The 144179-nt window shown below is 38.3% G+C and overlaps 6 protein-coding genes and 1 non-coding gene across 20 annotated transcripts in view; all 7 read left to right on the top strand.

Annotated features, from left to right (window-relative positions):
• The window catches only part of dennd5a (DENN/MADD domain containing 5A), a 46389-nt gene extending 38001 nt beyond the window's left edge, over positions 1 to 8388 (top strand). For all 6 annotated transcript variants that reach the window (XM_084716874.1, XM_084716841.1, XM_084716882.1 and 3 more), the window contains 8 exons: positions 1349 to 1470; positions 1562 to 1707; positions 2977 to 3095; positions 3194 to 3375; positions 3594 to 3676; positions 4995 to 5118; positions 5401 to 5569; positions 6916 to 8388. In XM_084716874.1, coding sequence (XP_084573000.1) covers positions 1349 to 1470; positions 1562 to 1707; positions 2977 to 3095; positions 3194 to 3375; positions 3594 to 3676; positions 4995 to 5118; positions 5401 to 5569; positions 6916 to 7099 — 1129 coding nt within the window. In that variant the 3' untranslated portion in view covers positions 7100 to 8388. The remainder of the gene's footprint in view (positions 1 to 1348; positions 1471 to 1561; positions 1708 to 2976; positions 3096 to 3193; positions 3376 to 3593; positions 3677 to 4994; positions 5119 to 5400; positions 5570 to 6915) is intronic.
• A 1176-nt stretch (positions 8389 to 9564) lies between these two features.
• On the top strand, positions 9565 to 15238 carry sinhcafl (SIN3-HDAC complex associated factor, like). Of its 3 annotated transcripts, none has more exons than XM_084716823.1 (6): positions 9565 to 9676; positions 10790 to 10954; positions 11543 to 11642; positions 11733 to 11847; positions 13129 to 13282; positions 13410 to 15238. In XM_084716823.1, exons 2-6 carry the CDS (start codon positions 10827 to 10829, stop codon positions 13591 to 13593), a joined length of 681 nt encoding a protein of 226 aa, XP_084572949.1. In that variant the 5' UTR covers positions 9565 to 9676; positions 10790 to 10826; the 3' UTR covers positions 13594 to 15238. The 3 variants fall into 3 exon arrangements, with proteins under 3 accessions (XP_084572949.1, XP_084572933.1, XP_084572940.1); XM_084716807.1 differs by lacking the exon at positions 9565 to 9676 and adding an exon at positions 9813 to 10091; XM_084716814.1 differs by lacking the exon at positions 9565 to 9676 and adding an exon at positions 9818 to 10091 and having other exon boundaries at positions 13132 to 13282.
• Positions 15239 to 16810: 1572 nt separating this feature from the next.
• Positions 16811 to 44332, top strand: scube2 (signal peptide, CUB domain, EGF-like 2). Of its 6 annotated transcripts, none has more exons than XM_084716651.1 (23): positions 16811 to 17132; positions 17504 to 17623; positions 18737 to 18862; positions 19230 to 19364; positions 20209 to 20334; positions 20466 to 20582; positions 21880 to 21969; positions 23427 to 23543; positions 23961 to 24083; positions 25068 to 25184; positions 25321 to 25443; positions 25762 to 25878; positions 27618 to 27707; positions 27856 to 27978; positions 29099 to 29266; positions 29610 to 29813; positions 37995 to 38165; positions 40116 to 40283; positions 41620 to 41781; positions 41890 to 42087; positions 42234 to 42386; positions 42486 to 42565; positions 43845 to 44332. In XM_084716651.1, the coding sequence occupies exons 1-23, from the start codon at positions 16934 to 16936 to the stop codon at positions 43989 to 43991; spliced, it is 3174 nt and encodes a 1057-aa protein (XP_084572777.1). In that variant the 5' UTR covers positions 16811 to 16933; the 3' UTR covers positions 43992 to 44332. The 6 variants fall into 6 exon arrangements, with proteins under 6 accessions (XP_084572777.1, XP_084572768.1, XP_084572792.1 ...); XM_084716642.1 differs by having other exon boundaries at positions 29607 to 29813; XM_084716666.1 differs by having other exon boundaries at positions 16812 to 17021; positions 17507 to 17623; positions 29607 to 29813.
• Positions 44333 to 46414: 2082 nt separating this feature from the next.
• On the top strand, positions 46415 to 52691 carry tmem9b (TMEM9 domain family, member B). Its single transcript, XM_084716731.1, has 5 exons — positions 46415 to 46596; positions 48309 to 48400; positions 48502 to 48610; positions 49003 to 49137; positions 51787 to 52691. The coding sequence occupies exons 1-5, from the start codon at positions 46525 to 46527 to the stop codon at positions 51940 to 51942; spliced, it is 564 nt and encodes a 187-aa protein (XP_084572857.1). The 5' UTR covers positions 46415 to 46524; the 3' UTR covers positions 51943 to 52691.
• Positions 52692 to 55028: 2337 nt separating this feature from the next.
• Positions 55029 to 129490, top strand: dennd2b (DENN domain containing 2B). 2 transcript variants are annotated; one of them, XM_084716625.1, is made up of 20 exons: positions 55029 to 55167; positions 76748 to 76846; positions 84306 to 85550; positions 88293 to 88438; positions 96004 to 96125; positions 98015 to 98230; positions 98628 to 98724; positions 98889 to 98933; positions 99936 to 100120; positions 101992 to 102101; positions 103505 to 103574; positions 106287 to 106364; positions 108474 to 108614; positions 108760 to 108908; positions 120113 to 120290; positions 122107 to 122148; positions 122840 to 122951; positions 125920 to 126159; positions 126412 to 126498; positions 129016 to 129490. In XM_084716625.1, the coding sequence occupies exons 2-20, from the start codon at positions 76773 to 76775 to the stop codon at positions 129048 to 129050; spliced, it is 3372 nt and encodes a 1123-aa protein (XP_084572751.1). In that variant the 5' UTR covers positions 55029 to 55167; positions 76748 to 76772; the 3' UTR covers positions 129051 to 129490. The 2 variants fall into 2 exon arrangements, with proteins under 2 accessions (XP_084572751.1, XP_084572743.1); XM_084716617.1 differs by lacking the exon at positions 55029 to 55167 and adding an exon at positions 61944 to 62256.
• trnae-uuc (transfer RNA glutamic acid (anticodon UUC)) lies at positions 123338 to 123409 on the top strand. Its single transcript has one exon. It is a non-coding gene; the product is annotated as a tRNA-Glu (tRNA).
• Positions 129491 to 132969: 3479 nt separating the features above from the next.
• Positions 132970 to 144179, top strand: part of trim66 (tripartite motif containing 66) — a 25557-nt gene continuing 14347 nt past the window's right edge. The window contains exons 1-7 of the mRNA XM_084716770.1: positions 132970 to 133297; positions 136585 to 137319; positions 139187 to 139400; positions 143080 to 143209; positions 143552 to 143668; positions 143837 to 143951; positions 144177 to 144179. The exon at positions 144177 to 144179 is cut by the window's right edge and continues 144 nt beyond it. Of these exons, the coding sequence (XP_084572896.1) occupies positions 137311 to 137319; positions 139187 to 139400; positions 143080 to 143209; positions 143552 to 143668; positions 143837 to 143951; positions 144177 to 144179 (588 nt within the window). The 5' untranslated portion in view covers positions 132970 to 133297; positions 136585 to 137310. The remainder of the gene's footprint in view (positions 133298 to 136584; positions 137320 to 139186; positions 139401 to 143079; positions 143210 to 143551; positions 143669 to 143836; positions 143952 to 144176) is intronic.

Here is a 144179-nt window from a genome sequence, read left to right as displayed (position 1 = left end):
CATGCTTTTTGGTTGTAGAAAGTCATCTTTACAAATAGACAAATAGATGAAGGGTTTGCAGAAAGAGTAATGCTTTGTACATGGAGAACAAAACAGTACAATGGTTCAACCAGACAGACAACTGAAAGGGCAGAAAGAGACAAAGATCCTTCTGAGCAATGGATAAATAAGAGTATGAGAAATCACCAGTCAGTGTGGCAAAAGAAATTGGACACTGGTTGACGCAGGTTCCTGTGTCAGTGTCAAGCGCACAGTAATGCCTGCAGGTGTGTTGTTTTAGCAAAGCTGTTCTTAAAACTTCAGAATAGAAATAGAGGGTCAGTGTAGGGTTCACACTGTTGGATCACATTTCATCTGAACAAACTGACAAATCACAGTCTAAACTTATTCAGTCTAACTACTGCGTGGACTGCAAAGGCCCCCAAGAAAAACAGGTTCCCAGAATATTTAGAACTGCACTATTGTGGTTTATTAATGATGTCAGGTCACTTACACTTTTCTTGATTGAAAAACAAATTCAATTATACAGTTTTTTTTTTTCCTACAATGTATGTTAAAATGTCCATTATTGAACGGAAAAAGAAAATCTTCAATTTAACAAATGATTCCAAACTTTTGAATAATAGTATGCATCAAACATCACTCACTTTGTCAACTATTTGACTTAAAATTAAAGCTGGGGGTGGTAATGTTGAAGAAAACCAGCAAGAGAAAGCTATGTTTTGAAAGTATCCAATCAAAGAAATCCCTCCCCCTCCATTCAGGCTTCTCTCCAAAGCACATGAATGCACACTGCTTGGCTACTGTTACTGCTTGAGGCTGAGTTGTTAACTGTATCCAGCTAACTCTTGTCTTACAATAATGAACAAACAAACATGGCTTTTGTTAGTACTCACAGCTGTCAAGCTTGCATGTTAGTATTGGGGCATTCTGGCTGCACTTTCTCTTTTTTTTTCATTCTTAGCTTTAGCAACATATCTGCCTTGTCTTTAAAAAGTCTCTGGTCATGTGCAATCAATGCACGGGAAAAGTGTTTGCAGAAAACAGGTCGGGCTTTTTTTTTGTTTGGGCTTTTTACAGGCCTGCGACAGCCACAGGCTCTGGATTTGTTTATTTTTTTGTCAGAGCACTTAATTTATTGAGAATTTGAACAAGTATAATAAAAGAATGCGTTGAAATACATTACTTACCCTAGCTTTAATTTATCATCTGTCACACTGCTGACACTGTTGTGGAAAGTTTATCTGTTTGGCAACGAAACTATTTTAAAAATAACATTTCGTAGGTCTATGTATTAATATTTGTTTGGACACTTTCCTCAAACAATCTTTTTTTTTTGTCCTTTCAGAAAACTGTACAAGCGATACGCCTTCCTCCGCTGTGATGATGAGAAGGAGCAGTTTCTCTACCACCTCCTGTCCTTTAACGCTGTGGATTACTTCTGTTTCACCAACGTCTTTACAACCATCAGTGAGTGCTATTTTAATGCGAAACAGCCAGACAGCATTGTCAATAAACTACCGTTTTTTAAGTGTTTTTATTTCTCCTTTCTGTCTCCCAGTGATCCCCTACCATGTGGTGGTTGTTCCTAGTAAGAAGTTGGGCGGCTCCATGTTCACAGCCAACCCCTGGGTGTGTGTTTCTGGTGAACTGGCAGAAACTGGAGTTCTGCAGGTCCCCAGAAATACTCTAGAGATCACTTTTGAGGTTGGTATTAACTCTCAAATAAAGGACAAGTCCACTCTATTACAACTTGCATCTTTATTTTGTAGTTTTAGTCACTATTTAGGTTAGATATGATCACAGTGTTCTCACTACAGTAACTTCTGTAGTCAGGGAACATGTTGATGGTGGTACAGTAAAGTCTAACGGCAACACAAGTGGTTCAAAAAGCAGACAGGTTGTAAATAAGTCATCTGATTAACAAATTATCTTAACTACTTTATTTTAAGGTAAAAATAAAAGTGAACGGACCTGAAATGTCAGTAATAATACCTCACTGCACAGAAACGTGTGTACAAGTACAATACGTCATCTCAGTAATTGGTCTATAAACTGTCCATTCACCATTGTTTTCTCTTCCATGGATGTTTGGAAAAGTGTTGGTTCGTTTGAGCTGGGTGATACGTGCAAATTTTTCCTATGGGCCACTGTCGGGCATGTATGCTCAATTTTTAATACGTGTGAGCAGTGAGTTTGCTATATTACATACACTCCATATGTTTACTGCAGCCAATAAAGTAACAAAGTAAACTTACAAAATGTCATGAAAGGTAATATTCTTACACCTGTGTTCCTTATTAAACAGAAAACTACAACCGTACACCTTCTGAATCAAAGTTTCTCTCTTTTATCAAACAAAGATGAGCTTAATTGCTTTGTTAAGTCATAGTAAAACACACTTCATTCAGAATCGACAGAAACCAAATAAAACTCACCAAAACCGCCTTGGTTAGTCTGTCCATTGTCCAACAATTAATGACTCTGTTTTGGTTGAAATAAATCCTTAATTCACCACATTAGATGTGAAAATACTCTTGGTCTACAGTTTTCTTCCCACTCATTCTTTGGTTCAGTGGGTGTGTACTGCACAGCTGAATTAAAGTGTGTCCCTGAGCAGAAGCTCCCCCTTGTTCTTTGGAGGCAGATCATCAAATTAGCAATATAAAATGTTGAATATCACACAAAAAGATTACCTAAAAATAAATAAACACCCATGGATTCAGCCAGTTGCCAATACATTCATCCAATCAGCCTAATTTGTTTAAAACCTGAACAATCATTTGACTGCTTGTTTCCTTTTCGTGTTGGACTTGTTTTCAGTCAACAACTTATAGATAGAAATGATGACCAAAACTATGAGAGTAAAACCAAGCAGTAATAAACCAGAATTATCCTTTGAATGAGCTGATGTCTTGTGTTTTGAATTAAATTTTTGTTTTTGGTGTTTGACGTCACTGCGCTTCTCTCTCTCAGTGCCAGAATCTGGGCAAACTGACCACAGTGCAGATGGGTCATGACAACACGGGGCTCTACGCAAAGTGGCTGGTGGAGTGTGTGATGGTCCGCAACGAGATCACAGGGCACACTTACAAGTGAGCGTGACTCTTTTGAGGGAAATCTAACCGCTGCAATGTTGTTTTAACCACACGGTTCTCAAAAAAAAAATTAACAAAATCCGTTTGTTCTTCAGGTTTCCATGTGGCCGGTGGTTGGGGAAGGGTGTGGATGATGGCAGTCTGGAGAGGATCCTGGTGGGAGAACTGATGACCCCAAGCACGGAGAACGATGAGAGGTTGTGCCGTACGCCGCCGATGCAGCAGTCCCCGGGGATGATGAGGAGGTTTGTCACCATCTCGCCAAACAGCAAACCAAGTAAGTTACTCAACTGCAGAACCATAAGTCATAGATGATAGTGGTGTGTGAACATTCTGTTATTTGAAAACACAGTCTTGTTTTTAATACACTGACTGCTAAAAATGAATGAGAAAACACAGAGACAATCAGATAAAACCTGGACAGAGATTTTTCCCTCCCTGTGTCTGCTTGTACTGTCTCACAGCATCTTTGTTTGCCTTTTACTTCTCCTCCAGAGTTAAACACAGGTCAGATCCAGGAGGGAGTGGGAGAGGCCATCAACGGGATTGTGAAGCACTTCCACAAACCGGAGAAGGAGGTGAGAGACGGCAGTCTAGACAGGCCCCAACACGTAGTTCTATTATTCATCGCAAATGAAGAATAACAGCTTTCTGCTTTGGTGGTCCCCAAGCCCCTCACTACAACTGTGGGCTACGTGGTATAATTAAGATTGTTTAAACATATTTTCATATCATATTTTTCTGGCCCAGAATGATTTTTTTAAACTTTATTTACAACAATTTCAGTAAAAATACAATTCAAGTAGGAAAAATCAATCTGATCTGTTGCTGCTACAAATTTGATTTTTAACTGCAGCCCCTCTTTTAATGGGACTTTACTAAGGGATATTTTGGCATCACTAATCTCCAGACTTTGTGGAATATATACAGACTTAAACAACAAAAAATAAGTTTAAAGTATAAGTTTAAAACAATAGATAGATAGATAGATAGATAGATAGATAGATAGATAGATAGATAGATAGATAGATAGATAGATAGATAGATAAAAAATCAAAATAAAGCAATAAATTTGTACATAATAAAAATAAATGCACTTAAGCTAAGGTATCTTCACATTGCAGCAGTTGATTTAACAGTCCTCAATTAGATTTCTAATACAGCCAGACATACCATTTTTTCTCCCAACATTTATATTTTGAGAAACTGTCCCAGAATGATACCTGTTATTGTCTCTGCTCTGGATGCACTGATATAAAGCACCAACACTGATAATTATTACTTAGTAAGGCACACAGAGTGATGCCTGCTGTAACTGATCTGTTGATTACAGGTTGAAAGAGTAATTCTTTGTTTAGTCCAAGTACAAAGGATTTTTTACTGGGAAATCCCCTCCACTTCTGCTCCACCTCTTAACGGTACGGACAGAACAATGAAGAGAGGCTGCTCACATTAGAAATTGTCCCTAAAATTTAAATGCACTCTGAGTTCTGTTGTTGTGTCCATAACCATGTAAACAATACATGATTTTATTCTCATGCTGATATGACAACTAAAAAAGTATTTCTTTTGTGATCTCATAAATTAATACAATGCTCAGTAAACGTAGTCACTGCTGTTATCACTTATCGTAATGCTTTATTACTTGGAAGTTGTTTTGAAATAAATTATGACCTGTGAGAGACGGCTGTCTCCACTATATTCTTTACAGTTTCCCAAGCACCTTAGTACTCTGTTTCTTCAAGATACTGGGAAAAGGTTGTTATTTTAATGGGATAACTGGATCTGTAAAGCTGTTAAGAACTGTATCCAAATAGTGCTCTTTTTAATAGTAATTTGTGAGACAGCGACAGCTTTATAATCATTTCTAACTACATGTTGTTTTTCTCTCCACAGAGAGGCAGTCTGACTCTTCTCCTCTGTGGGGAGTACGGCCTCGTCTGGGCTCTGGAGCAAGTTTTCCAGCATGGTTTCAAATCACCCCGACTCTTTAAGAATGTTTTCATCTGGGACTTCTTGGGTAAAGATCAAATATCATTACTCCCTTATATTACTATGAAGAACCCTGTAGACTTGAATGGGAAAAAGTTTGTTTCTTCATGAAGAACAGCAGCTGTGGTCATCTTAAATAAAAGCCAGTTATAATGGACAATACAAACTTTTTATCACCTGTCAAGCTTGATGTGTCTGTTTTAAACACAAAGAATTTTAATGAAGTTTTCCTTCAAATAAATCTTCGTATTGCAGTGCAATTAATTGTTAACTGGTTTGTCTTTAAATTATTATTTTTTCTCTTGGACAGAAAAGTCACAAGTGTACTTTGAAAGTGCAGAGCAGCGGGAGGTGACTCCGGATGAAAACTGGCAAACCAGAGTGCGCCACTTCTGCCGCTTCATGCGTGCCATCAACAACACGTCCAGAAACATCGGCAAGGACGGGAAGTTCCAGATGCTCGTCTGTCTGGGTGCAAGGTAGGCAGACAGGTGCATCCAGGTGGAAACACAGTTTGCTGCATAGAGTGCGAGCAGCCACAGTAAGGATAAAACATAAGATATAAATAAACACATGAAAGTAGGAACTAAAAGGACTGAACAAAAACAAATAAAAATAATAAGAGTAGGAAGTAACTCATGAACCTGCCGACATGTCAGCTACAGCCATGTGTACAGTCCCTGAATCTACGTCATTAGTTCTTAATATATAAACATAAATGAAGCTTAAGCCCTCAGGATACGAATCGATCCTTCTTACGGAAATGTCTCTGGTTAAGACACTGAATCCTTCACAGTTGTGGATTCACTGCTCGTATTTGACCTGCATCCTGACCCTCGAGGAGTCAAGTGAAAATGATCTCTCCTTTGAGGATTCTGGATGTATCAGACATTTTATTGGTTTCCTTCAGGTCTTTCTTTCAAGCTGAAGAGCGTTTGTGTCTGTGCATTTAAGTGCTTTGTGATGCAGTGATTTTTTTAACTTGATGTACGGCTGTGTTTCATTAATTTCTGATTCGTCTATACAAAATAGTAGTACTGGAACAATTAGATGAGTCATTGAATATTCAATCTAAACCAAATACATAGTCAACAGTTTTGGTAAAAGATTGTTGATGTTGTTTATCGAGCAAGAAATGCTTTCACTTGTTCCTGCTTCTCCACTGTGAGGATTTACTCCTTTTCTTTATTTTATATCACTGTAAATTGGATATCTTTGGGTTTTTGACTGCTGGTCACACAAAACAAGTAACATGAAACCATCACCTCAAGCTCTGGGACATTGTGATGAGCATTTTTCTGACTTTTGATAGACAAAAGAATTAATCTGTTAATAGAAAAAAATGACAGAAAGATTTTGAAAAAAATATCTAATTGTATTGCAATTGTGAAATGATTTGCTGATGGGAATTACTATGATTTGTCATAGGGAATGACCATTTTTAGATTATTATTCTCATTTTCATTTAAAAACTTTGAAATTATTATGATGAACTCTTTACCAAAAAAATGTGTTTTTTAAGTCTGTAGAAAATGATGTGCACATTTTGTCTTTAACACATATTGGTCCTCCTGCGATGTGAAAATATCAGTGAGCCATATTGCAGTTTCAATAAAAATTTAATTAATTTTTCAGCCCTTTGACAAATTCATCTATAATAAAAAATAATCATTAATTGCAGCTCTTCACAATAATACACATTTTTAACAAGCCTTTGTCGAGGAGGAGATTTTTAACTACAGTATAAAGTGATTTGTCTGTGAAATTAGCTTTGAAGTTACTGTAATGTGTTGGTGTTGACTTCACGTGTGTCTTCTTCTCTCAGGGACCATTTGCTGCATCACTGGATCGCTCTGCTCGCAGACTGTCCAATCACTGCTCAGATGTACGAGGACACTGCACTGATTAAGGACCGCTCACTGGTAAACTCTCTGATAAGAGTGCTACAGACTCTGCAGGAGTTCAACATCACCCTGGAGGCTTCGCTCGTCAAAGGCGTCGGCATCTAAACTGCAGCCACCTTCCCACCAGTTGTACCTGACTAGGAGGATCACTGGGGACCACTAAAAAAGAATAACTGAACCTTTTATATGCAGGAACTGACTTGAACAAAGGACATTTTCTGGCTTATATTAAAGCTACTGTTACATTTGCCATATATTAAGTGCAATGAGCCTTTCAAGATATGTTGTTATTTTTATCCTCAATGATGTTGCCATTAGATGTTAAAAAATATGTTTTCTATTATGAACCATGATTTTCACATTATTGACCTACTTGTGCTATAATGTTTTATTGAAAGCTAAATATTTTCATTGTTATCGTGAACTGCTGACAATGGCTATATTTAAGGGAAAGTGAGGATCAAAACTGTTATTATATTTTCAGAGAAAAACAGTATTATTTTGTTAAATCAGTCAAGTTGCTTGCTCTGTTGTCAACTCAGATTCCAATGTCATTACGCAGAGCTTAAAGCAAATGATGTAGAAGTATGCTTTATAAGTATGTGTATGACAGGAGGTTTGTGGAGTGGAAGAGAAGATTCACCTACATAGAAATAAACAAAGGCCCTTTCCCTGAGAAATGGAATACCTTCAGCAGAGAAAATTACCCTTCTTGCATGATAATAAGACTGGCTTTAGCCTGTATCCAGTGATGGACAGTTCATTCTGTTGGATAAAGGAAAATACCCCAAGTCTTTGGTTTGTGTTCCAGACACAAGTCCTCCAGAGAGATGCTTGACCCGGCTTTCTGTGCAGAGTGGATCACAATAACAGCCTTCATGTAAATACCTCCAACCAGCCATTTTCCCTCCCATCATCCCAGCCCTGACACTACATCTGCCCTCTTCTCTGAACAAAAACAGCGTGATGATCTCCTGCTTCCCATGTGAGGAGCAAAAAGGACTGCTCTTTCCCCCCCTTCTGATTTTATCATCATGGTTTCTTGCTATGCAATATCCACCAGAGAGAAAATTCTACCCACTTACAAACTCCATATCGGGGTGTCTTGAGGTGTCACCGGGCCCTCCAGCTCCTCTGTTACATACATTGAACTTTACTGTGCAGAACAAGAGATTTGATATGTGAAGGACTTCTTTTCTGTGCCAACCAACGTCTGGAATGACTGTGTTGTACTCGTCCGTGTACGACCCACACATGAGCATCTTGGGAGATATATATTTTTGTTTTCCAATACTGTTGTACATTTATTGACATAGCTGTGTAATGTAGTGTTTACTAAGTGAGCAACAGTGTACAGTGTAAAAATATATTAAGAATAAAGCATCTGTAATGCATTTAAAGTGGATTTAATTGAATTTAATTGTATTATTAACCAGCTATTCATTAATAGATCTATATTATCTGGAGAATGTACTTTCACAGCTGAGAACATGTAGTTCACTTCAAAAAATCACTGGCTTTTAAATGTGAATATTTAGTTTTATTCATCTTCAATGACAGTAAACTGAATACATTTGGCTTCTGGAGTGTTGGTCAGGTAAAACAAGGAATTTGATTTCATTAACTTTAGAAAATTTGTGAAATATTTGTTATTCTCTCACATTTTATAGACCAGATGATTCATTAAATGATGGCAGTATGTTAAATCAGATAGTTGACGGCCTAAGTCTAATGTAAGTTTTTTTTTTTTTCTGTTGCATTGATTAAAAACAAAGTATCCTAAAATATTCATATTGTAGCTGAAAAGTAATAAAGTAGTGTTTTAATTGTCTTAGAGATAATAAGCTGATTGTAGATTTGTGTTCTCTGTTGAATGGCTCTTATTTGAGAAAATGTAGGTCACTTAAAAAATTGTTTTCAACTTCCTAAATTTGAACATTTTCTGATTTACTGAACCCTATACATTTGGCTTCTGTACTGTCAGTCAGACAAAACATATAAATTTGGGTTTTGGAAAATTGTGATTTTGTTATTTATTTTATTGTTCTATTTATTAATTTATTTTCTCACATTTTAAAGACCAAATGATTTATTAATTAATGACAATAATATGCTTATTAGTGGATTAAATAATTGTTAGTCGAAGCCCTAATGAAAATGTTAAAATGCTAAAATGTTTTTTGGCCAACTGCAACTGTAAATTCCCCATCTAATCGTAGTTCTAAAGTAATAAAGCATTGATTCTAATGAATTAAGGTTAGCAATACGTCTATCAATAGATTTAGAGTCTTTATTGAATGTGCTTTCTCAGCTGAGAAAATGTCAACAAACTCTTCGCGCCATGTCAAATAGCTGTTTATCTTTAAAGCCTTTGGCCAAGTGGTTTATGGGATTTTGAGTTTTAAAAGTAGGCCGTTAACAGCGTGCGCACGAAGAGCTCCCGTTTTTCGACTACATTTCCCATGATTCATGTCTTCTTAAGCGTACGCGAGGATGGCTGCGATTGGTTGGACCCAGGTTCAAACTCAACGGCTGCACTCCATATATGGTCATTGTACGCTCAGCCCTTTCATTCCGGCTTTTTATGCTAATGATATTCTAATGGCCAGCTGTATGCATTAGTAGTAAGGAGCATGCGCAGTACGTGAAAAGAATACGGAGAAGATTCAAAGTTTTTGTCCAGTAAGTGCACTGGTATTTCTTTTATACAGAAATTACATTTGTGAGTTTTTACTGGTTTGTTGTGTGTGAATAGACTGATGGTAATGCGGTGTAATGGTAGCTTGACGTGTGCGTTTGCAGTTGTTGCGAGCAAAATGTACAAAGACTAACCGACTCGACAATGGGATAACGTGGAAGTGAACGAGAGCGTGGCGTGGTAGTAGTAGCACAGTCGGCTAGCTAGCATGCTAACAGCTAACAACAATGAGCCATATTTGGCGCTCTAGCGGGCAAAAGTTAGAATTTAAAGGGCAGGATGTGTTCATCGCAACTTTTTGTATTTTATTAAAATTTGGCAGCACACATGCATTGTGCCAAGTTGATAATTGTGTTTTCTTAAGATACGAATGTTACACATAATTCAACGAATAGCCCGGTAACTAGCTTTTTGTTTCTTCACTTCAGAAAGCGCTGCTGCCCGCTTTTTGTTTCGAGTTGTCGCCGCAAACAAATCCTAACTGAAAAATGTGTAGCGTCAAATATTTTCATTGTCTTTATGCTAGAAAAATGGCAAAGTTTCCTGTATGCTGACATGTGTTCGGAAAAGTAACGTTGTCAGTCAGTTAAGGATAGTAAAACGTTGTGTAGTGGGTGTAACGCTTCTGAGATTGACCTCACGTTAACCGTGCGGAGTGTGTGAAAGTTTGGCAGGTTGTTTCAGTTGCTACTGCATCAAATCTAACTTACAAGGTCATTATGTTTAGCTTCTTCGACGACACAACCAATAATATCAGATATAACGTTAGGGTTGCCAGTGTTTTCTGTCTGTTTTTGATTGTTTTCCCGCGACTTGCCTTTAAATTCTAAACACATTCAAGCGTTGTTGGTTTAGCCAGAAGTCAGTTCAGCTATTAGGTTGTTTGTGTGCTGTAGATGCCATAAACTTCCACCTAACATGTTATTTTCATACAGAATTATGTTAAAATTATAGGTTGAGAATGGCTTACTTATATCTGAGAGTATGCGAGCGTGTAGGGACCGCCCCCTTCTCAATAGTAGAAGGCACATCTGTCTGGAGCCATCCACGGTGCTGGCACATTTACCGAATTACCGATCTGTGTTTTACGTTTTCAGGTTGTTTTTTGCCATAACACTGACCTACGAACAGACTATGTTTGGCTTTCACAAGTCAAAGATCTACCGGAGTAACGACGGCTGTTGCATCTGCAAGACCAAGTCCTCCAGCTCACGCTTCACAGACAGCAGCCGATATGAGGAGACATTCAGACTGTGTTTTGGGTAAGAGATCTCATTCATTAATGTTATGCATGTGTAGAGCCTTAACCTGTGTGTTTTTGCTTGTGTGCATGTGAGTACAGATGGGTTTTCTTCAAATTAAGGAAAGGGAATCGACTTACAATATATTGTATACATGTGAGTGAAATATCAGCTGGATAATGTTTTTGAGAAGATGCTTTAATGAAATTATAACAGAAAACTGTAGTAGTATTATTTCTATAAAGGAAGATCAAAACATATCTCCTCTCATTTTTAACTTTCCCTCCTTTTCCCTTTTTAATTGCATGTATGTTTAAACATGGTGGTACATGAATATAGATATGTATACTGTATATGTGAATAAGTATGGACATGCACACTATGATCAGCAATATCTTCACTTGTATTTCTTCATTGTGTGTCTTCACTGTGTTTTGTTTATGTGTGGAGGATAACAAAAAGCAAACATGTCAATACAACAATAGCTATTGACACAACGTTTATATTAAAATAAAAGAAAATAGTGCATCATGATGTTAAACTTTACCAATGACACTTTTCCTCATGTGTTTTTGTGCGCTCCATTAATTTTTTTTTTTTTTTTTTTAGACTGTCAGAGGATCGTGTTGGAGACATTTGCAATGCCTGTGTGTTGCTGGTGAAGAGGTGGAAGAAGCTACCTAATGGCTCCAAGAAGAACTGGAACCATGTAAGTGATGTCTGGTGACAGTAGGGAGAATTATATTTGTTCTGCTGTGAGCTTTAAATTGACTTGATGTCTGTGCCTGACCTAACTCAGGTGGTGGATGCCCGAGCTGGACCAGGCTTCAAGATGACAAAACCCAAGAAGATGAAGAACATTGATGGGAAGAAGAAAAGCAAGTTAAAGAAGCTTCACAAATTAAAGAGACAAAGTAAGTTGTTTAAAATGTTAAGTAGTCACACGCATGTTTTTGAGGTTTGTCTTGTATTATAAATTTGTTTTGGAACTAGCTGGACAAAGGAATATTTTTTGTTAACTAGAATTATGTATGTTCATGGATAAAATGCTTTATATCACGGTCATAGAAATACTTGTAATTTCACTCTGTCAGCCTTGGGTTTAATGTGGTTTTCCTCTTGGCGTAAACTAACAGCCTGATTAAAAATGACTGTTTAGCAGCATCTTGTGGCTCTTTGGGTTAGGGCACCATTAAATGCATGTAACTGCAGTGTCTCAAGGTTCACATTAGGGCTGAAACAAATAGTCGGTTTAAGAAAATTAATTAGCAACAGTTTTGGTCATTGATAAATTCTTTGAATGTTTCTATGTGAAGGAATAGTATCATAAAAAAAACAAGATCACACAGCAAATGAGGACAACAGAAATGTTTTTCAAAAACCTGTTGTAGTATCTTCCTTCTCTTCATAATTCGTATGAGCTTAAGCTTAAAAGCCCTAAAATAGTGTCACTAAAGGCATTTCTGTGATAGTAAGGTGAACACATTTAGGTTTTAAACTATTGGTTAGACAATACAAGTAGTCTGAACATGTCAACTTGAGCATTAGGAGATTTTTGAGTATTTTCACCATTTTCTGACATTATATAGACCAAACAATTAAAGAATGTAGAATCAACATATTGATAGATAATTAACATATTAGTTGTTGCTCCCTTAGTTTGAATCTTGAGTGTTTGTTGGGCTGCTTTCTCTCTTAGTATTTATTAAAAGCTAAACATTTCCCAATATATTGAGGCTATTGGTGAATTTCCCATCTCATCAGTCACTATTGTGGCTAATAAATGAAGGGCTGCAACTAGCAGTTATTTTCATCATTAATGAATCTGTCAATTCATTTCTTGATTAATCGCTTGGTCAATTAAATTGTCACAAAAATTGTGGGGAAATGATCACCATTCCTGGGGCCCAGAATGATGCCTTCACAATGTTTACTTGGTCCAACCAACAGTCCAAAATCCAAAGGCTCTTTATTTACTGTCATACATGACAAATAAAAGCAGGAAATCCTCACATTTAAGAAGCTGGAACCAGCAAATGTTTGACATTTTTGGTTGAAAAATGACTGAAACGCTAAACTGATTATCAAAATGGTCAGCAACTATTTGTCTTACAATGAACTATTCGTTGCAGCTCAGAATAAATCATGGTGGTAATTTGATGACAGTGTTTTAACTGTTTCTTTTGTTTTCCAAGCAGACTCAGATGCCCACAGCACAACCTCCAGTGTGTCTCCCGCACAGTCTCCCAGTTACAGCAACCAGTCAGATGATGGCTCAGACATAGAGTCCAAACAAAGACGCTCCACTCCCTCCATCTTCTCTTTCTTGGACCGTTCATACTGGAAAAGGTAACCTGGTGCTCTCATTGAACAGCTTAATGTTTGACAATATGACAATTGTGTCTTTTTAGTATGATGGTAATTTAACGTTTGTCTTTCATCTGTGTTTGTGGGTTTTTTTTTCTCCCCCTTTCAGGCAAAAGGTGTGCTGTGGGATTGTCTATAAGGGCCGGTTTGGAGAGGTGATTATTGATCCTCGACTCTTCAAGCCCTGCTGCAGTTCCAAAAAACAGAAGACGCTGGCGTCCACACAAGTGGGCACACACCTCCCAGACTCACTTCCTCCACAGCTCCCAGAAGACGTGAAAGAACCCTGGTGATTGGTTTTGTTGAATCCCCCATAGGGTTATCCATGGCATCCGCCTGGATTTGTCTCCAGTGGCAGACCTCCCCATTTCCTCTCTCTCTCTTCTGATTATATCTGTTAGTTAGATGTTTCTTTTCTATGTAATATTCCTTTTTATATGGGTATTTTTTTAATTTTTGTATAGAGTTGATTATCTTTTTTTTATAGAAAGCAAAAAGGAAAAAAAAAAATATTATGGGCATTAGTGTTATTTATAGGATGAGGAAGAAAATTTTGTTGAGGCTCCGTTTCTGATTTTGATTTATTTTTGGTTATTTTGTATTAAGTGATCAACATTTTGTAAATATTTTGTCACCTTTTCTTACATATCAAAACTGTTCTATTTTTTCCACAATTTGTCAAACTGTAAGTGTGTGTGTATATATGAAAGACACCAGCTATTCTACTACCAGCTTTTTTTTGTTGTTGTTGTGTGTTGGAGTGGCTCTTCAACATGTCGCTGCAATGTTTTGTCTTATTTTTGCTCCGTAGTGCACAAATGGCTGTTGGCTACACCAGGGATCATTAGTACAGCTGTTCTCTATGAATTTAATGAGCTTTTAATCTGTGTGTGTGTGTATAGATGGGAAAAGAATCATCTCTGACATTTTCACAGCTTAGGCATGCCACAAGTTTGAAACACTCCATGCATGCAGTACATTCCTCTGCTTTTTGGAATGACAAAAGTGATTTATTTATTTCCTTTGTACAGATTTCAATGGAATGACAATGCATGTTGTAAAGCAACTGTTTTTTAAAATGGGTTTTGTAAATACACAGTGTTTCGGCTCTTGGTACATCCAAATCTTTTTCTTTTTTTTTATTACACAGTGGAAAACCACTATGTCTTGGAAAAAAATGTTGTTGCATGTCTGAAAGGTGCTGAAACATACTTTTATGCTAAGCCAGTTGAGTTTTAGCACATTGTCACATCTAATTGTCTCAGATGCATTTCTCTACAGGCGTGCTCTGTTTAGAAATACGTGTTAAAATGCAGGGAACGCTAAATGCTTAATTGCAGCATGAGTGAACTGCAATATTCTTTATCTGTTTGACTGCTAATGACATGCAATGGTCAGAAGCTGAATATACATGACATGTTTAACAATACTCTACATATTTGCCAGACTAATGCTTTTAAAGAGAAAATGTGTTTGTTTGTTGTTGCTGTGATTTATCTTCAGAAGCAATTGTCAAAGTTCAAACTATGCAGACATTTTGAATGTGAGAAGTGCTCTGGGGTCTTTCTATCACTTTCACTAATGTAAAGTGATGGATCCTTATTCAACCAAATTGGCTTGTAAAAAGCATCCATTATTTCAGCAATAATTTTTACACTTTCCTAACCATACTTCATAATTTTCTCATATATGTCATGTTAAAATAATGCTCAGATTGCACACTTTTCGCCATGGTGCATACTGTCTATCAAATTAAGACTGCAGTGACAACGGTTACTTTTTTGTTTTTCATTCAAACTTCATGAATTGACAGGCAATGCTCTGTAAAGTTGCTTAATATATAAACTTTTCTGCGGCAGGGTAGTTAAATGCTGAACATGTTTTATGATTCTTATTAAAAGGAGAAATGCTGCTCCCTTTTTTAAGGTGGGAAAATAAGCTTTTTTTTTTTTTTTTTTTCGTCCTTAGGGAGTTGCCATATTGTTTTTGCGAGGTACATTTTGGGATGTGAGATGTGCCTTAAATGAATTACCTGACCTTTTCAATATGATTATCATGTAATTTATACTTATTTATTGCAAAACTTTTTTTTTTACTGAATTTTTGATAACTGGTGTAGAGCCTTTCAGAAAGTCTGTTATTGATTTTGTGCACTTCCTCTTAACATGCAATGTAGAAGTTTTTTTTAATGCTTTTTTTGTATACTGTACCACAAAGTAGATCCGTATTGTAATAAAAAAAAAGAGTAAAAGAAGTGTGGTTGTGATATCTGTGCGCACCGCTAGGTGGTGCACAAGAACTACATGGAGGGCAGTTCAATGAGGATATACACAGTGACCACACTAGTTTGCTTTGATTTATTTAGTCTTTTGTCAGTGTGCCACTTGAATAGGTTTATGAAAATTGTACCACATACACTCAGTTTTACTTTCTTATGGACCTATACTTTTTCACATATTACAACTTGCAAGCTGTTCCCAAGAATGGAAACTAAACCTCCATAGTATTTAAAGAATTATACGTTTTAACTTAAACACATTTTGAGTGAGTTAAAGTAAGTTATAAAATATGCAGGCTACATCTTTTAAACACTTATGAAAATACAAATTACTGTGAAAACGTCACAGAATACGTGGGTCACATGAATTAGGTTAGGTTAGGTGTGAAACTATTTATATGAACTATATACTATATAAAACTGTGTGTATGAAATTTATTCTTTGGTATTGATAAAAAAATACTGAAAAATCTTGATAATACTAAGGTGGGACCAGAGAAGGACAGAAGACTGACTCCACACTATGTACGGATTACCACTTATTTGGGGGATATTTATTTTTTTTATTATTTTTTTTTTTTCACAATTTAGTCATAGATTTGAAGCGAAAATTATTATTTATTTGACGCGATGACAGAACAAAGAAAAACAAGCGCTTTTAAAAACTTTTAGATTTTTTTCCCCCCTAGTTTTCAACGGCTGAATCGCGTTCGAAACTGATTAAATTAGAACATCCGTTGCCTAGCAACCACGTTGTTTGGCTAACGGACCTCTTCTAGAGCTAGCTAGATAGCTAGAAGCGAGCTAAATTAGCTTACCAGCCGTCATTGACGACATAGTATGTACTTGTATTATGTGTATTCGGTGTTTTTTTTTTATCAGAGGTTTGCAGTTGTCAACTTTAAAACAGACACCAAAGGCCATGTTTACAGAGTTGAGACTTTGAAAGAACTCAGCACGTCAGGCTTATCAAAGGATTTCCGGTCAGTGCTTTCAAAATAGAAGTCTCTTCAGCGCCTTGATGTTGTAACGTTTTATAAAAAAGCGTCAATGCTTCCGGTTTTTCTACTGGTTGTCTGACTGACTTGACACTCTGCTTCAAAAGCGTTTTTTTTCACTCTCACGTGTACGCGGACGCACGCTCCTATTCTCAAACACACACACACACACACACACACACACACACACACACACACACACACACACACACACTCACTTACTCACTCCTTTCTCTTTTCAAAAGCCCCTTGTGAAGCAGATTGACAGGCTAGAATGAAAATGAGGCGGACGCTCGGTCACGACTTCAGTGCGTACGCGTCCTTTTGAGAAGACCTCTAAACTTGGATCATATCACCATGGGAGCTATTTGGGCTGCAAGGGACTTTTGTTTGTTTTTGCTCTTGTTAAATAGTCGCCAAAGCACAGCGCTTCCAGAGATTCGAGGTGGGACTGTAGTGAGTGTGTGTCTGCATGTGTGTGAGTGTGTGTTGTGTTTTCCAGTCGTGGAGACTTTACGCACGCTTTCAGGAGTGCGCTCTTGTTGTTTCCCCAGTGGTGACTTAAAATTTCTATTAGTTTCCTCTTAATGTGTTTCTATACACAAATTATTGTTGCTGTGAGATTTATGTGTTCCCTGTGTGCTTAAATTTGTAAAAGAAGTTTTGTTTTGTGATTAACATAGTCACTTTAAAGTTAGTTTTCACTGGGTTTTTATTTAAATTGCCTGTCGTAGGCTGCTTTTATTATTAAGGAAGTTTTAGTGTTTATTAGTTAAATCAGTTTTCTTGTTTGTCTTCTTTAGTATATTCTCACAACACATGACAAGTTTATAAGTGCGTATGTGGTAAACATCATACTGGTTCACCCATTAGACTGTCTGACTGTATTTTGGTAATCATGACCTATAAGACTCATATGGATTTCAGCAGATCCATGTGCAGAGGGAAGTGATGGCTGTCACATTGATGCTATTTGTCAGACTACCCAAGGCTCATACAAGTGCACGTGTAAAGCAGGATTTAAAGGAGATGGAAAACACTGCGAAGGTAATGTGTCTCCTTTTTGTTGAGATGTTTGGTTCACATTCGTATAGAGCCGCCACTTGCAAGCATTGTCCATTAATCTGTTGATTGTTTTCTTGATTAGTCAGTTAGCTGTTTGGTCGATACAGTATCAGAAAATGGTGAAAAATGTCAATCAGCCCAAGATGACAACCTCAAATACTTTGTTTTGTCCACAATCCAAAGACATCCAGTTTACTGTCACAGAGGAGCAAAAAACTAGAAAATATTCACCTTTTAAATCAGAGAATTTAGACTTTTTATTGAAAAAAATTACTTGAACCCATTCATATATTATCCATATAGTTGCTGATTCATTTGATAGTTGCCAGCTAATCAATCAATCAGTTAATTGTTGCAGCTATACATTCATATGTAGTTACCAAAACCATCTGAGTGTCAAAGTGGGATCAGTGTCTGGGGGTTTAGGCACATATTTTAATGCAGGGTGCCATTTAGAGCTGCAACTGACAATTATTTTCATTATCGATTAATCTGCCAATAATGTTCATCATTAATCAATTAATCTTTTAGTCTATTAAATGTCAAAAAAATTGCGAAAAATACTAATCACAAATTCCCAGGGCTTAAAGCGACATCTTAAAAGTTCTTCTTTTGACCGACTAACAGTCCAAAACCCAAAAACTCTTCATTTAATATCATAGATTATTGAAAGAGCTCTAACACTTAAGAAGCTGGAACCAGCAAATATTACTATGTTTACTTTAAAAATGACTAAAACAATTAATTTATTATAAAAAATAGTTGGTGATTAAGTTCCTTTCAATCGATTAATTGGCTGATTGTTGCAGCTCTAATGGTATTTGAATAGATTATATGTCTGTTGTACTAACTACATAACATAACATTTGTTATGATATGCTTGTTATGCTACTGGGGCATCATTTCTGAATTCCTATAGGATATAATTTGTGACACCTGTACTCATTTATTCTTTCTGTATTTGTTGAAAATATGCACAGTGCATTCTCCTGTTGCACTCAAACTTTTGTTCTTAGTATTAAACAATAATATTTTTGCATTTTAACTTTTTTGATCAGTGGGTGAACCTTAATTTCTGTGGCGTTTGCTTCTCAGACATTGATGAATGCGACTTGGAGTACAATGGTGGCTGCGTACACGAGTGCAACAATATACCAGGCAATTATCGCTGCACTTGTTATGACGGATTCAATTTGGCACATGACGGGCATAACTGTCTAGGTAAGATCAGCTGTAAACCACAAAGTGAATAACCTTGACTAATAGACAGAGAGCTTGAATCATCAGCTCTGCTGCCAAAGAGTTCATGTTTGTGTGGGCTGTTTGTGAGGTTTCTCACACTTGAGCCATCTTTAGCAAACTTTTAAAATGTAGCCTAATACAAACAGTTTTGGTTCTGTTAATGCAGAGGTTTCAAAAGTTTATAAATATTTATTGCTGAGATTTGATTTGGACTTTATTTTCATGTGCAATGTTGGATAAAACAGATGTATTTCAAGCCGTAATGTTTGAGGGCAAAAGCTCATTTGTGAAAAGAACACATGTTGTAAACACTGTTAATTAATGCAATCAATCCACTGTCCTTTAGATGTGGATGAATGCAAGTTCAACAATGGCGGGTGCCAACACACTTGTGTCAACACCATGGGCAGCTACGAGTGCCGTTGTAAGGAGGGCTTCTTCCTCAGCGACAACCAGCACACATGCATCCACCGCTCTGTGGGTGAGTGGATAACGTGCACGCTTGTTCTGTAAACAGCGTGACAACCCAGTAGTGCTGCAGCTGAAGTACAAATCATAATTATGGAAGATATTCTGTTGCACTCCTGCAAGTTTAAATGCAGTTTAAAAAGTGGAATTTTACTTTTTAAAAAGTTATTTGTGGCGATGCTTGTATCTGCTAATTGTATTAAGCTGTGAAAAAGGGCAGAGAATTATGTAGCAAATTCTCCAACATTCACATACAAATGTAAGATTGATGGCACAATGAGGGGTGACAGGTTCAAGCTGGCTCCCGTCACTGAGCTTTTATCTGCAGCAGCAACATGCTGTGGGAAAAGATCTCTGTGTCCCGGAGAACAAAATGAGTTAATAACTGCAACACTCAGATCTATGTGGTCTGTGTCACAGATTAGTCTGAAGTGCCTTTGTTTTGTCTTCTTGACTGAAATCAACTTAAATACAAGTACTTTCCACTCCATCGGGTCTTGACAACCCTTTTAATTCCTGAGGACCTATCCACTCAGCTGTGACCCATCATTATAAATGGTGCTTCGGCTCATCTTATTTTTCAGTTTGAAGCTTTATTGACTATGTTGCAGTCACTTGAAGAGTCTGCAGAGCTTTGTTTTCAGGGAATGAACTTTCAAGCAACTTTTTCTCTCCTTTAAAACTTCTTTCCTTCTCTGGAAGTGCTAAAAATAACACCGTGGCTGATGTTTTGGGATTGTGTAAGGCGTGAGAACAATCAGTGTCTAATCTCTCAGTGTGTGTGTGCCTTTGTGTGGAGCCGGTCAGTCACTGTAGGAGAGTTTCATTGTGTACCTCTCGCCCTCTTTCTATCCCAGAGGGCCTCAACTGTATGAATAAGGAGCATGGCTGCGCCCACATCTGCAAAGAGACACCCAAGGGGGGTGTGGCCTGTGAGTGTCGTCCAGGGTTCGAGCTGGCCAGGAACCAGCGAGGCTGCATCTGTACGTGCTCAGCGGCATGAAGCTAACTTCACACTACACACCTACAGAGTCGCACGCACACACAGAGTTCACACAGCCTCAGATGTTGCTCAGATATAATGTCTCATGGTTGCATGTTGTTGACCCTGCAGTGACATGTAACCACGGCAACGGAGGCTGCCAGCACACCTGCGAGGACACAGAGAACGGCCCCATATGCAGGTGTCACATCAGGTACACCCTGCAACCTGACAAGAGGTCATGTGTAGGTAAGAAGAGTGTTTATAGAGTAAGTTGTTGCTTAACACAGGGGATGTAAGATCTCATAAGACACAATGATGCTGCATCTTCTGCATGAATACAGATCTTAAACATAACCCAAGTTGTTAGTCAGTATTTAAAACTCAACAGTCAGCTGGGTTTTTTTTTTTTTTTGGTGCATTTAAAAACAGCACCAGTCAAATCATACTTATTCTACCGCTAATATTCTCACAGCCATTTTTTAAAGCTTCCCGTTAAAAGCATATCTTAATACTCTCATTGGTGTTGCCATATACCGTCTTTTAATCCAACTTCCGTCTCTGTGGTTCAGTCATTTCAAACTCATGCTATGCTAAACAGTGTTCAAACCTACACAACATTATTGCAAATTCTAAAGAGATCCAGAAATTTCCAAATATAAAAGAAATGTCGTGCTGGGATTTAGGGAAATGTATATAAAAGGATGCACAAGGCAGCTACAAAAATTTTGATTACATGTAAATATGAAGTCTTAGATGAGCATGAAAGTTTAGTAAAGTAAGGATTTACTGTAAAGATAGATTTTACTGCAGCTTACAGTCTTCCTCAGTGGATGAAGATCTGAGCAAAACTGTGAGATGTGTATGAAAGCTGTAGAGCAATTTAGATAAACAAAACAGGAAAACTGGATGTTAAACTGGTTGTTGTTAGCGCATGGACCTCAACTGACAGTGCTGGCTGGTTGTTTTTTACACATCTATATATAGATAGTGTATATAAACAGAATGGGGCTGACACAAGTATGATTCCTGCTTTGAGTTCTTGCTTTTTTATTACAATTTCTGTTCAGAATATAAAAAAACTTGACCTCAGCTCAAGCAGTGCACATTCCAGGAACAGCTTACAATATGTTGAACTTTGTTTCTTTAGTAATGCAAAGGCTATCTTGATGAATGTAGCTGGAAACATCTCTCTCTTTGTCAGCTCTCCTGTTAGGGAGTGTGCATTTTTCTACACAATGCTTATGAAGGATTAAGATCAGATATTGGGTAATATCTCTCCCTACAGCAGCAGTGTGTGTGAGGTCCAGGCGTATCACTGCGATGTTGTCTCCAGATTCACTTTGCTGATGTGGTGTGTTATCTGACACACACCAAGCCACTACAGGCTCAATATCTCAAGTGTAAACATGCGTCTGCTTACTGAAATAAGACTAACACAAACACCCAGAGCTCAAGTTAGGAGAAAAGTATATTGTTTGGTAATTGCTGAGAATTTGTGTGCAAGTTCTTACTCTATAAATGATTTTGGTTTTGTGCGTCACAGAACGAGATGAAGCCACCACCGAGCCCTCTGATCACAACACCACATCCTTCACTGAGGTGGACAAACGGGTCAAGCGACGACTGTTAATGGGTATTACAATCACACTCCTACTGTACATTCAGAGGCTCGACTTTGTGTTTTACGTGACGGCATGTTGAGCTGCCAGGAACCGCCGAGGGGTGTTACAACAGGGGAGAGAAATAATGTCTAGTAAACCAATGCATTCCTCAGTCCTTTGAGCAAACTGTGAAATGACTGCGTACTCGCCTTCTCGCCCCCAGCTTCCACCCTGAAAAATATGCATTTGTGACAGTGTGGTACATTTCACGTTTTCCTTCCATTTGGACAGAGCACAGTGTGAATACTTCCCTGTATAGTTAGTATTTATCAGCTGTGTGATTCTGGGTCACTCGATAAATGTTAAACATTATATATCTTTGGCACTTTACCAAGTACACGGCCTGTCCTGTGTTATAAATAATATATGTTGTCATTGTAAGCCTAGGTGTATCTAACCTGTGTATGGGTGGAATAAATATCCAAACATACACCTGTGCACAAACACATCAAAAAGTATCTTGTTAGAAGTTACAAATACTTACCCTTCAAACGTATCAAAATAAAATATAAAATACAGGTATAAGAAAATGTATTTTATTGAAATACAAGTCATTTGTAATTGGAAAATACAAAGATACATTCTAGGCATAATAAACCCCGACAGGGTGATGCAGGGGCCCAACACACACACCGCTAATTACTAAAGAAAATCAATAATTTTACATAAAATATTAATTGAAAAATTATTTTATTGATGTAAAAATGATTTTTTTTTGCTTCTCCAGAGTCTATGATCAGAAGTTCATCCATAGTAATAGTATATTCCTAATAGTAACAGTCTGTTCTTCATAGCAATAGTCTGCTATTCATAAATAAAAGACCTTAGAATGGCCACAGTGACCAATCGGTATTGAACAAAGCCATGTGAGCCGTGTTATTAGGCATTTAGTACCCTCAGTATGGGTTCACCTTAGAGAAGCAATGTAAGAATTTTAGTTCAAAATGTTTAAAGCCATCTGTCATCAAGCTCTCAGAGGCTTTGCACAGCTTTAGAATAGAATTCCATATTAAATCATGTATCTTAAATATTTTAAAAGTAAAGTAAAGTTTTTTTTTCTACCCAGCAAAACACAAATGATAAAATATGGAAATACATATATTGATGCATTTAATTGAAATCTCTAACTGTGCACAATAAAAAAATACATTTGTCTGTTTCCATCAGCATTTATAGATGTTTATGAATTCTATATTTTATGTCCTCATGTGTTTAAAGTAGTTTAGACAATGATTCAGAACCTATGGAAGAAACAGTATATATGTAATATTACATCAGCTCTGTATTCCAGGTGTTTTGAAAGCAGTGTTCAGAAAATCAAGGTTCTGTTTTACTAAGGATCCCGTATCTGACATTGATCAATAATACGGCATTTTTCACAAGGAGACGGGTCATTCACATACATTCACGTTGTGTGTTGTAATTTCAGAAACCTGTGCGGTGAACAATGGGGGGTGCGACTGCACCTGTAAGGACACATCCACAGGCGTGCGCTGCAGCTGCCCCGTCGGCTTCACACTGCAGCCAGATGGAAAAACATGCAAAGGTCAGACTGCCGGTCCACAAACACACACGTCCACAGAGAGAAGCGCTCTACTGAAACACTAATTTATCTTTATGGATTTATATTCTTGTCTTGTTAAAGTGTTTTTTCCCTTTTAAACTTTTTATGTGAAGATGTCGACCATATTACCATCAGTGTCTAGCTGTTTTTTTAAATTCAACCTGATGCAAATTTTTAAAAATGCACTACACAATTATTTTATAGGCATGTAAGTGTATGTAATATGGCTGTGTTTCATTGTATTATATAATTTATCCTATTCTATTCTGATTTTAATCATCTGCATATGTTTTGTGTGTGTGTGTGTGTGTGTGTGTGTGTGTGCGTGCGTGTACCATGAAGCAACCCCGTGTTGTATAATAATAAAGAATTACCTTGATATTAACTGTTTCCAAACAGATATTGATGAGTGTGAGCATCACAACGGTGGCTGTGAGCACTTCTGCAGGAACACTATCGGCAGCTTTGAGTGCAACTGCAGAAAAGGCTTCAAGCTGCTGACAGATGAACGCTCTTGTCAAGGTAGAAATGATGCCTGAACTGTTTTATTGAAACTCTGGACACTCAGCCAAGATTTGGAACAAATTTGACTAGAATAAATAAGAGGGAGAGGGATGTCACAACACTAGCAGACATTTGTGGTGCCCACAGCGTCTTTGTGCATCATTGCTTATGAAGTGTAAAAGGCTTAAATGTAATTTCATGACCACAAAGTTAAGGAATAGTCATGTAGTCACATGTGTATTTTAATTTACAGATAAAAACGTACTAATTTTATTTGCTAATTATGTTCTTAACTATACATTAATTACCTTTTTTTTCCTTTGGGCAATTTAAATCTTTAACATTTCACTTCAAGATGTTCTTGTTTCAGTTGATTCATTCGCTCTCAGTTTTAATTGTTTTTATTTATTCTTAAGGTTTTTCTTTAGTCTTGAGATTTTATAGCTTTTACTTTATATTCCCACTTTTATCTAAGTTTCTTATTTGTTTTTTCTTTTTTGTTAAATGAGCATTTATTCATATTTTACTTGGCTAAATTGAAAATGAAGTCGCTATCTTGATTTATTTCCAAGTTAAATTAAATGTTTTATAAATGAAGGAATGAAAACTTTAGCGTCTGTCTGGGATTTAGCTATTTTTTTTGTGAACTATCGTCTAATAAAAGACCTGTCAGGTCGTTTGTGAGTGATTGTAGCTTCTTTTATCGTGTTTTGGTTTTTGATAACAGCCTTGCCTTGTTGTTAACCTTTGGATGACAGTCTGACCTTATGCAAAACTAAATTTAATGAGGCACAGTTTCTTTATCATCTTCTCTTTGCCTGTAATTACTATCAAAACCTCATGCTATGTAACCTCATGTAGCGCACTGTACAGGACACATTTCACTGACTGGGAAAATTCAGGATCAAATGCGAGCGTGTGTCTGTGGGTGGGAAATCCCTCCTGATGAAGATTGCAACTGACTGCCCTGCTATTATGTCATCTGCCTGATTCTGATTACAGATATAGATGAGTGTTTTTTTGAGCGGACATGTGATCACACATGTGTGAACTCCCCTGGTGGTTTTCAGTGTCTGTGCAACAAAGGCTACACCATGTATGGACTGGCCCACTGCGGAGGTGAGTGGTGGAAGGAGACACATAACAACTTGAGCATAATTTAGAGAGGTGTTAGGCCAAAAAACACACTAAAGTGAATGTGTTGGAAAAAATGGAGCCTGTAATCATAATTATGATTTTCCTTTTTTTCTGTCAGATATAAATGAATGCAGTGTGAACAATGGCGGTTGTGAGCACGGTTGTGAGAACACCATGGGGGGATTTGAGTGCTTTTGCCATCCTGGCTATAAGCTACACTGGAACAAAAAGGACTGCATTGGTAAGCCAGTGCCTCTTCCCATATGAGAGGCTCATCTGTCTCTTTTGGAAATTGTGTGACATGCCATATTTTGGACTTAAAGTTGGGGAACAAAAACAGGAGATACTTTGAATTCTGTTTTCTTTTTTTTTCTCTTTAATTCTCTGTCACTTGGTTTTCTTGTGCTTGTGTAAAACATCCAAAATGCTACGATGATGCTGTCAGGATGTTGGATGTTTTTTTGTGCCTCATCTTCATGTGCTTCTTCCTCCTTGTAACAATCAAAAGTTCAAAAAAAGTTCTCTTTTACCTTGGAGTTTTGTTGTGATTTCTATCTAGAGGCTGAGGGTTTACCACCTGCAAACCCCCCCTCTAAACCTACCTTGAACTGTAGTAAGCAGGAGGGAGGGGACCGCTGCTTCCTGACGTGCCAGTCCCAAGTTCATATCAGCAGTGGTGAGTTGGTTGAACCAGATCTTCAAGTAGCATGGCTGATGATTTACCTGAACACCGTGGTGTGGTTAGAACCTATTTAACAAGTGAAGTTCTAGCTGTATTTCTATAGAATAATATTTTAAAGGAAGTGGTTTAGTTTGTCGTTATCTCATGTTGAGGATATGATGTTTGCACAAACTGCGGTAAACACTTGTGCCTTACTGTCAAATCACTTTACCTGCAGATCCTTGGTCTTTTTCCTCTTTGCTTTTTTCCCATGAACCAAAGCTGACCTGGAAAAAATCTGTACATAGTCACTGTCAGTTCTGTAATGCTCCTCTGTATTTTGCCGCTCTTATTATTCATCAAACAGATAAAAGCATTGCTGTGTTTTCACTCTTCTACTCCTGTCAAAGCCGGAAGTCAGTTTCACTGACCAGATCCATATGACAATAACCATCATTTATAAATGGTATAATTATAGTTAATTAAACTTTTTTCACTTTTAACAAGCAATGGAATGATAATTAATTATGTTTAGTAATTATTAGCAATGCTAGAATTTATTTTTTTGACTCATTATTATAAAATAATTAGTTAACACTCAGTTAATGGTTAATAATTAGTTTGTAAACCATCTATTAACATGATTTGGATGCTATTACAAAGTTGCAGCTGATGAAATGATCCCTTATGTATTTATGTATGTAACTCATGCACATTACTTTACATATGTGAACTTATGTAAGTAATGTAGTTATTTTAACCCTAAGTATGATCTTTTCCTTAACCTAAGAAAATAGTTCTGTTGCCTACACCTGTTCAGGTACTTTTTGTGCTTGTAATTTGAACGTTTACCTGGATGTCGTAGATTTATTATTGCTAACTTGACTGTGTAGCCCTCTATGGATGCTAGAATACCTACAGTGTCACAGTATAGGGCCACTGGTCAAGCTTTGATATTTAATGTGTTGCGAGTGACAACCTGTTATCTGAATGATTGTTGTTGTTGTGAATGGTTGTATGTAATTAATATGTATACTGTCTTTGTAAATGGTTAATAAATAATAGTAGTGCATCGATAAACATTATTTGGATAGCCGTTTTGAAGTTACAACTATAACATAATATATAATATTTTCTAATTGCTTAATAAATTGTTTATAAAGCATATATAAACATTATTTGAATGCTTGTTAGCAATTAAATAACTATTAATGGATGCTGGAAGGCTTCAGAAAGTGTTGACTAATCTAGTCAGTTGTTGACCGCTTGATTTTTGGCAATATTTGATGATCTTTTTGTGTGTTAGTTTGAAACATTGCAGTGGGTGAATGGACTTAATAGAGTTCTGACAAAGCAAATCAAACAATAAGGCTCCTATATCTGTGGTGCATTATAAGAATAGTGACTTCTACGACATGTTTGATCCAATCAAACAGGACTTGGCACACCTCAGTCAGGTGTAGCATGATGTTAAGACTCAAACCTAAACAGTGGCACAGTGCAGGTCAGGTACCACCTGATGCAGCTATATTTTGGAGAGGTGATGCAGCATGGCTAAATGCTAATTGAAACACAGTTAAACAGTACGTCAAGCTGTTCTCGAACTAGTTGTGTGAACAGTTGTCAACATCAGTCTGCAGGGCGACTTTTCGTGTTCCTACATGCCGCCTGTTTGCTCTCACTGACTTGGCTTTTGTGGCCTTAACTTTTGTCTGTGTTGGTCTGTGTGTCACGGCCTCTTGTGTGTTTTTCAGGGACGGAGGATTCCTACACGGTGACCTGTGGAATGCCTCTGCCCTGCCTGGCTGACGCACAAAAGAACAGCAGTGGCTTGTACTGCTTAGGCAAGTACAAAACATCACAGATTTACATCGATCTTTCCGCTCTGCCACAGAAAACAGTAACACAGGAACGGCTCGGTCTTTACTTGTTCTCAGTTGATACATATGCAGATCAAAATGATAACTTTTTCTCTGTTCCTTTGTGCTGCAGGTCCAGAAATGGCCAGTGTTCCACGCATTAAGACCACAGCCACGTTTAAGTCTGGCACTGCAAAATGCAACTTAAAGCGAAGTCAGGATAAACTCAAGGAGAGTTTAAACTCAGCGCACTCAGGTACAGAGGTTGCCACACAACAAGCATAACAATACCTCCAAACACAAGACTTAGATTACACATAGACAAGGATTAAAATTGCAGCTCCTTCATGTTACTGGTTAAAAAACATTTTGGGTTTACAAAGAACTGCCAGCGTCTGAAGCCACAATCTTTAGAAGATAAAGCAGACCTGAAGGCTGCTTCAAAGTAAACCAAAAACCAAAGGCAAATGTGAAAGAAATTTGTGGGGAAAGTGATGTGGTTTTGAGTGTCTTGAATGTCTCAGCGCAGCACTTTGTCTGGCAGTGACAGGGGAGGATGTAATTAACCATAGCATGCCTTTCAGTTGGGTCTGACCTAGCCATCAATCAAATGGGTTTCCGATTGTAGGATTATTTTGCTTCTCCAAAGGGTGGTGGCATGGTCTTTCACATCCCGCACAGTCACTGAAAGGGCACGTAATTGTTTCAAATAAAGAAAACTGTCACTGCGACATTACATCCTTTTTTCAGCTTCCCAGTCTACATGATGAAAATGATCAAATTAACTGCATTTAAAAGGATAGTTCAGGTTATTTGAATTGGGGTTGTATGACTGTATTACCTACAGCTGATGGCAGTCGGCATGCCCCCAGTTTGGAGAAGCAAAGAAGAGTACCAGCATGGAAGCTAAGCAGTGTACTATGGACAGAGTCGGGAACAAAATACATTTTAGCCACTTTGATCTAAAAAACATCAGTATCAGTTTAAGTGTGAATTATATTTAGAATATTTTCACCGCTTTTCCTTAGTGTCAGACAGCCTGTTCTGACAGGAAACCACTGTTATATAAGCCAAATATCACTCTCTTCAAACCAAGTTGCTGGTCTACCGCTGCCTCGGTCTGTTAATTGTTTGTGTTATTGTGTGACTTCAGTGAATTGAAACTATTCTTGTAAAACACCAAAGTCACATAGTAATGACTTAAAATAATCCAAACTATCCCTTTAAGGAGTGTTTTAAACAGTCTGTGTATGGATTGACTTTTGCTATCAATACTATCTGTGACTTTCTTTAACAGTTGTGCGATGTGTGTTGCATGTGTGTGTCTGCTGGCCGTGGCGTGGTCATGGGGGGGTGGTTGTGTCCCATGTCCACAGATAGCAGGTTCCTCTTTACTGAAAACGTCCAGTTCAGCTACGTGAGCCTGCGGTGCACCACATCCGGACAGCGAATGCGCAGCCGCCACGGCAGGAAAGCCGGCGAGGAGGACAGCTCCTCAATAACAGCTGAGTTTGAGCTGGATGTGAACCTAGAGGAGGTAACAGGTTGGTCTCTCTGTGCTTCCTCTCTGCCTGCCAGCCCCTCTGTGTCCTTTGCTTCTTGTTCTGCGTCTTCCTTTCGCTGCTGTCTGTTCACTAAACAAACCAAACTGTTAAAGTATCTCCTGTTTTGACTTGGCTGTGGTGGTGGGCTCTTGGTTGGGACTCAGAGTTGAGGTGTTTTTGTTTTATTTCCTTGAACTCTTAATAAGTGGTGGCTTTTCCCCTGACTTAGTGATGTGAATGTCTAGGTAAGCATGTGAGCGTCCAGGCATGAACTTTACAGTAGGTGTGGGAGATTACGTTTTGCTGTGGAAACAGTTGTGGTATCAAGTGCCTCTCTCAGCAGAGAGCTGTGACCTGAACTGCGTGCGCCGGCGTTCAGAGAAGAGGCTCAGGAAGACCATCAGGACCTTGAGGAAGTCCATCAACAGGGAGCAGTTCCACCTCCACTTTGCCGGATCGGACTATGAGCTCGGCAAGAGTCTGGGCCAGCCAGCAGAGCTGCCAGGACACTGTGTGGCAGGACAGGTGCTGATGGGCAGGAAATGTGGTGAGTTTGTTTTTTGTATTTACTTGATATTCAATACTGAAACCAAGTAAATGGTCAGGACATGCACAATTCATCCAAGTAGGGCTGGGTACAAAACTTTAATGCTTTCATACCACCAACCCATTCCTTCTATCCCATTGAATATTGAAAAATACCTTGTCATAAGGTAACAAAATTTTGGTACCTTTTGACACATTTTGGTACGAAATGCTTGTACCAGAACTTAATAATGCCAGTGATTGGCTGTCTAAAGCCCCTTTTATGCTGAACACCCACCAACATCTGGCTTTTGTCTTCAGTGGGAAAGGGTACAATCGGCATTCAGTCCCAAATCAAATGACTCTGCTTTAGTCATGTAGTCAGGTATTTATTTTCAACAGCTCTGACTAGCAAATGCACTTATTTTTCAGCAGAGGCAATGAAGGCTCGTTGCCTCCATCAGTAACTACTGTGACTCTTTTAATCCTTTTTCATACATGTGCTGCTTGGCTTGACTTATTGGGTTTTCATCACTAGCACCTTAAAAACGCTCCTATATAGCTGAAAATGAACATGAAAAAGTAAAATAAAACAGATTCCTGAAAAAACAAACAAGTACACAGTAGAAAAAAAAAAAAATTCCAACCACAGTGATTCAGTTAAAAGCTACTGAAGTACTGCGAGCTGAACACACGGAGACTTTTAAAAACCTCTACCTCTCTGCTCTCCTGCGCAGACATTAGTTCAATATCAGCTTTCCAGTGCACAAAAAATAAAAAGATAAACTCACCTTTTAAAAAAAACATGCATACGTGCTAATTTTAATGTGAAAATGGTTTAATGTTTCACATTGTAGAGGCCTGCAGGAAAAACAAAGTTAACTGTGTGTTAGCTTGCCAGTGCAGCTAACTAGTTAGCTAGTCAGTGAGTCTGTTCTCACCACTTCGTCCACCAGGATCGAATCCTCTGCTCCTCCTCTCTTTGCCGCTGCGGGGAGCTGAGGTGGTTCTCATGGTAAACATGGTGCTGCTTCCAGACCAACTGATAAAAGAAGAGAAATACGCAAGGTGCCATGATGGATGGTTGTCTGACCCGGGCTGAAAGTGCTCTTTAACACAGAGAAAGTAAGAGGTCCCAGTCTGCTACTCTTTGCCAGTACCACAAACGCCACCCACACAGTCATTCCCTCCATCTTTGTCCTCTTCTTCTTTGGATTAGGTAGACTACTTTTTGTCATTAATGTTTTTTGAAAGTTATTTATGTTTTTCTATAGTCTAATACTGTCAGTTAAAATGATTTTTTGCTAAAATTGGCATTGAAAACAGCTGGTATCAAAGTCAAGGTGTTGGTACCAGTATCTAAACCTTTTGAACGTTACCCAGCCCTACTTCCAACTATCATTTCTGCTGGACATATTGATGCTTTTCATCTCTCATCGACGCTGATCCAACCACTTTTGTAACACCTAACATAAAGCCTCAGTGGCTCTGACAAGGCCTGTACACACAGTAGACTCATACTCATGTCTTTAAGCAATTGAAATGGTCCATGCCAGTGTGATATATTTAGACAAGCTGGTTTAATGATTGGATTTGGAGCAGGTGTTGGCCAGATGAGTGCCATATTTGGTTTGCAGACATGCTGTAATGAGCTCGTTGGAGGGGAGAGCGAGTTTGCGTGGAAGAACAGAGAGGCCGTTGTTGGCCCTCCAAGCTGTGTGAGATCTTCCAGCATCTCCCTGGGATAAGAGCGTAACATGAGGGCTCATGGCAGGTCTCCTGGTAGCTGTTGCCTCTCGGTTGGGTTTTATATACAACCTGTGATGGTGAAAATGTTCATTAAATCAGACCGCACACTGTCAGAGTTAGAGAGCTGAAGGCTGGCATGTGTTTTCTCTGGCTGTTGGGACCGTGTGCCCCTGATTTCGGGCCTCACAGTAAGTTTGCTGCCTGCTGCATGCCGTCTTAATATCAGTGAGAGGAAACTGGTGCCTTTCTTCTGTTGAGATATCTAAATATTTATTCAAATGGTATGCGTTTTGTTCGGCATGTGCGCATGTCCAATACCAATGTTGAAGATGTTTGAATCCGATGTAGACCTATGCCCAGTTGCATAAAACCACTCAGGCTAAGGTTTCCCTTAGGAAAAAATGAGTTGCATAAAGTCACCGTAAGGATTTCCTTAGGATGTCAGGGAAAATCCTTTAAACTTTAAGTGTTTCCCCTCAGCTACTTCAACTGTTAGAAGGTCCTTGGCGACCATTTTCCTCAGAGAATTAAAGGTGAAAGTAAAATAATTTGTGGAACATAAGACAAATGCTGAATTTATGGTGATTAAAGTAGAAGCGGAGACACCAGGACACATTTTTCAGGTCAGGGAAAATCCACTGGACACTGTGAATGATATGCAACTGAAACCTTGTTGATTTCCTGTGTTGCTGTTGCAGTGATCATTTCATATTTCTTAATTACTTCATCTGCAGTTCCTTTCACAGCAAGGTTTCTCACATGATTTTGTCAGTTACTTTTTGCCACATCTTCTGCTTGTTATGGCTGTTTGGTTAAATTTACTTTGGATTATGTGCTTGTGCTTTCCATTTCCTCTGAGTACAACATTCTCATCTTCTATCCAGTTTGGCTTTCTTTTTCTTTTTCTTTCTCTTTGTTGTCCATTTTGGAGAAGCTAGCTAACTCAGGCTAACTAACTTAGTTAGGTAGCAGACAACGAAGTGCTGCAAGGTTTTTGAATGAATGAATGTCTGAATGAAGACCTTTATTAATGTAAACTTAAGAAAGTTTTATTCTGCAACACAAGGTACACACTTATGAATTTTTAAGGCTTTATGTGTCTTTAAAAAGGTGGTTGTTAACAGGTAGCTAAATGAGACTCCAGAGGTTGTCAAGGGCATTAAACATCAACCTACCAAACATTTGACACGATCATGCAACCATGGTAGTTTGTTTATAGCCCACCATTAGCTGTTACCTCTGGCGATTGCATTTATGCTTCATAAATCATAAAAGTGTTTTTTGTGAAGATTATCATGCTGAACAAAATATCTGTGTATCATAAACTTTTGTTTAGTTTATTTTCTGCATCAATTCAAAATCCAGTGGTCTAGAAACATTGAAGAATGATGCAAGTGAAGTAACCATGGTGACTGAAGTGCACATGTGCTGTATTATGACTGTAACTGACCTGAAAGCCTGAATTTAAACAACCTAAGAGGCTTTATGCAATGCTCTTAAGCGAACCCCTTAGCTTAGAGAAAATAAAAATAAAATAAAATAAAAAAATAAAAATCAAGTTTAAAAGTGAAAGAGGTTAATGCAAATAGGCAATGGATCTTTAGTAGAAATTTTTTTAATTCATTTTAAAGTCTTTGCACTTAAGCTGGAGACCAAAACTCCCTGTAACATCATACATGTTTGGCCTCTACATTAACATCAAAGTTATCCCCGCTGTCGAGCTGCGCTGACATGATTTAAACCTAAACTGCTCCTGTTCATTATTTCCATCTTTCAGTAACACAGGTCTTAAGTGTGTTGATTCCTTAACTCCCCCGCTATGCTTTCAGGTCAACATTAAGCAGTCTATTGGCCGTGGCAGGGGTGTAGACATGTAATTTGGGAGAGGAGAGGAGGGGGGGGGGGGGGGGGGGGGGGCTGAAAGGCATTCTTCTTAACCTCCAGCTCTTTAAAGGAGCTATATTTTCCCCCTCCTCCCTCAGCTCCTGCTCTGGCTTAGCTCGGAGTGCAGTTTAGTCCTTTTGAGTTTGCCCACTCCATTGAAAACCCCATTTGGGGCTTGTTCTCACTGCCTCAGAGGGACGACAACACAGCCTCCTGTGCATTTAGAGGAAATTTGCTTTCACTTCTGTGCACTCTTTAAAGGATTTCTCCTCTGACTGTGTGATTTGTTGTGGTTGTGGTTGCACTGGTTTATATTTCAGTACAATGTTTTAATTTAAATTATTTGCATGGATGATTTAGTTAATTATAGACTTAGTTAATTATGTTAATATCTTGTTGTTCAGATGTCAGCAATTACAATGGTCCAAAGATGCTGTCAATATAGAGCTGAATAATTAATTGAAATATTGGAATTGCAAAATGGCGTAAAATGTGTTTAAGACAGATTGTCAAAATACCATTTTAAGTCAAATGACCTGGCCTTCAGATTGTGTTTTACAGACTCAAGAAAACATCTTTTTTTGGTACAGATCAGAGCAAAAATCACAACATAATCATTTAAATCTGTTTTCCAATGAAAGTGATTCCTCTAATATCACAAATCATATCACAATTGCAGTAATAGTCAAAATAATCGCAATTAGATATTTTTTCAAAATCGTCCAGCCCTGCATCAATGGTGCGCGTCCACGTCTATTTGACCGTCGTAGTCGACTTGTTTGCGTGTTTGTTTTAACATTGAAGATGTTTAGGAAGTGCTGTTGATTCAAGCTGGCAGTTTGAGTGCTGCATCCCCCCTGCCCCCCAGCTGGGGCCACTTTGCATGACCCCCAGCTACTAAACTGCTAAAGAGAATTGACTTCAGCCACACCATGGGAATCAATTAGCATCAGTTGTTTGGGCCTCCGCTTGATGGGCGCGAGCAGCGATTGGGCCGAGCAGAATGGGGGGATTCAGAAACCTGACCCCTTTTATTGGGTTCAGCTCCTTACCACTGTGATACCGTGGTGTTTTCCTATGTCATCAAGTAGGCAAAGACTGGGGACTTGAATAGAGGTGAAAGGTCTTTTAAACCTCTTTGGGGCCATCAATTCGAGGACTCTATAGAAGCATTTTTTGCATTTGAAAGGCTTCAAGGTTTTTTCTCTCTTTCACTCTCACTCTCTTCTCTTCTCTCACTGCTTCCCTCTGTCAAATAAAAGCTGTTAGAGGACAATGCAATGATGGCTCCTCATGGTCTTTCAGAGTAAACAATGGGTTTCAAAAAAATAAACTGCTCTTGAGAGAATTACATTTTCTTTCTTTGGAAGGAAAATCGAACAATTTGCTGAGCCACGTATAATGGATCTACGTTAAAGCTTTTGTGTGCCGAGCTTTTAGAGATAGTGGTTTCTCTGCTTACAGACAGCTTAAAGGTTGCCACCGACTGACTGAGACACATTTTGTGCTAAAGGCCTAGGATTTAATTGATTTATTCTTGTGTGAGATCAGCTTCAGTTTTTTTTTTTTTTCAAGTCGAGTTCTAAAGACCATCAGACAGACGCAGTAATTCCCAAATTAATTACAGGCATCACTCTGAATGGGAGGAACTAAAGCAAAATGACGGCGCGTTGGTCCCTTTAATCAAGCTTTTGCACTTCTGTGAGATAAGAGGGAAACACTCGCTTTGATTTGCGTCTGTGTTTGCTTTTAAAAGAGGTGAGGGTGCTTATGGTGGTATTAAAAGTTCCTCCCCGATGCACAGCCGTGTTGTATCAAGTATTAGGACGTGTCAGATGTAGGACACAAAGGCAGCGGTGCAGAGGGTCGGTGCTCTTTTGTCTCACTGATTTTGTCTGTATTAGGTTAGATGAATTTGATCCACTTAATGCTGTTTTTTTTTTTTTTTTACCCATGAGTTCCTACACATTTGTTAACAGTATGTGTGTGATTGTCTTGAATTGCATCTAAACTAATGTGAAAGGCAACTAGTGTTACTATAATAACATAAAAATATTGGTTTTAAAGTCAGGTGACAATTTGTAAGAAAATAATAAACACAATTTAAAAAATAATGTTGTCATTACTAGTTTAAAGCTGTATTACTTATGTTTAGAGCTGCAAGAAACAATTATTTTAATTGTCAATTAATCTGTTGATTATTTGGTCAATAAATCATTTAGTTATTTGGTTTACACAGTGTCAGAAAATGGTGTCATACTGTCATGGAGGAATAAAAAAACAGAAAATAATCATGTTTAAGAAGTTGGGATCAGAGAATTTTGACTTTTTTTTTTTTTCATTGACTCAAACTGATTAATCGATGATCAAAATAGTTGGGGATTAATTTAATAGTTGACAATATCCTTGCAGCTCTGATTTTGTTATCAAATCTTGAATTGATATAAACAGAAAAATGATCCATCTATTGCTCTCCAGAAATGTTAATCCATATCATCATTTTACCATCATTTAACATTGTTTTATCTTAAATAAATATTTATTTAATGTTTCTCTCATCTAGATTCCATCTTGTTTGAAAGTGCAAATTCATGAAAGCTTAAGTAATATTTAACATGACTAATGACTGCAAACTCTTTGTGTTTTATATCAAGCCTTAGACAATATACTAATGAAATGACAAACAAACGGACATTACTAACAAGCACACCATTTTAGGCTTTTTGTGTTTTATGCTCCTGTGTGAAAGTAAAGTATAACAAATATAATTATAACAAAATAAAATTATCCAAATAAAAATCTCCTCCTCATTCTTTTTAACCAGCTAACTTACTACTCAATGTAACTTTGCCAGAGGAAATATAAACACAGGCTCTTACGGTTTGTGTGCCTTAAATCATTTAATCTGATTTCATGGAGAATCCGACCCAATGACAGACATTATTCTAACTATACAGAAATCCAATCTTCTCTCAGAAAAAAAATCTCCTAGTTGTCCAGCTTAGTTCACGATTGTTATTTTCTCAATCTGGATATATACTTATATCAATAAACAGTTTCACTAAACACACTAAGAACACAACATCACTATGTCTTATGAAAATTTGTGATTAGTTGTCTGTCACAAGTTGTAGTCCTGGTTACTTGTCTTAAAGTTTTTGTGTGAGTTTGAGGAATGCAAAAGTTTGCTGGTGCTTAATTATGCATCATTAAGCACAATGTGCTCTTTTATGTTACTGTTAATGATTACCAGTTTCCTGATAAACCACAGTAAAATTCCTGATCATTAGTGATATTGTCTAGCATCAACCAAAGTTAGCAACAGTATCTCAGATGCAGCCATGCAGGTGAGGCAAGCTGTGAAGGTTTGTTTTGCAACACTGAAAACATTAAGATTGCAAAGGACATGGTGCCATTTCAGATCATTGAGTTTTTCAATATAAAACTTTGTGAAATTACTTCTTTCAGCACATTTTAATTTTGTATACCACAATAACACCGATAACCATGATCAGTTTGGTCGCTATAATCATATATATATATTTCTAACATTTCATCTCTGCTGTCTTGTAATGGTTGACTGAAAATAAACACCTGATAACCTGATATATACATTCAGAAGATGCCTGGAAAACAAAAAGTAGCATAATAATCTGTGAAAAATCATAAGAAACAAGGGATTTTGTAGGATGTGCTTTACTGTAACTTGTTGCGGCATTTAAAACTCCATTAAACTGAAATGTTTCATTCTCAAGCGCAGCGTACAGCAGAGAACACTGTGCTAGCCTGAATCAAGGTCAATGATACTTGTAATATTCATTAAATCTGTCATCAGATTGATAAATTGCTCCAGCCCAGTTAAAGCCTTTGATGTGTTAAGGATACTCTTCAGTGTGTTTACCCATTTCAAGTACGTACACGGTCCTGTTTGATTACACTTGAGAGGCAGCTGATGAAGTCTGGGTTACTTTGCTTTAATGGTCTTGTCATGCCATTGAGCCCCTGTATTTATGGTGTAAATGTACAGTGTGGTTACGACTGTTTGATTATGTGGAGGAGCCACAGGGCATCCTGCTGTATGTTGATTCATGTCTGCATTTTACATTGTCTTCTATCTCCGCCGGTTTTCGCAGACGAGCGCTCTCTGACTCTGATCTGTCGGCTAAATTGGTGTAAATTACATGTTCCAGACACTTCAGACTGTTGTGGGTGTCTTAACTTGAGTGTTTGTTTTCTTTTTGTGAGGAAAATGACTGATTTCTCCGGCTTAAATAATTAAATTTGTTTCAACTCGATTACACATCACAGTGCTCTCTGTGAGAGAATAATGGATGTGTTTAAGTATTTAGACAACATGTTTTTTTTAAACTCACCACAGCGCACAGACAAAACTATCAGCTCTCAGAGACGTGACAGACAACCACAAGCTTGGCAGCTCCTTGGCAGAAACACTGCGGGCCTGAGTTAAATTTTACTGTGTGTATAGTCAGGGGTTCACCTATGCCTGTATAAATATACAAGTAAATCATTGAATTAATAACCTTTAATCTAACTTTGTGTAATTCCTCAGTGAGCTGCAGTGTCGGGACGTACTTTGATGGCGATCAGGGAAGGTGCGTGTTGTGTCCAGCTGGGACGTATCAGGATGAGGAGGGACAGATGTCTTGTGAGGTCTGTCCTGGACCTGAAGGAAGAGAAGTGTCCAAGGTGGTTGGAGCTCGAAACATGTCCGAGTGTGGAGGTAAGACGGTCAGGTTCGGTCCGTTTTATTCATGTAACTCCAAATCACATATATGCCGTAAAGAACTTTTAGATCCTTTTTCAGATAAGGAAGAATTTTGAAATGACCCACACGTGCAAAAGGGCTTCACACGCAACATGCTGTTGTTCAAAAATAAACATGTTGGCCACAGAAGTCACCGTTTACAGTTTCATTTATAAGACGATGTGCTGTGGAAGCCTGTGAATTTGTGAGCAGATGATAACAAGGATGAGGAGAAAAAGAAACACATTTTTAATAATGGCTGCATCTGTACAGAGGCATGTGTGTGGATATAAAGTCAGAGTCAAGAGTGGTGGGATTGTGATGTGAATCGCTTCCCATCCAGAATTTCAGGATGTCAAGGGCTACTTTTAACTACGTCTGTCTACGCAAGAGTCTTGGGGCAAGATGCCTCAGGCGAGTGTCATAAAAGTTGCACGTATTTGGATAGGACTGTTCACACTGAGGGTGCACTCTAAAAAATGAAATCTGTATCTGATCCAGGACCACATCTGAAGTGGACCCAAGTCAAAATTGAAAAGATCAGAATCCATGTGACTTGTGCTGTTCACACTGTCAGGAAAAAAAACAGATCTGAGTTACATGTGAGCAATAAAAATAAAAAAACAGATTTGTACCACATAACTCAGACCATACACTTTCATGCTTGAATGCTAAACTTACTGGTACTTGACTGATGACATAGCTGCATGATAGACCCACATTATGAAATCAGTCCTCTCCTAATAACTTACAGAGAGACACTATTTAAGATAAGTTGCTCTACAATGTGGGAAAGGGGGGGGGCCTGAAGTTCACTTGCCTTCACTGTACGTAGTTATGATGGCTCTTTTGTAAGCCATCAAGGGTCTGCGCCATTTTTCCCTACCTGACTGTTAACAGTTTCATCTATAGTCATATTAGGGGGATTACAAATAAGAACCCGTTGAAGGAATGGTTAAGAAAATGTGTTAATTAGGGAGTTTTAGGCTGTTTCCAGTTTGTGTGCTAAGCTAAGATAACTGGCTCTTACATTTACTGTACTGACATGAGAGTGGTATCGATCTCCTCATCTAACTCTCAAGAAGGACACCCAGTATATCCTATTCCTTTAAAGATCATAGGAAGATGTTCTTTCATGGTGTAGTGTTTTTAAGAACATCTTCAAATATGATGTGTAGATTTTCGCCCAGTGCCAGTGACAATAGCTTAAATTGTGCAGCCCTTAAAAGAAATAGTATTTACAAAGAAACAAAACAAAAATCAGATAATACATAAGCTAAGGGGAAATCTAGAACAAATAAACAAAAAGCAGAAAAAGCAATGAAGTCACAGAAGGACACAAAATGCAGATAATAGTTTTGTGAATATGAGCCACACAGGAAGTGATGGTGCCTTGATAAAGATCTCTCCCCTGCAGATGTTCTGCTTTGTGTAAAGCCAAAGAAGCTTGAGCTTTTAGATGCTGAAGATGTATTTGAATTCAAAAGGTGAGCTCCTGAATAAAAGCTGAAGGAGCCACCATGTTTTGGTCTCCTCCTGTACTGTTATCAGAGTCACTTTGTGGCTCAATCCCAGATCACATCTCCTCTGTCAGACTAAACAACAAGAGCTATCAGCAAACTCCCACTGGCTCCCAGTTTGTATTAGTCACCCAGGAGTTACACTATGACAGTGAGAGGTGATGCACTTCAAGATAAAACATGGCGTCATACCATTTACATTTTCACAAGCTTAGCAATAGGTTTTTATCTCGAGAGAAGTGGGAGCATTTTCTCTTATACTTCATATGAAATATAACAAAAAAGACACTGACATCAAACTAATCCGAGAGATGTAGCTCTAAAAGCTTTGTAAAAGAGATAAACTTCAATAACAACAGTCCACACTCTGTTTTGACCAAATGTTTGTGTGTGTGTGTTTGTTCAGGTCAGTGTTCCCCCGGTCAGTACTCTCATGACGGCTTCATCCCCTGCCTGCCCTGTCCACTGGGAACATATCAACCTGAAGTGGGACGCACCTCCTGCTTTGCCTGTGGAGGGAACCTGGTCACCAAGCACAGCGGAGCTGTAACCTTCCAGGAGTGTGAGACCAAAGGTGTGAGAATGAAAAACCACTTAACCTCCACATAGTTTCATGTAGTAGTCTCATGTTTTAACATACATGGGGGAATGAAATTATTCTTTTGGAGCTGAGAACATTTAGAAAAGCCTCTCATACTTATTAGATTAAGTGACCCATCTATGGTTAAAAAAACAAAAGTTTTTTGACTCTTTTAATTCAGCTTAATATCAGAACAGTGTCGTTTGGTTGGTGAGTCTGTGGAGCTCGTTTGGATATTGAGAGGAACTTTGCCACCCTCTGCAGTCGTTGTATTGTCTGTACATTTGGGTACTTGTGTCTATTTAACACTACGCACCATTCAGGAACTGAGGGAAAAGTTTTGGGTTCAGCTTGATAACAGTGTTTTTTTGTTTCTAGGCACAAATAGCTACGGTATCCAAAAATAACAATTGTCTCCATGTTCCATATTTTCAAGCAAAGCAACAAAACAGATGGAACAAAAGATGAAACCCTCCCCCACAGTCTGTGTTAGGAGTATCAGAAAATAAACATAAAAATACCATGTCTCATTTCTCCTCTCTTTACAGTAGGTTACAGATTAACATCAAGTGATTGATTTGAGTAATTCCAGTTTATCCAAGTATGGAAAAAAGAGTATGAAAAAAAAAATAGTTGTGTTTCCAGACTATTGTCCCTATTCAAGTGTGGTCTAATCTGTTTTTAAAATATAAAATACAGAATTTCTAAGAATAAACTGATCATGCATGCAGAGTGTTTTTCATGCCGTTGGATCAGCCAAAATGTTTGCCACCGTATGAGAGAGTGCGGGCCAGAGCGAGTCTAATGTTGTCTAAAGCAAGGCAAGAAGTGTGGTGTGCAACTGAACGCACGCTCAAACACAACTCTGCCTGCCTTATAACTGTTTCAAACACAGACATCTGTGACCAAATTAGTTTGAAAGAAAATGCAGCAGCATCTTTAAATTGTGTTCATACACAGAACCACAAGAGTTCCCAGAAAACTAAACTGCCCAAATTTTCTATGTTAGGAAGACCAAACCTTTATGGCTGCATTCATAATTGTCTCCGTGGACACAGTTCTTAATGTCAAATATGATCTGAAAAATCTACAGATAAATCTTGAAATTTCAGTCTGGAAAAGTCTCGAAATGGAAAATGTGTCTAATGGGTTTTTGATAAGATTTTATCACAGTATGGCAGAATATTCTCTAAACCCATTGATTAGCATGTAATCCTCCAAGTGATGATTAAAAACATCTGTATTTGAATTGCCCAGATTAACCCAACAGTAAATATTCATCACATTATGTCACCTAACAGCTCTCTGTCCCTGTCGTTGGCTCTTGCAGTCCAGTGCTCTCCAGGACATTACTACAACACCAGCACGCACCGCTGCATCCGCTGTCCCACGGGCACGTATCAGGGAGAGTTTGGTCAGAACTACTGTGTCGCCTGTCCTGGAAACACCACCACCGACTTCGATGGCTCCACTAACATCATGCAATGCAAAAGTAAATATGTCTGTCCAATTTGGGATTCAGTTCCAGATAATTCACCTGGCTGCACCACGATTTAAAAAAAAAAATCCTATTTGAGACATGATCTGTGTGACTTTACAGACCGACAGTGTGGAGGAGAGCTGGGAGATTTTACTGGTTACATCGAGTCCCCCAACTACCCGGGGAACTACCCAGCCAACGTGGAGTGCACCTGGACCATCAACCCACCACCCAAACGCAGGATCCTTATTGTCGTCCCAGAAATCTACCTGCCTATTGAGGACGAGTGTGGAGACTACCTAGTGATGAGAAAAAGCTGTAAGTTTTAACTGCATGTGTGAGTGTATTCATTTGTAAATGTTATAAATAAGTGTCATTATCTTATTTATCTTACTGGGATTACAGCAGACTACTAGTATTTATGTTGTAAGCTCATTACAGACGCTCTTATCGTCTTTTCACAGCTCTGTCCAACTCTGTGACGACCTACGAGACCTGTCAGACATACGAACGCCCCATCGCTTTCACCTCCCGCTCCAAGAGGCTCTGGATACAGTTCAGGTCCAACGAGGGAAACAGTGGGAAAGGCTTCCAGGTCCCATATGTGACATATGATGGTGAGAAGAGAAAAGTGATGGTTTGTGCTACAAATATGAGGCTGCTACCTCAGTGTGTTATGCAGGTGAATTAATGAGTTGTTCATTTTTTGTATTCAGAGGACTACCAAGAACTGATAGAAGACATAGTAAGAGATGGAAGATTATATGCTTCAGAGAATCACCAGGAAATTCTCAAGGTATGTAGGTACAAATGTTTAACAAAGAGCACACATGGTTTTTGTCTCTCTTTGGACCAGAGTGAGATAGAAATTTAGTTACAGCCAGAGAAATTCCAAGGTTTCACATATAGATTGGCTCATTATCTGTATTGCACCTGTAATTTTCCTTCTATAATAAATCTAACATATGCTGTGAATGTCAATGTAAGTGTTTAATTGCTATGTCATTCAATAGCAAGAATTAATATATTGATTAAAATCTTAATTCATAGCTTTTCAGTTACATCACTAATCAAGGAAAACATAAATAATTCATAAATAAGTTCATGAATTATCATGAATTCATATATCACTTCATGCAAGAAAAAGCAGGAATTAACTCCTGTGGTACATCATGAATTATCAGGAATGTGCAAGAATAGTATTTCATAGCTTAATGCAAGAGCAACATGTTAATTAATGCAACAACTAAGGTATTTCAATCATAACAATTTCTAAGTTATTAACTGTCTTTTTCAGAGGTCTTTTTCAGTGCAGCACAATTATGTTGAATTCTGATGAAAGTCAGTCTTTTTGTATATTTTGGCATTATGTATTTTGAAAAAATACAAATTAGGTAATAATTTTGGACTCTAAGTCAATCATTAATTATTTAGTCAGGTAAAGTAAAATTGTATGTACCGTGTATGTACAAGCCACAAATACACACAATTCTCAATTTATCATATTTTACTCACCAGTGGTAAAAACTGAGGGTCACCACTTTTTTTGAAGGGCCACAAACATGTTGAAGTGATGAAGATGTAATGCTTCATTAATCATGATTACAATATAAAGTACTACAAGAATAAATTCATGCTCTGACATGCATGAAGTGACATATACATTCATAAATGATATACCCTAAGCATAAAGAGTTACAGAAAACAAATAAATACAAAAAAGAGGTAAAAAAAAAAAAAAAGAGGAGAAAAATGTTTCTGCAGCAGTCATAGATGATTTTAAAGTGTCTTTTTTGACATGTACTGTTTTTTATCAGAGTGATAAAAGCAATAAAGAAATAAAGAATTATCAAATCAAATCAAACCAGTGACATTTCAATTATATGGTTCCCATCAGGCCCCCCCAGCACTGAGTATTCAGATTACAATATCTTCCACTTAATGATCTGTGTTTCTGTTTGTTCTGTACTTAGTCTCCAGTTAGCATGTAGCGCCCTCTTCTGGAGACTTGTGAAAGTAAAGACTGCTGCTGAAGTGCTATGGCTTTCCATTAATGCAGTGCGTTTTCTCATCAGGACAAGAAACTCATGAAGGCGTTGTTTGACGTGCTGGCCCACCCACAGAACTTCTTCAACTACACGGCACAAGAATCAAGAGAAATGTTCCCCAAGTCCTTCATCCGCTTCCTGCGCTCCAAAGTCCTGAGATTCCTTCGCCCATAGGATGGTCCAATTTCTGGATACTTCATGAAAAGCCAATATTAGATACTGGCCACAGTATCTGCTTTATCCACTGACACTTTTAAGAATATTCTGTAGTTATCTGTTGACAAAACTGATCCTGAAGAGAAAGTGGACAAGTCAAGCAAGTGGACTTTTAACTGGAGCTTTAAGAGGGAGATATGAGCAGTAATAAAGTGTCACAGGATGTGTACATACATAGGCATCCTCAGACTGGGATCTGGATCTTTGGAAACATGTTTTAATTAACAACATAATGACACTATACGGTCCTTTAGATTTTAAAGTCGCCATCTCAGGATTCAAATCCAAAGTGTGAATATGGGTAAATACCGTACACACCAGCCTTATGAGACATTTGCTAAAACAAATACGGTAGCTTAAGAGATATATACTGAATGTCAGCAATAATGTATATAGAGTGTGTATCTAGTTTTAACATAGGCTACTTTCACAGGTAGAGCTTAATTGGCAGAATTACTGCTAAATTTCAGAAACAAATATAGCACAAATGTTTTCTCGGGAACATTAGCACTACTAAAGAAGTAGTGGCACCACAAGAGCAATTATTCTGATGAATGTTTTGTATATGATGTAAAAAGTTTTAGGTGAAACGCTAATGTATTGTAGCAACTACGTACATTTTTGACAGTGTAGCATTGCTGCAAAACGGTGGTCATGTATTTGATGTTTCAAGGTGTATGAATGAGAGCTGCTGTACTGAAAAAAAAAAAAAATTCCACAACAGTTGCAGCGGCTTTAATGCATTCATGATGAGACACCAACTGCTCCTACAAAATGACACCAGTATGTATCAGTACATTATGTATTGTGAACTAGCAACCAAAGACAACTGTTCACTCTGCAGACACTCTGGGAGTGATGTGATTTGAGAGACTGAACGATGTGAGGTCAGAAAATAAACGAAAAGTCCTGTAAAATAGAATTGAGCTATTCACCTGCCTTAGATGACACATGTATGTATATTTTTATGGTTTTGTACATCTAATATGCTGTAAATAAAGATAGGAAACTTAGTTGGTGTTTTTATTCCCTTTTCCCACTATTATTTTTCCTTTTTTGTGGCACAAAACAGCTGCATTTCATCCATGTGTAAACATATTTCATACACACATATTATTGGTGATCTGTTGGATTATATTATATATGATATTAGTTATTAGATATATTCATCAGCAAGACCATATAGAACACTCCACTCTCTTATTCAGGTATGAAAAGATACAGTTACATGAATTGCTCTACCTGTAATTAAAAATGTACATACGACCTACTCATTTTAGACGTGTATGATAATCTTTTTGTATCAATTCCCATTTACATGATTTATTATTTATTATATATAAAATATATTATATATTATTGTACAGTGAACAGGTTATTATTGAGAAGGTGATACAGAATACAGGGTGAATCATCCTGAAGGAGTTTATTTCACAATATTGATCTGCTCTTTGTACATTATTCCACTTATTCCACAGTTGCTTACCAAAAAACCCAACAACTCAACAAAAATTACTGATTTAAAAAATTATGTTTTTGCTCTCCAGAGCCTATGATTAGAACTATGATAGCAACCATCTGTTCTTCACAACAGCAGGATGCTATGCAGAAAAAAAACCCCAGACCTTACAATGCTGTAATTGATCAATGAGAATCAAGTATTTATCAAAGCCATGTCATAATGCATTATAAACACACTTACAATGCATTAAACTGTGCTTACAGAGATGTGTAAGTATAGTTTTAAGCACTCATAACTATTCATAATGCTTTATACCAATAATCCTGCCATAATTACAAAGCATTTTATGATTTATAAGGTCAAGTATCGTAATACTTAGTTCTCGATGGTCACTAACTAACATTTGTTGGCGTAAGGCTTCATAGGAGTGCCAAAATAATAAATATGAAAAGTTACCATTTAGAGTAGTATATAATCACAATATAATACTTGATAACAGCCATTGTGCTTTTTAAAAGTAATCACAATATATTATAAAGCATTTTATAATGAGGTCAAGTATCATACTACTTGTCACTCATTGACATTTTATAATTATAAATCTCATTATGGTTATAATACATCATAACCAGTTCAGAATGCATATCTAAACTGACTGACTGTTTGCAAAAATGCCGAACCGAGATTGACGTTCGTTTTATCCTCCGGTTACTCACCCGGTCAACAGACAGGGCGGTGTGTAGCGCCGCGTAACAACCGATAATTGGCCTTTCACCGCCCGCCCGGACCTGATCATATTAATAATCGAGCGCTCTTAAGGTCTTGTGTGCGGAAACAAGCCGACCGCCATCTCCGGAAACTACAAGTCAGCTGCTGGAAGGCTGACGGTGTTTATCCCTGAATTACCTGTATGGCAAACATCGTCAGTTGTTATTAGGGCGTTTCTTTTACACTGTTGTCGTTGTTTGTGGAAACAGTTGAGCGGCTGATTAACGGTTGTAAACTGGAAACCTGCGACAAACTGGAAAGATGAAGTCTGTGTTTCTCCTCGAGGTTTTCTCTCTGGCTTGTTTTGTGCTGTTAAGTCAAGTGACAGCGAAGGTAAGGCTAACGTTAAAAAGGTTAGCTAGCGTTTGAGAGAAAATTATGCCGTGGGCTTAGTCAATATGATTATCCTCTGTCTAAATGTCCTTTGAATGGTAATTGTCTGTCGAGCTAAGTCTTAATATCATGAGTTTTTCTCGACAGTTGTAGATGTTGCTAACGCTGTGGGTTGCGGTCGTATCTAGAAGGGAACCCCAGACCCGCTGAAGATCTCGCGAGTTTTTAACCGAAGACATAATCTTAATCATAATCTTTCTCTAACGCTTACCAAGTGTTTTCTGTCCCTGAACCTACCCAGACTGTACACAACAGCCTTGTCAAGTCATAAAACATATACACAAATTTGTACAATGTAGCTTACATAAATAAGAAACAACACTTGCAAACGTCGCGAGAGTTTCGCAAATCAAGTCTTCTCTTCTAGACAGGACCGTGGATTCTTGAATTATGGCAATAATAATCATATACACTCAGTGCCCGTTTACTAGGTGAACTCCGCTACCTGCCCAATGAAAGCTCAACATTATAACCCCCATGAAGGCAGGATTTATTGCAGGGCCGTTGTATACGGCCTTGTTAGCTTTAGCTAGCTGTTAGCTCAGTGTGCCCAATGTGTCAGTCCATTGAGTCGGCTACAGTAGACTTCAAGTTACGTATGTCGGGTAGCTAACATATCTTTAGCTATTTGTCAATCACTAATTCATTGTATGATCAGTAATTTTTGTAATATAACGTTAACCAAAACATGTTTGGATAAGCATACAGAAAGTATTGTCACTGCAACAGCATGTGTAGACGACAAGACCAAACGAATATTTATAATATGCTATGTATAACATGTTTTACATTTAAAAACAAAGCTTGTGAGTTGATATAGTAAACCACTATTTACTACCACTAACAAAAGCATTCATATAGCTCTTTTTTAAAACCATGAAGTCAACAAAGAGTTTCACATGTTTTAAAGGTCTAATCTGAGACTTTTGGGGATTTCTTGGCAGAATATGGCAAAATGGGAATATAATTTTCATCAGTGTGTTTTCAGTAGTGGATTATCTTAAAATTAACCAATTATTCTCAAAGAGGACGCAGGTCTTCTGTCATGGAGTCCACCCATAGACATGTTATAATGTAATTATAATATATTTATAATGTTCTATAGTAAGTCTATGAGTCCACCATGATGCAGTGCCATGTTTCTACAGTAGCCCAAAACAGACAAACCAAACACTGGTTTGGCATCTTGAGTTGGAAAGGAGGCTCTCAGGAAGTGATGTGATACATACTGAACAGTGTGTACAAAAAGATGCACACTACTGTTACTTTACACAAAAGTATGTTGAACAGTACTACGCATAATTGGTATGTACTGTAGAGTATGTGATTTGGGATGCAGATTAAGTGTAATCTGTGAACTCACCACTGGATGCCACTAAATCCTAAACACTAGTCCTTTAAAATCAGCGAAACAGTAAAACTGAAACAATATGAAAATTACAATATATGCAATAATGACATGAAAATATAATATTACATAAAATCAATACAGAAATTAAGTATGATTAAAATGACAAAGAGAAGGAAAGGGAGTAATGTAAAATAATGAGATGCAAAACAAAAACTTATCTGTAAAAGCGAGATTGGAATGTGTGGGTATGTGTGAAGAAGGAAAAGAAGAAGAAATGAAGCATGGAATCTGTCTGTTACAGAATTCTGAAGACATCCGTTGTAAATGCATCTGCCCCCCATACAGAGATATCGAGGGGCAAATCTACAACCAAAATGTTTCTCTCAAAGACTGGTACGTTACGTGATGACTCACTACACTTCCTTTAACAGTATGAGCTGTCAATTTCCTGCACATTAGGAGTCTGTTAATATTGTTTCTTGTTTTTTTTCCAGTAACTGTCTCCATGTTGTTGAACCCATGCCGGTTGATGGAAAAGACGTGGAGGCGTACTGTTTACGCTGCGAGTGTAAATATGAAGAGAGGAGCTCAGGGACCATTAAGGTAAGTTGTCAGTGAAGTTTTTTAAATGTAATACTTTGGTCTATCAAATGCCTGATAAAGGTGAAAAATTCAGTTAATCAATCAAATTGCTTCTTTTGTCTAAACAAGAGTTCAAAACCCAAATGTACTCAAATTACTATTACTAAAACAGGAAAGCCAGCAATCCTCAATTTTGAGAGGCTTGAAACAGTGAATGTTTGACATTTCTGGCTGATGTATGCCTTAAATTATTAATAGATTATTAGAATTATTGTAGAAAATTTGTCTGTAAATCAGCTAATTAATTAGTTAGCAAATTGTTTCAGCACTGCTTGTCATTTAATTCACTGTGTTTTCTGTCATGTTGAAGGAAATCAAACCCGTCAGTAATCATTCATTAATCATACATTTAGGTCACCATCATCATGTACCTTTCAATTCTGGGCCTGCTGCTGCTCTACATGGTGTACTTGACTCTGCTGGAGCCCATGTTGAAGAGGCGTCTGTTCGGACACTCACAGCTCATCCAAAGTGACGATGACGTTGGGGTATGTGCTCCTTTGAGTAATACAGCCTTGCAGCTCACAGTAAAATGGTGCAATAATGCTTTATATTATGGTAATTATGGTCCTGTCACATCCTTTTACCCAGAAAACAAGTTGCTCTGAATTTGTTCTTATCTTGAGAATTTCAGTAATGTTACTTCACACAAAAAGTTTCATGTGATTCACCTTTCAAGGCCATTTCAGAAGTGGATCTGGAATCTACTACCAGTGCCTCAACCAAATTACATATAAAATACAACACATCATTTCTGAACCGACAGCCAGTAGGTGAAATCAGCAGCAGTTTATTTGGGCAGAGGGTCACTGCAGCTGGTCCCATCTGAACAGATGCTGCAAGCAGCACTGCCTGTTAAAACCTACTCCTAACACAGGGAGTGATGCATAGTTTCTAAAAATGCTTCCTCGCTCTGTATCAGATCCATTAGTAACCACAATCACAGGAAAAGAGCTGCAGCAGTGCCTGATGCAGACAGCTTTAACCATTGTCTCTTCCCAGCACACTATCTCTATGTGCTTATGAGACTAGCGTCATTAAATTGAGAAAACAGGTTTCATTATCAGATCTTGTGATTAAAAGAAGCTGGGTTAATGTAGCTAGATTTATGCTGATTAAAACCTGACTGTTTATGTAAACATGGGCATGACAAAGGCCAGGGAAAATCTGTCCAAGCAGTGAAGAATGATCACTGACATCTCAAATCTTGCAGTGGCAACATAAAATCACTTAACAGGTTGAGCCAGTTCCCACTAATGTGTAGAATTTAGTAGAGAGGAACCACCTTGAAGTAAACTGGGGGTTTTTGAGTAATCTCGCAATTGCAGTGCAAATAAAAACAGACTCAGATTTATTGCCCTAAATTTCTAACAGTAATCTAGTGGATGATAATAGTTGTCATTTCCATTCCTAACTATTTCAGGAAGCAAATGCCATTGACAAGAACAAAGTGCTTTCAAAAAACTGTAAATAAATTTGGTATGACAACCACACAGTGTTAAGATATTTACAAAGGGAAACAGAGACTGCCTTTGCCTGAGGGGAGAAGGGAACTGTCCTACTGAGCACTCGGTGTTTTCACTGGCAGAGTTCAGGCAAGAGGAAGTGTTACATGAGAAGTTTCGCTTTTAAAAAAAAAGCTTTTGCCGTAAAAATGTGACTAAGCAGAAGGAAAATCTTTTATATGGTCAGTGTGATACTGTTAAATAAAGAGAAGATGACAAAATCAATCACCAGATTACTGCCAGAAATTAGGTTAATGAAATAAATGCAAATGTTCTGGTAAAGATACTGTTACAGAGGTTACTGGTTTGCTGTTTGTTTGGAGCAGCAGCAGAACAGGGAAATTACTACTGTTAGAGAAATGTTATGGCAATAATACTACAGTTATCTAATCGACCCAGAGTTTAGACGATTTGTGACACAGTAGCTTTTAAACTGTCACCGAAAGCAAAACAAAGTGAGAGAGAGATCTGTAAACAAGACCAATATAACCGGAAACACTGCTGCTCCATTAATTATGGAGGAAAGGGTGGGCTTGTAATGTTTATTCAGTCTTTAATACACAGAGGCCGCCCAACTGATAATGTTGGTCACAAATGGAAACAGACTGTGGCTGGGATCCTCCTAAGCTTGTTCTTACATTGCCTTTTTATTGCATGCTTTTTCCTGATAATAACAATAGCAACTTCAGTTTTATAGCACTTATCTAAAAACAAGTTATTAAATGACATAAAATCCAGTGATGATAGCAAAATAAAATGTTACTAACCAAAGCAAAACTTGAAGCTGAAAGTATAAAGAGCTGCAGTAATGAGTCTTAGAACCTGGAAAGTCACTGGCTTGTTTGTAATCTGTCTGAAATGAGGCTGGTGGTTAACTCAAACTTTGTCAAGTTTTGTTCTACAACATGAAATGTGTCAGTAGATACACTAATTCAGAAGCCAATGGAAAAATCCTTTTTTTTTGTAGAGCGAGCCAGAGTGATGCTAACATGCTAACTTAGTCGACCTACAAAAATACATCACCCCTGCAGCACTGTTTAGAAACAGAGAATAAAGAACTCATTAAAAATGTAGGTCTAATTTGTTTTTAAAGGAGATTTAATGGGATAGAAAGTCAGAAAAAAGAGTCAGGAGCCAAAGTATATTCTGCCATACAATATAGCAATAGTACAAGGTTTCCACCAGTATGTTGTTTAGGTGGTAAGTCAACTAAATCCTGACATGTCTCATATTATGATCAGTTTAGTCTCTGTTGTTTTCAATTTCTTCTTCCCTTCTTCATCATTGTAAGAATGCTAAAATACAGAAAGCAATAATCCATACAACTCTGTGGTTTACATGATTTTAGAACAGCTAAAGGGGATTACAGGAAGAAATACAAGGTGCTTATAGTCGTGCTCTTGAACTGAAATAAATAAACTGGAGAAAACAGAAAGTCACTTGGCCTATGGCAGACACACTCACATCAAGCCAAGGATGTAGTCAAGAAGTATTTATCTTTTAGGGCATTTCAAAGTAAAAGAATCACAAAAGGAGAACACAGGATGACCCTGCAGTTGTATAGACCTTTGATCTGTCATACCCATGAGGCTAATCATGTTTTGTTTTGTTTTTTCCACTTTGTTTTTTCAGGACCAGCAGCCGTTTGCCAACGCTCACAACGTGTTGTCCCGCTCACACTCTCGACCCAACATGCTCAACAAAGTGGAACATGCCCAGCAGCGCTGGAGGAGGCAGGTCCAAGAACAGAGGAAGTCCGTGTTCGACCGCCATGTTGTTCTCAGTTAAACTGCCCTGTGAGCGAGAGTTCTAGTACTGGTAGAGCAAAAAAGAAAAAAAAAAAAACACTGTGACAGAGCCCTCAGTTTATATCGCTTCCTCTCTCTCATTTGTGGTTTGTATCTCATCAAATGCAACACTTCTGAGGTGAACATGGTGAAGAAATCTGGATCTGTAGAGCAGACGTCCCTGGCAGATGTCAAATCAAAGCTGGGAGCTCTTATTTAGTCTGCAGGCAGCACAATAGATTACAGTGAATTCATTTTTGCACAATCCTGAATGAACAGTCTTAAATAAGCGTTTCCAAAAGCTGAATTTCCTCTCTGCCTGCTGTCTGGTTTGCAGAAGCGCCAAGTCACCAGAGAATTTGCAGTGAAACATTTGATGGTAGAGACTAATAAATGTAAGATAATAATAAATGTTTCAAGTGAATTTTTTATAACATCCTCCAGCTCTTTCTGGCCACAGTGTCAAGGGGCATCCCATCAGTCCTGAGCCGACCAGTCTTTCAATTTTACAAGCCAAACTGGCTTTCAGAGTAAAACGTCCAGATGTTGGTTGGTGCCACTCCTCATGGCTGAATAACTGGACCTGTAATGACCTGTTAACATGTAGCTTCTGGGTATTTTCCACCCATAAACTAATATAACTTGGAACTACTGCTCACACCACAGGAGGGAAAAGGAAATACTGTAAAATAAAAATCTGTCAGCCTTCTTTGAAAATGCATGTTTTATAATAAACCTTTTATAAATGTGTTTTCAACCCTTCATTCCTACCATCATGTTTAATGTCTCATAACTGGAGGGAAATCCACCATTTAATACATTACATTACATTTGATATTTGAAAAGTAGTTTCACTGAAATCGATGCAATTTCTTGGTGATGTCATAGTAAACGTAGCTGTGCTATTGATCCTCATCTGTTGAAAACCCTTGGAAATCAGTACCCTCTTTAACTGCCTAACTGATCTATCTGTCTTTTATTTTGGCACTTCTGTGCGCTTATTAGTATCAGTTACATTATGAAGGTCCTTGTTGTCTAACAGGCAGCGTTAATATGACATCCTGAGTTCAGAGAAGTTTATTTTGTGTATATTTGGGGCGGAGTGGATGAAGAACCACTGTTGGGAGATCTTTGAAAGTGTTCTTAACTATTGTATATGTGATACCTTTAACTTTGAAATAAATTTATGTAATATTTGTGATTTCTTGCATTTGTAATGTGTTGGAATTTCTTCATGCTTTACAGTAGCTGTGGGCCGAACCATTTTCTTTCGGTGGGATCTTTTTCCACAGCAGCCATATTGATATGAAATAAGGTAAACACCAGTGATGCTAAGTAACTTATTGCTGTTCCTTTTAGTGTAGCAGAGTCTTTCCTGTGAGGACATCATGGACACACATGGACAACAGCAGCACCCATTTGCTCTGAATGGAACTGAACCTTGATCAGTATCATAGGTAAGACCTGCGCTTACTGTTTCATATCAGAATGACTGCTGTGCAAAAGGTCTACTGGAAGAACGAGGTACCTACCAGTTGGTACGTGAGCAGTTAAAACCTGCGGGTAGTTTGGTGATGTTATGTCAGCGTTTCTCACCACCTCTCTGAGAGAGAATACGCTGATGTACTTTTAAATAGATCACGGCCTACTCATTGTTTTTATTGTGTGATGTACACAAAGACTGGATTAACCTGCTAAAGTGTCCCTAGGTGAACCCATACACATATTCCCCAACTCATTTTGCCCACAGTTACACTGAAATATTTAAGGTATTATTAATTGGATTTGGACACAGGGTCCAATTATAAAACCATCCCTCAAGATCTCGTAAAAATACAGGATCCAGTGTCAGGCCCTCGCTATCTAAAAACTACATGATTGTTGTGTATATTACCAAACAAATTTGTAACTGAATTACCACAAAATTATTTCCACTCTGTAGTGGTAGACAGTAGCTAAGTATATTTACTCAAGTACTATACTTAAGTACACTTGCTTACACTTTGCTTGAGTATTTCTATTTCCTGCTTCTTAAAAGTCTACTCCACTACATTTCAGAAACAAAAAATATACTTTTTTATTCCATTATAGTTATTTTCAAGCTTTAGTAATAAATTACTTTGGAGAATCATATTATGATTTAGATATAATAAATTTATGATGTATGCAGCAGGATAAATGTAGTTAGAATTAGCTCCCCCTTTACCAGCTGCTATAATAAGGTGATGAAAACATTAATGCAATAATACAATAATAATTATATTCAATAATAACAATTCAATCAATCAACAACTGCAGTTTTATACAAATATGTTCAATCAAATTTGTTGCACATTATTCCATTCTACCTCTCTTACACTCAATAATTGTTATTTAATGCAGCATATATTTTCAGAATTCTATGCTTATTGAGACTAATGGCAAAAGTTGTTTGGTGAAATTTAATGTATTTTTTAACAAGTTGTAACTGTACCTTTAGAGAAAAACAAAGTGTTCCAACTTTCCCCAGCCTCCCCTACTTACACTTTTGATACTTTAAGTGTAATTTGTTGCTAATACTTTTATACTTTTACCTAAGACTTTCTTTAAATGCAGGACTTTTACTTTTGGCAGAGTATTTGCACACTTTGTCCAGTTAGTAATCCAGCCTAGAATGATTTCTGCTCACTGTGTTGTTGGCACTTTGACAGTTTATAGAAAAACACTGCAGGGGCTCAACTTGCTCGGTCAATACAGTTTTATATATATATATATATATATATATATATATATATATATATATATATATATATATATATATATATATATATATATGTATAAATATAAATCCCTCTTTATCAGTGTTTATAGTTTGATATGACATGCTAATAATTTACAGCACATTCAGATTGAAATGACTTTTATTAGCTGGGTTACAGTCTTCATATTAATCTGTTCAGCTGTGACTACATTTAACAATTATCCTGCAAATGTTGAACAACCCTCAGCATCTTCTTTTCGTATTAACTAAAATGATTTCCATACAGCTGCGTCATCATTTCCTGTGCAGTCTACTTTTCCTTTTTTTTCCCCCCCTCAGTCATTGCATGAAGTTCAGTCGGAGGAGACTATTTTTCCGCAAGAGAAAAAAAACTCAGTTTTCAGGCTGCACAGAGAGAAGCGACACAGACAGACAGTTTGAAAGAATGGATCTCTGAACAAACTCTGAAACCACACAGAGTCACAGGTAGGTGCTTTGTTTCACCTCATTAAATGTTAAATGTTGTAAACATAGAAGTCTGACGAGATTTTAACACTTTTAAGCAACTTAGAGTGTTTGCAGCATCTTTAGATAGTTGAGTTCATGAGAAGAGAAGAAGATTTTACCTTTGTGTTTTGAGATCTGTTGTACTCTTGATATAATCAATATGCCCGACTTTAAAGTTATTGATAGACGCTGACTTTCATCGATGTTTGTGAACTGTCTAATCTGTTTGATGTTAAGAGGGGGAAAAGTAACTCTGCTGAGTTTTACTGCTGCATTTTCACTGGTCGGGCTACAGGGGGCGCCTCAGCCTTTGAATTTGATCCATGTAAATACAGCCTATGAATTATGCACTCCTCATTTGCTCACATTGTTGATGTTCTCACCTGTGTTTACTTTTTCATTCATGTCCCTACAAGTTTCACCTCAGTTGCTTTTATGGCTTGCAGGGACAAACTGTCTCTCTCACACACACTCGTGCACAAACTCCAGTGTAATGAAACATTAGACTACATTTGTTTGCCTTCAAGGTTTCTGAGTCAGGGTGATATTATAGCTGTTGTGTGGTGAAAATGCCAGCAGATAAAGGAATGTCCTTGTGCTAAACTTTGTTCTTCAGTGCTCTGCTGGCACGATGTGTTGCGAAACTGCAGCTGCATTTATTCAAAGCATTTGTTATTGTGGGGGCAACAATGAAACTTTGCAGACAAAACACTATAATTCAAATTATTCTGTCATAAATCTAAGAATGTGTGGATTGAAACTAATCAATGCGTCATTCAGTTGCTTTCTTTTCTTTGTTGAGTATTTTTTTTGTATTGCTCTGATCACTTTTCCACCGAATTAGCTCTGGTACATAAAGTGGTTCTGTTTAAGATCTTTGGAACCTTGGTGTTACCTTGTAATCTAAACTTTTTGTTTTCCTTGGGTGCTACTGAGTGATCAGCCCGTGTTTCCACCAGATTTTAGCAGAACCATTATAAGCATGGCTGTGTCATCAACAGAGGGCGATGCTCAACTCACAGCAACCTGTGCAGTCTTACATGCCCACTTTGGTTACCAAGGAAACCTGCAATTTTTTGGTTCCAGCTGGGAGCCAGATTTTTGCATTCTGAACCTATTTAGTTTTGGTGGAAATGCTCAGAGCGTTCAAAATTAGGCGCTTGAACTGGAACGGGGCGGGTTCTTTGTTGGTGGAAATGGCCCGTCAGTGAACTGCTGATTAATAATGGAGCAAGCTGTGACAAATGAGTTCCCAGTATTGATAACAAAGACAGACACCTCCGTCCTTGCCAACACACACATAGAGCCTAATACTGGATTTCTTGGACTGATGCTGATGCTGATACTATGATAATAGGAAGGAAAGAATTCAGATATCAATATATTGACCAATATTCCTTAGACAGAATATAAAATGGTATCAGAGCACTATCTATCTATCTGTCTGTCTGTCTGTCTGTCTGTCTGTCTGTCTGTCTATCTATCTATCTATCTATCTATCTATCTATCTATCTATCTATCTATCTGTCTGTCTGTCTGTCTGTCTGTCTGTCTGTCTGTCTGTCTGTCTGTCTATCTATCTATCTATCTGCATTATCCTCTGTTTAAAAAAGTTTTCATAATGAGCATATTAGTCAACATACATGCCAATGATGATCAATGGAAAAATAGGAGCACGAGTGCAAAAACAAACAAACAGGTGATTTAAACAGTCAAATAAACAGGTGGGAAATGTGCTCGAGGCTGAGGTTCATTTGCAAAAACAGATAAACACCGTTCTTCAAATGAATAAACCAACACCAAGTTGATGGATTTTACCCCGAGTGCACAATAATAAGACGTGATTTATGAAAATTAACTAAAAGGCATTTCTTTGAGATTATAACTGAGATAATAAATTAACTGAGAAATCTTAACAAAATAGCCCAGCACCTGTTGTTATTATTCCTTGCAGTGCACGACAAATGAAATGATTTAGGAAAATACATTTAAAAAAATATCTGAAAGTTATCTGTTTTTGCAGATGAACTGTTCATTTAAATATGTGAATATAACAGCATGATACAATCCCAGTGATTAATTTTGTAAAGCCAGAATGTTTTAAATGTTACAAAAAAGAATGATCAATTACATTCTATTATTTTTTGCTGCTCTGGAGAAGCTGTTTTCTTCAGTTTTAAAGAGGACAGGATGTCTCTGCAACACAAGTTTTCTCTGTCAGTGCTGTCTGACTCGACACGTCAGCCTGACTCAACATAATCCTGCAGTTTAAGAGTTGCCTCAGGCTTGTTTATGAAATCAGATACGGTGTTTATTGCACCAAACATATTCTTATTATTAAAACTGAAGCAGGTAAATGCGTAGTGACTTTTTGCTGTTCTTTTCACAAAGGGGTTCAACATTTTCATACCTCCCTCGACCCCTCTGGAATGCCCAGAAGCCAAAAAAAAAAGAAAAGATCTGAGGTGAATTTTTGGAGTGTAGGTGGAAAAATCCCCATAGAGCTGTGGAATAATCCCCTTGAATGTTTTAGGATTTAGGATTCAAAGTGGATCCTTAACAAACACACATAAGGTTTAAGGATTTTATTTGAGAAAATAAACTCTCCTGTGACCGTGGCTTTAGCAGGTGTGTAATCATGAGAAACAGGAAGCAAGACCTCAGATTTACAGTAACAGAGCTCTGTGGTCAGATGAACTATAGCTCTAAAGTTTGTGGCGCCTCGTGTAACGCTGTTTAGAGTCCTGTCATGTATGTGAGCGTATACATGGTGCATTGTTTTGAACTTTGTTTGATGCTCCCATGTCATGCAACAAGAGGATGTGGCTTTTAATGAGAAATACAGATGGCAATGCGATCAATGGAAACATTGAATTCCATGAGAGTACAAGCTTAGGTTACATTCTGGTAAAACATCCCACAAAGAGCAACCAGTGCCTCTGTCTTTTGTGCTCAGACAGTTGAGGGTTTGCAGCGTTTTCAGGAAGGACAATCCTTTTTACGAGGCCTTGAAAGGTTTTGAGCGGGTCTCTGAGAAAAGCTGCACAGTGGCGGAGCTCTATAGGCTTCCTGCTGACTTGATGTTACGAACGGTGATGACGGATGTCTGGCTTTTTGTGACTTCCTCTGTTCCCAAAGTCTGTGGGATGATAAGATGTCCCGAGAGGCTGAAAGCAGCGGGTTTTATGGATGGGTGGTGGTTTGACATTTGCTGTGAAGATGTTACACGCAGCAGCACAGAACGATAAATGGATTTCATGTTTGATGTCATGAGGTTTGGCATTAGTTTGCCTGATATATTGTGAATAGAAGCTCTTTGGTGCTGAGATTTACAGTTCAGTTTTGACCTTGAAGCGGCTGACAACACCGTCTCTAATAGCTTTTAGCTGTATCACACAATTTTCATCATCAGATGATGTTTGCTCAGTCGTGCATGCTCAAACGCTCTGTTATTTGGTGTTGGGTTTTTTTCTGGGACGAGGAGTACGACAGTATTAAAGAAAGGAAAAAAGAAAGGAGGAAGTTCTTTTTAAATTTAGCATTTTGAGAATAAAGTTGAAATGTCAAGAATAAAGTTAATGTTGAGAATTAAAATGTTGAGAATATGGTTAAAATGGTATTTCAACTTTATTCCCAAGATTCCAACTTTTTTCAACCACCATCAATTTTAATTGTCCAGCAAACAAAAGACCAAACTTTGTTTTGACTACACTGTAAAAATATCACAGGAATTTAGTGGAATCAACTAATCTTTTCTCATTAATTAACATAATTATAAGTTTCATCCATTCAACATATTTTCTCAAGTACAGCTGAATTAATGTCAAGTTTATTTGACTAGAAACGTTTATTTGTTTTGAATCATTACAAAATTATCCCAATTTATCTTTTCGAAATCAGTCAACTGCAGTGCAGTTTTGTTTGGTTTGGTTTGACCTGTGGTGTTTTTGAGGAATTTGCTTGAAAACATGTCTGTATGTCTTTTGCTTTTGTCTTTTCTCGTGACGCTCCATGTGTATAAAAAAGCTTTACTCACTTCCGAACAGATGAATACCTTTTAATGGACACCGACCACTTGGCCACCGAGAAACATACGATACAAGTTTGGAATTCATGTGGCTTTTCGTGGTATCGTTGACTGGGAAATGAACGTGCACAGTACACAGTCTGAGACGGTTTACACAATGAGCTGACATTACAAAGATGCTCTTTATTTCTCTGTGAATCCTTTAAAGCCGCAGCACAGACAGAGTTAAGTGGTTTAATTTGGTTGGAGTTAATTCAAACCTTGAGGGAGGATTTTACATTTTGGGTGAATAGTTTCATTTTTGTGGTCGCCTCAAGTTTGGACCTGTGGTTCAGCTCCAAAGCAACAACGCTGTATAATGTGTTGAGAGAAATGCAAGTGTGGAATGTAACTGTGAACATTTACTCAGTTACTGTGCTTTAAGAGTAACTGTTTCACTGCTCTCCCTGTTTAAACGTTTCAAGTTTCACCTCTGACTACACCCTACACTGATGTGTGTAGAAATCATTTTACTTTGCATGCTGTTGCACCTGTAACCGCACCCACAGGTGATGTCATGGGGTCCTGGACTACACCTCTACACCACTGCAGCAAGGTGAAACCACTGTGGGTCAGCAAAAACAAGATTGTAGTGGATGTTAAATTACTCAAGTTATGTTTTCATGTGTTTGTGCTTTACTTTTACTTTTACATATGAAGATATAATTTTGTTGCCACTGTAGGTTCTTCTACACGCTTGGAAAAAGAGGGTGAGATGGGTGAGATGAGTGGTATTCAGTTGGTTGCAATCTACAGTTTCACCACTGGATGCTACTAAAACCTTCACACTGGTCCTTTAAATACACGTCTGCAACTACAGTGAAGATGTTGTAGTATAACACATCTGATCAGTATCTTATGTTGTAAACAAAAATATGAAATATTAAACCACCCTCTCAACCAGCTACAACATTAAAATGCTACTTTGACCTACATATAAATGCATTACTGATAATATTTAAAAATATATGACATTTTATAGTGGAATCTACATAGATTCAAGTATAATTCACTAAAACCTATGGGGTAGTGGGGGGCCATGCAGGTTGTACACATGGTTATGTGGACTTGTTCCCTTTAACATGTAGGTAAACATATCAACAGCACTGTCAGAAGGCATAAAAATGGATGTTGTGTCACGGCCAGGTTGTTGTTTTACAGGTGTGTTTTACAGGTGTGAATAAATGGTGCACAGTGGTGTAGACAAGTTCCCAGCCTTGTTAATCCCAGCAAACTCTACAGTTTATCATAATTTATCACTAACACAGGAAATTCTGCTGGACAATGACTACTTTTACTTTTACTTATGTTAAGTAGGCCTACATAGTAGTACAAGTGTACTTTAACTTACATGAGATTTTAAATGCATGACCAGAGGTGAAATGTAACATTTACTCAAGCACTGTACTTATACAATCAAATCAAATCACCCACATCAAAAGTACTGATTTTTCCTCTTACCCATCATGTTGTTTAATCAGTCTAGATAGTTTTGGTGTGAGTTGCAAAGTTTTAGATATCAGCAGTAGCGATGTCTTCCTTCTCTCCAATATAATGGGACTAAATGGCACTCAAAGAGCCAATAAAAGAGAAAAAAATCAACAGCAATGAGTCTTTTCAGAAATCCGGTACTACGTTCTTCCAACTAGAAAGCAAGTAGTTCCTACATGATATGTGCCATTTTTTTAGTAATTTATATTACTATTTATTATTCCAGTAATGAAATTATAGCTGATAAATGTTGGATATAATAATATCTGATTTGAATTATTGGTTATCTGTATCGGCCAGTAGAAGCAGTTAATTAATGGTTATCATATTGGCTGAAAAAAAAAAAAAAAAAAAAAAATCAATATCCGGCATCACTACTTATAATGTTCTATTTTCACCTTATGGTATTTCTATTTATCTTAAAGGCGTAATATGCAATATTTTCCCAAAACAACAACAGCAACTGTGTAAAAAATGTAAAAACACAAAAACAAAACAAAACAAAAAATATGTATAAACTCATATAAACAGACATATATGTATATATGAGTTTATGTACAGACTGATATAACATAAACCCTTTTAGTCATCACTTAAGATAAGTTCTATCTCATCTCATCTCATCTCATCTCATCCATTCTCATCTTATCTTATCTTATCTTGTCTTGTCTTGTCTTGTCTTATCTTGTCTTATCTTGTCTTATGACCCAGAAGTGTGTGGTGGTGGCTTTATATTATTTTTTATCATTATTTTGCCTTGCTCAGGCTTCACCAACCCAAAACTTTGGTAACTCATTTGATAAGACACGCTATCTCTCTGGTGCGTTCAGGAACAGCTCGGACAAATTTAATTTATCCATCTTTAAGTAAAGGATCTTCTCAAAGAAATGCCTTTAATATATGATAATGTCTCCAAAATATAGCTGATTCTAAACTTGGTCACTGCTGTCTCTATGGGCTGCTGCCCGGTTGTTGCACATTCATCTGTGTCAAATGAAAGACATCTTTGTGTGGTGAAATGTATTCCTATTGACCAGTGGGCCCAGCGGAGGCTTTCAGCAGCAGGACAATGTGTTGCACTGCTGCCAACATGTTTCATCCCATCGGCAGCAGCAGCTTCTACTTGTGAATATTCATCCGCGCTCCTTCAAACCCACCGTGACAATAAACAAGGGACCGAGAGAGGCTGTTGAATGCCTGACCGAGGAGGAGGGAGGGGGGACAAATCCCGAGAAAAGCGGGGGGCAAACAACCCGTTTCCACGGCAACAAGTCCTGCCTTCCTCTGAGAGCAGCAGGCAGCGAGTGAGAGGGGAGGCAGGAGGGCTTTTTTTCTTTCTTTTTTTTTTTTTTTTTGTCGGTTTTGGTTGGAAAGACATTAGTCGGAGTTTATTGAGGAGGGCAGGTAACCAGCCAAAGTTTTTCACCGTGCAGACCAGCCGGATTCACGCGTCGCAAAGGGATTATAATCTGAAAATGTCAGCAGCCATGGATGTGAGGAGAAACTCGGAGGTAACTTAACAGCTTTATGAAGCGTTATTGACGCGCTGAGCTAACAGCAGGAGGGGTAAACTTTTACCCAGCGGTTAGGAAGCCGGTACCGAAAACAAAACAGCCCCCAAACTTGTGTTAAAGGTGTCGTAGAAAAGTTGCAAAGGTGCGTTTAAAAGTAGTCCTTTAATCTCCATGTGACCATATTTGGTCAAAGACATGTTAGCTGAAGGAGGCTAAAACAACCAGACTGTGTGTTTTTCTTCAGCTGACCCTCTTTGAATGAAGAAAAATGTCCCAGCGGATACAAGCTGTAACTCTGTGGACTGTAATTAGACCAAGTTATCGCTTCAACATCCAAAAAGTCAAAGCAGCAGCAGATAAGCAGAAACAGAGATCTGACCTCTGAAGTGAACTCACTGTGGACTTTTACTGTTGTAGTTTGAATTTATGAGGAGAGGTTATAACGCACACATGATGTGTGTGTTTTGTCTTACATGTTTCTGGTCATACTTTATATAGATTTTTATACATGATTGTACCCATGCAGTTTTCTTTGGTAATGCTGTACTGTACATGGCACATTCAGTACAACACATAGGTATAGTACTGGCCTGTGTACTGAATATGACATGGAGAAACAGCACACTTTTGATGTAATTATGTCAGATAAAATGCACATATACATACTTAATGCATTATACTTTTTTCTACAGCATTAGGGCTGGACAAACTAATATCTCAAGGTTTTTAGGCTGTGCCACAATAAGCAATATATATCTCAATATATAGATATTTTTCTAAAATAACATACTGCCAATTCTCAAATAGTACCAACATATGATCACTTAAAGAATATGGTGCATTGCTTGTAGACTGGACTAACCAACGGCCGGGTGATATGGACGAAATCAAATATCACAATATTTTTGACCAAATAGCTTGACAGTATTGTAGGAACGACTGTTGATCCTTTCACAGAATGTTAGGCTAAAACAATGAGATTTTTGATAAATAATCTTAAAGGATGAATATAAAATGACTTAGCGGCTAAAGGCAAATAATAGGACAGCTAGAACAGCCTGATATGTTCAGAAAAATAACATCAATTTAATGATTTAGTCTTTAAAACCAGGAAAAGGTAACACTTATGCCTTATCATGATATAATAATATCAAAAATCTAAGACTCTATCTAGTCTCATATCTCAATATCGTATCGATACAATATTGATATATTCCTCAGCCCTACACAACATAGTAGTTTAGTTTGTTAAATTTATTTATATCAGGAACCATGTATAAAATTAGCCTCAAACAAGAGAAAAGATGCTTTGTACTAGAGCTGCAATAGTTTTTTGATTAATTGATTCATTGTCAACTATTAAATTAATCGCCAACTATTTTGATAATTGATTGTTTTGAGTCATTTTTTAACAACAAATGTCCAAATTTTATGATTTCACTCTTTCAAATGTGACCGTCTTCTGGTTTCTTTTGGGCTGTGGACAAAACGTATGAAGACGTCACCTTGGGATTTAGGAAACAGTGATCAACATTTTTCCCATTTTCTGCCATTTTATAGACTAAACAACTAATCGACTAATCAAAAAAAAAAAAAGTATTGTACTGTAGGTTTTCTGCTCTGCTCGTTTATTTGTTTGTTAGTTAGTAAGTTAGTTAAGGGACTGTCATGTTAACCTGAACTTATTTTTAAACTTGGCTGATTCCAATGAAATTTGGTCCAACAAGTGGTTGTGTTTTTGGCACAGATGCGGATCCAGGAACTTTTAAAATGGTTTTCTAACACTGAAAAATGTACATTTTTGAACAACAGGCCTCTTTCATCCACTTACTTGGATGAAAAAAGTTTGTTCATTATCTGTGTGATTTTGGTGCAGATCTAGATCCAGATGCAGCTTAAAACGTCTGAAGAATCTACACATTCACACCATTAAAACAACACTGGCAAAGGCAGTCTCTCACTCAGTGCTTTGTAGTTTAAATATAGTAAGCTTTGGGTCTGTTATGAATGTTTATATGAGTTTTCTTAACAGATTACAACTTAAATCCTTATGATCTTATCTTATACACTATAATACAAACTCTAGAGACGTGACTGGCTTTCTTTAGGTCTCCTTTTTCCCTTAAACCCTCTCTATTGTGCAGATCAAACAATGACCTTCCCCTCTCACTGGACGGGACTGTCAACACAAAGCTATTGAGGAAATTCTTCTGTGTTCTCCTTTCAGTCTAACAGGAGTGAGCCTGGCTGTCACCACACACTTTTAGAGGGACTGTTGTTCACTCAGCATCACAATGAAAGTAACTTTCCTCTTTCCTGCTTTCTATCTATCCATACAGATTGTTCTGCTGTGATTTTCTGAGGATAACTCACAATAATCTACATCTTGTTCTGAACAGTTTTTCCCTCTGCATGTGTACTTGGGTAAAAAAAAAACGTTGCCAGTGGCTTTAAATTTTGGCACATGGCACACAAAATGTGTAAACAGTGCTTCATGGAAGAGTGAAAGGTTTGTGTTTTTGAGTGAACTGTCCCTAAAATAGTTGCGTTTTGTATGTTGACATAAATGTGTCAAATCCTTATGACATTGTCTGATATTTATCCCACGCTGCTGAATTAATTCAAATCATAATGGAATTGTGGCAGACTGTGATATTAGCAAGTATCATACTATTGTCCAAAGAATACATATAATATCATATCATTATGAAATTTGTTATTTACACCTATAATTGGTACGCAGAACATTGAAATGTGAATCTATCCAGCAAGAAATACCAGCAAGTCAAAAAACTTTTCAATCAGGTGTTTGCAAAAATATTTCATATAATATGAAATTAATGGGCCAGTTATTTAATTAAACAAGTTTGAGAAATCCCTTATCCATACTCTAATAATAATTATAAACTTCATTTGTATAACCTGTTTCTTAACAAGTGCTTTCCAGAGAAAAAGCAGCAGATAAAACCGACAAACAACAGTATAAACAACAAAAGCAGTGACAGGAAATTTAATATTCATAAACATTTTCCTATAAAGGCACACTTTAAGAAGGGATTTAAACTTCGCTAATGTTAGAGCCTGTCTGATTTCAATAAATATTGTCCCACAGTTTGCGGGCTCGAACAGCAAAGGCCTGGTCGTAGTGATGTCTTAATATTCGCTCTTCCCTCAGGAGATACAAGGTGATAATTTGAGCAGCCTTTTCATCATTGTAGTGGTGGAGCGATAGATCCCCTGTTATCCTGTTAGGCTGTAAAGATGGACTTAAACTGAGGTGCTTGGTGTTAACAAGTAGTTCACACTCACTTAAACTCATGCCTGAGAGTTGCACGTTGTTTGAGCCTGATGCTGTTGGCCGAAACAGGGCTGAAGGAACAGTTTTATTCAGGATCTTGCTGAAGGGAATCTCAGTCACAGCTGTTTACAGAGTGAAGAGAGTATTTTTGTATTCAGTCTTGTTTCTATTCGAGTGTTGTTCTGATCATAAGACCATCTCCCTTAACTTTTCCCCTGAGCTCAACTGAGGCTTTCAGCCACTGAGAGAAAAAGCTTTTTTAGAGAACAAAATCTACTTGCACTTTTCATCACCCTCATGATGTTGAGTTATGTTTGTTTCTTAAATTGGCTGTAGCTGTAGGGGTTGTTTTGTTAGGCTAAAGTAGTGTCGTCAGCAATATTGATGTATAAATAAATATAGATACTGAATATCTGAAATACTTTCAATACTAATTTTCTGCAGTATTGATACTCTGGTACCAGCTGCACTTTCTCGCCCTCTCTTCTTCTTGACACAAACCACTGCAGTGCCCACATACACACCTTCTCTTACTTACAGTGTTGTCCTCTTCTCGTCTTATCTGCTATATCCATTGTCATGTTATAGCCTTGTTATATTTATCTTTAAAAAATCTAAAATTTTATGCCATCAAAGTTGAGTTTAATGTTACCTCATTGTAATGAAAATGGAATCAAATATCATTATTTTTCATGGTATTGTATAGAATTGAGAAATTCCAGTATTGTGACAACACTATGCTAAAGATCTACATGAGAAGATTTTTTTCTTGACTGTTTATTCTTGACTGTTTGCTGACGAGAATATGTGAGACTGTTTTATAATTTGTTGTGTTGTCTGCCAGTGTTGAACACGTGTTGACACTGACACATCTCTGATTTACAATCCTAGGTTTACAGCCTCTGCCTTTGCTTTGCTATTATTATTATTAGTCTGAGTTACAATTCCCCATAGAGGAATGAAAACAGATTTTTTTTGGTTGAACAAATGCTTTTAATTTCACAAAATATGATGTCCTGACAGACATCATAACCAGGTCTCTTTATGTGCTACACATTCAGTGATGTGCAGTAAATTAATGGAGTCATCACCATGTCAACATTTACATGCCATGAGATGTTCTGCCTTCATTTATCATGTTGTTAGCTCATCTAACATCGCTCGCTCAGATACAAGCAGTTCACCCTCAGCTTTGATGTCTGAGTACAAACATTGTCAGCTGTGTTTGTGAAGCTCTCGGCTCATAAACACATGTCAGAACCTGTTGATATTCTGAATAAATGCTACATGCTTCTTCCTCAAGCTTACGATTTGGAAATCTTCTCTATAAATTAGATAGCCTATAACCTACAAATTGCTAGTGGCTGTGTCTGGGAGCATAATTTTCATAGTGCCATTAATCACCAGACCTTGACTTGCATATATAATTTTCAAACCATTTAAATCCAAAGAACTGAACCTATTGAACTTAAAACCCTTATGAGGTCACTGTCTTTATTATTACATTTTATTACCTTTATTATCTTAATTAATTTGCTTACTGTGTCAAAAATAGTAATAATTTGAGCGCTGGAGTTCAGAAGACCCATCCATCCATCCTGAAGGGTCGCGGGGGTCTGGAGCCTATCCCAGCTGACACTGGGCGAGAGGCGGGGTTCACCCTGGACAAGTCGCCAGTTCATCGCAGGGCTGACACATATAGACAGACAACCACTCACACCTATGGGCAATTTAGAATCGGCAATTAACTTAGCATGCATGTCTGCATGTCTTGACTGTGGGAGGAAGCTGGAGAACCCGGAGAGAACGGGGAGAACATGCAAACTCCGCACAGAAAGGCCCTGCCCCAGCCAGCTGGGGGATTCGAACTCAGGACCTTCTTGCTGTGAAGGTGCTGCCCCAGTTCAGAGGACCCTCTACTGTAAAATGAGTTTCCATTCATATGTTTCTCTTAGCATTTTGAATTGTGCATAAAAAATTCAGAATGGCAATATGGCATTTGATCCTGACACTGTAAATGTTCATCAAACAGCTTGTGTTTTCTAGAGTTAAGTTAAATTCTATCAACTAACAGTGCTGGTAAGATTTTAGGACTCGCTGAGGTGGAAAAGTGCATGGCTTTGCAGGTTCTCGTCCCTCTCCTTTATCCTCTTGCACTGTCTTCAGAACATTTTACAGCTGTTTATGGAAAAAAAAAACATATGGTTTTGCTTTTTCCCCTGATGCCTTAGAGAATTGCTTAGCCTATGAATTGCAAATTTAGATCAAAACATTCCATCTAATGACAAGAAAATCCAGTCTTAGCTTAAAACTTTTAACTTGCTTGTGAAACTGCATATTCTTATTTCTCATATTCTCTTTTACAACAAAAATATTTCAACATAGGTTGACACGTTCCTTTACAAGGTGTTATATTTTATAAGGTCATATGTATCCAAACAATTCAACCTGAATAATTGAAATAATAATAAAAGCAACACAGAAAATGACCAGCCTAAATAACACAAACTATATAACTGTAAAAATGGATATTAGACATTAGACACAGGCCTTTCCTGTATCAACCCCAATATTTCCTCCTTTATTTCCTTTGGTGGTGCCCACCTGTCTATAAGACGTTCCCTCTGTAATCTTAATATGTTTGTATTGTTTTCCATTTCTGAGGTACAGTAGGGGTGGGTGGGGTCTTTTTTAAGCCTTTTAACCTGCTTGAAGCTGATAAACATTGACAAATATGCTCATAGTAGAGGAAATGAGCAACAACACAGGTAATAGACAAGTTATCATTGTTTTGGGTTTTTATTTTTGGCTTAGCTAAACTTTGACTTTAAGACTGAAGAAAACATGAATATGTGTTATCTGCTTCACGTCCTTGGAAAAGTCAAAGACTTTGTGTCAGAGGTCAGCTCTTTGACACAAATTCTAGCCCCCCTGCTGCAGCTCAGATGGATATAAGCCTGTTTTCCACATGCCTGCCTCTGCAGCTGTGCATGCTCATATCTAGGTTACACAGAAGGGTTTTTCCGCTTTTCCACAGAGAAAAAATATGCCATGATTACTTTGAAAAAAGAGCTGAAATGGCTAAAAAAGGAGATAAAAAAAGATTCCAAGAATTGGTTCCACCTGGTCGAGTGAGCAATATAGTGGCAGCATGGCGAACCATGTGGTAGAGTTTGTGGGTAATAATTACATAGGTATGGCTGTGTGCAACCGCCAGAAGCATCAACCTTGGTGGTTTTCTTTCACAGTGAGGCTGTCAGAGCCTTAAACTGCTATCCAGAGATAGCTGGTTACAAACAATATATACAATCAGAGTAAAATACATCAATCTTTTATTCTGGTTTGCACTCACAAAGATTAATTTAATCTAATATTAGTTCTGATCATTGTTTAGAGTTTAAAATGAGTAAATCCAGATTTAAAATGAAGCCAAGCCCCGTTGCACAATTAAAAACTAATCTTAGTTTAGTCAATCCAAGTTTACTGATGTAAACTGCAATTAAATAGAGTTTAATCAAAATGGAGATGCTTGCTTACCCAAATTAAATGAAATTTAAGAACATGAACTTGAGAGCTCTCAGGACCAAGTAAATATAAACGAGGGGGAAAACCATGTTCCTTTACAAAACCTTACATTGTTTGCTAGCTAGCTGAAAAAAAAAGACCTTACACTGTTTGCTAGCCAAAAAAAAGTAAAGTAAAAAAAAAACCACACACACACAGAACGTTGCATTGATTGCTAGCTAGCATGCTAGCTACAATGACCCAGCCAAGAAGGTTTGATTTGTCCTCCTTGTCAGCTGAATTAATGTATCAATATGACTAAATAAAAAGTTTAAAAAAATGGACAACAGCACAGCGATGACAAAAGAGACTACCTGGCAGCAACCAACAAATTGTTTTAACAGATCAGCTAGTGTGAGAGAAAGAAGAGATGCATCATAAAACAGTTTGGTTGAGTCTGTCCCTTAACTTTCTTCAAGGAATTTGATTGTTTTATTTTGTTAGACTTTAATGTTTTCATGCAACAGAATAAAATTTAATCTAGGTGTAGAATAACAATTTACCTGCAGGTTAAATAGAAGTTTAAATGTAATCTTTCTGAAATTTAAAAATAAATTTAAAATTGAATCCTTGTTGGCACAGCCAGAGTTTAATAAATCTTTTGGTTTAAGTTGAGAGGTTTTGCATTTCCATCATGTTTGGCCTGCAGCACAAGGTTGTATATGTGTGTACTGTACACCTCACATGTACAGTTCGTATGTGTGTTGTTAATGCTTTTATGTGGACTGTATTATCCTGGATCGAGTATCAAGAGCTGGATTCCTTTCTCCCAGGATATTTATGCCACTCATCACCCACAGCGCTCAGTTAAATATGATCCGACTCAACCAGTTCAAGTCTCTTTTTGTCTATAGTGGACAAAACTGGTCTTTCTGCAGATATTGAAACAATGGCGTGGATCAGTGTGTGGGCTCATGTCTGCCAGTGAGTTGTGACGTCTGGAAAGAGTTGAGAATTTGCAGAGATTTTCACTCTTCCTTTCCTCCGTCCTTCTTGGCTGCCCGTAAAGCTGTGCGGCGGTTTTTAAAACCTTGAAGTCAGGTTGCTGATCAGCAGAAACTGAGGACGGGGTCAGCCAGAAAAGCTGAGTAGCAAGAGACGTTATTAGCTGTTGTCTGTTTGTGGAAGCTGTTGTGCCTGCTACTGCATGGTTCAGGATCAACAAAAGCTCTTAAACTGAACCCAGTTGCAGGTTAATGAAAGTTTCACTATCATGACGTCATAAAACTGTTACATAAAATCGCGCCGTGCTCTCATAGTCTGAGCATCAAGTGCCAGGTGCTGAGAGAGTGCATATTTGAGTGTAGTCTTTATTGAATGAAAAAGAAGCTCTTGGCATCGGGTCCAGGTGTTTCTGCCCCCCTCCTCTGCTTTCTTTCTCCATGTGAAAACATTCTTTAATATTTTGAATGCAGCCGCGGTCTGATGGATAGAGCAAATATTAGCACATTCCTGCATTTAGTGGAGAGAACTGCATATCAGATGATCTGTCAAATGTGACAGGACCAAGGACGTGTGGACTCTCTTTTGATATTTAACCTAATAGAGTCTCTCTCTTTCACACACACGCACACGCACACACAGATGCATGCACACACGCCCACACACAGGCGCATGCACACACACACACACGCACACACAGCTGATAAAAGACTTACTTTTTAACCACATCTCCCTCTCAAGGACGCATTGAACACAAAGGGCTCTTTTATTCTGGCCCCAATAGTCTAATGGAGACACTGTTGTACTTCCATTTCATGAATATGCTCTTGTTGCTGGGGAAAGTATGCGTCATTGATATGCCTCTCATGTAATCAATTAGTACTTCTAGACATGAACATGACAAAACCAGGAAAAAACTCTGAAATGGCAAAGCTAGGTCATTAAGATGATGGTGTTGAATATCTTAAAGAGACAGCTTGGCTTTGGGGATTTGTTTTTTAGTCAGAGCCAAACACAGACAAACTTCTGGATAGCTTTTTTCATCTCTCGGCTACAAGCTGAGGGATTAAAAGTAGAAAAAGAGAACTTTTAACTTCTCCAAGGCTGGATGCATGGCTTGACAAAGCTGTAAGAAGTAACAGGAGAAGTAGTTAAGCTGCAGTTCAGTGGCTGGGAAATGCAGATGTGTGATTATTTGTGAGCAAATGTTATAAAAATACTGTTTTTTAAGTAATGCTGATGTGTGAAATGGAATAGTTGTGTATCAAGACGCTACCAGTGTGTGTGTGGGCTTACATAGAAAACAATGGCCGTGGGTGTTTGGACGTGCGTCATCTGCTGCTGGTGTGTGCTGGCTTTTATACTTACTCATATTTGTTACCTGACCTGGTTGATCAGTTATGTTGTTAATGCAAACTATTAACAATGAGGTCAAACAGCTTCATAAATGCAACACTATACTCTATTGCTCACATACTTAAAGATAGTCTAGTCAATGTTTTTTATTTTAACAGTGAATCAAAGTGTAATGTAATAGACCTGTCTTGGTGACAGAATTTCCCCTGCCGTTATTTATGTTGGCTCCGCAGTGTGGCATGTGGTATTAACACCATTCTTTTGTATGTTTTTGCAAATCACTTCATTTTTTAGTTATTAGTAATTTATTGTTTTGCATATTACTTTATATATGATAAAGTGGTGTCATTTGGTGCACTAAAAATAAGTGTACTGTTCTCTGTGGATCTCACCTCACTGGCCGGCAGTCAACTTTATGGTCTGAGCAAGCAAGCCACTGGGTGCTAGTCATAATTACAAAATGCTGCAATTGAATTCCTGAAGTTTGATCATTTGTGTTTCACACATAGACATATCGTTACGCTCAGGACATGTCTGTCAAGTAAATTTACGCACAGCAGCAACACTAGCACACTCAACAAAGCTAATACAGCTCATGCTGCAGTAGAAACTTTGACAAAAAGCCACATGCAAAAACACTAATGGGGATCCAGTCTACATTAGCCAACATTGTCTCAGCTTGTGTTAGTAACCACATTAGCCATGTAACATGCTAATGTAGAGTTCAGCAGGTTAACCTACGAAATAAACACTGAAACAACATAAAGCATAGCAAAACTTGCAGTTTCGAAGTGTGAAGTCAGGTCGCACTTGCCTATGTATTGCTTGTTGAATATTTTAACAGTTAAACTCACTTAACAGGCACTGAAGTATAAATCAAGAAGACAAGAAAAAAACAGTAGTAGTTATTGCAGCTGCTTGCTTGCGGTTAGTTTGTCAATAGCAGTATTTCAATACTGTGGTTATTGCAACAGCCCTAAATGTAATAGGTGTTGCTCATTGTGATTAAGTGACAGAGAATTATCACCTGACTCTGTAACTCCCATCAGGTCTACTCTATGTTTCAGTGTCTTTCAGATCATTGTTCAGGTTTTCCAGTCCATAACCTTGTTGTTTTTGTTCAGTCCCACCATTCTCATTAGCAATGTTTCCAGTACTTTTTGGCAAAAGAACTACCACTGTATGCTACTTGTTCAGCACCAATCAGCAGCCAGGCAAAGTTAGTGGCCAACAGGTGAAGAGAGTGGACAATTTAGCAGCTGAGGAGACAGATATTTCCCTTTTGAATTGGTAGAGACCAAAAAAGAGCTAAAAGAGAGTGAACTCTGGACTTACATTCATCAGGTGATCATATCATCTTTGTCAATAAGAACTATTAAAGAATTTTAAAGTCTAAAAGTCTATATGTTTTTATCTGAGGAGATATTGTGAAACATGCACACACAGTTTCTCAAGCAACAAAGTCTTTTGCAGATTAACTTCTTGAATAACACCCTCACGCCAAACTGTGTCAACATACATTAATGTCTTTTCATGTCCTGTCTCATTCAGTAAACATTTGAACATCAATCAATGTCAAGTGTGTCATGAAGACACAGGAGTGACTGACAGCGTGCGCCCCATCAGCATGAAGCTGTTGACTTGCCACTGTTGACCGTTAGCTTGCCTTTGGCTCTCTGACATCTCAAGAGAAAATTTGTGTTGAATCTGGTTGAATGCACTTTAAAGGTCCTCTAGAGATTTCTTAGAAGTGGTTGTTTACAGGCTGTGATTTTGTGTAGGAAGATGGTATCAGAGCTCAGGAAGTCAGTTGGCTAACGCCTTGGTGTTTACACTGCAAAGTCCATCCTGGGCTTCTGTGACCCATTTCTGTGAATATAGCTTTCTCTGTCCAAAAAGTAGAAAATTATTAATTTATACAAATAAACATTGCTCTCAACTTGATATAACTGAGATGGACATGATTTAAAAATATGAAGAGTTTAATTTTCTTCGCTCCTGGCAGCACTGTTTTCTCTAATCGCTGTATGTTTGCTTTGAGGTGTTACAAATTGAAATGACAGAAGCTTCATGTTTTCAATCAGAGAGAGAGAGTCAGAGAGGATATTGAATGTCACTTCCAAAAACACACAGTATTGTTTCAGCAGGTATTAATATAATAATAATAATTTACACAGCTGCCAGCGCATCTGAATTTAATGTAAGCAGAATATTTTCATTTGGTTTGATTTAGAGTAATATGAAAGATTGTATTTCTCAAATTCTGCTTATTTTTGTCTCAGTTCCCCTTTTGTTTTGCCTGTCCAGAGTGATTTGTTTTGTTTTATCACGCAGTCATGGATATTATTTAGCTCATTCTTGTTCCATTTGTCTATCCAGAAAGTGTGTTTTCTCAAGACAGTCAATGCAATTAATAATCCTTGTCCTAAATGTTGTTAAGGCTTTCAGATTTATAGAAATTCTTTGAGAAGTTTTAGAATTTTGTAACAAATGTCATATTATTAGCTCTCCCGCTGAATCACCTACACATTTGACAAACTGGATATATGTCTGTTTGTGTTTAAATTCCATTGTTGAATCCTGCTGTACTGTCTTGCATCACAGGAAACATAGGGTCTGGTGGCGTTCTTATCCTATTTTGAGCCAGTTTTCTGTAAAAATTAACATTGAGCATGATATTTTTATAGTATGCAGAGTATCAGCCTTTACTGAAGCACTTTAAGCACGACAGGACAACATCATTCTTTGTGTTCAATGAAAATAATGATGCATCTCCCTCGTCCTCTTAGCACAGTCCACAGTCACAGGAAATAGCTGACAGCAGGAATGCTCCCGCTCTCTCCTCATCTGTCTCTATAGGACTCAGCTCCACTACTGGATGGCTGGGTTCTCCATACAACAACTTCCTGTAAACAAGCCATGCTGCCAAGCACCCTCCCATCCTCCACCTCTGATCCCTAGAGATCTCCATTTGACCTCCTTATGCACCAGAACAATCACTTGGAGCCTTCTTGAAAGGGTCATTGCTGCATTTCAAAAAGTGATTTTCAGGGGCAGTGACCTGCAGTTTGAAGGGCGGGTTTAACTAACTGCTGGTCTAATTTGAGTGAAGTCCAAGAAATGCTTAGTATAATGAAGATGTCTTAACTGTTTTTTCTGCTGTTAGGACTTTGTAGTGTTAGTCCATAAGTAAGAACAACATGCATCTGTGAGAGCCTGTTTTAAGCAATTCAGAGCAATGCTTTTAAAACTACCAGCACAAGTCTTTCACCTTCATTGTATCGTGGTAGAAGCAGAAATGTCAGAGTTGAATATCTCCAAATCTTGGCAAATAAATATAAATGAACTAGACCGGACTGATGTATCACCCAGTATTATATTATTGATGATATTATTATCACAGATATATCAGTACCTCCATATTTGTTGGCCGATAACTAAGAAGAAATTGCAGTACATACACGGCAAAAATATAATTATACTAAATAGTGTCTTTATTGCATTGATTGTCCTCCAGAGGGCACTGACAAGTTTATTTTTCAACTACAAAGTTTAACGCTTAAGTGGGATTTATACTCTCTTGCTGCTGGTCATTGCGTCATCTCCGTCTCCATTGAATGTTAGGTGAACTCAAGACGTTTAGTTACAGTGGTGGCACCACTGTTAGTGTGTTTCTTTCAGTTGCGCTGAATGTATTTGCACTATTGCTCTATTGTTTAGCTTAGTCTCCACAGTCTAGCTGGTCAGCTAACTTTATATAGCCCCGCGTCAAACAATCACATTATCGTCCATCGTATTGTTTGACTGTGTACAACATTAAGTGCCTATTCACTAGATATTGCCCAACCCTATCCTCTAAGTGTGCTCCAGAAAGTAGTATAAACAAATCTACGTTGGCATGTTAATAGAGCCCTTAGTATATATATTTCTTTCTCAACCCAACCGATTGTGGTAGATGACGACCCACCCTAGAGCATGGTTCTGCTTGACATTTCTGCCTGTCAAAAGGATGTTTTTTTCTTTCTTTCCTGTCTCTCTAAATAATATAAAGAGTATGGTCTAGCTCCTTGTCAATATTTGTTTATTTTGTGTCTTGTAAACACTATATTGTTATCATTTGGAACTCTCAAATATTCGTATTGGCCTCAGAAATAAATTCTCTAAATTGTCAGGCTGCTCTAAATAATATCACTAATATTGTATATAATGATTGCCAAGGTCTGTTATCCATGGCTTTATTAAATTAATTATCTGCATTTACCTCAAGGCAGCTCCTGAAATTAGCACATTGTGCTGAAGTGCAGTCACATGGTGAACCATTGTGGTGACCGTCATTTAATCATGCACCAGAAACACACACAGGTAACTAAAAAGTTACAACAAAACCTGTCACTTCATACATTAAACTGGTTAATTATAAGTCTGTATTAAGTGTTACAAAACCATCAACGGGTTAGCAGCCAAGTGAATAGTGTCTTTCTTTTCAAATTTCCTCTCTGGCTTTGATCCAAATGTAGATCAGGACCTTGTTTAAATACTGTCAGTTGAGTTGTTTTATTGGCAGTAACTTAATTACAGGTCTGTGGTGTTTGATATGAAAATAGACATCTTTTTTAAGTGGAAAAGCTGTCATTTAAGCCCCAGTCACTGGCACAACATCGTCTACGTGCTGTGTTAGTTATGCCACTTGCTTTTGGTTTGTTGAAATTCATCTGCAGTGTTTGCACTTAAGATTCAACATGGCACCTGTGGTGAAGTGGGGCTCTTTGAAGGATTTTCTTTTATTAGTTTGCCTTATGAAAAGTGTCAACTCTATTCTCATGTTGATCTGTGATTGAGAAAAGTCAAATTTAGGGTGGAGAGTGTCACAAACAGTGGGTGATAGGGTTGTAGCAATCCTTTATCCACCATTTCCTATAATAATTGAACTGTTGTTGTTGGAATCTGTGTTCAGGCTTTGCCAAAGTTTAGCAGTGTCTGACCTACATTAAACCCAGGTGGTGAGCAGAGCTGCAAAGCCAAATCCAGTAACATGAGTTGACCTGTTTATACTGGTGGCACACCCAGTTTTGTTTGAGTCTTGGCTGTAGTCCTACAGGCATGTTTTGGTTTTTAATGTGGTACTGGATTTAAGTGTTCATGACGGTAATTGCATTTAATGTTTTAGTAATAGTCTTAATTGACGGTCTGAATTTCTAATAGTGCTTACTGACAAACCCAAACAACCTGAGAAGAAGTTTAGTTTGCAGGATGAGTTCATGCCTTTTTGTTAAATAAAATTTGAGGAATGCTGCAGTCATGTCTCACATCTTTGTGTTTGTCCATCAGGTGAGTGGGCGGTTCACAGACAAACATGACTGCCAACAAGAGTTCGAAGGCTGCGCCTCGTGCCGCAGGGGCTAAAGCTCCCCGGGACGTCCCCGACAGGTCAGTGACATGTGGGACACGGGTGGGCTGGTTAATGTGCACTTCAAGTCATATCGCATGGGTTCTGAGTATCCATCAGACTGGAGTTTTTTGTTCTTTTGATTTAGAAAAACACAGTGCTGTACTCATCAGTTCATTAATTTATAACCACAATGCCATCTTTGATCGGTGTGTAGTTTTTTTTTTCTCCACTTATGGGAAAGAACAATCAGTGATTGTCAGTCATGATAAGACCTCCAAAGCTTTTGCAAGTATGATCCTGTATCCTGGACAAGAAGGGCCCCATCCAACTCTGATCTGGGAGCAGGGAGCTGAAGCTTGTGTTAGCATGTTGAGAGCTTACAGTGTCCTGCTGGGAGAGAAAAACAAACTTTGGGAATGATATGTGATATCTGGACTGTTCATTCTTACAATTTATCATCCTGTCAAATTTGACCAAGCTCAAAGTTCCTTTAACTAGAAAGTCCTCTTTGGAACAGGCTGAGTGGTAAGAAACGATTTCTTCTCATATCAAATACAGTAGTTACACATGATCCCTGTAATTCACTGCTGTCTGTGTTCACACTGTCACAGTCACAACCATCTTGTGACAGTCTGATGGCTGATTTTGAGCAAGATGGTTGTTGGCAATGGTGCTGCTGTTGGTATTCTGATATAGTGGCGTTTAAGGAGCCCTTGAGGCGGTTGTAGGTGGTCGCCAGCAAAACCGGAAATACAACATTTTATCTTTTATTGCATTATTTAGAAGTTGGAACAATGACTGAAGAAATAGGGTTTGCTGTTTGCAATTTATAGTGATCCAAGTTTGATCACTGATTGACTATGAAGACTTTATCTTCAAACCTAAAAAAAGACAAAAATCTTCTAATGTGGTCTAATGTGCTTCTATTGTGGGGGTCCTTGACATGAAAAAGTTTGGGAACCCCTGTTCTAATATAAAATAATGCTTCTTTTAGACTGGCAGTGTTAGTTGTCAATTCCTGTCTCATTTTCTGTGCTGATGACAGTGGTGATAAAAGCACACAAGACAATATTTCTAACACCACAAAACATAAAATAACCTGTTGCAGGTTTCTCTAATTGCGTGTGGTGTAAGTTATGCCTACTGGAAGTGGCAAACCACACAAATGGTAATAATAATGTTCACATTATGATGTGGATTCGTGGCATTAAATGTGCCTGTTTACCACAGAGTTGTCAGATGCACACTATTCCCAAGGTAAACGAATGAAGAGTGAACGTAAACGTGAGGAAAACACTAATCACAGTGGCTGCATTACTCTAATGTAATAATTGCATTTAACCTCAGCCTCTTTTTATAAATGTAACTGTCACTGTAGCAGAGCCTTATTAAAGGCATGATGTCCTCATGGGCTCATGTTACCCTAGTTTCATAAAGATCGCATTTAAAGCTCATGAGGCAAAGATGCTTTGCAGCTCTGTGTTTTAACAGATGGAGAGATATTAGCTGTGCCGGATAGTGCAACACAGTGCATTCCCCCCCAAACTATGAAAATCAACCAGGGATTCAGTTTCTAGGACAAATTACGCCTACCCTGAACAGTGTAGCCTCAAGAGACGCACATGCAGCAACATGGTGGTAAAAACAATACAAAGTAAAAGGAAAAAAAAACTTGCTCGTATGGAAGTACAGAATCCTTCCTGCCAGCTGTTTGATGTTTTACTTTGAATGAATGTCCCACACCTCAAAGATCACAAGTATCCACAAAACCAATCCAGAGAGGTGTTTTGGCAACACAAAACATGCTGACAAGGCTATTAGAGTGAGAGCTCACACTGCTGTGACTAGTGTTTTATACAACCAGCCGTGCAGATTCACTGAATTTATCTTATTTATTGACATGTAAGCAAATACGCCTTCAAAATTATTGCATCCTGGTTTATATATGATAATGAATAAATAATAAATAATCAAAGAGGAAACAAAATGGAAATCTTGTTATACAACCTTACTGTAAACAATATAAATCTCAGTGTATCTTTGAATAAACGAGTGGCAGATAAAATGTGCTGATGGGTGATGAAGTTGACGTATGTTGAACAATAATAGCAGGAGTGCTGTTTTGTGTGAGCAGTCCGTTCCCTCCATCCTGGTCAGTAACAGGAAGCGGCTTGTGGTTAGCATGCCCTGGAAGCCTGAATGAAAGCCAGAGGCCAGGTTGTGACTGGCATCCAGCTCTTTGTACGGTACTGTATGTGTGGCCGGCCCATCTGAAACCCTCCAAACTGGGCTTATTTTTACAAGCACGATCCAGACCACCAGAACCCCCTAAAAGTCCCCAAGCCTGAAATAGACTAAAATTCTGCACATATTTTCGTTTTGTGTCTAATCGAGAGGTCTTCACACTGCAGTTTACATTTTAATAGAGTAATATTTGCTAAATGAGGCTATAATATTCTAAAATTTGTCCTATTCTGTTGATGATATCACTTTTGCAGTTGAATAAATCTGCTGCGATGGAAACAGATCTAACACTTAAAGCAACTTAAGCACTTAAAGATTTAGTCAGGTCAGGGCAGTGAAATGAATATCTCTGAAGACACTGAAAACACTACAGTAAAGGGATACGTCTGACTCTGAATACGTTATGTGGGAAAGCACAAATAATGCAATGGAAACATATTTCTCTCCAAAGTTGCTCATTATTATTCAGAAAAAGTCCGCTCCATGTTTACCTTGGTGTAGTTAAAAAAGGTTGCATTTACTTTAGTCAATCCCTGATATAATGCACTTAAATTATTCCCTTTAGCTGAAGGATATTTTTTATACATTTTATCTGCTTTTTCACACCCAGGTTAAAGGAAGGTGCTGGTGGGCTACAGAGAGTTCATAAAACTTAGTTTAGTAATAAACTAAAATGAGGGATAGAGATTAAAAGTACTGTATGATGATTTGGAAATATATTTAATATATTTTCATAATTACCATTACTAATGACTTACTACTAATGAGTATTATGAAATAATATTAATAATAATAATTTTAAAATAAAACATTTAATGTGACATGTGATATAAACCACGCCCACTTCTGGTAATCTATCCAAATACAGATACTGAGACAGATAATTTTGTTGGTTAGACTGATACAAATACAGATAATTAGGTGTGTCCCTCCACTACAGTATTTAGTGCATTTAGTACGGAAAAATACATGCAGTCTCTTTGAAACATCAAAGTACAACATAAAGCCAGTTTAAATCTTTTTGTTCCATGTCATCATGTTATAGCTTATTTACTGTCACATTGGTGGAATCATGGCGTGGAGACGGAGCTGAAGCCTTCCCATGTTTTAATTGTCGAATTAGACAGAAACCGAGAAGCCATAAAACCAAAGAGCAACAATTTCAGCTGCCGTGATTAACTCAACAAACTGGCCTGTTACTGGCATTAGAATTGTATTACTGAGTGTTTGGTCTGGTTGCTACTAAAACATTCCTCTTGATATTAACCTTAAGAGACACTGCTGCCTCTCTGGCTTCCTACATTAGCCATTCTCCTTGGCAGACGTTCGAGTTAGGAGTTTTACCAGGGAACCAGAACGATTTTAATTTAATAACAAGTTCTAATAGCTCCCGGCTGATCCACTGCAACATGTCATGTGTTGGACTGCTGATTAATATCAAGAGTGTGCACAAAAAGTGTTTTCTTTATGGAACCATGTGTGCTGTTTGACTTATTGTAGGCTCATAGGCATTTCACCTGTGATTGGAGTTTATCTTGAAATCTTTTCAAGCTTAATTCAGTAATTATGTTAACTATCTGAGTAAGGCAATAATCAGAGCTTAGTTCATTCAAAAAGAACAATGAACTGTTAACCGAAAAAATATACAATATGTTCTCATGACAAGTAACGACAGTCCAGAGACTTGTGTGAAGTAGCTTTAGTAACTCTGATTGAATAGATTGGTTATAACACAATATAATGTAGTTGTAAGGAGATAGTCAGTCAGTATTATTAAGGTATTTATCAACAGCTATAACTCCTCCTGTTGGCACCCATAAGTAGAGGCCGGCGTATAAACGGATAATAAATGACAATATAGTTATACAGAGTTGTAATAATATATGTCTTAGTGGGACAAGTACATTATAATGTCTTATAAACCAATGTTTAGAAAAATAAAAGGTTAATGTACTTTTCCTCACACTCAAGTGGAGTGGTAGTCATAAGTATGGTCCTTTTAAGGTGAAAAACATCTGTACTGACCCAGGTGGTAGGTATATAATAACACAAGGTGAAGCTGAAGTTAGCCCATGTTAGACATGATTCATCCAATCACCTGCCAAGTGTTTTTTGAAAGTGCCTGTCCTTTTCCAAACAGTTTCCAAGGAGGACTTACCAGATGGTTCTCTGTAACAAACCCTAAAAAAGGAATTTTCATGTAATACCTTCACTCACCATACTTGTATATTTGTGCATAAACTATTTTCTGATTTCAAAAAATGTATTGCCAAATATACAGAATTGTTTCTGATTTTGGATCATACACCACTAAGCCTAGACTACATTGCGTTAAAGCCATATAAATGCATAAATACTAAATGGGGGAAGGGTGAAGTGTTACCAAAATATATTTTATTTCTGAAGAATTTCACAGGGGAATAAGTGATGGCATAAAGCAAAACTGTCACACACATGGAATTACTTCTGACATACCATAAATTATTGGCATCATTCAGCAAAAAATTCCCAAATAACCTTTAAGCATAATGTAATTCAATTGGTCTGTGAGAAAACTAGACATTTGCTCCTCCTCTTGGCATTCATGCATGAGCCACCAGTCCAAAGCATTTGTATTTGATGGCCTGGAAAAGAGACTCAGCAATCAGATGTCTTTCTCCAGACTTTGTTATTGAGTCTTTAATATCAATCAATAAATGTGAAGCTGCATAAAACAGTGGGACCCTGCTTTACAAGAGAAATCATGTTGAGTGATATATCGGTTCAAAGGTTTGTGTGCTTAAAATCTACTCACTGGACTTCAGAATACTACAAACCAGCAGTGAAAATTGCCAGACACGAGCTGTCGTCACAAATTCTCATATTTCCCCAAGTAAGATAAGATGCATCCATCATGGCTGCAGCTTGCAGGTTCCTGGCGGTTGTAAAAATCTCTCCACCCTGGAGCAGGAGGAGTGAAACCAGGGAAGGGCAGAAAGGTGTGAAGCGAGATCTGTCCCAACCTGCAATGTTGGCTCTCAGTCTGCTGCCCTCAGCTTCCTCCTCCCATAGTGCTTGTTATTCTAACCATGGCTGTGACATCAGATCTCCCAACGCTTCACTTTCGCAAGACTTAGCCAGACTCCAAGTCATGACAAGGTTCCTGAAAGACTATGTGTCAAGGGTTTACAGGGAAAGTTTGTCTCTCTCTCTCTGATGAAATCTTAAAGAGGTGAGACCGTGAGAAAGTGTTGGTGTGTTTAGTGCATGAAGGTACAGTCATCAGTGAGTGTGGGACTACTGAACCACCTAGTATCACTTAGCTGCAGGGATCAGAAAAGGCTTTGAGGAGCAGAGAGGAGCACTGAAACGTCCACAGGTAAGACGGCTGCAATAAATCTGGCTTGGCGTACTGCTTTCTGTGTGAGGTCCACAGCGATTCTCCTCAAGTTATTATGATTATGTGGAAAAATCCACAGTGGCATTTTAATGTAGTCTGTATTTCCTTTGGCCTTTATTTTAATCCCATCTTGCCAAAGACAGAATACTTTCCTGTGGTTATTCTCAATAAGTGGCTCAGGTTTTCATTCTGTCTTTGATCCTGGAAACGAAATCTTAATTTTCAGCTGATTCTTTACAATTTTCTTCCATCTGTTCCATATTGAGTTTCTTTTCATGCTGCAGGGTTGAAGGGTTGGTCCTATGATTTGCCTCTTTTGGTTTATCAATATCTTTTAGGATGAACAGTGTTTTTAAACCTCCACGCCGTGGATGGAGGCATTCAGTGTTTTCGATTTGCCTGTCTGTCCATCCCTTTTTCATGAACAGGATATCTCAAGAAAGCGTTGATGGAATTTTTTCAAACTAGATGCACATGGCCATTTGATTTCATAGATTAAGTAAGGGATAATGTACTCTGAGGTCATTATTGTGAAATAAATCCTGAGTGGATGATGCAGGGTTTTGAATCATCCTGAAGGGCTTTATTGCACAGTAATGACTTGCTCGCTGTACGTTATCCCACTTATTACATGGTTACTTGCCAAATATGTGTGTGTGTGTGTGTGTGTGTGTGTGTGTGTGTGTGTGTGTGTGTGTGTTTATTTGGCACACATTTATGTGACACAAAATCTTAATTTTAAAATGATTTTTTTTGGCTTTATTTTGCAACAGTGACCTGATCACTGAACATTATCCTGCTTGTAACATGTTCCTGCTATACAGAAATAACAGACCTTGGAATGCTGTCATTGACCAATCAGAATTGAAATTTAATTACTGATTAGAATTTAGTGGTCAAAAGTTTAGGTCGCTGTGACCTCGAGTCTCTCCTACTCTTGTGAACTCTATGTCTCCAGAAGACCTTGAGGGAATTTCTTGAAATTTTGCGCAAAAGTCCAGTTGGACTCAAGGATGAACTGATTAGATGTTGGGGGGTCAACGGTCATATTCTCACGAATGTGATATCTACGAAACACCTATAGGGAATTTCTTAGAAATTGGTACAAATGTTCACTTGGACTCGAGGATGAACTGATGGTCAAAGCTTAAAGGTCACTGTAACTTTAATAAACACAGTTTTGCTCAAGAATTCACATGCTAATTATGGCTGCAGCTAACAATTGTTTTCATTGTCAATTAATCTGTTGATTATTTTCTCAGCTAATCGATTAGTTGTTTAAAATGTCAGAAAATTTTGAATAGCATTGATTTACTGTTTGTTTCCCAAAGCCAAAGCTAACATCCTCAAACTTACTGTTTTTCCCACAACCCAAAGACATTCAATTTACTGTCAGAGAGGAGTAATGAAACCAGAAAATATTCATTTTTACAAAGCTGAAATCAGAGAATTTTGACTTTTTTCTTAAAAAACTTACTCAGACCAACTAACTGATATCAAAATAGTTTGCAATTAATTTAATAATTGATTCATAATCCATTGATCATTGCTGCTCTAGTACTAATCATGACAAAAATTCACACAAATATCTAATAGGATAAAGTGATCAAGTGAAGACATTTTATATCCATCTGAAGCGCTCTGTCAGTCCTCTATACTCGTATACTTAAATTTTCCCCAAAAATACATGTCTAATAATAATACCTATTATTAAATCACTTCAGAGTCTTCACTATTCATTAAATTATATGGGTCTAGACGGACATGGATGTGAACTGCAACTTGACTGATTGTTGGAGGCATTTCTTTTTTTTTTTAGAGAAACATTTAAATGTTTACAGTGGTTCTTCACACATTTCTCTGTCTTGTTCCAGGTGCCAGTCTACATCACCGTGTCCTGTCCTCTCTGCCCGTCAGGGGCAGAGCCCACAACCTCTGCTCAGCGACAGTGAAGTTGGAAAACAGAGTCGGTACGTCAGGACTGACGGCCGGTTCCTGGTACGTGGTGGCTGGAGCAGCAAGTCTGCCAGCCTCGCGGGTGACACTGACTCCCAGGGCCGTCTCATCAAGTCAAAGAGCATCAGCTGCCTGGACAACAGGCTCTCCATCTATAAGCCCCAACCACAAACCAAGTCCTGTCAGGAAAACCAGGGCTTCCAGGAGCAGAAGGAGAAACAAGGGGATCTCTCTCCTGGAGATGGACTTAATGGTCGGCCCCTGAGCTGGAGCACACTCTCCCTGGGACCTTCCTCAAACCAAAGCCACAAACGTACCCTCTCTCTCACCCGTTCAGTAGCAGGTGTTCCCCCCACCACAATCCGCAAAAAGATCTCAGAATGGGAGTGCAGGAGGGTTGCTCTGCCTAGGATGAGCTTGTGTCTGGATAAAAGAGGAGGGGAGCGTGTAGGGGGCAGTGAGGGCTGCCCCAGCCTGCTCTCTTCTCCTTGCAGCGAGAAAACGTTTGACTTTAAGGGGGTCCGCAGGATGAGCACGGCTTTCTCAGAATGCTCCTACACAGAGGAAGAGGAAGGAGTTTCAGAGAAAGACGGTGTAGGTCGCTTCCAGAAAAGGATGGGCAAATCAGAGTCATCAGGAACATTTGTACGTTCCCTTTCTGCTCGGAAGGAGACGTCAGCAGTTCTCAACAGGATACAAAAGATAGAGCAGGCCCTGAAGGAAAATCCCAGCCCATCCCCTCCACGTTTTCTCAATAATTGCTATGCTCCAGACAAGACAAGACAAAAGTCTTTTGTGATTGGTGACGACTTTGATAGTACATGCGCCAGTAAGCGCAGCAGCATTTGCTCAGTTGCCACTGAACCAGATGCTGTGTTGGTGCCTGATAAGCTCTCTAAACTCAGACAGAGGTTTAGTGTGAGCTCAGCCAGGTCTGAGAGCCCAGAACCACCCAGCCAGCAGACACCAGTCAACCCCTTACCTAAACCCAAACGCACTTTTGAGTACGACGCCAAAGGGGACCAGAAAGGCCTGTCGCCGGCCAATGGACTACCTCCAAACAGATCCTCGGAATCTCCCCCGCCTCTCCCCTCCACCCCTGCACCCAGCATGACACGAATGGTTAAGACTGAGGGGAGTACACCAATGAGACTCCAGGACAGGTGAGAGTTTCAGTGTGCTTATGTCTCCCCTTTAACTGAGATGAAAATTTAAACAGTACTGTTGAAAGTCATCTCAGCTGTATCAATTTCTTTGCTGCATTCTCAGTCAATAAAACACGTGTCATTTCTCTTTACTTGCCCTCAGGAGTAAATGGTAACAGTGTATACAGGAGATGCTCCTGCAGAGTGCAACGTACAGCTAGCTTTTTCTTGTAAAGGTATTGGCCACCAATCTGGATTAAATACAATTTCTTGGTCAGTGTTTGGAGCCATAGAAATCTTTGACCTCATATTCCCTTACATAAAACTGATTCCAGTGAATTTTGGGGACTTTTGGGAGAAAGAGCACACATGGTAATCGATTGGCACATGATGTCAGTAGATACTGAACTGTATCAGGAGAGAAAAAGTTGGATTAGTGCATCCCTGTTGCAGGGATGGGTGCTAAAGCCGATTAATTTAGTGACCAAGTACATTTTTGGTGGGCCAAATGTAAACTTGTCTAAACACAATATAGAAAATACAATTTAACACAACCTAATACAGCATTTCTTAACTGTGACACTTGTGTTGTCCACTTATTCCCATGAATTGTGATGTGATGTTTCCTTCTGATGAAAAACGAGCTTGACTTCTTGGCTAGTTGAGGAAACTGGAGGCACACAACGTATTGCATTACATTCATAGATGAATCATATTCTAACTACTGAAACTCCTGCTCCCATTCTCTTCTAAATTTCCATTGTTGTTTTGTTTTTTTTTCATAGTCCACCTCATATTTCTTGTTGTTGTTGTCAGGATTGCATTAGCAGTTCAAGTAGGCTTAGTTAACCCATAGCAGACCTTTCCTTTGCTATTGGTAGCTAGCTGGCAATGAGTACTGTTCACTATTTTCATAGCTTAAAGGTGCGAAGAAATCGGAATTTTTGTGTAATTGGCGAAGGTTCACATTATGGAGATAAAACTTGATGACCACAGAGGGCCACCTACATGGAATAACAGAGTAACCTTTTGTGGCCACGGGCCATCAGGCTACGGTACAGGTTTAAAACCTGCCTATTGGGTGGTTTACTGTTTATTTAGATGATTGTGAAAAGTTCTTTATTTGGAGGCTGAAAAGTGTCCTGACAGTCTCATGAGGATTTTTTTGGATCACAGTTGGAGTATTTGCTTTGTTGGTGTGGTAGATTAATGAGTTACTCACCAGCATGTCTGGTGATGGATTGCTCTACTTTAGTTCTCTATTTGTAGTTAAGATTTGAAGTGGAGATTAGTGATAAATCATTTGTTATTTTTCCAATTGAATAATAATATTTTTTACTTTAGGTAAAGAGCATGAGGTTCTTGTCACCTCGGCTCTCCTAACTTAATCAAATTGAATGTCATTACAGTTTTCAAAGTTGAAGTCAACTTTATTGTCAATTCTGACATATATTTAGGACATATAGAGGATTAAAATGTTGTTTAACAATAGTGTTAAATAATACTAGGATAGAAGCAAAATACAAAAAAAGTAAGAAAATACAAAAAAAAAGTTTTGAAATGTAAATGTTTAAGTTAAGCAAGGGATCGAGGAGACAAAAACAAGGTACAGATAAAGAACAAAAAACAAAAACTGTCTAGACAACAAGACGGATAAAGAGATAAAGAGAGTAATGATAATATGAACTGTAATGAATAATTACAGTACAGAAAGAACAAATAGTACGAGCAGAGATGTACAGTTGTATTATCATGAGGTTAATTATTTTGCTCATACTAAAAATAACTGATTTATTATACACAGCATTTGAATTTGTCAGATTCTTCCCTGAAATTCATTTTAGTCCATAAAAAGTTTTGCCAATTTAAACACACTCCTAGCATATATACAGTATATTCTTCCTCAAAAAGAAGTTCACTGATATTTTGCCTGTAACTGAAGATACTCTAAACTCTCCAGCTCTCTTTAAACTAGCAGCAATGAATCTCCTATAGAAACAAGTGTAATCTAACACAGGATTATTGTGCCCCGTTGTTGCATAAATATTAGCTGAATCTTGGATCCTGTAGTGTGCTCTTGTTTTTTTTATTCTTAACTTATGGCTATCAGGACTAGACGTCCTCAGTGTTTCTTGTGTGTGAGGGTGGGGCGTCTCCAGATTGTCCCTATGTAAAATGGGGATGAAATCCTTAAACGTTCATCCCTTGGACTCTGTGTTTAACATTCCTGTGGCTCTAGCAATTTCAGACCAAGCTTAAAAGCCACAAGCTGTCGATGGCGCGACATGACCGTACTGTAGATCCCTGCACTAATGTAGCAGAGTTCCTCTGCACTGCCTTCACATGTGATGTGTGCCTTATACTGTGCAAAGAACACAGGAATAGTAAGATATCTGCATGTTTACTTGAGAATTACCTTGTTACTGGAGCACATGTTGAACCTGGTGTTTCAGTTTTTTTCTGTATTTTATAATTAGTGGCTCCTGATTTAAGTTTTTTAAGGGATAAGAATGCTTTTGACGTGTGTTTATAACCACTAAAAGTGCCTTAACCACCTGTTGAGCTTTCTCTGTTCCCAGTGGAGAAGAAGGACTATTTTTAATACCATCTGGACTTTTTCTGTTTACTCTTATCTGTCTACCTCAAAGGAGGTAGACACTGACTCTTACCGATTCTTGTTCCTTGTAATTTTGTGTGTGTGAGTGTGTGTGACTTCTTTCCCCATCTTGGTCTGTTTTGACTTTCTTCATTTCTCTCCAGAGAGTCGTGTGAGTCGGAGGATGCTACGAGTCTGCCATCTTCATATCCGTCCTCGCCTACAGAGAATGGCACACTAACCACAGACACGCGGAGTCGACCCAATTCCAAAAGCACTTTAGAGGAGAATGCCTATGAGGACATAGTAGGTAAGCATGCTGGTTCACTGGCTTTGAAAACAAAACAGGAACTTCATTTCACTTTGATCTCTCACTGATTTCTGTCTGACTTTGGTCAGTGTTGGATACAGTCTAGAAATTAAATGATGATCAATAGAAAATTAGTCTTCTAATCAACTTTTTGATAATCAGTTAATTATAAACACCTCTCTTTAAAGTAAAGTGCCAATATTTTTCTGGCTTCAGCTTTTTGAATGTGTATAGTTGGTGATTTTTTTTAATATACAAATGCTTTTATTGTCAGTGTGCTGTATTAAAGCTACATAGAAGGAATGAATATAAAATACATATATGCAATATAAACAGGAATATTCATTTAGATATAAAAATATAACATATAAATATCATTTTAAATCATTATGAATTTTTAAAGTAATTAGGCATTGTGTGCATTGTGTGTGTGCACAGATTCTTAGATGTCTTTGGATACGAGACTGATCAGTCCATGTACAGTTTTTACTTTAAAATGGCAATGAAATGGCACCTGTGAGCAGTAAGCAGTTGTAACTGGACTATCAACTGGATACTTTTTTGTACTGTCTGGACTAAACAATTAATGGATTAATCAAGGAAATAGTTGATAAATGAATCAATAATTAAAATAATTAATAGTTGCAGTTTAATTTGAAATCATACTTAAAATATCATGTGATTTTAGAGATTGGTTACAGGCGAGACAGTGACTATGTTGGCAATGAGACTGAATCCAGGTGATTCGTTAGGATTAAAGATATTCTCAAGTGAAACTCCTATTAAAATTTGAATGTAATGACATGAAGTGAGACACTCAGATTAAATTACAGGCGATATTCTCCTGTATCAGAAGATCTTTACTTAAAAAAAAAAAAGTTCAGAGCCACCCATGAAGAGTAAACACATGAATTATATGGTTAATGTGAAAACAGTGACCTTAGAAGACAGCAGTCAGATGTTTCAGTGAGAGTCATCCCCACATGCAGCATGGGCTAATGTAATAAGAGCGTGAGGATTGCTCCTCCTCCTGCATCTGCCTCATGTGGAGGTGTGGGGTATAGAGAAAGTCTCAGCGTGGGAGCAGTCAGCCTGAGCGTAAGATTAATGGATAACATGTGGTTGTATAGGTTATATTTTACTGTAAAGATTGCCTGGTTGTATGCATATTTCTCACTGCTATCCCAGCACTCTACTAACACATATTCAGAGAGGGTGAGCACTGAAAAACTCTCCCAGTAAAACTCTTTTGTCCACAGAGATATAGATGTAACTGTGCAACCAAACCAACTTAAGTGGAAGAACATCTTTATTTTGTTGATAGATTTTGATTGTTGAGCTTCATTGTCTCACATTCATGCCGTGTATCTCACTGTGAACAGCATCGTCTTAAATGTTCTCTGAGATGAAGTGTGTATGAACTGCTGGACACGCTGGAGAGCCAAATTCCTTTCCACTAGCAAATGACCCCAGGCCTTCTGCCCAGTCCAATTGCCAGTTCCCCCAGTGCATACTTAATGTGGTGGAAATGTGTGTCAGTGTGAGTGTAGTCTTATGATAAAGCTTGGATTTCAGATGCAGTAAAAAGTTTTCACACTGTGAAATATTCTTCATGATAAATGCTCAGCGATGACCAAATAAGGGCTGATGCAAGTGTTACATTACCTCATGGTATTTGTACAAGTAGCCATGTTGTTCTCGAATCAGTGATCAGTGTCGTGCTCAACAGCATTTTTGGGGTTTTTTTTTGGAGCTGAGGATGTCTCAGAGAGAGCGTCAGGGCATGACTGATTTTCATGTGAATCCCAACAAAGCCCCCATTGTTCATCCAGCGCTGTGAGTGTAGAGTTTGCCGTTTGGAGACGCACTTTTGCCAATCGCTGTTTGTTCCGGACAAAGACTTTGTCTCTGAGTAAGTTTGAAACTGCTCCAGCAATTTGCAGCTATGTCAAACAAAGCGTTCAAACTGAAGGAGAGGAGGAGGAGGAGGAGAGCGGTGGTTTCTTTCCACCACCACTACACCGTGGTTTACAGGTCAGATGATCCATGTGAGAAGCAGATACAGCAGTAAATGAGCCATGTTTTGGTCCCTCAGTGACCTTATTTTAACAAGCATTTCATACAGAGAAGTCCCAACACTGAACTCCATAAGGACATGTTGGCTTCCTTCATTTGGGTTTATGGCATATGTGCCTGATGCCAGTGACCGGTTGCACAAAACATCATCTCTCAAAATCTTTCTAGTTGTAAGCTATCTAAAAAGTTTACAAAATGTTTCATTGTTTGCTAGCTAGCTCAAAAGTTGTTAGCCTACTCATGATGACTCAGCAGCTAATTATTTCGCTCAATCCATCAAAAAAATGCAGCCATTTTAAAGGTTAAACCTTGTAAAGTCTAAGTTTAAGGGTCATACTGGATCACAGTTTAAATTGGACTGTAAAGTTTTGGTGCAACAGAATTAAATTTAATCTAATCTAATTAGAAAGAAAGAACTATACTGAGGATCAAAGAGAGGTCTAAATGTAATATTTCTTAATTTTAAGCTAGTTTAGAAGTTTGGGGCATCATGAATTAAAGTTAAACCATGATTTTATTGGGGTTTGTAATTTGTCGTTATTGATGCAACCTAGCCTTATTTTTGCAAACGCCTTTTTTATGATTTTACAGCAGTAAAATTCTACAGTTTTCGTGGAGACCGTTGTTTGCTTGCACTGATGCTTGTGATTATCGCCTCCATCTAAGAGGTCCAAATAATTACATCAACTTTCCTGTTCAGGCCAAGAAGGAGATCTCTGTACAGAAGTTGTTCTTAATAAAGATGACATCTTCCTCTAACAAATTATTTATTCATTAATTACGTTACACATTAAAGTGTTTAAGATATAGATACAAACTAGATTATGATGGTAACCTTTTGTAACACTAGCCTAGCTATCTAACATGAAGTAGGCTTAATGTCATGACTAGCCTTCTCATTTAGACTGTAACCTTATATGCTATAAAATAAATCAGTTTTTAACAGAAATGAATCAATACATTATTGATATAGAGTCAGAGGTACCTTAAGTTCTGTTTCCTTACTTTGGTTGCCAAGATGTTTTGTACCTTAAGTCATATGAAACCTACACTACAGTGTTACTACAAATGCTTGATAGATTGTGATATTAGGGGTCTGTTTTAAGTGCTTTTGGCTTGTGTAGTTGATGAATGGAGTGTCACTGAGTGATCTGTTTACAAGCAGATGAATCACACCTCATGCTTCAGCAGTGACACCATGATTCAGTCTGTCTCATACAGTCAACCTCCCAGTTTTGTGTTACCTTCACTGACGTAGATTGCTAAAGTGTTGTCTGTTCTTACTCTTGGGAATAAATCTTGGAGACTGTCTGGTACATGTAATGAGTGACTCAATTTGTAATAAAGTTACTCTTAGTACATTACATGCACAGTTGGACCTATGATTTTGTTACTCTTTGGTGCAAAATATGCCAAAAATACTCCAGATTTGTCCAGTGTGGTTACACACAGACTATCTGTATGGTTTGTAGTGTTGCCAAATGTTCTTAAAGAACTGTAACCTACTTTTTCACATTTCTGTTTACAACTTAATGGGTGAGTGGTGCCACTATACTGTAGCCTGTCCACTTTATAAGGTAATCTGATGCTGACATTGTTGGTATAGTTTGTTCCATGGCTCGCCCTGCCCAAAAAGTCCATTGTGTACACAAAGAAATGTACAATCACAGTGTGCAGCCGAGGTGTGTCCACTCCCCGCATAATGCTGTGTTTCTGGGGGTGTGTTAGAGAGAGGTCTGCATGTTTGTAATCAGAGGAGTAGATTAGTACCCTCCAGTCCATAAGCAGCTATACAGACATATCATTTTCCCAGCAGGCTCTCATTACAGTATTGCTTCAGTTTAATGGAGTTGCAGCACAACGTGGGGTCAGACTTAGAGCCCTTGTATTCTGCTCCTCAGCTTTAATGATGCACAGAAAATCACTCCAGTAGGCTAATTTACTGTGTGACACAACATAACACGCTAATGATCCCAGGCAGTGTACATTGTCTGCATATGTGTGTGTATGGAGGTGTGTATTTACTTCAGACAGGTTCAATAATTAACCTAAAAATAGATAACTGAACAAAGCTCTGTCTGAAGGTTAATCTTGGGTGTTTTTCAAACACACACTCATTGTTTGACATGCTGAGTTCATCGGGTTTTCTGCTAATATACTCAGGAAGAAGGAGCGCAGCTACCAAGTAGATTTTTGTTCTCTCTCCCTTTCTACTGTCAGATAACACTGCTTTTCTTTCTTTTAAAAAGTTCCCCTCATGCATTTCGACACCATCTGGCTCTGTTTTTATTCTTCACTGTGGTTTCTTCACTTTCTCACAACCTTTTTCAGACCCAGCCAAAAAGCTATTCTCAGAGCGCATGTCTGAATAGACATGGGCTGTGGTGTTACACAAGTTTTCTCTTTATTGAAGTTGGACTACTGCCAGGTGACATCAGTGGGAGCTGTGCAGGGCTCTGTAATGTTCCTTTTCTGCTATCATTTATTGGCTGAGGTACATCTATTGAGCAGTACTTCCTGATGTACAGTGTTGGATTTTTAATGTTTAAAGCTGGGGTAGTTTGTTTTTGGATAAAGTTCCATAATCTAACCTTTAAAGAGGACCTATTATGTTCATTTCCAGCTCTATAGTTTTATTCTAGGGTTCCACTCGAGTAGGTTTGTATGATCATGGGTCTAATACATCTTTATTTATCTTGTACTGACCATTTATGCAGACCCTCAGTTCACCCTCTGTCTGGAAGAGGCAGTTTTAGCTCCTGTCTCTTTAAGGCCCCCCTCCCTGAAAGTCCACTTTTCTCTGATTGGCCAACTTCTCAGAAGCCTGCTGAGGGGCTTGACCCGTGCTTGTGAGCTCCACTTCGCAATTTCTGACTATACTTTAATTATGAAACTGGATCATATTTCATGGAGGAAACATTTCCTGGTCTTCCCTGTGACGTCCTCCGGCTGCTCTGCCTTAACTTTCAGCAATATACACCACAGAGTTTTCTGATTGCTAGGTTTTATGTGTTGTTGTGTTGGCTAGTTTGCTCAGGGATAGGTCTGGCTATGCAAAACTACACTACCCCTGAGTGCTTTTGAGTACCATCTGAGCATGCAAAATAGTGATTAGAGACACTGAATATTATTAATTTACCGAGTTTCAGACAAATGAGACAAGGATTAGGCTGGGAAAAGATGCAGCTGGAGAGTGTTTCTGGGGGCTGATTACTGCGCACAAGCACACAATTCTGTAACTTTATTCACTGATTTAGGTGAAACTTGATCATATTTTATGGACTTAATATTTTCTGGTCTTTTATGATGTCCTCTGGCTACTATGCCTCAGCTGTCAGCGAATTAACCTGCAGAGTTTTCTTTTTGCTAAGTTTTACATGTGTACCCAGTAGGGGTGCAACGGATCGCAGTTGATCTGTGTCCTGTACGGATCGCCCTCTATGGTTCGGCACACGTGTGATTCACAGACTACATGTGAGCATCATAGTTTTATTGTCACTGTTATTTTTGTATAAGTTATAATACCCAAAATCTCAATGTGGAGTTGCAGTGAAAAGACAGGACAGATGCTGCTGTGTGCAGCGAAGAGCGACTGATTTAAAAGTCGTCACATCGCCTTGAGTGAAATCCAGACCATAACCTTGTTCACTGATGTAACTATGCTGTCACCAAAGAAATAGATCATAAAACTGTGATGTTTATTGAAACTTTGGTGATATCAGCTGTCTTAACTTCTACACAGCTCCTCTCTGCTCACCGGTGCAGCACTGTCTCACCCTGTCTGTGACACAGTGTGTCTGCTGATGATTGATTGATCATGACTTCTAACCAATCAGATGTGCTGCTGTAGGCGGGACATTGAGCCAGACTACAGAGCGTAGTTGTGTATTATACTGTACAGTGTATAATGATCTAATGTATGTGTAGTATTTACACAGTACAGCACTGTATAAGTTTGTAGTTTTTAATATTATTACCATTATCCTTACTGTTATCATTATTATTACATTACATAACTGTGGTGATAATTACAGACGGACAAAGATCAAACACAAGTGCATTTTTAAAATAATTTAACTCTAATCCCACCACTTTTTTCTTTTTTGCTGATCCGAAAAATGATCCGAACCGTGACTCAGAACCGTGATATGATCAGAACGGTGAGTTTTTTGATCCGCACTGTCTCACATGGGAATCCAATCCAAACTAAAATGTCAATAGTTTGAGGATCTGGGAAAGAGACTCAGCAATCAAGTATCTTTCTCCAGAATCACTTACTGCGCCTTTAACTCCTGAAACTCAACTGACAATTTAGTCTTTAGTCTGAGTATACGCTGTGGGTTTTAAACCTCATTGCTTTGGCCTTATTTGCAATCCCATGTTATTTAAGTGCATAGCATGGGGTTAAAAATGTTTTCAGTTTTCATACTCTGGATTTTTTACAAACCAGTATTTCCCACAAAAGAAAAATATGTCCTGCAGAGGTTATTATAATTATACATTGGCAGAGGTGGCAAAAGTACACAAATTCATTACTCAAGCAGAACTACAGATACTTGTGTAAAAAAGTATAAGACTGATTCCCCTTTTTTAAGTAAAAGTGAGTAACAAGGGAAAAGTACATGCTTGGAAATGTAAGAGTCAAAAGCTGTCCTCTGATGAACAATTCCACCAGCTGTTTCTGGGCAAACTTAACTAAACCTCACTTTTCCTTGCAATCAAGTCTTTCTTTTTGTCTGTTTCATCTTGGTACATCTTTTATGTCGTTTTCATCTTGTTCTGTCACTGTCATGCGTGATATGTACTAATGGATACACAAAGTAATTGTCTTTTCTATATGTTATTGTCCTATCCATTTAGGTTGAAATCAGCCCTGATGTTAGGAAGGCAGCATGCACTAATGGAAAATGAAGATAATCAGTATTTCCCTTAAAACACATTAAAACTAAAGTAACAAGCCTGAATTAAAAATGTAAGGAGTAGAAAGTACAGATATTTATGTTAAAATGTACGGAATAAAAGAAAAAACAAAGTGTTTGCACTTTGTTACTACCCACATCTCTATATTTTGTTTTATTGCCAGAATCACAGTCTAAGAAGATGAGTCTCCTTCTCATCTCTCTCAGCAGACACTTAACATGCCTGGATAGTGACTCACCAGCAGTGTTGTGTCCAGAAGTTTCAGCTGGGCCCGCTGGGACCTGTGAGGCCCAGTGCCAACATTAACTGTTTTGAAAAAAAAGGGGGGGAGTTCATTTGAGCCAGCTGGGAGTGACCTTTGACTTACCTTTGAGGACTCATCTCTTTCCAGACTAACCATAGGGAGGCCCTCTTGTGCTCCTGACACCCCTTGCTGCCCTCTGTTTACCCTTTTTGACCCACAGCCTTGTCTGTCTTCTGTCAAAAACACCCTGTGTCCATGGACATGTGCTGGTTTTACTGCTGACCTTATATTTGAGCTGCTCTGAACAATTACTTTATCCCCACAGAGAAGGAGAACCCATATGAGGATGTTGACCTGAAGCGGAAGAGTTTGGGTCGGAAGTCTTGTCTGCTGGAGAGCAACAGATCTTGGACCACTATGGACAGGAAGCTGAACTCTCCACCTCAGGTAAGACATACGCCTGTTGGTATCAACAGCACTGTTTTCTTGTAGTAAACATAACACATGTTTTCTCTTGTGGTAATATGAATTCCCCTCGCTGGCTGTCAGTGCTGAATCCTGGACAAGATCTTAAAAAAAAAAAACCCCTCACACCTCATTTGTGGCCCTACAGGAAACAGTCTGATATGTTTGGACCTGGAGATTCTCCACAGAAAGGCCAATCTGCAGATTGTTGGCTTCCTCAATTGCACACAGAAGCACTTGACTCACTATAGAAAGGGGGGATACTTGTGGTTACTGGTGGTAACAAGTGGAGCAAATACTCATTGAGCAGCTGCTTTGTCAGCAGTAGAACAGAAGAAAAACTACTTTATCTGTTTACACTACAGCTAAACAAAATCATGCTGTTATGATAAAGAGGTCAGTCAATAACTGACCCTTCCTAAATTCCACCTCTTTTCTTTTCTTTTGTGCCAGTGACACTTAAGTCAGACTGATACCCAATCAAACCTGTTTCTTCTACTTAGATATGCTGTATGCTCGGCTTGTCTGTGTTGAAAAGAAAGACGTTTTGAAGATGTTTAAACAATGTTGCTGCTGGAGCTGAAAAGCAACATATATCCACATCTTAATTTAGCTAATGTTAGCAAACCAACTAGCTAAGTAGCTGGTTATCTACATCAATCATTAGCTAGCTAGTTTGCTAGCAGTTTGCTAACATTAGCTGACTTAAGATGAGACCCTGTATGCTCCTTTTACAGGAAAAGAAGAAAAATGATCAAGGTATCAAGTTTGCTCAACTGTCATTAGAGCACAGAGCGAAAAGGAGTGTGACTTAGGAGGGGTCAACTTGCTTCTTTTTTTTTTATCATGCCATCAGCAACTGTAATGTGATTTATGCTGCACAAGATAGTAGATTTCTATTTAGTAGCAGTTAACTTTGTTACTTTGCTAAGGGGTTGCAGGTGTGCAGACAGAAGCTCTCTTGTAACAGCTCACTGTAGCTGCTTCTAATTCAATTACTCAGAAGATGCAAAAGATGACTGTGTCTTGTTTGTAGTTCCTTTTTTTGATGAGTTAGTACTGTCAGCGCTAACCTCTAAGACAAAAACGTTGTGTTCTTATGATTTCTTCACAATGAAAGCCATCCCATCCTCCCTGGATGAACACTTTTAACACTTTTAATGTTCAGTTTGCATTAGCCCAACTTAATACAGCTCTGGTGTGGGGTAAAGAGAGTGAAAAGAACAGTGAGGCTGATTTCATTGAGATAAAATTAGGAACAGTTCCATTGGATTACATGCACACATCACATCCTGTAAATCCATTGTGCTTAGGTAGGCAAAGGAATGACGGACCCTGCCACTAACAATGAAAACTACTCTATATGAATAAGGAATGACTTAAAAAATGGGGTTAAATTTCATGGATCAAATGGTTTATTAAACAGGGCTCAGCTGTAATGTTTGCCCACTTGCCAGGGGCAAGTAAATGTCATTTCGGGCTAGTAGATCTAGGAACTCACTTGCCTGACCAGGGAAGTGATTAAAAAAGAATTAAACTACTCTGATAATCGATCAATGGATAAAGTAACTTGCCATGCAAAAACATCAGAAAAGGCTGTTTTCAGCCTTTCAAATATGGAGATTTCTGTATTTCTTTGTTTATTATAATATTAAGATTAATATCTCAGGATTTTAGACGGACAAAACAAGACATTTGAAGACATCAGCTTGGACATGTTTTAATATTTTTTGACATTTGATAGACATTGCAGCAAAGGAAAAAATACATTAACGTTGGAGCCTGTTAAAGGAAAATGTCTTGAATTAATGGATGGGGATTACTGTTTATGAAAAAACATACCAAACCTTCTTTCTTTTCTCTATGACTAGTTGCCTTCCAAACCCAGTAGCCAGTCCCTTCGCCTTCCTGGTGCAAGTGACAGGAAGAGCCACCGGCTGTCACAGTTGTCCAAACGCTACAGCCACGATGAAATGCTGCTTCTGCCCCAGCTGGGTGTCTCGACTTCACCTTGTGGCCTGCTGGATGATAGCCTCTGTAGCACCAGTGATACCCTGGCCTCACACAGGCACTGGAGGATCCCCAAGGTACACACCACTAGATCCTATACAAACACCTTCACTAAGTCCTTGCAGAGCTCTGAATGTGTTCTCTTTCCTTTGCTGCTTCACAGAGCAGCTCAGGTTTCTGTAGGGACCGAGTCGTAGTCAGTGCAGCTCTGGATCACTTGTAATTCCTCAGGTTGAAAAAGATGTTTTTAAAATATAACGCCTCAGTGCGCATAATTACTGCTTTGGTTTCAGCTCCAGTTGTACCATTTCTTAAGAACTCTCTTTGATGTTCTTCAGTTCTGTTTTTCAGCAACCCTTAAAGCATAGTACAGTATTACTTTTGGCCAGGTACAGCCCCTTCTTCTATACTTAGGATCAAAAGAAACAAAACTTCAGATTCCCCAACAGAGTTCCCTCTTTCCTCTGTTTACAGCTGGTCCAGAGAATCAACTCCATTTACTGCACTAAACGTGGGAAGAAGAGGCTAAAGAAGCTGTCCATGTCCAATGTTGAGACTACATCTCTGAGAGGTAAGGGCTGTCTTTATTCCCTATATCTACTGGCCAAGATAAGTGAGTAAATATTTGTCTCTCAGCCACCCACATAGAGTTCTTGCTGTGTCCCTCTCATGACATAAACACGTTTGTGAAATTGCCTTCTGACCTCCTCTTGTCTGTCTCACGTCTGTCTCCAGATGACAACAGTGAGAGTGAGAGTGACTCTGACGACAGGTTCAAAGGTGAGCGACCGCAGCATTCATGGGTAGAGGGTTAGGTGATACACTTCTGTCTTAGGGCTGTTTCTTCTTACCACTTGTGCAACAGATTCCCAGTTTGGTATTCAACAAGTGACCCTGTGTGACTCGGCAAACCGCAGAATTCTAACTCGGACATTTGCCATTTGCGCAGATTATCAGTAGACCATACAACATTTATCACATGTCTAGATTCAATGACAGGAACACATACTAATGAAATTTAGTGATGTTGTTTCTCTGTTTTGGACACAGTTTCAATTGAAAGAGAATTACGTCAACACATTTTATTTCCTGACTGATTTTATTTTCTGATTATTTAAATTGGGGTTGTATGACTTATTGATAGTCAGTCATTACCTCCAGTGGACAGCTTTTGACACGGTCCCAGTTTGGGGAAGCAGTGGGAGCTCCAGTTTAGGAAGCTAAGCAATGTACTGGTGTGGGCAGAGTCAGCAACAAAACTTATTGTAGCCACTTAAAAAAGGCTTGCCTAAAAAAAGTCAATATCAGTTTAAGTATTCACTTTATTTAGAATATTGTCTTTGCTTTATCTTGCTGTCAGACAGTCTTTTGTGATGGTAAAGTACTGTTACATAAACCTTTCCAAACCAACCAGACTCCATTTGCAAAAGTATTAATTTTAGTTTGCAGGACATGGGAGTAGTGCTGCCTCAATCGGTTAGTTTATTTGAATTATTGTGTAATGTGTTAGTGGTGTGTGTGTACATAAGGTTATTTCTGATTTACCAGAGTCACAAAATAACACAAGCACACCAACCACTTAAGGCAGCAGTAGAACAGCAACTCCCACGTTATCAACCATAATCGGCTGTAGATAATACACTGACTCATGCAACCCCACCTCAAACAATCAGAGCTCTGCCTTCATTACCCCGTGAACCTTAGATTTACATACAGAACGCAGTAGTGTGAGTTTTGTTCAGACAGAGACTTTTATGTATTAATGTTTGCTTCCCTCCTCAGCTCACACCCAGAGGTTGTTAAAGCTGCAGTCAATCCTTCGAAGGGCCCCCAGCTACCGCACACTGGAGCTGCAGCTCATCGAGTGGCAGGAGAGAGAACTCTTTGAGTATTTTGTGGTTGTTTCTCTAAAAAAGAAACCCAGCAAAAACTCATACTCGCCAGAGGTCACCTACCAGTTCCCCAAGGTAAAAGCATGACCGTCATAACTGAACCAGTCCTCTAAAATGCATTAAAAGCTCAGTGCCCGGTTTCATAAAACCACTTAGGCTACGGTTGTCCTTAAATTTTCATCAAAGGATTTCTTAGAAAAAAAATGAGTTGCATAAAATCACAAGATGGATTTCCTTAGGATGCTATAAAGCAAACCCTTTTAATCTTTAGGTGTTTACACTTAGCTACTTACATATTCCTGTATGTGTTGCTAGAGGGTTCTTAGAAAATTTGAAGTGATGTATTACAGTCCCTTAAACATTTTCTGGAACAAAAGTCAATGGTTCAATTTATTGGTGATTACAGAGTAGGAGGGGCTACTAAGACACATTTTCAGGAGGGTGAAAACCCACTGGACACTATGAGTGATGTGCAGCTTGTTAAAGAGTAGAGTGACAGCTTGATTTTGTCAGTTACTATAGTCTTTGGCAAGGCTGAGGCTTTCATGGTAGGCTAAGGCTGACACTTTGGCAAGGAGACAACAGCACTCCTAAGTCGTCGTATCGTAGGGAAATGTTTTGCATAAAGGACAAACTTAAGTTTGAAACTTAAGAAAGTTTTGCAACTGGGCACTGGGTCTTAAGTGTCTTAAGCTCAGGAATTTCAAACCATAAATACAGATCCACATTGTTATTAGTGGTGAATACTTGTGACAGCATGCTCTTATTTTAAAAGCACTCACTGCTGCATGTTAGTGTGTTCAAGTGACTGCAGAAAGAAGAAAAAAAACAGATATGTCACTTGATCAGTTTAAGTGTCATTGCCAAGTAGGTTTTCACATCCAAAGAATAATCCTTGTGGTTTGGTGCATAACAAGAAACAGTGGGAGAATATGCAAAGAAAGATGAAAGCAGGTCCTGCAAGTCACAGAAGCATGAACAATAAATTGACAATAATAATGTACAATATGACTGCTTATATGACTGCTATGACAGCCTTAAACCTTAATATAATTGTAGTTAAATGGAAAAATGTAATTATTTTGGTAATAACAATAATGATAACAAATATTAAAAGATATAAACATATGCATGTGGAAAATAGCAGAGTCTACACACCACATGTAATATGTGTCAGCAGCACAGACAGCAGCATTCAAAACCTTGACGTGGTTAATAACAGTTAACTATGTCAAGCAAATGTAATCCAGTTAAGTCATATTTAGGCAGTCTGAAATGTAAAAGTTAATGCCTGGGATAAAGCAGAGCCAGTGTCATCTGGATGATACTGTTTGAACGTGTTGGGACAGGAGTTGATTATGTGCTGTGGGCTTTTCAGCGTTTTCCCACTGTGAGCTTGTAGTTCATTACTACAGAAGAGTCCATGCTGAAAATGAGAATGATGCTGTATTATGTTGAACCATGACCCATGCACATTTTTAAATTTTTAAACAGAAAATATATATTCCTCTGAGCTTTTCATACTTTATTGTGCAGGTTGTTGACAAGTTAAAGCTGTACGGGCAATTAAGATTTATAACCTGGAGCCTGGGGAGTCTTGGGAGCTTGTTTACAGTTAAAAATAATCAGGATCCATTTCTGTGGCAGGGAAGTGTTTTTAGTTATTCAAAGATATATTTTTAAGTTATTTAAGATCTGGTTCAGCAGCCATGTCCCTTGAGAGATGTACATCTCTGCCAGCCAGAGGAAACATTCACTCTTTTATCGAGTTAATGAGGACTGGAGGGGCCAAAGGTTTAACCTTGTATGGGAGAAATGTTAGTCTGGTCATTTATTGGTCACACTGACATCCATGGGGATCTTTAAAAAAGGAGGACACAGTTTTCTGACTGAAACTCTCCTCTCCTTTGCTCTGCTCTCCTCTCTTCTTCCTCTTCCTCTCACAGCTAGAGAGGCCCACCAAGCAGATGAGGGAGGCAGAACAGCGACTCAAAGCCATTCCTCAGTTTTGTTTCCCAGATGCAAAAGACTGGAGTCCTGTGTCTGAGTACACCAGGTATGGCTGAGAATGTTCCTGTTTCAATGTTATATTCATTATTAATAACTAGTCTATTAAAGGGGTGCTCCAGTGATGTAGCATTGTGCTTCCATGAAATTGTGGCCTTCTGAGAAACCAATTTAAAAAAAGAATAATTAAAGTCAAAGCAACAGCAGCTGAGATACCTTGACTTTTTTTTTTTTTTTTTTTTAAACAAATTGTCATTATTATTTCTGAATTGTCAAGGTTGTTAATACAACTAGCAAAGTACCCGGATGTGCTGCTACCCTCCTTTCTACCAATGACAACATACCAAAGAATTTACTCACTCGTCTCTACACAAGTTGCCATATCAGTGTTAACTTGTCAGCTGATCCCCTTGCAGGAGATACCTTATCTTCTCCAGATTAATAATCTAATCAAAATTTGTTGTCTGGCCACCAGCGTGGCAACAGACAAAAGACTTTGTGTAATAATATTATCCAAAATAAGATTATGTGTCACCACACTAAATATATCTTGACTTTTAGCCCCAAGAATGGATTTAAAAAAAAAATCCTGGATTTTATCCAACATTCTCTCTTCCTCAACCTCTCCCTCCTTCTCTGGTAAATGCACACATCTGTCAAATTCCACACCTCAGTCAGTGGCGCAGACGTTCTGTTCTCATGCCGTAATCGAGATAACCGTGATGACCCCATTAAGGTAATTTTCTCAGACTTTGGAAGTCTCCTCCAAAGCCACAGACAACATTATTCACTGTTTTGACAAGCTGAGTAGTTCTTCGTCTTCTTGTGATGAGTAAATCCACCTTCATGAGTTCATCTGTTGTTACATGTCGTATCAGCTGTTGCTAACTGTGTGAATTAGAGCTGCAACACTTACTCAATTAATTGATCAGTTGATTAAAAGAAAATTAATTGCCAACTATTTTAATCAATTAATCATTTCATTTTTCAAGCAAAAATGTCGAGCATTTGCTTTTCTGTGTCATTTATGACAGTAAAATAGAGTCTATGAGTTTTGGACTGTTGGTTGGTCAAAAGACGTGATTATAAGACAGCTCCTCTGAAATTTTGGTTTTTGACATTTCATAGACTTAACGATTATTTGATTAATTGTAAAAATAAAAAGCAGATTAATGGATAGGGACACTGATAGTTTGTTTCAGCCTTGGTGAGAGTGAATGCTTAGAGGGAATATAATGAACTTCAAACACCTTCATGCTTATTTCAAGTGTGATGGATAAAATCTTTTATCTGTGTACTGCAGCTGCTGCACCATCACCTAACTGTAAACACAGAGGTGTTGTGCAGTCTTTAGTCTGTTCTCTGTCTGTAAATTGTTGTATGTATGTGTATGTGCAAATTGTGTGTTGTGTTGATTCTCATGTTTGTACATTTTTTATTTTTTTGCCACAGTGAGACCTTCTCCTTCATGTTGACTGGAGAGGACGGCAGCAGGAGGTTTGGGTACTGCAGACGCCTGCTGGTAAGCCACTGTTCAGCCCCCCCATCCTCTGCTCCCTGTTCACACCCTGCTGAGCCCTGTTTGTTGTGACAGATACGTGAACATGTGATACGCTTTTCCTGTGGGGCCACTGATGTGCTGCATGACCGTCTGTGACTGTGGCAGCAGGAAAAGGGAACGTATAAAAAGCAAAAAAAAAGAAAAGAAAAAAAAGCTGTTTCACCCACTCATTATTATGACTGCTGATCAGCATGAGGGTCGTGTACAGGGACTTCTCAGCCTTTTGTTGTTTACGTTTGCTCAGGAAATACCTGTGGCAAGCAGTAGAAACAGACATCTGGAATAACAAACATTCAAACCACACTTCTGTTCGAAAACAGTGATTTCAGTTGCTAAAAAATGCATTCAAGTTAATATTAAATATGTAAATCTGTCATTAGAAATGTGTTTGGAACTTAACACAATCACACATGTATCTTGTAAAATAAACAGAGAAATACAGTCACTACATGCTATTTGAATTAGCGTTAATGCTGCAAACATTCAGTTTCTGTCATAAAGTATATAAAATTTAATAATTTCTGATAAAAAAAAAACAGTTAGGATTGACTCATCCAATTTAATAAGAGTTTCTCAGAGAGGCAAGACAAAGAGAAACCATGAAAAATCCAAACTTTGTCATTGTGGAGCATTTCTTCCTCATAATGAGGCTGCAGAGCGCTTTGAAGTTTTCTGTCGAGCTTCCCATTTAGCTTGCGGGTTGAGAGGATGACTGTGTGGGACTCTGTGAATGTGGTGGTGATTTTGTTTGCAGTTTGGTATTTCTGAGTATGTTTACAGTGCTACAATGTGTATTGTTCTCAGAGGTTTACTGGCAGTGTCTTTACCGCTGTGTCTGTGTACAGTAAGTGCAGGATAACAGCGGGACGTCTGGTGAAAGCTTTGACCAGACAGAAACTGTTTTTCTGCTCTGTTGATCTGAGATTCATCCTGATAGAAGCAGGTTTTAATGAAGGTAGAGGAAGAGGTGAGCTGCTCCCCTCCACTAACTTTGTTTCCTCCCTGCTGTCTGACCAGCCGTTGGCAGTAACAGAGCATTCCTGAGGACTTGAATCAAGCTCCACATAGTTGATTTAATCATCCATTTGGAAAAGCGGAGGAGAAACAAGAGGAGAAAATTGTATACCTAATATGGACAAGTGGATTGGCGTTTCTTGAGTGCTTGTGTTCATTTGTGTCTGTGTGTTTGAGTGTCTGTGTCTCGAAGTACATAATGGTCTATGAGTGTACATAGGAAGGTAGATATGATCAGCAGGAGCAGATAAGCCACCTGTGTTTAGGAAGCTGGTATCCACATGAAAGACTTTCTCCTCAGATCACAAACTAGATTTAAAGTCACTTATTTAAACAACTTACCTATATATTGTATTATCATGGTTTGACCCTTTACGGATTTGTTTTTGAATAAACTATAATAAACACATTTGATTAAAAAAAAACTTTTCTGCTCTAGCTCTTTCAGCAAACTTTAAAGAATTACCAATCTACAGATTTTACACAACAAGCTTGGTTCATTCATCACAGGGAGTATTATTCAGCCAGTGAAAAGCTATGTATAATGACTTCTGTGGGTCTGGAGGAGCTTCTAAAGCCTAAGACGTAACCATAATGAAGTTATCAAGGTTTTTATAATAATAATAATAATAATAATAATAATAATAATAATAATAATAATTATTATTATTATTATTATTATTATTATTATTATTATTATTATTATTATTATTATTATTATTAGTAGTAGTAGTAGTAGTAGTAGTAGTAGTAGTAGTAGTATTTTAATCCTTTATTTAAGCAGAAGGTCCAATTGAGATTAAGATACAGTATCTCTTTCCACCAGGGAGCCCTGGTCTAGATTAGTAGCAAAAAAAAAAACAAGAACAGAGTTTCATGTAAAAGTAAAGACAACACACAGACGATAAATATACCTAAATAAAAGAAACAGAAAAGAAACAGTTACAGAACATGCAGCACAAAACATATCTAAAACAAAAGAGATAGACATTAAACATACATTGATTATGGGCTAAAACAGCACTTATTAGAAGCAATGATTATTAGAAGTATTGTTTTGTCATTGTTCTGGGTTCAACCTATACTTGACACTAAAAGCAGGGATCATATGGGTGCTGGAAATCCTTGAAAGCATGCTTGAAAAGTGCTTGAAACAGTTTGATATTGTAATTGGAGTATTTCGCTACCTGACTGAAATATTTGCTTTTTAGATAAAGAAACAAAATAATTAACAAACAATTTTTGGCTCGGAAATATAATAATATAAGATGCCAAGTCTGCTTACAGACAGGTGACACATGAAAAATTAAACTATGTTGTGTTTTACTTTAATTTATCACTTGTCTTTAGAATACCATTATGAAGCATACATTTTGATTGTTTATATCCCAATAATACCTTGAAAATCCTTGAAAAGTGCTTGAATTTGACTTTGGAAAAGACGTAGGAGCCCTGTGGAAGTCAGGATATTTTGGCCTCTGCTGCCGCAGTTTTCTCTTCAGTCTTGGAAGTTGCCTAAAGTTATGGAAGTGCAATGCTGTATTGCCAACATACGCCTTGAAATGTGTTTGTAGACAGTTTTTAGGATGTCTGTGAATGTGTCTCTTCATCAGTGTTTAACACCAGTGTCTAACAAATCTCTGTTGCTTCCTCTTGAAGCCGACTGGGAAAGGACCTCGTCTCCCAGAGGTGTACTGTGTCATCAGCAGGCTGGGCTGCTTTGACTTGTTCTCCACGGTGAGTTCATGCACGTGCACGCTCACACACACACACACACACACACACACACACACACACACACACACACATACTGTAGACAGACAGCTACAGTAAGCAAGCTGTGTGTGGTGTTGTAGCTGTGGTTAACCCTCCTCACAGCTGAAATAAATGACTTTCAGCAGACGCCTGCTGAACGCCTGCTCATTGGTAAACCTTATTTCACTCCTTTTTTTAACTTTCTGATTTCCCAGAGTAATTGTTTCCTTTACTTTTGTCACAGTGGTGCGAACACAGAGGAGAGCAATCCCTCTTTATGACTTTTTCAGCCTTATCTGATCACTTATTAATTCAAACACAGATATGCGCTCTATTCAGTGTTTAATAATGGGGGCCTTGTGAAGTCCAGCAAAGGTGTGATTAAAGGCTGTGCCAAGGTTTGGAAAAAAGTGAAAAATCTGAAGCCTGAAATGAAAAATCTGAAATCTGTATTTAGTATTTGAGTTAAAGCAGAATAAGTGTGGCATGCAGATGGATTTTGCTATTTAATTTGAGAACAGAGTGTTTACTTACACCAGAGTTTTGCATCATGTGATATTGTTGGACAAGAGAGCCTCAAACATCTCCATTTTGAGGAGGTTGCTGCAGCAAACCTGAGATGAAAACTAAAGCAATCTATTTTTCAAGTCCTTTCGTGATAAATGAGAGAAGAAGCTGGTGTTTGATTTCAAAGGGAGGGAGAGGTAGACAGACAGACAGACAGACAGACAGACAAACACAGAGACAGAGAGGACCAGAGAGGTGATATCATATGACCTTGAAAACAAGCGATCCTCCAATCAACTTTCCAGACAAGAGGCAGCCTGGTCCAAAACAGGCAGACAGGCACACTGTGTGGAATTTTCCAATCACAGAGGCACGGAAAGAAATTCATTTGCTATTTTTCAAAACAGAAAATGAATACTGAGCTCCAGACAACTGCTAATAGTCAAACACATAACAATATGTTTCCATTAACTGTCACCATGTCAATAACCCTGATGACTGTGCACTTTTTTGTCTTGCTTGGATATTCATTTAATATAGATAAAACCCTGTGCCCAGTTGCAAAAACTACCTTACATAGTTTAGTTACATTTAGTGTCCCTTCGTGTGAACTTGACTTGGACTACAAAGCTAGACCTGGCAACATGTTAAGTTTCAAACTAAGTTTTTCCCTCATGCAAATTTAAGTACGTGAACATAAGTCGGCCTTTTACAAAATATTCTTGTTTATTTAGCAGCATTACATAGGTTTGAGTGTTTAGACTAAAGCTTTCACTTCTTAGCTAGTTTCTCCAAAATAGACAAAAAGGAAAGGCAGACTGGACAGAAGATGAAAAGCACAAGCACATACTCCAAAATAAATTTAACCAAGCAGCCATAATAAATATGCACAAACAGATGATGTGGCAAGAAGTAACTGACAAAATCAATGAGAGAAATCTGCTGTGAAACAAACCGTAGATGAAGTGGTGAACAAATGTAAAAATATTACTGTGACAGCAAGAAAGGTGGTGCTGAACATCAACAGGAGTCAACAAAAACAGCTTAGTTTCGATAAAACGATATAGCTAATATAATATAATTGATACTGTATATGAGACAGAGTTATAGTGACATTTGACTAACTCGTTACAAAATACATCTATACTCTGACAAGTTGTTCATCGAGTGTCCAGTTGGTCTTCTCTGTCCTGAAAAATGTGTATTGGTAAATTCCTTCTCTTTACCATGAATCACCATGAATTCATCCATCATCTTATGTTCCACAAATTATTTCACTGTTAAGACTGTGGATATGGGTCCCTTAAAATACAGTTGTTACTAATAACCTTCTAACAACACGAGGGAATACTTAAACTAAGGGCAATCACTTAAGGATTAAATGGATCCTTTTGGTGATTTTATGCAACTTATTTCTTATAATCCCATTGTCAGATGAAAATTTAAGGACAACCTTACCCTAAGTGGTTTTATGCAACTGGTCATAGGCTCCTCTCATATTATTTTCAGTCTCTTGTGTGTTGTTGATGTTCAAACTGGTTGAAATATGTTAATGAAACTGTACTTCTGTTCCGCTTTGTTCAGATCCTGGATGAGGTGGAGCGGCGGCGAGGTGTCTCAGCTGCTCTGGTCTACCCCTTCATGAGGAGTCTGATGGAGTCGCCCTTCCCTGCACCAGGGAAGATTATCAAAGTTAAGACCTTTCTGCCCGGCGCAGGAAATGAGGTCAGTGCTGACGACAAAGCAGAAACCAACTGTTTTCTCTTTCTCTATCTTAATCACACCCATTAGCCCAGATCATTTTCAGAGACATCCTTTTCTCAATTAGATCCACAAATTCTGATGACTAATTTCTTTTCTTTTTCTCCAGGTCATTGAGCTGAGGCGACCCACCGACTCCAGACTGGAGCATGTGGACTTCGACAGTCTGTTCAGTTGCCTCAGTGTACGGCAGGTGATACGAGTCTTTGCCTCCCTGCTGCTGGAGCGTAGAGTCATCTTTGTGGCTGATAAACTGAGGTGAGGCTCCAAGATTAGTCTTTATCTCTCTGCAGTGAGTCCCTCATCTCCAAAACATCATTTAAAGGAAGGGAAGGCGTGAAGTTAATGCTTCCTTGCCCTGTCACCCGTTTGAGTTTGGTTATGCTTGCAGTGTGCGAGATTTGGCTGAAAACTTTTGTTCATGTGACTACAAATATTATGACCCTACAGATGTTAAAAACACATGTAGGTCTGTTAGTTGTGCTCTGGTGGCTTAAATAAGTTATGGCCTTAAATATGTTATGGCCTTTTTTGACACACTTGTTTTTTACTTTTCCATGGCTCCTGTATATCCAAAACTGAGAAACATCTCTTTCAAAAGTGTTTCACAGCCAGCTTAACCTTTCTGCACACACAGGCGCACAATAGCAGCATTATGCCGTGGTTTTGTCAGCTGGGGCTTAACAGATGCACCATGTGTGGAGCTGCTTTCATTATTGATTAGAATCAGAAAGTCAGGCAACGGGTCAGTCCGTTAGATGCCAGTTTTGATACCCGCAGTAAAGTAGGTCACAGCAGTGAGAGTCACTGCCACAGGAGAATAGGGTAGAGCTGATAAGATGCAAGAGTCTCCAGGGACCCAGTGTCCCAGTCTGTCCTCTTGCTACAGAAAAGAGAGGGGTACTTTCAGAGTGTTGGAGGCGAGGGTGGAGTGGGAGGAGATTTGAGTGGAGAAGTAATCTCTCCATGTATCAAAGCCCAGTTTAAACAAACATCAGTGGGGGCAGTGACTGTGAGGAGAAGGAATGCACTTCCTGTGTGCACGACTCTGCCCTCTGTGATCTGTGGCTCAACTGTCACCATTTGACTTATGATGCCACGTTCACTCCCTACTGTACGTATGAGCTACGGCACTCTCGGCGTCCCTGGAGGAAATCAGTCTGAACTGCTGATTACCAGAGGTGATAACATGAAGAGGTCACGGGGTGGGAATCATGAAATAACTCATAATACAATATATCATGATATATTGCCCAAGACAGTGATGGTAAGACTACACAAGCAATTCGGCCATTTTCCAATGCAGTGCAACATCTGTGTACCTGAAGAGATAGACGTTAGACAGCGAGCTTCAGTGAAATACAGTTCAGTTGAAGTTCGGTATAGTACTCAATGCATTATGAAATGCTGTGGGATTTCAAACAAAATTTTGTGGAACAAAGTGCATTTATTAGTATCCTACTCACTTTGATGATCCCCTGACTTTCCTTCTGCCTCCACCATGAGGTTCACATTGTGGTTTTGACTGAAATGTCTCAACAATTGTTGGATAGATCAGGGGTCCTTGAACTGTTTCATGTCAAGCACCCCCGCAATAGATGCACATTAGACCACTGACCCCCAATTTGATAGGATTTTGTCTTAAGGAATCCTGTGTATTTTTTTTTTTTATTTTTAGGATAATAATGTCCTCATTGTCAAATCAATAATCAAACTAAAATCGCTACAAATTACAATCAATCAAAGCAGCCAACCCTATTTCTTACCTTGTTCCAACTTCCAAAAAATATTCTATTCTTTTTTTCTGCTGGTGAACCCCTACAGCCCACTCAAGGACTCTGTTGGTCTGTGGACCCCAGTTTGTTAGGATGAATTGTAATAACTTTGGCAATATCTAGTTAAGTAATTTTTCTCAAGCGCCATCATCAGGTCAAAATTTTAATCTTTGACTTGAAAAACAAATTACATTCCCATCAGCCTCAGATATACGTTTTGTTGTTAGCATGCTAATATGCTAAACTGAGATGGTGAACATGGTAATTACATACAAGTGTAAAGAGAAACCTGGACACAACGCCACTGCTCGGCAACATTGTTGTGTAAAACTCCACTGCATCCCATAAAGCTATTCCCTATAAGCCGCTGTTATAAAATAGACATCTGTCAACCTATTGACAGGACACCTTGAACTGCACACAAGGTCAGTTGACTCTTTTTTGATCCTTGGATGTGTTATTTTTGTTAAACTTCTTTTTCTTTTTCTCTGGGAAAAGTCATTTAAAAATCTGTGACATCATCACACTGTAAAGTCTGTGGGACCAGCGGGAACATGTGGGCTGAATAGGCTGTATCTTTGGGTCTGTTTTGCAGATCTTATAATACATTCATGGGTAAATACTAGCTACGCATCAGCATGTTAGCATTGTCATTGTGAGCCACCACCAAAGGTTAAATTACAATGAAGCAGAACAATAGTTAAAATGTGTGCAGCAAAAGGACACACAAAGTACAATTTCAAACTACAAATTAAGTTGCAGAATACTAAAATAACAACAAAAAAAGAAAATTACAAATGTGAGTTATATAATTTTGTTTCTGAAATGTGCAGTTGTACTTACTGTATGATCTGCTCAAACCATTTGTGTGTACGTGTGTGTGGATTTAAATGCACAAGCATGCATGTGTACACGCAGAGCTCCTCTGTTTTGGTTTCTTTTAAAAACAGTGACAGGGCCTCACTGCAGCATTAATGACTATGATAAAAGGGCTGCTCCCTCTGGGGCTCTTGTACATAATCCATTCCCAAAATACTTCGCCAGCAGAACATGATGTATGTTTCTTTCTCTTGAAATGTATATGCAGTACAAGCAGGAAGTGAGAGCAGAAGCCATGTTAGGCAGTCGTTTCTGTGGGGTCTCTATCGCTCGATTTTTTCGGCGCGCTACGATCACTTGACGCTTGTAATATTAGACTGAAACCTTTGTTGTTTTTTCCGCAGAGGTTGTTGCCTCGACACAAACGTCTGCACAGACAATTTCTTTTTAAGTGATCACTCACTATCCGATGCCTGTAATAACAAGTTGGATGCCTAATCAGATGAATTCATCATCAGCTATGTCACCCTGTAATTGCTTAACTCAATTGACCTGCAGATGCTAAATGAGTTTTGTCAGTGCTGCAGACTTATGTAAACAGCCTCTGTCGGCCCTTGGGCTACAGTTGAGGACGGTTTCCAGAAGATATTTGCATGTCAGGATTCATCTCTTAGCAGTTAGCAGGATTCATACTCTTACAGTAAAAGTGTTACTTCATATTCCATCTAAATGGCTTTCCCTGGTATGACTCCATTGTTGAGGTGATTGAATCCCGTCATCCTCCCTGCAGTGTTTTCATCAGAATTGCCACACTGAAGCTAAAAGCATGAAATGATACTTGATTGCAGAGAAGTCCTGTTACAGGAGGTGGATGTCTTGCATGTTGATTGAGGTAGCAAAGAAGAAGAGCGAGAAATGAAAGACGTGAAGAGACGATGAGGAACAGGGGGGAAGAGTGAAAAGGGACTCTGGAGGGAAACTAAGCAATGCTTTCTCAAAGCCCTGGTGAATTAATCAAGCTCACTTTTGTGAGGTGCAGGAGATTGCTTGGGTTCCCCCTTAAAGGGATAGTTTGGATTATTTGATGTGGGGCTGTGTGAGGTTTAGAGAAGCAGAGAGGAATACCAGCATGGACACTAAGCATGTGGGGTCAGCAGAATTTAGCCAAAAATGATCCACCTTAAAAAAAAATATATATATATATATAGTATAAGTGTATGCTGTATTTAGAATATTTTCATTTTTACGTCATCATCAGACAGACTTTTCTGATGGTAAACTGCTGTTATACAAACTAAATATCACTCTCTCCTGACAAACCAAACTCCATGGGCGAAATCAGTAATTTTACCTCACAGAACAGGGAGCTGCCGTCCTACTGCTGCTTTGATCTGTTAGTTTGTTTGTATTATTGTGTGACTTCTGTGTTTGGCCTCACTGAAGTCATACAATAACACAAACAAATACATCCAGACAGTGTGTAGACCAGCAGCTTCTGTGTTCTGCAAGGTGAAATTACTGATTTAGTCTATGGAATTTGGTTGGTGAGGAGAGAACTATATTTGGTTTATAGAACCTTTGAAAAAGGCTGTCGGATGCCAAAGTAAAGCTGTGAAAATATTCTAAATTGATTAAAATACATTTAGAATAGAAACTAAATATAAACTAGGCTAAAATTGCATAGATTTTTATAGATGGGCCTTTTTATGACCCTGTCCACAGCAGTTTGCTTAGCTCCCAGGCTGGTACTCCTCTTTGCTTCCCCAAACTGTGAGTGTGCCGTCCCACCATCTACTGTAGGTAATACACTGACTATTGATAAGTCCCTCATACAAAACCATCTCAAATAATCTGAAGTATGCCTTTAATATTGTTAATCGAGGTCCCCACACTGTGCCATTGTCAAACTCAAAACTGGTATTTAAACTGCGTAAGTAGTTTGTGTCTTTCTTTTTTTTTACTTTGGGAATAATCCAGCAGTCTGAAAGTGAGCTGGAGGCACCAACACATTTTGCAGCTGCAGTTTTATGATCAGTGGTGACCGTAATCATGAGACAGGTAGAATTATTGCCACTGCTGCTGGTATTTTCCTAATCAACCGGTGTGGTAGCATACTTGTTTCATTTAGCCCTCCGTTATTCTGTAACATGCTCTGCTGAGCTGGCGCAAAGCCAAAACCGCTTTTAACAACTTAACTGGTTTCCCATGTGGTATTTAACTCAGAGGTAGAGTGAAATCCACACACTGTAAACATGTGAAATGTTTCTGTTTTTCAAAGAGTTGAGAAAGACTTGGCCATTACTGGAGCCTGACCAGCTGATTTTTACATCAGTGTTGCTCACATGAATGTTTACACCCCCATGTAGGCACTCACATACACATGTAGAGCCTAGTATACACAAACACCTGCACACATTCATCTGCTCACGAGACAGTGCTGATCAAACTCAGACGTTATTGTGGCTTTAATAAGAACACGTATAGAGTTTCCCATCGGGAACCCATTTCTCATTGTAAAATGGCCTCTGCTGTTGCCTTCTGTGGAGCTGGAGAGCCAGTGACTGGAGATCCTTAAAGACAGGAAGTGAGGGAAAACCATTTGGGGACTAAGGGAGTAGAAAACATTCTTCTAGAGGATAAAAATACACCATGTGCAGCTTGTCATAGGAATCCTATAGGTCTATATGTTCTCTGCTGCATCTTTATATGATTTCGAGGTGTTATGTTGAGCTTTGGGAAGACCTTTAACATTGAAGAATGGTTTTGTGGAGCTTTGGAGCACAGCTGGTGTCTGACAGCTGTGGTTCAGTATACTCTCAGTCTAGTCCTCCTTGTCCTCGATCTATAGAATCAGTCTTAGCCATGCCAGTGCTGGTAGACACAGTGCAGTCCTTCAGTAGAGCTGTGAAGCATGTGGTGATACAGGCTTTTGTCTCCCTCTCTCTCCGTCTCAGACACTGAAATTTTTCCTCCTCCTCTGGGCTTCACAGACTAAGCCTCTCGATCCCATGTTTCCTGGAGTATCTGCCAGTTCAGCCTGACACACACTAAACCAGGCCTGGCAGACCTACGAGAGCTAATATGTCAGGATTAGCTCCCAAACCTCAACACATAACAGCTCTGCTCAGACCTCACCTCTGCACAACTGCTTCTTCTCTCTTTTCATCAGAGTTGAGTCATAAATTTCTAAGACTTTTAAGTGTGTAATCAAATTGAAATTAATCATATTAATCTTCGAGAGTTAGTTTATGCTTGTGGGGTGTAACTTTAAAAGTAAAAGTTTTCGTTTAAACACATAGACAGTGTAATAAATAATGGGGGAGCGTCCATGACATCACCCATAGATTACTGAAGAGCTGTTTTGAAGCTCACAGTTTGTTGGCTGTCTTGGCACTGCCTGACTTAGCAAACTCCTGGCTAATACAAAAAATGAGAGAAGAGGTGGAGCATGGGCAGAACTGAGGTGGCCAAATGTAGCAGCTACCACTTAGCAGCTAGGCATCTGTGTCGGTACCCACCTGACACTCAAACAGGGCACACTCTGAATATAGCATGACTTTAAGCTTGGATATAGTTTAAACTGGTGAGTTCTACAAAAATTCACCCTGTACAGTTTTTGGCACTTCTGCATTGGCTTCACATTTTAGCCCCAAAGGTTGCTGCTTGGTTAAACATTTAAAAGATGGTAGGTTCTACGATAAAGTCTTATTTTCCAACCAATCCATGTGTATATTGTTGCTTTGGATTCCTTTGGGCTGTATTTGAGCACACTGGTGCTCTGAGCTACATGCTAACATTAGCATGCTAACATGGGTGACTGCCCAGTGTTTCCACAGACATTGGCCTGTTAATCAAAACTCCACTAGTTTGAAAAATGTCCAATTGGACAAGAAGCCCATTTGCTTGACAGCAAATGTCCCAAAATTTGCTCTGAAAGCCCACTGCGCCGAAAATACACATTCACCCTGAAGTTATTAGGGTCAGGTCTTAGAGTGTGTGTGTTACTGCAGGAAGAGTGTTCATTTTCAGAACCATGGGTGTTTCTGGGATAACAGGCTGTTGGACAAATGGGTTTTCAGTCCAGTGGGACATTTTTTGCATTTTTTTGACTACTGAGGTTTGGAATAATGGGCCCACAGAACAATGGCATGGTGCCCTTAACATGCTCACACCATAACGATCATCATGGGTCCAAAACTTCCAAAAAGACCTGGAAATAATACTTTTTTTTTTGAAAGCTTGGACCCAAACCTTAGCAAAATGTTGGACGCAACCTGGCCAGGAGATGCAGAACGAGTTGGTACTGATTTCACAACTGATTGCTGCTAACAATTTAGCATTAATTAAAACATAATAAAACTTTGTGTTTTACCTAATGTAACTTAAGTAACTTCCTCCCCTCTGCCTCGGCATGATGCATATAATCCATCCACCTCACCAAGAAAGTTGGTAAAATACCTCCTGGTTTTCTGTTCTTTTGCTGACTGAAACAGCATGACCCTCACTTATAACTTTGGCTTAAAAGTTGTTAAGAATCAGTTTTTCAGCTTTGTTGCATGTAGCATATTGAAGATAACTTGTACTGTTTGTGGTTTTGAACTATGATAATGATTGCTTGTTTATTGCCACAATGGCTAGTATTAGCATTGCTGATGTTCTATCACCTGCACTCCCTGAGATGAGTCTAACCTCTGCTCTCATATCCTTCACCCTTCCATCATAATCAGTGCTGTCTGATCATCTTCTTGGATCCACTCAGGTAGTACACATAATGTGAAACAGACCTGAGGCCCATGGTAATAGAAGGACCTGACCCACCCAACTGACTGTATAAAACATGGATCCCATCCCATGTGTACTGAGTCTGGTCTCGGGTCCTAGGGTTTGGGTGGACCAATGAAGACATCTACCTCACACTGATGATGCTAACGTGCTAATGTTTACCATCTTAGTTTAGGATGTTAGCTAACATTTGCTAATTAGAACTAAACACAAAATACAGCTGAGGCTGACGGGAATGTCACTAATCTTGCTGGGATTTGGTCATAAACCAAAGTACTGAGACAAATTTTACGCCAATCCTTTCAATAATAAAATATTTCAGTCTGCACCAAAGTGGTCGGCTGACTGACCAACTGACAGACCAATATTTCCATTCCTAGAGCCACTTCTCTTGCGTGGCTAAAAGCCACCATACAACATAATCCAATCTGATGCAACCACACTGCAACCTCAATACTTATCTAAAACAATAAAGCATCATCAAATAAGAAGAAGTCTTGTCTAAAATCCCCCTCTGCCAATGCTGTTATTAATTAATTAAATTAATTAATTCATTGTGTTTAATTTGTGTATTGCTTTATTATTCTCACCAACACAGAGGCCAGAGAGCATTTTTCTTTTTCTTTTTTATGACCCATGTGTGGTCTAAGGATCTGAAGTTTTGGTCTGGATCAAGTGGGAATGTCCCTCTCTCCTTCCAGAGTTGAGTGGCAACCTCTGGTAGTGCAGAGTGTTTTCATTGCAAGTTCATCCTCTCCCCAGAGTGTGCGGTTGGGGAATGAGTGTAATTGATCCTTTTGGTATCAGTGCTGTGTAGGGCCGCGTGTAGCCTGTGGCGAAGGTTTTCTGAGATCTGTGCCCCATCACTCCCTGTTGGAACTCGTCAAACCCAGGAGACAGGATCTGTTAGGAATTATCAAGCCCTCCTCAGGCAAATGGAAATCAGACCGGCCAAAGCAAAGCTGCAAGTGCTTCATGTTATGAGTGAACTGGAAAAGGCCTGAAAAGACTGTGGTTATTGTAGCCTTTGGGTTTTTACTGGTGTAATTCTATTTTACCCTGTCAAGAAAACACATTTTAATCTTGGCAATTTGACTCATGGGAAGTCAAGATGAAAAAGCCTGTGGCAAAACATGTAGCCCAAACGAATGGAGTGGAAAAGTTTGTGGGAGTTTGTCATTTATCTCAGCAGCACATTGATTAGACTGATCTCTGCTCTCTGTATGTTACTCCAAAATGTAGTTAAAGTTTCTGCAGCTTGAGGTCATGAAAAAAGGGAGTAACGTCTGTTTACTCGGATGTTCTGTGAGCTGTTGATGACAGCGAGCGACCATGGAAAACATTCCTCATTAAAAGTGTATATATCTCAAGTGGGGTGCGTTTGCATACCATGTTTGATCCCGGGGCTTGTTCTTGATCCATACTGATTTAGTACTCTGCTGTGTGTGTGTGTATGATTGGACCCGCAGTTTATTTTCACTCTCTTTGTGTACAAGGATTGGACAGTATGTAGAGGACAGAGGGGAGGAGGGTCAGCCACTGTCAACAAGCGACGGATCGTGAGAAAGACGGGCTGCTATTTGTGATCTCGATTTTATACCACAGCTGTTGGAGTTAAACCGAACTGGTGCATTTTTTTTTTGTTATTGCGTCAACAAGCCTCCAGCTTAACTATAGCAACATGTCAGAGTCACGCCACCCCTGCAGACAAAGACTAATGTCACAATAATGCACTTTATTGAGCCCACTCATCCTCATTATGGTTTGTAGTAGATGGTGTTAAACTTTAAGAGGGAGACGTGCGAGAGATGATGAGCTGCTGGAAGAACGTGTCAAAGACAGAGAACATAGCGGTGCTGTTATGCCTCATAAAATAACTGTTTCGAGGAAAAGAGGATCAAGTAGTTATTTAACCAGGGAACAGAGCTCAGCAATGAAAATGTACTGTTTGTGTTCTCGTTGTTCAGTATGTAGCCCAGCTAATGATTTAATGTTAATGATTTAAAGATCAGCCACACTCAAAAATGTGTTTTTCTTGTTTGTGTTGCCTAAAACTGACATGTAGGCCTGCCCCCCTCAACAGAAGATTGAAATCGTCAGTTGGAGACCACTCAGTTGCCTGAGATGCTTCCTGTTGAGCAATCATGGAGAACATTTCAATAAAGAATCATAAATAAGGGGAATCATAAATATATTTTATATACACTGACGCACTTTTTAAAAAAATCCTCTGGACAACATGTTCTGGTGGTTTACTGATGAGAGGAGGTGGAATGCGGTTGGTTAACAAGTATGAAAATCACCACAAACAATAAAACTAACTGTGATCAAAGCAGAGAGGAGTGATATAAATGAAAAAGATATGTTTTGTTAAACCAGAAACCAGACTTGCACTGATTAATTGGCAATGCTCGGAATCGGGCCGGTTTTCATGTGACAGGCCCAGACCAGTGACTGGCCAGTCAGCGTTACAAATCCGATTCTGTGCCCGTCATTGTCACACACATGTTTTGCACGATGGTCACATCATTCGCGCAGCAGACAAACTGACTGTGATATCACCACAGCGCTGATAACAGCTACACACTCAGACACATGCTTGCTTGAAGCTGGTGTTAGCGACAGATTCCAAGAACAGGATAAAGAGAAGACAGACAGTCTACAATGAGACACAGCAGCTGACAATGTCTCAGAACATCCGTAAACTCTCTAGTTCTTCAGGCTAATGTTAGCCAGCAGCAGACTGCTGTTCACAGAGGGACAGTTAAAATCTCACCTCCTGTTCTGGCTGAACAATAAACAAACTGTGTTGATGTGTCTCCTCAAACATTTTCTCATCCAGACTCGTTTAACTTCTGCGTCTGTTTTCCTCATGGCAAAGTTTTACTGCAGCAAACTGTTGCACTACGTCAGTCTCTGGTTTGTTTACATCTGCTTCCACAGCAGATCACGTGAAATCGCGTCCCGCGAAATCCCAAGATCACTCTTTATCTGAGTCTAGGTCTGACTGAGACTCAAACATGTATAAGTGAATATCTGATGTTTCCTTAAACCTTTTTCTTTTACTTTTTATGTTGAAAATCATGTTAAAATATTAATCATAGCAGAGTATTTTTATGCACTTTAAACTGTGGTGAAAGAATTACTCAGATCCTTTACTAAAGTAAAACTACAACAATGCACAAATATGCTTTTACAAGTAAAGGTTCTTCATTGTAAATCTTACTTAAGTAAAAGTACCAAAGTATCATCAGTAAGATGTGCTTCAGATATTAAAAATAAAAGAAATTGATCTGTGGTAAAATGTCTCCTGTGATAGATATATGATTCTGATATTCGATTGTTCATACTGACGTGTCAAAGTAGCATTTTACTGTTGTAGCTGTCAGAGGTGGAGCTAGTTTTAATTTCTTTATATATACAGTACTTTTATAGTTTAGTCCAGTGGTTCCAAACATAGGGTCCGAACCAGATTTATCTGAGGGGATGTAAGATGATTAATCGGAGAAGAAAGAAGAAAAAACAAAGTTTTGTTACACAAATCTGTTTTGGACATCTGAACCATGACACAGAGACACTTTTTTATTAGCTTACCACAAGTCTTCATGTAAAATATTAATCTTAATACAAACTATTCACTATTAATGCAGTGGAGTAAAAAAATATATATATAATATTTCTTTCTGAAATGTATTGGAATAGACGAATAAAGTAGCAAGAAAATTGATATTCTGAAGTAATGTACAGGTCCCTCAAAATTAAGTAAAGTACTTGGGTAAGTGAACTCCGCCACTGATAAAACATCTCTGGATGGAAACTTTTTTAAGGAGTGATGTTGTGTTTATTTATTTTTGTTACCATGCAAAACTTCATGACTGCACTAGGGGGTATTTTTAGGAAAATGTTACCATATAAACCACCACTCCCCTTTCAGTCCAGAAAACAAACATATGCCGTGTTTTGACTGTGTTCAGTTTAATCTGTTGTGGCCTCTGCTGGGTGCTGTTGTGTGAGTGTGAAGGTGACTGATGGTGTGTGTCCTTTTTTTTTTTTTTTTTTTTTTTTTTTTTTGTCTCCCATCATCAGTACCCTGTCCAGCTGCATGCATGCAGTGGTGGCGCTGCTCTACCCTTTCTCCTGGCAACACACCTTCATCCCCGTGTTACCGGGCTCCATGTTGGACATTGTTTGCTGTCCGACTCCCTTCCTGGTGGGGCTGCTGTCCAGCTCTTTGCCGAAGCTCAAGGAGTTACCTGTGGAAGAGGTGAGTACTTCTTCTCTGACTGTAGACCTCTGAGCACTGTTTCTTTTCCAGATGCATACATTTCTTCTGTCAAGATCTGAATGTTCAGTCTCTGTCTTTTCTTTCTTGGTTTAGAGGTTATTAGTCTCCTGGCTGATAAATTACCACAGTACCGATTCAGAGTAATTCCATTACAAATTGGCTGACTTTTGCTGTCATTTTGACCTCCTCTGCCTCTGGTCTTATTATATGAAGCAAGCAGCCAGGTGACTTTCAACCAAAGGAAACAATCCAAAACTACTGAGGTTACATTTTAAGACAGTACCTTTCAGATCAAAACAACTTAAAGGTGCATTTGTGTTTTTTTGCCACTTGGGGGCAGTATAATAAGCATAAAATATATATCAAAATATATACATTTTTCAAAGCAGACATTTTGATAAGATATAGATTTTACCAACGATACATATTAAGATTCCATTCAGGTGAATCAGAGTAAAGTTCAGTAGTAAGTATGATGTAGCTGCTGTGAAAAAGGTCTATTATCTATTTAAGAACTGCAAAGTTGGGTGCTAATTTTCTTTTCTTCTATCCATCTTGGTCGACCCCTCACACATTACACATAGTCATGATCTGTTGTTTATATAAAAATATTGACTGGTGCAGCTTTAATTTTTTTTTTTTTTTTAATATTGTTTAGTTTGTTGGTAATTGATTGAACAAAATCTTTTATTGTTTTGAGCTGCAGCAGTTAATTTACACAAAATTAATCTGCAGTTATTTTTAATAATCACAAAATTGTTTAAGAAAAACTTTCAGATAAAATGACAAAATTCCGTCTTCCAGATTCTCAAATGTGAATATTTCTCGGTTTTCATATTCTTCTTTGACAATATCTTTGGGTTTTGGACGGTTGGATCAGATAACACACAACGTTTTAACACACATGAGGTCACGCAAGATTTGCTAACATCTTACAGCCCAAATAATGAGGTGCTTAATCAAGAAAATAATTGTTAGATTAATCAGTGAATGGAAATTAACTGTACTTATTAATTAATTAATTAACTGTAGCACAGCAGTGCTACAACAAAACAAACAAACAAATTTTCTGTAAAAGCACCCTGTGGCAACACATACAGCTTATCTACTACTGTATTCTTGCTCATCAATGTACTTTTTTTTATCCATATTAAAAGTCAAGCCATGATTCTGCACATTATTTTTATACAGTATATGTACAGTGTGTGTAAACATGCACACAGATGCACAGTAAGTAGCGTCACATAGTTTTGGTGTGGGCAGAAATTTTCAGGGCACCACCAGCCAACCATCTCTGGCCTCCTTGTCTTTCTTTCTTTCGGCTCATAATGAATGCTTTTCCAGAAAAAAACAAGCAGTTTCCTTATTAATTAGCTTTACAGTTTTGCAGATATGAGTTTCACACATTGTTTTCTGTGGGAAATTGTTGAAGTTTTGTCTTGAGCATTGACTACATCTGTGCATATCTCTCAGACTGAGGGCTGATTTATGTGAAAAAGACAATGTGAGTCACAGTTAACACCAACCTGTTAATGAGCTGTCAACAACATCTGCTGTCTGTTTACGTCACTCATTGTGCTGCTGATTGACTCATGAAAACATTTCTGAAACAGTCTTCTTCATTCAAAACCTTTGTTTTATATGTGAATCTTTGGTCTTGTAGCTTCTTTGAATGTGACATTTTTTTTCTTTTAGTAAATAAATAAACAGTTCCACTTGTAGATAAAAGAAGGGTTTCTGACCATGTTTTTTTAATTAGCTCTGAGGAGTGATTCATTCTTTTTTCTTTTCTCAGGCTTTAATGGTCGACCTGGGAACTGACCGGTTCATCCGACAGGTTAGTCCATGAACTTATAAAACAAAGAAAATCTCATCTTAAAACAAGACCATGTAACTTTTGCTGAACAGTGGCTACAAGTGGTAATTGCAAGATAAAGACAATTTCCCAAGATTTCCCAAGATTTTCTTGAATCATATCTTGAGGATCTACGGGGGATCTGTCTAAGATCTAAGGGGAAAAAATGAAGGAAAATTTTGAAAAAGACATCATAATGGTAACTGTAACAGAGCCACAAGTAGAAAAAACAAATATTTCTCATGATGTGTTGTGTTCATTTGTTCAATTCTCATTTATTTTTGTGATAAAACCATTGAAATGTCTTTTGATGTGCTAAACTGTAGTGTAACAGTAGTAAAAGTCATTAAATTAGCAAACTGTCTCAGTGATGTTTGTTACACCACAGAAATATCCAAAGCTAGTGATCATAAGTTCATGGTCATACCAGACCAAGAAAAGCTAAAGCTTCAAAAACCCTGAATGTGCAGAGTTAAGTCACTGTATTTTTCATTATTTCAACTTTTCATTTGTCAGGAGAACATGTTTTTTCTTCTTTCAAAAGTTATGTGGTCTCGCTTTAAGCAGGGTTGTAAAACATGCAGTTCTCTGTTGTAAGTCTGAGCCTTTGAAACTTATCCTCCAAACATGGTTGTTTATCATTGGTGACTGCAGTGTTTTCGGTTGTTTATAGATGGACGACGAGGCCTCACTGTTGCCGCGGAAACTTCAGGCAGCTCTTGAGCAAGCGCTGGAGCAGAGAAATGACATCATCAATCAGGACTCTGACAGCGAGTCAGACGAAGGTGAATAAATGACAAATCATCTCTTCCCGCAGAGACAGATGTTTTCCTGGTTAATTAGAGGAACAGTTTCTGTGGGGGGATGTGTTCAGTCTGCGTCTCAGTGAAACTCGCTCGAGATGACGTCCTCTGTACAGACTGCTCAACACAGTGAGTCACACAGGCTCATCCTTGAAGGGAGATAATATGGTGTTTCCAATGAACTTTGAACTCTTCACATGTTCCACAGAGGGTTCATCAGAGTCCACATCTTCTAATGTGATGGTAGAACAACGCTGAAAGTTGAACGATCATGAGGAAATCGATCGGAGGAAATGTCTTCTTTTAGAAATGAGATGGAAATAGGTCTATTTTGAATCTATAGTTTAATAAGTATTCCTGCTGGCACCTCCCATATGGTCTAGCGGTTAGGATTCCTGGTTTTCACCCAGGCGGCCCGGGTTCAACTCCCGGTGTGGGAATATGGATTTTATAATGACTTGTCCCCACTGGATCAGTAATAGGTTTACTGTAAAGTACTTTCCAAAACAACAGTTAATAAGTGCTTTGCAGAACAAAGAAACAATATGGAAGAATATGGAAATGCATGAGACAGCATTAAAGGAAAAATCTTTATTTTTGAAAGACATGCCCACTGTTTTTACATTGTTTCATTAGTCCTGAAGAGAGCTTTCATGGGACAGACTTTCTGTCTCTGCGCTCCACATTCTTCTCCAAAAGAAAAACCTACAGCTAACACTGTCTGTGTTTGTGTTACATCTGCTGCATGTCAATCACAGGCCGTTCTCGCTGAAGTGCAAACCAAAGCAAGACACTTGTGCAACATACAATCTGTCTGCTTTAACTGGTACCAGCACACACAATTTCCTATTTTTAAAGGGATCATTCATATTACTTGATTACCAAGAGTCTGTATTACCAACAGTAGATGGTGGTCGGCATGAAGAGAGGACTAGCTGTACATAGGATAAGCAGTATACTGCTGCAGACAGGGTCAGCAGCAAAGTGTATAGCGAGGTGAAGTCCCTCCCCTTCCAGTGTCCCTCATGGGACCTTACTTTGGAAGAAAGGAATTATTTTTGTCCCTGTTTGAACTGAGTTATGAATTACACATATGATGTGTCAATTTAAAACATAATTTTTCAAGACAAGAATGTTGCAGTTTGTCATAGTTTAGTTTTGTGTGAAACTGCTCAGTGAACTACATTTCTTCTCTTGCACAGTATATGTCATCAGGACCAACATCGCTGTCCCTTGTAAGGTTATCTTACCAGAAGTGTTTTATCCAGCAACTCCTGGTCCTTTTATCAGGGGGAAGTAAAAGAACAAGCAAGACCTGTTACTCGTGTGACTGCATCCTGGTACAAAAATACACAGGCATCGTAGCTTCAGTGGCTAACGTTAGCTTTTGGGAGAGGGAGAACATCATGATCTCACTTATGCAACTTCTGGGTACGTAGTCTTTCATATTCCGTATCATCACAGTTCGATACTTCAGCAGTTTTACAGCAAACTGCACCTCTCTTGACTTGTAAAATTATCTTTCAAATTGACAAACATCATATGTATGATTTATGGCACAATTCAAACAGGATCAAAAGATTATGTGTTTCTCAAGACAGACTACTGTCAATATTTTTTCCAAAGTTAGGTCCCATGGTGGTTCACTGGAAGGGGCGTGACTTCACCTCTCTATTTTAGCCATGAAAAAAAGGTTCACCTCAAAAAATCAATATCAGTTTAAGTTTATGCTATATTCAGAATATTTTCACTGCTTTTTGGTATCAGTTAGTCTTTTCTGATGGGAAACTGCAGTTATATAAGCCAAATATCGCTCTCTCTAAATCAACCAGACTCCGCTCACTAATTTTACCTCACAGAACATGGAGTTGTTGTTCTATCGCTGCTTTGATTTGTTAGATTGTTTGTGTTATTAGTATGGATTCACAGTAAAATTACTCATTTCGCCCATGGAGTCTGATTGGTTTGAAGAAAAATGATTGTCTTATATAACTGCGGTTTCCCATCGGAAAAGGCTGTCTGATGGTGAGATAAACAGTGAAAATATTCCAAATATAGTGTACACTTAAATTGCTATTTATTTTTTTAGGTGGCTAAAATTCACTTTGCTGCTGACCACGTCCACAGCAGTACATTCCTTAGCATCTGTACTAGTAGTCCCTCTACTGTTAGGTAATACAAATTCAAATAATCAAATAAACTGAACTATCCATTTAAAGTACTTTGTGCCAGTGTACCAGGCCTAAGGGCCAGTCATGACACCTAACATTTACTGTACAACCCAAAAAATGTTAGAGGAAAATAACAAACACCAACGATAATGTAAAACAGCAGAGGAATGGAGAAAACAAGCAAAAACCCCAGTCATCATCATGGTTTTCCCATAATGACTCTCAGTAAGGCCCCACAGAAACAGCTCTGGTTGTGTCAGTACTGAGGATCTCAGTTTTTCTCTAATATTTACAAAGTTCCTTCAGCTTCAGTTCAGATTCTTTCAGAGTTTCAGAGTTTCTTTGTCCGAACCTCCAGAGCTGTGACATTCTTTTCTCTCACACCGTGCCTCTGTCAACTTGCTCAGATTTTCCAATAGCTCTAGTCTAGTGTTACACTTTTTGACAACACCAATAAACAGACCACCACATTATTGTTATTACTTATTTTGTGGTTAATTAGATTCAGGCGGATTTGACCGAGCATTACGGGACACGTCCCCAAATCTCCACACAGTTAACAACGGCTGTTGGTACATTTTATTACTTGTGTGGCTGTGAGCGTCCTGCCAAACCATGTATTCTGCTTTAATGTGACTCTGGCTGCTCTCGAACAATCTGACTATCTCTTGGAAAATATCAACATACCAAACTTCATGACATGTCTGTTTTCATACTTTATTATGAATACTGATGTAAGTGATACGAATGAATAAAGTGCTTCTCCTCTGTGCCTACAGAGTATAACTCCTTGAACAGCCTGGTGTCAGAGGCCTTCATCCGCTTCTTCTTGGAGACCATCGGCCATTACTCCCTGTTCATCACGCAGAACGAGCGAGGAGAGCGCGTTTTCCAAAGAGAGGCCTTCCGTAAGTCCGTGGCGTCCAAAAGCATCCGTCGCTTCCTGGGTGTCTTCATGGAGTCTCAGATGTTTGCTGGGTTCATTCAGGATCGGGAGCTGAGGAAGACCCGGGCTAAAGGTAGACTGTTTGTCCCCGAGTGTCAGTTGTTTCCAGGAAAAGTTTGTTCACTTCTCTCTGTGGATTTCCCCCCCTGTGCTGTGCAGGAGGAGGCACTGCAGTAACACTGATCTCTAGTGGCTGAAAGTTATCATCAGCACGTTTCCTCACTGTGTGTGCCTCTTGGCAGACAAAAGAAACTGTAACTTCCTGGAATGCAAAAGACTGATTCACATTTTCTGTTTTTTTAATCTCGTGTTGTGGTGTTGACAGGTTTGTTTGAGCAGAGGGTGGATCAGTATCTGGAGGAGCTGCCAGACACTGAGCAAAGTGGAGTCAACAAGTTTCTCAAGGGCCTTGGTGAGTCCTGCAGCAGGCACACAGGGCTACACTCAAGAGTTTAGAAAACACTAGGCTACTTCAAAATCACAGAACTTTCTTTCTTCTTGTTTTATTTGTGTTGGAAATGCATTCATTTCACATTCAATTTTTACAGTGTCAGTATTACTGTAAATAGCTTCATGTAGTATTGTGCACATTTAAATAACAACAATAAAAAAACAGCTCGTTTTACAGCCAGAGTTTTGTTTTTCATAGTATTAGCCACAGGTAGCAAAAGTACACAAATTCTTTACTCAGTTAGAAATACAGATAGTTGTGTAAAAAAGACTCAGAAATGTACAAAAAGTAAAAAGTTGCAAAGTTAACTGAGCCTCACCTTTTGTCTGCGATCAGGTCTTCCTCTCTATCTTTTCAGTCTTGTTACTTCTGTGATACACAACAGAACCGTCTTTTATTTTTCCATCCATTTAGGTTGAAATCGGTGTTGATATTGGGAAGACAGTGCACAATAACACAAAATGAAAATGATCTACGGGTCTCCCCAAAGGCATTAAAACTGAAGTAATTGGTCTGTTTTGAAAATGTAGGAAAAAAAAAGTTGTAAAAAGTTGTTAGAAATATTATACTTCAGTGAAGTACAGAAATCTGAAAAGTGTACTTGAGTAGAGTATTTGTACTAAGTACGTTGGGGCATTAGATTTGATTAATTTTAACTGAACATGAAAAACTCCCACTGTAGATTCTACCAACAGTTGAAAGGGGGAAATTGATAGAGAGCAAGCTGTTGATAAATTTAAATCATATTATATTTTCACACATTTATTCTAGTAAATCAGCTAAAGTCTGATCTTTTTTTGAGGTTCAAATCTGGAAAAAAAAATTCTTTTTGGACTTTGAGGGAAAATGACAACCTTTCCTTCATATATATATATATATTTCATATATTATTTCTATCCATTCATCAGTGTGGGTGGCTCTGATTTTAGCCACTTTCTGGTGACAACCTTTGCTGCCAGAAGAATTTGTACCAGTTTCTTATCACAATTTTCCACCCTTCATATGAGATGTCATTCATACATACTGTATCACTACTAAAAGGAATGTCGACTCCAAATACTTTATTAAATATATTTATGAATTTCCAGCAAATATCGCACAATAACTTAGCAAATCCAGAATATATGGTGTCATTTATCCCACATTGTCACCAACATCCACCACCACTTCACTTATATTGTTTTTGCTGTTCTCTTATAATAAAAAAGGCACATTTCCCTACATTATTCTCACCATATAGCTGAATTAGTTAAATTCCATTATGCTTGACACATTCTTCTCCAGCCCTCCTCTGAAATGTTAAAATTTCCCCTTCTCCTCCCACTTCTCTTTTATGTATTCTCTTTTGTGTTTTCTCAGACTTGAACCAGAGAATACCATTATTCATTCTTATGGCATGTTGGTGATTTGAGTAGTGACAAGAATATTTTCATGATTCCTATCTAAAATCAGTGAAAAATATAATATTTCTCAAACACTCTCATACACCGGAAGATTAGAGCGCACACACAACTCTTTGTTATTACTGTTATCTTTCCAGAGGGAGTTACACACCAATTTTCCCAACTAACTATTTAAGCATGTTAAAATGATCAATTTACCCCTTGTGACTCCTTGAGTCTGTCAATACTTCATAATAAGGTGAAAAATGTGTCTTGCTTATTATTTCACCACTTTAATCGTTGATCTAACTTCACTGTTCATGTAGGATGTATGAATGTATCATGATAATAAAATAATAAACTTAATTTGTAAAACATCTTTCATACAAGAAATGTAGCCTAAAAGTGCGAAAAGAGTGAAAGAATGCAGAAATTTATGTGAAATAATATTGAAAATAAACCCCACTAGATAATATAGTAAGAAATAACATAAAGATGAGAAAAGAATAAATAAAATAGATCGAATGCATAACATAAGGTGGAAAATAAAACCCACTTAATAATACTACTAATCATTACTAATTAAAGCTAAAAATAGAATACATGCAATGCATAAAATAAACAACATTTTAATCTTTTAAAATGTTGTATTTTACTTTATTTTGGTGCAGCAGTGCATTAATGTGACACAAAGTGTAAAAAAAGAGTTTCAGGCTTGTTTCAGGCACGTCAAAGCTAGTTAAATGCTAAAATGAAGAGATAAGATTTTAGTTTAGTGAGCTGGCTTCTCTGATATGCTCACTAGAGGGTTGTTTTTACACAAATTATTATTCAAGGCAGAGTATTTTTTAAATGTCTTTAAACGTGTCTGCAGGGGATCTTAAAGATTTATCAGGAAACCAGACACTTAAGCAGATATTCAGGTTTCTTCACAGACTGCAGGCAGATAAAATCTGGATTAAATGAAACCAAACCTCTTGTAATCTCAGCCTGGATTAATCTTCATACACTGTGTAATAAACTGTATTAAATTTAACCTCTCAGATGCCGCACATTTTACATGATTTAATGCATTTGTTTCAACTTTCTGTTTCAGGAAGCAAAATGAAGTTTCTCCACAAAAAGAACTGAGGGGGAAACAAACTGAGGGCCTGATGTCTCAAGTCTCTGCGTCATGATGATTCTCACTTCTTTGTCTTTTTTTTTAATGTAAACATGTACATATTATTTCACTGTAAGCTGGCTGTGATACTCTTCAGTGTATGTTTATAGTACCTTATGAGATAGTGATAGCAGGACGGTACACAGCGCGTGAGCCGTAGAGTAAACCACTGATGTCCAGGTGTGATTGTGAAGAAGAGTGTTATCAGAGTGTGTGAGTGTATGTGACTCGACATGGGCATAGATGTACAGTTCATATGTTTCTTCCATTTTGCATTATTTCACCACAGTGTTGTCCTCTGTTTCAGGAGTGTATTCAAAAACTGTACATGCATCAAGACAATGAAGAAAATGATTGTAACTCTTCATAGAGTCTTTTGCAATCTTTTATTAAAAAATGGTAGTTAAAATGCTTCAAATGCCTCAGTTTACTAATAATATACATGTTAAATATTTGTGCTGTGAAAGCAAGTTTGGGATTTTTTAAGTGGGATTGTATGAGAAAGTTATTCATAGTCAGTGTATTACCTACAGTAGATGACGGTCAGCGCGCCCCCAGTTTGGAAAAACAGGGAAGAGTCGCTGTGTATGTAGTTAAACAATGTACTGCTGTGGACAAAGTCAGCAAGAAAATGTATTTTAGCCACCACCGAATCTCGCTTTCTCCAAAGCCACCAGACTCCCTTAGATTGTTTGTGTTATTGTATGACTTTGATTAGACAGAAAAAAAAACTTTTTTAAAGTACTGATCTAGGCAGTGGTAGAGCAGCAACTCTTGTGTTCTGTGAGGTCAAGTTCCTGTTTCTGCCAAAGGAGTCTGGTAGCTTTAGAGAAACCGAAATTTGGCAGTTACCCATCAGAAAAAGCTATCTGACAGCCAGGCCCGTAGCTACCTTTGAGGACACAGAGGTCATGTCCTCTGTATTTTTGATATTATATATCTATATATATTTCTTGAAACGTTAAATTGAAACGACGAATTGCTAAAACTACTTATTTGTATAATTGTTGTTAATAATGGTTAGCATAATCTCATCAGCAGAGTTGAACAACTCTGCATGCACTTGTTTATGTCATGTGACAGACATGTAATGAGTCGCAGACGCACAGTGATACTGTCTTGTCATTCTGTTCGCTAATTGGGAGAGAGGACTGTAACAACCTTCATACACACACTCAACTTTGTGTGAATACAAGTTGAATTTAAAGCACACAGCTGTGTTCAAGATCTGAGCTCACCTATATGTACCTATACATCAACTCTGAACCTATATGCTTTCTAAACAGGAACATTCATTTATGCAAAAAAAAAAAAAGAGTCTTACCAAGATTTATTAATAAGGTCTGTTGTGATTTGCAATGGTTTTTCATTTTTAAAAAGTGGGTACCCAGAATGAAAATTTGGGAAACACTGCTCTACACTATATTTACACACTAATTTATCACTGTCATGGCATGTGTCACTTTTAGATTGCGGTTTATTGTTTGGATGAACTTGAGTAATGAGTGTTTGAACACTTGTCAGATAATTTAGGGCAAAACCTGAAAAATACTGCAGTTGTGCTCCTCTGCTCAATTTGCCTGACAGTGAAAGTCATTTGAATACAATAACAGACTGAACTGAACAAGAGTGGTTTCGGACATATTTAGGACTTATCATGTGCTGGATTCTAAAACATCTTTGTGTTGGCACTGATGTTATTTCCAAGTGCTTATTGTTAGTCTCAAAATGTTTTTTAGGTGGCAAAATATGTTTTGCTGCTGACCCTGTCCACAGCAGTGCATCATTATTATTATTATTAAGTGCACTGACCATGGATAAGTACCTCATACAACCCTGCTTCAGAAAACCCAAACTATCCCTTTAAATATTGGTTAAAGGTCAATCTATGATTTCAGCTTATCTGCCATTGTAAATGTGCTCTTATTTCTCTTAAACCTGGAGTTAAATACAAAACAGAATGTGAGACTTTTCTTGTCGTATACAATACAGATGTACTCAACACACTCACAGACGATGTAATTCACAGTTTGCCAGATAATGTGAAAAAAACAAAACATCACCTCTTTTTACACGTGACGTCTCGATGACAGCTCGCCCCAAAGCTGTGCATGAGGAGGAGCTGGAAAGATCAGTCCCGGCTACCACATGCTGCTGGTAACCTTATTACGTCTGTACACATCACTCTGGTGGCTGTCACTGCCACGCTGTTATTAGCTCTCCTAACTGAGAGGCTCACTGTTGATTCCAGACGCCATATTACTTCTCCTCTGCTTGTGTCCTTTATAGCAATTAGCAGTGACATTTGATGTGAGAGAAACATGTTCTCTCTTGAAGCCGAACGACTATTTTACATCCCTGCTCTTACTTTACAGGGAAGGAAAGTTTATAAAATAATTAGTCACATCACATTTCAAGGTAGTATGTCTACTGCCACTGCAGTTGCTGGATGGTTGCTGCTTTACATATGAAGAATTTACATGTACAAAAGATATGACACATTACTAGAAGTACAGTCAGAGTTTAACTTTAAACTAGTGGCCACTCAACAAAAGTACGAGCCATGTGTCAAGATATATAATGTGAAAATGCTGCCAGTTTGAAGAGTATCCTGATGACTGAAGTTTAAGATAAAAATATAGTTTATTAAGTTAAAAATAGAATAACTGTGCAAACATGACTTAGTATACAATAGATTTTATGATAAACATTTAACTTTGGAAACGTGTTATCTGCTTCAGCAAAACAATACAAAGTAGCCTGCTAACTCTAACCCTTCATTTTTGTCAATAACTTCCTTATCTTTGAGCTCACTGCGGTGCACACTACATTAAATGACTTATTGTAGGTTAATGCATCAATAATTACTTTAGTATATTTTACTACATCTCCTTTAAAATGCCTTAGAAAATGTTTGAAAGATGTGTTTTTTTCAATGAGAATAATTATCATGGTAGTATTTGGTATTTTAAGTCAGGGAAAATATAATTTCTCCCACAGACTGACTTATAAAGCATAGACTTTTTGTTTTTCATGTTTGCTCTAACAAAATGGTTATTTTTTAAGTGTGAGTCATTCATTCACTTCTGAGATACTTTACTTGAAATACTTTACTTTAAACTACTAAACAGTTTACAGTATAAAATACTAAGCCTAGTTACCACATTTAAACAGTCCAGTAATACTGTATAATATAATATAATATAATATAATTGTTTAGCCTAATATAGTGTTTTTAGGGCTGCAACTAACAATTATTTTCATCATCGATAATTGGTTGATTATTTTTTTCAATTAATTGATTAGTTGTTTAGTCCATGAAATGTCAGAAAATGGTTAAAAATGTTGATCAAAGCTCAAGATGACATCCTCAAATGTCTTGTTTAGTCCAAAACTAAAAAAATATTCAGTTTATTGTCAGCTCTTGTTGCAGCTCTAAGTGTTTTATATTCGTTCAAACTCATTGTTTGATTTTAAAGACAAAAAATTTTGAAATTTCCACATGAAGCTTTTTTTCACTAGGGGCCATGACAAGTCCATTACCCTCCATGCCCTATTACAATAAAATAAAATATAATATGTAAGGGATAATGTGTAATAAGTCATTATTGATAAATAAACCAACAGGGTGGTTTATTTCTTAATTCTGACTCACTTAATGCTCTTTATCCCACTCATTACACTGATACTTACTTAAAAAAAATAGTAATAACTTGGCAACTTAATTTATTTAATTGCTCTTCCAGTATATGAGTAAGAGCTGCGTCTATAGCAACCGACTACTATAATGGACCAATCAGAATCGAGTATTTAACAAAACCGTGCAGTAAAATATACTCTGCTGCAGGTATCATGTATACTGTTACTTGAGATGATTTAAGGTGTGCAGGATTAGTGGGTAAATTGTTTAAAGCATGATTCTTATTTATTCTGGATAATTTTCACCTTGTATGTTATGTTTTTTTTTTTTGTTTGTTTTTTTTAACAGAGATAAAGGGTGTGAACACTTCCTCTATCAGCGGGCAGCTGTGATGTTACCACACTGCCTCTCTGTTAAACTTTCATCTCACTACAGCTTTGAGAGACGTCAGAAGTATTGCATGAGAACGACAATAAAATCTCACGATTAACTGCGAGACTTGGGATCTCCAAAATTTTGGCCGGTCTAAAGATCGACATCCGAGGGGGGAGAGACACCGGAGACCCGCGGGTCAAGGTAAAGAAACTCCGTCGCTCCGGACAGACAGACAGACAGGTGACATGACTGACAGGCCGACAGACAGCCTCGTTTCCACTCTGACATCCTCACACACACACACACACACACACACACACACACACACGCTCATGTTTACCTGACAGGATGTTTTCTCTGCATGAGCTGCGCACTTAACGAGCCACGTTTATTTGTACACAGACAGACAGACAGACGCAGTTTGCGCAGCTCCGTGCGCCAAACTGTCCTCTGTTGTGTTGTGGATTATTGCAGCATGCTGCCATGATGAGAGGGGCGGAATCTCCTGCGCACTTTCTAAAACACAACATCAGGCTCAGTGATGCTGGAGGAGGTGAGGCTGCAGAGGCAGAGCTGAGGATGAGGAGGATGCGGGGGCAGGTCCTCTGCAGCTTGACTGACATGCTGCTCGTTATTAAAGCTAGGACGCGTTAATAAAGTGCTGTCACAGTGACGCGTGCATGAACAGATGGAACAGGTAGCCAGACGTGTAACATGCCATAAGGAAATCCCAAATTCCCACAGCTTTAGACAGTGAGTAAAAAAAAAACACAAAAACACAAAACTAGAGTGGTCTACTCATGCTTAATGGTAGTTTTAAAAAGTATTGTTTTACAATTATAGTTCTGGTGTAGTTTTAATAAATATCAAGCCAGGGACAGCAGTGTAAAAAAACATATCACTGAAACCTTAGTAGGCTGTTTTTATGTTTATTGTCAAGTTAAATGTGTTTCGACTTCATCACAGGGCTGTTAGTAGAAGTTGGTGTTGAAGCCTCTCTGTCAGAAAGCCCATTTCCCCCATTTTAGGGGGAAAACAATTATGGTATGACTAAATATCAATTATTGAACCCTGATATTGGCCTGTCTAGCTGTATGGGTCTATATCAGCATTGGCATATATTAAATACCTTCAGGTGTGCAGAAACAACAGGTTATATGAACTTCTATTTAAAATACAAAAATGTGAAATTATTGGTAATCTTATCTGTATCAGCCATAAGAATTGGGTAATTATCAGTTATCAGTATGAGCTGAAAAAAAAAAAAAACATATTGTCCATCCCCAGGTAAAATAGCAAGATTTCTGCAAGAAATTGCTTTTTGGCAGAAAGCCCCAAAGGCAAACTTCTCCCATGTGCAACTACAAGAGGAAAAAATAATCAAACATACTCGGCACTATGAGGCATTCATCTGATTTGGGGGAGATTTTCTAAATCAGTGGTGATGGTCACAGTTTTTGATTATATGATATATAAATAAATAAAATTGACTTGACTTAGATGTTAGATTTATTTATTTGTTGTTGTAGTTCATTGACTAACGTAAGACCTAAAACATTTTTTTTTTTTCATAAAAGGCAAAATAACACACTAGCCTACTCAGCAAAATTATACCCATAAGTTAAGCAAATAAAAAAAATAAACTGAAATTATGAAACATATAATAATGCAATAAATGCAATTAACATACATTGTTTCTACTCTGGACTGGAGCTTCGCTCCTGTTAATAACCTCTTCTCCCGTTTGTCTTTATCACTTGTTTAGCTCCCTATGCTCATCAACATTTCTGCACGGTTCCATTTTCTGGTGCATCAAGTGTCCTTTCAAAATAAACTCCCGTTTTCACAGGAAATATAAACATAAGAACAACTCCTCACATGATAATCACAGTGCATCTGGGTCATTTACACTAAGTCACATAATTAGATTTATTTTAAAGCAATATTTGACTGTAAGATTTTTAGTATAAAAAACATAATTACAATAATTATTAGAGAATGTAACAACACTGTTTTTTTCAAATATTGCATATTGCTAACAAATAGCAAAAAGTATTTTACACTTTGCAAATAATATTTTAAATAAACTGAGGTGTTGCACTATTTGTCTGTTTATTTCTTAGATAAACTTGATTTAAACATTAGATGCTACAGTTAAGCTTATACTACAGTAAAATAAATGCAGTATTTAACTTAAAGTTGTATTAATCAATATAATTAGCATAATTTTTATATTTACATTGAACTAAATGACTACATGTAATATGACAGGGGTTGTCCACAGTGAAGGACCAGCAGAGAAACATTACCCAAATCTAGAGTTATTCACAAGAACTTTACAGTATGAGAATATGTCAAAGCTGTTGGCCTGACAGCTTTTTTGGACTTCTTCTGTCCTCTAGTGGCCATAATATGTTAATGGAGCTTGTAAGTAAATAATGGGCGTTGTTTTTGAGGACGTGTTGAAGTGAGACATATCTATGTCTGAGATGTTAGAACAAACAGAAAGTAAAACTGCTGTGGATCGACTTTAGTCGTTTGACAGGAGGTGTGTGGTGAGATCTCCTCATTTCTAACACTTCGTGATGAGAAGATAAACAGACGGGTAAAAATCTTTTTAACAATCATGTTTATGTGTGAAGTTGCAGCAACTGAAGATGACTTTTTAACTAAGGAGAACTCTTGCAGGGGGGATTCTCAATTTATTTGAATTGTTTAGTTATTTTTTTTAAATATATATAAAGTTGCTATTTTAAGGATTTATTTGCATTTTAGAAACAGAAAAGGAAGATGTACCTCTCCCTCCTGGTGATGTACTTCTCTGCAGAACAGAGAGTGAGTAAGTTGAGGACAGGAATAACTTGAGAGTAGTTGAGGATAATCCTGCTTCCTCTGTGATCTCATCACTGCAGTGTTAATAGATGTTATATAGGGGGGTGCTTTCAAGGGAGAGATCACTGTGCAGGTTTCTATTATGGTGACATCTCTAGAGATGGCATGCATATCTGGTGCCAGCTTCACTGAGCGGGGCAGGGAAGGTTTCAGTTTGAAAGATAAATGCTGTGAAGGTGCAGCGAAAGCCAGTACACAGTTTGAAAATGAGAGGCAGGGTGTTCGACTACGACTGACTAATTGTGTTTCAAATTGGGTCTTTGAGCGCACAATGGGGAATGGGATTGCTCTGAGCTCCCCACTGAAGCACCCAAGGATGAGAAAGTTGTCAGATTTGTAGGTCAGGCTGCAGGGGTTGTTGTTAGGCAGACTTGCTCACAGCTCCAGATGTGACAGCGGTTTGATACCGGGCTATATTTGATGGCGAGTGTTTGCTTTAAGTTCCCAGTTCCCCTTTCAACTTTTATACTGTCATGCAGCTGTTTCTTTTGCAGATTTTATCCCCTCTGTGTCTGAATTATCTTGTTTTAGCTCCTTTTCTTTCCTCTGTTCATGTTCTCTGACATGCTGAGTTAAAATCTTAATTGATTTCACAGTGTTAAAGGGAATTGCAGGAGTGTATCCTAGTCCCATCTGGAGCTTATCAGAGCCTGACCCGGTTTCGGTGTGTGCTACGGTAGTGTGCAGCTCCCCTGGGACCTGTCCCCTCCTCATGCTGACAAAGGGAAGAAGGCCACAACCGTCCCCATCCTGTCCCAGCCCGACGTCGCCCGACACAACCTGACAACATCACCTAAATCTGCTCTCACGCTGCTCCAGAGAACCAAAAGTTGCTTACAGTACAGTTTCACCCTCCATCCACATTGTAGGTCACTTGGTCTTCCTTTCCTCCATTTTGGAAAGAGCTTGCGGGGATATTTTGCCCTACAAAAAAATAATTATCTTATCTCCCTAATTCCCAATTATTATGCACAGGCTTATTTAAGAAAAGGGATTAGATTTTCTCCCTTTTTTTTTTGGTGGCTGCGGCAGCGAGCAGAGGATGAATTTGAATGTGACACTCCTCTCTCCTCTCCTGTCCTGTCCTCCTCCGCAGCAGCAGTGAGGGGGGTCCTACACATGGATGAACTGGGGGAGGAGAGAGCACACTGAGGCTGTCATGTAAGCCGTCTCCTCTGGGGCCACCTCTCGGTGCGTGCTGCTTCCTGCCTCAGGTAGAAGCCTCAGTGTTGCTGCTGCTGAGGCGTCAGGCTGCTCGCTGCTCACTGCCTCTCCTCTCCCTCCCTCTGAGAAGGCAACAGCTCTGCGCTCAAAGCACTGAAATGGAGAAGGTAAGCTGTTTGCTTCATCTTGATTTGAACACAGTTTTCCTCTCTGACACAGCTAGAGATACAGAAGGAGGTTGTTTCTGGTTTTGTGCAGCAGTTTCACTGCAGAGTTTGCACTGTTGATCCTGTGATTGAATCCCTTCAGGGCTTCAGGGGCCTTTCTGTGCAGAGTTGGCATGCTTCCTATGTTTGTGTTGCTCTCTTCTCACCTTAAAAAACATAGATAAACATCAGGAATAACCCTGCCATCACCTTTAGGCAAGGAATAGGTTTTTAAAACTGTTCACTCCTCCTAAATTGGCAGAAAAATTCAAGTGCAGAGGCTGAATTTACCCACAGGAATTAATAAAGTATAACTTAAGTGGACAGTTCTACTGTGCATGATTTTATTATTTATTAGTTTATTTGTGAGGGACAATGCAAAACACATTGTTGCAGGTTATAATAACTAGTCTTCTAGTCAAGGTTAATTTGCAGCTCCTGTCCCTGGTGAGGCTTTTCTAGTTAAAAGGTCATGACATAAAAAACTACTAAAGTTCACTACTAAAATTAAGCACATAATAAGAAGTAAAATACATTAACTGAAGTTAAGTCACAGGTTTGGTTTTGTTTCAGCCAGTGTTTCATCTTTTTATTGAACAGGGATTTCTAACAGCTTTCATTCTCCTTTATTTGCTCATATCTGAAACAAAATCAGTAATGTAAACACAAGCGACTAAACCAGGTTGTTTTCTTTGGGGTTTTGTGATAATAAAATGGCCAAGATCCTTATTTGATCAGATTTTATGTCTTTGTAATGTTTACATACATTAGAATATTTGAAGGTATAGTGCACAACATTTTCCTGCAAAAAAACAGTGTAAAGACTCACATAAACATAATCCCTGTACCCTTCTGCCTGCATTTCCTTATTTTCTCATTATTTTGCGGTGCGCTGAAGGCTTCAGCAACCCAGAACATCTGAGACTCAGCAATCAGCTATCTTTCTGGTGTGTTTACAAATAGCTAGGACAGCAAATCCCACAGATTCTCCCTTTAAATGCAGAAATGTGAGTTTAAATGATTTTGCAAGTGCACAAACAATGCACTAGCGCAGGTTTAGTTTCACTCTGAGGCAGCTGCCAGCACAAGAACAAATAACAACTCTTGGAAGTGTGATTTTAGAGTAAAGCGCCAACACAAATGTTTCTGACATATGCCACTTTGTTTTTTTTATCACACTGGCCTGTGTGTGTCTGTGAGAGAGTGTGTGCTCACTGTATATCTTAAAGCTACGACGAGGAACTTTCATGTTGTGTTGTTTTGTGTTGAGGCCCCTGTGGACAAACGTGGCGGTGTTTTCACAAGAGCTTAATCGATTAGTTGTCAACTATTACATTAATTGACAACTATTTTGATGATCAATTTAAAAAAAAAGTCCAAATTCTCTGATTTCAGGTTCTAAAATATCACTGTTTTCTGGGTTCTTTAGTCCTAAATGACAGTAAACTGAATATTTTTGGGGACAAAACAAGACATTTAAGGATGTCATCTTGGACTTTGATCAGCATTTTTTTTTTTTTACCATTTTCTGACATTTTAGAGACCAAACAACTAGAAATTGTCAGATGAATTGACAACAAAAATAATCATCGCAGCACTAGTTTCCACCGTAATAACCACAAAATATAATGTCAAAAATAAAATTATATAAAGGAAAATTTGTTTAACATGCTAACATGCTACTCACTGTAACTTTAGTTGTGAAAATGTGAAGAAGGGCTTGTTTAAAGTCATATAGAGGCAACTTGTTCACACCGGTTAAAACTCTTTGTAGTAGCTTTAAACATTTGCAGGGTTTTACTTGTGTTGTGTTGTGTTTCTCTTTCAGAGCTGCTCTGAGTGCTCCGAGCCAACGCTTGCACAGAGCCTGTGTACGCTCTGCAACAAGTGGCTGTGTTATCAGTGCACAGATGTGCATCAGCACCAGAGAGCCCCCACCACCTCCCAGTACACAGACCTGCACCCACAGCAGAGGCCCGGCGCCGCCCAGCGTCCTGACCTGCACCAGAGAGGCTCCAGCTCACTGCCTCCGACCGGACAAGGCAAGACATTTACATGGTTCAACAGTTTGTCACCTCCATTTTCCAGGCCGGGGTGACAGATTATTAGCGGGGTTACACAGTCTGCCTCTCTGTCTGTCACCTGAACGCCTGTTATGGCTCCTTTATTTCCCCTCTGCTGCTCTGTTTGTTTGTTAATCATGTCTCAGTAGGAACTGCTGCGATGAATAATGCATGGCAGTGATGGTTGATAATCGTTCCTGGAGATCCCTGTGTTTTATTACACCTCTCTTTAACACACGTGTGGCCCAGATTCTAAAGTGTTCCTATGATTTCATTTTTGCTAATATTAGTGTGTTGCTATTTAAAGCCCCTCCAGTTTGCCTGGAAGCTTTGTTCCTATCTGCTTCTGTAGGACTGCGCTGCTCAAGTTGTCAAATCATAACGAGCACGTCCTGAACCTTTATTGTGATGTGGGAGTATTACTGTTTGGTTTGTGTACTTGTGTGTGAGAAAAGCTGTGTGAATGCGCTGACAGACAGGATGTGGTCAGTCAGATCGGGTTGATGCACATGGGGTGATGCTGAGCTCTCGACCACAGAGATGTGCAAAGATGATAGCAGGCAGGAGGGGGTTGGCTGAGGTGAGCCGGCCAGCAGAGAGCAGCAGGGCTGCGTTCATTAGCCTCACCCAGCTATTGTTAGACAGACGTTCTGCGGGCCAACAGCTTCTACTGTGACCTATTTAGAAATGTGTGAGAGATATTTTTTGAGGTTTTGTATTAGTATGTACAAGCGTGGCTGTTATTTCATCAAAGGTTGATTGGACAGCACTGAAATATAGTTCACTAACACCTTTGTCTCACGACGCACTTTGACACATTGCAACCTCAACATGCAACCTATATCCCACAAGTGTTTCATCGTTTTTGTTTCAAGGTGCAGAGAGATGCCTGTATGAATATTTGATGCATCTACTGCTCCACTGTAGAGCTACGTAGAAGTTTCACATCTGATTTATCATGAAAGATTACATGAATGTAAACAATAATCATGGCAGATTTGACATCATTGTGGGCATTTTCAAAATGAAAGTATATTCCAGGTCAATTGTGCAGCAAGTGTGTCTTTAAAACAGTTGTACAGTCAAACAGTGCAATACATCCTGGAAATTTTATGCCTAGATTCATTTTTAGGGTCTAATGTTCAAAAGTCCTCTGTTTGTTTCGGTTTAGGCGAACCACACCCCAGAAAGGAGGGTTAGTGTTGAAATGAAGCCAGTTGGCTTAGCTTAGCTTAGCATAACGACTGGTAACAGGGAAGTAGCTGTCCAAAATTATATATCTCAAAAATAAAGTCATTGTCAGTCAGTAGATTGCAAACACAAAACACAAGAGGTAATATTTGATTTGTCTGTTCTGGGCCACTGTAGAAACATGGTGGTATAGCAGGCGACCTTCATGGAAGAGGACCTGCACCCTCTGTAGATATAAACACCTCATTTAAAGGTAACAAAAACATAACAGTTCTCATTCTTATTTTTCAGGTGATTATACAATAATAAAAACATACTTATGAATATTGTACTGTATTTCTGCCATATTTGGCCAATTAATCCCCATAAACCTTGCACACTGGACCTCCAAAGCTCATTAATTAACACATTATATGGAGCTGAAATGCACTTGGAAACCATCTGCTATCATATAAGAATGATTAGCTCTTTATTATTAGCTTTTTAAAATATTAATCTGCATTTATATGCAGATATCTGTTCATAGTGACAAGCCAAAATGTTGTCTGGACCTAAAACATCTTGTTGTCTCTCAACTCCAACTCCTTTCTTGCATCTCAAGTTGCTAATCAGACCATAAACAATAATGACGAGGAAGTCTTGGCACGATTATCTGTTATCCAGATATCTGCTGGCTCCGCTGGAAACCGTGAAACTTTGACTGTTGTCTCCAGAGACTAAATCATCATCAGTTCTGAGATTGAGTCCAGCATTAAACATAATGTAACTCCCTGTAAAAGCACAATCTGATGTTTTTACGTTCAAACACCAACAAGAAAATAAAATTCAGCTTCTTCTTTGCTCTCAAAATTAGAGCCATGGTATTTGACAGAACTACAGTGTAACAGCACAGTGATAAAGGTGATAATTATTTATGACTCATCAACAAGTCACTTAAAATAGTGTGAAATGCTGCCCGCCTTTCAAACATCTAAAAGAGAACTGAAATACAAACTGACAATCCAAACCCACTGTCTTATTTATCAAACAAATCTTAAATCAAGCTTAAAATAGCTTATTGCCTGGCTATCTGGCAAGGCATATTTATTTATATAACACATTTTATACCCAAAGGCAAAGTGTTTTACAGATACACAGGCAAAAGACAAGAAACTTGATAAAAACAATAAAAGCAAACAAGCAAAAGCGCACAAGATAAAAACAAATGATATAAATAAAATAAAATAAACTAACAAAATCAAAAGCAGTCGTAAACAGCTGGCTTGGGGAGTAACAGATTACATGTAACAGATAAGGTGATAACTGTATTACAATTTAAAAATAAAGAACGCTATACTGTCATGCACACAGTTGCCAATTCATGCTTCACTGGGTGGACATTTAGCATTTTTTTTGTCTTTAAACCAATCAATCAATCAATCAATCAATCAATCAATCAATCAATCAATCAATCAATTGTGCTTAACAAAGAAAGGAAAGGATGGACAAACTAATAAACCAAACAATGAACATGAAACGCTTAGAGCTGCATCGATTAATCTACTTTTAATCAACTATTAAATTAACATGCATCTGTTTTGATAATTATTTAATCATTTTGAGTCATTTTTTAAAGAAAAAATGTCCAAATTCTCTGATTCCAGCCTCAACAAGACTTTGAGGATGTCATCTTGATCAACATTTCTCACTTATATCTGACATGTTATGGACCTAACAACTAATCAATTAGTGGAGAAAATGGTCAAAGATTAATTGATAATGAAAATGTCAATTAGAGGAAAGACTTTAAAAACAGGGCCGACCATATGGATCACACAGACGTGCATGTTTGGATTAATCGCTGGTGAAAATAATCATTAGTTGCAGCCCTAAAAACAATATATTAGGCTCAACAGTTCCACCTTATTTTATACTGAAGTAATCCAAGAGTAACAGAAAGCAATGAAGTTTCATTACTTTAATATCGTGATACTTGGATTACCTTACTGATTACAGGTAATTAGTAACTGTATCAGAGTACATTTATAAAGTAACCCTCAGAACCCTGGTAAACAGGCGGGTCTGTAACTGGATTTGAAAGTAGTCGGCTTTATCTCAAGTCTGGCAGTTTGTCCCCTTTTTGAGCAGCTTCACCATGTTTAGCTTTCACTCTGGGAACAGTCAGTAATCCAGAACGAGCTGGCCTGAGCGATCTGCGAGGATCATGCAGGGTCAGCAGATCTGATAAGTATCTTGGATTTAAACCGTTCAGTGATTTATAGAAGTTTGAAGTTTATTCCTGGAGTATTTGATCGTTAGTTTGTTATCATCAAATACTTTATTGGCTATGTGAGAACACACTGTTGGTCTTCTTCTTGCTGTGGGTGTGAATTGCTTGTCGACTGTTGCTAATGCTCCGTGCTCTCCCCCCCTGCCCCCCCCACCCCCCCCCACTCTCCTCTCCCTCCTCCCTCCGTCTGTCTTTTAGGCCCGGGGTCGTATCCTTGCTCCCTCCTCATGTGCCACTCTCACAGACAGGAGCCCTTGGAGCTGTTTTGTGAGTCATGTGACCTTCTGTGCTGTAGCAGCTGTCACCTGTCCTCCCACAAAAACCACAGGTCAGTCCTCAGATGCACAGCACAAGGACACTGCAGAGGAGGGCTAACCGCAGGTTCAAAACTTCCTCTGAGCAACAACTCGCGCTTTAACTGCCTTGTCACTTTTTTATCATGTGCATCTGCATACACTACCCTTGGCCCGACTAATACCTATTAAGTATTCATGTGCTTTTGTTTTCTGTGATGTTTCGGTACAGTAGCTGCCTCTAAGGTCATCTGCATAATGTCTCGTCCCCAGGGGAAACAAATTTAATTCTGGTGTTTTTCATGCCCGCAGAATAAATTAGTGAACTTTGGTGTCTGGTGGATGGTGTGATCTCTCTCTCGTGTGTGTGTGTGCAGGGTGGTGCAGATCGGAAATGCTTTGCAGGACCAGCAGTGGCTGTTCGAGAGCCTGATGGTGCAGGTGGAGGAGAGGAGATCTGCAGTGGAGAACAATGCAAAACAGATAGAGGACAGGTTGGTTTAGACTCACACAGAGCCCCAAGTGTGAGCAACTTCTGCACAAATAGTCAATAATTTAACAGTGGGAAATATAGCAAGCTAATGCATAAATTAGTGTCTGAATGTGGCTTTCTTCTCCTGCATTTGACTGAGGCGTTTATTTTCTCCTCTCTGTCTTCTTAGACTTCATGGAGTAAAGATTGCACACAGGAAGGCCGAGAACCAGATTAAAATGGCAAAGATGATTATGATGAACGAGCTTAACAAACGAGCCAACCTATTAATAGAGCAACTGGAGGTAATTACTTTCTCTCTTTTTCTTTCCCCCTTATCGTTCAGCCAGCCGTGAATCTACATGTGAGGAATCAGTAACCGCCGTGATGTAATCAGTCCTGAAAGCAAGCAAACGAGAAGCCATAATAACCTGTCGAAGCTGCTTAAGCCAACTCCTCAGGAACTACAAAAAAATATCCAATAATTACACTTAACTAACTAGATGCATTCTTATGTTTTTTCTTTGCAGAAA

This window comes from Lutjanus erythropterus, chromosome 1 (assembly GCF_056507025.1).
Source record: "Lutjanus erythropterus isolate fLutEry1 chromosome 1, fLutEry1.hap2, whole genome shotgun sequence".
Lineage (NCBI taxonomy): Eukaryota > Metazoa > Chordata > Actinopteri > Lutjaniformes > Lutjanidae > Lutjanus > Lutjanus erythropterus.
Note: the sequence above shows the minus strand (reverse complement) of the source record. Positions and strands in the feature narration are given on the sequence as shown.

What these genes read in the sequence shown, in the direction of transcription:
- sinhcafl (XM_084716807.1), top strand. Translation starts at nt 10,063, where the DNA reads ATGTTACACATAATTCAACGAATAGCCCG. An exon ending in ACATTCAGACTGTGTTTTGG is followed by an intron (nt 10,955 to 11,542) that starts GTAAGAGATCTC and finishes TTTTTTTTTTAG; the next exon opens with ACTGTCAGAGGATCGTGTTG. An exon ending in TCACAAATTAAAGAGACAAA is followed by an intron (nt 11,848 to 13,128) that starts GTAAGTTGTTTA and finishes TTGTTTTCCAAG; the next exon opens with CAGACTCAGATGCCCACAGC.
- scube2 (XM_084716642.1), top strand. Translation starts at nt 16,934, where the DNA reads ATGGGAGCTATTTGGGCTGCAAGGGACTTTTGTTTGTTTTTGCTCTTG. An exon ending in TGACGGGCATAACTGTCTAG is followed by an intron (nt 18,863 to 19,229) that starts GTAAGATCAGCT and finishes ACTGTCCTTTAG; the next exon opens with ATGTGGATGAATGCAAGTTC. An exon ending in GAACAAAAAGGACTGCATTG is followed by an intron (nt 25,444 to 25,761) that starts GTAAGCCAGTGC and finishes ATTTCTATCTAG; the next exon opens with AGGCTGAGGGTTTACCACCT.
- tmem9b (XM_084716731.1), top strand. Translation starts at nt 46,525, where the DNA reads ATGAAGTCTGTGTTTCTCCTCGAGGTTTTCTCTCTGGCTTGTTTTGTG. An exon ending in GGAGCTCAGGGACCATTAAG is followed by an intron (nt 48,611 to 49,002) that starts GTAAGTTGTCAG and finishes TCATACATTTAG; the next exon opens with GTCACCATCATCATGTACCT. An exon ending in AAAGTGACGATGACGTTGGG is followed by an intron (nt 49,138 to 51,786) that starts GTATGTGCTCCT and finishes TTGTTTTTTCAG; the next exon opens with GACCAGCAGCCGTTTGCCAA.
- dennd2b (XM_084716625.1), top strand. Translation starts at nt 76,773, where the DNA reads ATGACTGCCAACAAGAGTTCGAAGGCTGCGCCTCGTGCCGCAGGGGCT. An exon ending in GCTTTGACTTGTTCTCCACG is followed by an intron (nt 106,365 to 108,473) that starts GTGAGTTCATGC and finishes CGCTTTGTTCAG; the next exon opens with ATCCTGGATGAGGTGGAGCG. An exon ending in CAAGTTTCTCAAGGGCCTTG is followed by an intron (nt 126,499 to 129,015) that starts GTGAGTCCTGCA and finishes TTTCTGTTTCAG; the next exon opens with GAAGCAAAATGAAGTTTCTC.